General features: G+C 42.6%; 3 protein-coding genes across 6 annotated transcripts; 1 reads left to right on the top strand and 2 right to left on the bottom strand.

Moving 5' to 3' along the window:
* Positions 1-984: 984 nt before the first annotated feature.
* Positions 985-41,636, top strand: ITGB7 (integrin subunit beta 7). Of its 2 annotated transcripts, none has more exons than XM_072134611.1 (16): positions 985-1,145; positions 10,157-10,244; positions 17,352-17,425; positions 18,567-18,768; positions 22,709-22,879; positions 25,072-25,304; positions 25,797-25,955; positions 26,040-26,135; positions 26,729-26,818; positions 31,401-31,538; positions 32,360-32,559; positions 33,638-33,843; positions 33,916-34,138; positions 35,215-35,429; positions 38,818-38,978; positions 41,052-41,636. In XM_072134611.1, the coding sequence occupies exons 2-16, from the start codon at positions 10,160-10,162 to the stop codon at positions 41,115-41,117; spliced, it is 2,319 nt and encodes a 772-aa protein (XP_071990712.1). In that variant the 5' UTR covers positions 985-1,145; positions 10,157-10,159; the 3' UTR covers positions 41,118-41,636. The 2 variants fall into 2 exon arrangements, with proteins under 2 accessions (XP_071990712.1, XP_071990711.1); XM_072134610.1 differs by having other exon boundaries at positions 986-1,145; positions 25,072-25,313.
* Positions 41,637-44,632: 2,996 nt separating this feature from the next.
* ZNF740 (zinc finger protein 740) lies at positions 44,633-68,746 on the bottom strand. Of its 2 annotated transcripts, none has more exons than XM_072134608.1 (10): positions 68,600-68,746; positions 62,848-62,951; positions 62,308-62,481; positions 58,965-59,048; positions 58,291-58,447; positions 57,141-57,259; positions 56,507-56,583; positions 49,304-49,371; positions 49,105-49,223; positions 44,633-47,369 (listed from the first exon to the last, which is right to left on the bottom strand). In XM_072134608.1, the coding sequence occupies exons 2-10, from the start codon at positions 62,869-62,871 to the stop codon at positions 47,280-47,282; spliced, it is 912 nt and encodes a 303-aa protein (XP_071990709.1). In that variant the 5' UTR covers positions 62,872-62,951; positions 68,600-68,746; the 3' UTR covers positions 44,633-47,279. The 2 variants fall into 2 exon arrangements, with proteins under 2 accessions (XP_071990709.1, XP_071990710.1); XM_072134609.1 differs by having other exon boundaries at positions 44,635-47,369; positions 58,291-58,414.
* Positions 68,747-78,935: 10,189 nt separating this feature from the next.
* On the bottom strand, positions 78,936-99,349 carry CSAD (cysteine sulfinic acid decarboxylase). Of its 2 annotated transcripts, XM_072133000.1 has the most exons (16): positions 99,215-99,349; positions 97,904-97,994; positions 97,023-97,159; positions 96,171-96,297; positions 96,000-96,090; positions 94,688-94,794; positions 94,491-94,606; positions 90,159-90,238; positions 89,825-89,879; positions 87,589-87,705; positions 86,452-86,516; positions 85,277-85,358; positions 84,913-85,112; positions 83,769-83,820; positions 83,582-83,671; positions 78,936-79,355 (listed from the first exon to the last, which is right to left on the bottom strand). In XM_072133000.1, exons 2-16 carry the CDS (start codon positions 97,977-97,979, stop codon positions 79,182-79,184), a joined length of 1,569 nt encoding a protein of 522 aa, XP_071989101.1. In that variant the 5' UTR covers positions 97,980-97,994; positions 99,215-99,349; the 3' UTR covers positions 78,936-79,181. The 2 variants fall into 2 exon arrangements, with proteins under 2 accessions (XP_071989101.1, XP_071989102.1); XM_072133001.1 differs by lacking the exons at positions 94,491-94,606; positions 94,688-94,794; positions 96,000-96,090; ... (2 more) ...; positions 97,904-97,994; positions 99,215-99,349 and adding an exon at positions 90,650-90,856.
* Between the last annotated feature and the right edge of the window lie 4,903 nt (positions 99,350-104,252).

Genomic DNA, 104,252 nt, shown 5'->3' with positions numbered 1-104,252 from the left:
TATAGACTGTATATTTATTTATGCTTTCTGCTTTTCACTCTTAACATCTTGTTCTCCTTTAAATAGATGTCTGATATTGCTAGTTATCTTTAAAAACATAGCTTTATAGTGGAATAAATCACATGTGTTGTAGAAGTCACATACACTGAAGGCGTCACATGCACTGAGGATGTCACATATACGCTGGGGATGTCACATATGCTGGTGGTGTCACATGCCCTGAAGATTTCGTATATACTGTGAATATCCATTATTTTGACTCATCATCATTATCATTAGTTGAATTCTTAAATGATTCCTGAAGACTGACAGTCACCTGGGATTCCTGGTAAATAAATCTCATGATGTTAAAGGATTTTTTGCCGAGTAAAATATATTGATGATCACAACAAAGAATAGGCTGTCCCAATTAGATTAATGGGGGTCCAACATTCAATACCCCCAGGGATAGCTCACTGTGCAGTGGTCAAACCAGATGACTGCAGACTAATAATAACGAGGAAGGATGTACCAAAGTGATCATGTAACCCTATAATACCCGCATTGTGTAGGGCACTTTATAACTTTCCTATTTCCTAGTGATCTGTCATTATAGAGAAAGTCAGTTTTTATCTTTATGTAGAGTTGTGTCTGCATGTCATGCTTTTTTCTATGTTGCTTGGCACAACCCAGTACAGAAGTACCCCCTCCTTTACACAGTGCCTGAGATCCTATATATAAGGAGGAAAACAGGTGCACCTGCAGGCATTGCCCCACCTCTAATGCACTCAGGAGCTCATTTGCATAAAAACAAAAACAGAGTATTCTATAGTATAACAGTAAGGGTCTGAAAAGTGATTAAATTGCAATGTTACTATATTTGTGGGGGCATTTCGGGGCTTGTGACTCCCTTCAAACTTTCCAACCTTTCTTTGAGAATTTAGTCCAACAACATTTCAGAACTTTTATTCTGTGGCTTCCGTTGTGATGTTTTGCTTCTGTGGCTTCCAGGGGCTTGATCAATGTATGAGGAAGAGGTTTCAAGTGATGAGCTCTGTGTGAAGAGACTGAAATCTGCAGTATATGACATATATAATATTCCTGCTTTACACATCTCATTTCTTCATTTATCCCCGGAGAGTCGTGTATAAGACTAGGAGGAAAAAGTGAGTAACAAATGTCTAGAATATGTGTCTCACTGTAACATAAGTGGATTGTGTAATTATTACTATGATGATACATTTACTACTCATGTCGCACTTTTAATCTATGGAGTAGAATATGCTTTGTTACAATTGTTGTTGCAATGTTTACAATGAATTCTTCCGTAGCTCTTATTAGAAACGATTAATATTATGCTCATATCTGCAGGGACCCATAAGTGTTTACTGAATAAAATAATAATAAATTCCATTATATTTAAAATTGATCATGATTTCACATAATCTAAAGATCAGAAAATCTAATGTTGACAGGTCTTAGTCCTGTGGATCTTTACTGGTACAATCCAAAACGTTTCATTTTCATCAGATATTTTTATGTACATCCTATAGAAATCCTACACAGCTCATGTTTTAGATGTCTTTATCCTATGATTTGTAAAGCGCTACGGAATTTGATGGCGCTATATAAATAAAGATTAATATTATTATTATTATTATTATTATTATTATCAGGGAGCAGAAGGCACAAGATGTGCCACAGTATGGTCTCAGGGAGGTTACTAGTATATTCGTCAGATATTCCAATGTTTTCGGGTTTTGCACGGCTGGGACAGGTATTTAGAAGGGGATTGTGTCGCATGCGATTGGATTTTGGCGCATTCATGTCGGCTTTCATGCGACAGAATTCGGGGGCGGGCTGTCAGACGATCTGACTAAATCGAAATGAGTGTGGGATTTAACTTTAAAATTGTGTCACAAGACAATGCACTTACATACACCGGGAAGAAGAAGGTGAACTCCTGAGCGGGGAAGCAACACATGGAGGATATCAGGCCCACGATCTAAGTGAATCATGGCAGAGTTCATTATCGTCTGACATTCCGGATCGGGGAACGCGCTAGGGATGGGTAAGTAAATGTGCCCCCATATGTTTGCCTCAATATCCTAGCCTAGTCACACAGAGGAAGAATGTGGGCTCATAGTATGTTGTGGTGGCAATGTATTGATCCACTGATTCTCTATACCTCCATGTGCATACTGTAGATCCTTTTGAAATAATCTGATTTACACCGAAAGTATCTCTTTCGATCGGACATCTTGGGGTAATAATATCTAAAAATTTCGCCCAAAATTTTTTATTTTTTTTTGTTTTTACAAACACAGTTCTAGTGATAAATATCCCAATACTTTATGGGGCACATTTATTTACATTGACGCTTAAATTGAGCCTTTCATGACTAACCCAACTCTTTACATCCTGTAATAGATGTGGCTCCATTAATAATAGATGTTGCTCCATCTCTAACCCTTACCAGTCCACAGCAATCAGGGCTCTAACTTTTGACACCCAGTGTATTCATTAGCCTCTATAACAGTGATGGCGAACCTATGGCACGGGTGCCAGAAGTGGAACTCAGAGCCCTTTCTGTGGGCACTCAGGCCATCTGCCTAGGACAGTGTTCACCAAATAGAGCCTATTCCACCAAATTCTCCTACTGCCTCAGGCAACTAAAGAGATGCTGCTCTCAGCGCTATTTTAAAGCGACAATTCATTGGCTGTTTGGAACTGCAAGAAAAGTGAGAAGGTTTTTTGGAGGTCCTCCTGCTGGACCCACCATTCTTCCTCTACAGAGAGACTCTGGAGAGAAGCAACAATGATTTGCCCTCTAAGTCTAAATTTGCCCTCCTTCTTTCAACTGTATTAGTGGCCTCAGGTGGCCGATACAATTGAAAGACGTGGAAGAACAGGTAGCAATAAGCTACTGTATAAAATTCCATGCTGCCACTTCACAGTAAATAAGTGGATTTTGATTGTAGTTTGGGCACTCGGTCTCTAAAAGGTTCTTCATCATCGCTCTATAATGTCAGGCGAGTGGTCTTAAAAACAAGCAGCGTATGACTACCCATATAACGACACCGCACAAAAATATTATTTACCTACCTATATTCAGATATTACAGGACTGAGATTTAATGTGGCAATGATGTGTCATTCATCATGATATAAGGTGCCTATAAGGCAGCTTTCCTAATCGCATGTAGGTGTAAAGACGACACAGAAATATTGAATTTAGCAGTTTAGCTTAGAGGTTTAGAAAACCACTGATGACACATTTAGATTTATTGTGCTAAAAAACATAAATGAACTGTGATGAATATTTGCATATCTTTACATTTTGTATATGTTCAATATTTACCCGAGGATGTGGTTATCAAGCAAGATTGTCCACAATATTATAATATTACAAAGAAAACCCAAAAATTACTCACCTCTTCAAGGCCTGACTTACACGGCCGTTGGGGGACGTATATACAGCCTACGTACAGCACCAAGTAGTGGAGTGGTGTGGTGAGCACCTGTCCTATCTTTCCCCGTAATACAGGGCAACGCCATGTTTCTCTATGGAAAGGGGCAGGGTGAGAGGCGCTCATCCCCTCCTCCTCTCCCAGATGCAGACTTGTGCCCACCGTGCTACGGTACGGCGGGCACACATTCGTCTGAATATAGCTTAAAGGAAATCTACCATTCACCTACTCTCCACTTTATCCCCATCCTGGGACTTGTCTCCGCTAATCTGTACACGCTAGGATCATCTAAAATAAAAATTAATAAAAAGCAGTCCGGAGCACAGGGACGTGATTTGCGTCACTCCAGGCTGCTAATTATTCACGCCTCTTGTGTGACGCAACTTCCCTCTCCAACATGGGAGAGGGAGGAATCTATCATGCAGGAGGCGTGAATTCAAGCCTCCAGCATGATATCAACTTCCGTCTCCCAGCATGAATAATTAGCAGCCCAGAGCCCCAGACATCTAGTCCCGGCACTCCGAGCTGCTTTTTATAAGTCTCTTTTTTAGGTGATCCTGGCGTGTCAAGATTAGAGAAGATAAGTGAATTTATTACCTGTGTGGTAGAACATGAAGCTGTTGGCTTCTTTGCTGTATTAGATTAATGTGGCGCTCAGATGTCATTTATTTGGGGCATGGCAGTACTATATATGGACCAAAAAAATTATTTAGGGGAAATTAATATGGCTTACCAACCCGATTCTGACATTAACACAGAAAATCTGGACCTTCCGCCTCATTTGGTGAATACATTTCCGATTTCCCTTCAATTTGTGCCCACTTTATGTTACCAAGATTTTGACCCTGAGTATGAATTTTTATACTACAGACAGAGATGGTAAAAGCAGAGATGGTATCTGTGTGCAGACAGTATGTGGTGTCACCCTGTATCTGGTATAACATCCTCCTCACCCATTCTCACGGTACGTGTCACATTCAGACACACATTTTTCAATTTCTCATGCAGATAAATTGCTAAAAGATCATAGACATTTATTTAGTGTAATCTCTGTAGTGTAAAATTTAATCACTCGTCCTAAATGGTGCCCCTCAGTTCTGCTCATTAGTAGATATTTCCATGGGGATACCCTCTAAAAAGATCCTTTAAATCTTTAAAAGACCCTTTCAAATACCCATGGATTCTATAGATCAGTGCTGTACATTACTATTAGGGTTGCGATGTGCTCTGGATAGGGTCCTATTTCCATGTTACAATAATTCCAAAATCCAGTCTCAATATACAGTTTTATAATAATTTAGTTTTATTGATGCAAGCGGCAGACATTCAAATAAATGGTGTGATTTTTTTGGTCAAAACATCGACCTTCATCAGACACAGTTTGCTAAGGAATACAGAATTGAAAAATGAGTAGTGCCACCTAAGTGATCTGCTAAAGGTTATCCATGGAAAGACCTGATACCCCGCCACATCCCTAGAGCGGGACCCCACGCTGATACCCTTTGCACTAGCAGACCACTTAGGCACTACTTCTCATTTTACAATACTGTACCCCTTAGCCAACTACAAAACATCATACAATTTATTTGGTTGTTTGCCACCTGCATCAATACAACTCTATGTTGAGGCCAACACCAGTGTGACTGCATCTTGGAATAACCCTTCTAATACCTATTCATAAAGTTCAAAGAAAAATAAGAAACTGTAAAATGAGAAATTAAAGATAAAAATGAACCCACAATATAGTTATCACTCTTTGTCTGTGGTATTTTAGGACCATCTCTTGAATCTGTAATAAATCTTCAGTCCAGAATATAGACATGTTTATACACTACAATGTTCAGTGATGTTGTACATACAGTATATAAGTTATAGAGATTTTGCCACGTGTTACAGAAGAATATATTTTATGCAGACATTGATTCTCACTAAACATGTAGGAAACTGGTTTCTGGTTTTCTCTGTTAGAGGAAACACTTAGACAAAACCTTATTTGGTGCTAAATGCAGCTGTGGTTTGCAGTTGGGCGACAACCAGACAGATGTATGTGAAGAGCAAAGTGACTTTTTATGAGTGTACTCAGTGCAAGGATGGACTAGAAATCAGTGTTATCTGGAAAGTCCTATTCCTGCCTATGTTTGCTTTGTGGGACTTCCTAGTCGGTGGGAATATTAAAAAAAACAAGTGTCATCCATATATTGACCTTATTTGAGGGTCAGAGGTTGGGACAAGCTAATGACATCAGTCATCAGCCAGCCCTTGGTGCATCTGCGAAAATGAAAGACACACAGATTATTTTTGTAGACATACTCTCCGGCAGCATACGGGTAGCATTAACCAGCTGTGAGGTTTTACTATTCCCTTTCTAAAACCTAACTTGATTACTAGAGTTCCACAGGTGCAACTTTGTTCACGGCGGCAGCCAAGGTGAGGTACACAGACGTTAGGCAGAATCTTGGGGGGGGGAACAGGCAGGAGGACGGGACGGCACCTTGGGATCGGAGTCCGAGATGAAGCAACAGGTCAGGGTAGGCGGAACAGGATCAAAGTCAAATACAGAACCGGGATCACAATGGGAAATTAATACACAGGCACAAGGCAATGACACTGGCTTTCTCAGCGGCTTAGAGCACGAAGATCCGGCAGGGAATGCTGCGAAAAGCCGGCTTTTAACCCTATCCTGGACTGGCCAGCACCAATCAGCAGTGCGCTGGACCTTTAAATCTTGCGAAGCCGGCGTGCACCCTAGGAGACGGGGACGCGCTCGCACGGCCGCTAGACGGGGAGCAGGAACTCGGATGGGTGAGTGAACGCTGTGGTTCGTAGGGGCATACGGTGGACCACCGGTGAGCACGCATGACACAAAATGACAGCAAGCAGAGATCTAAAAAACCATGAGAAATTAACTGACTCTGACTCCACAAACACATGAGAAATTATAAAGTCTATTGTTCTATTCATGATCTGAGTATTTGGGCCAGGGGAGAACAACATTTATTGGATGATAACATTTATTGGCAAATTATAGTAATAATAGTACTGGAGACTCCAGAACAGGCAATGAAAATAATGGAGAGACCCCCACAGTAGAAAATAATAATACTGGAGACCGCATAGCAGTTAATAATACTGGAGACCCCCAGAGCATAAAACCACTAAAACTGGAGTTCCCAGAGCAGACAAAAACAGCCCTGACTGAAGGAACATATTAATAAGAATACTGTCACCTTATCATGCCTGATAAATGACACAATAGGGGGAATTCATTATAAATAGCAGAACTTTTTTTTAGAAAACTGGGTTACAAAGCATGAAAATCCCCCCCCCCCCAACTTATATTTTATCAGTTGTGAAAATTATAGAAAATTATATCAAACAGTAATGCCAATTATTTTTTTTTAAAGTAAGAAATGGGAAAAGAGGGTGATTGGTGTGCTGGTGATTATGTTTTGCAGGTGTTTTTAAATATTTTGGATAGAGTTTTAAACAATTTTTGTTACTAATAGATTCGGTGAACACAAATGCCGAACCTAAATCGAAACATAACGACTAGGCCCTCTTTCGTTTTTGCGTTTTCATTTTACACTCCTTACCTTCAAAAATCTGTAACTTGTTTATTGTTCCATGTAAAGAGCTGTGTGAGGGCTTGTTTTCTTTGTAAAAAATTGCAATTTATAGTAACGGTATTTTATATTCCATGTCATGTACTGGGAAGCAGGAAAAATTACAAAATCAGTGAAATTGGTGAAAAAATGCATTTGTGCCATTTTCTTTTGGGCCTTGTTTTTAGAGTTTTTACTGTGCGCCCCAAATTACATTTCTACTTTATTCTTTGGATCAGCACAATCGATGGATACCAAATTTATATAGGTTGAATAATGTTTTCATAAATTTACAACCTCCTGTACAATAAAAACATCTTCATACTTTTTCATACTTCAGTGTATGGAGCTGTGGGTGGTGTCATTTTTTATGACTTTTGATGACGTTTTTAATGCTCCCAATGCACTATTTTTCAATACAGCATTAGACGTCGGGAATAACTGTTATTATATTTTGATAGATTGGACATTTTGTGACGCTGCGATACCTAACATTTTTACTGTTTATTTATATTTACATCAGTTCTAGGGAAAGGGGGTGATTTGAAATTTTATGTTTTTTTAATTTTTTTTTTTCAACTTTTTTAATATATTTTTTTTCAATTTGTTTATTTAATTTTTTTTACTATTTTCAGTTCCCCCTAGGGTATTTTAAACCTAGGTTGTTAAACTGATCCTACCATATACTGCCAGGGCTGGCACCAGCAAGTGTTGGTGCCCAGAGCTGCTGGGGGGGCCACATAAGGCTGAGGGGGCTTGTATAAAATAACCATGAGGAGGCCGTTTGATATGATAAACTAGGGAACAGGAGACTGTTTTAGTTTCTGAATTTTTATTCTGTCATGTGAGTTCACTGCAAAGGGGCCGACTGAGGCTTTGTCACCCAGCAGCCTACTGAAACCTGGCGCCGACCCTGCATACTGCCATACAACATACTGCAATATGCAGCAAATGCTCACTAGCTATGGAGAGGGCTCACGTGCTGAACACTACCAAACACTAAATCACGCTAAGGGGTTAACTAAAGATTTTTTTTCTTGGTAGTGTTTTTTTTTAAAAAACCACATTCACTCAATGTGAGCAGCTGCTTTACCGAAGTATAGAACTGTTATTATGATTAGTTTGCATCTTCATCCATGAAAAACCACACATATAGCAGGTGCGCTATTCATCTTGTGGTTTACAGGTTCCTTACATCTGTTCTCATCCTCTTCTAGATCATAACAACCCTACTAGAACAATGGACAAAATCGAGATAAACCTTAAAGGGAACCTGTCACCAGAAATATCATTTTTAGTTGGTGTTAGGTTCTAATAGCCTATGCCAGTAATGGCGAACCTTTTAGAGACCGAGTGCCCAAACTACAACCAAACCCACTTATTTAAATGCAAAGTGCCAACATGGCAATTTAAGCAGGAACATGTTTCTACCTGTTTTGTCACTGTTTTTAATTGTATCTGGGTCCTGAGGACACCATTACAGTTAAAAGAAAGAGCTTCCTTCCAGGGTCCCCTGAAAAGGAAGAACTGCGGGTCCCAAAGCAGGAGCTCCAATAATAACGTAGCCTTGACTGCACCTCCTTGCTCCTCCTGTAGTCCCAGGCAGCTAAGGATGTGTAGCTTCAAAAAAGCACTGATCACATCACATCCAGGGTGGCCAGGGTCTGCAGGAGACTCTGTGCTGGGATAATAGCCTGGGTGCCCAGGGAGAGTGCTCCGAGTGCCACCTTTGGCACCCGTGCCATAGGTTCGCCACCACTGGCCTATGCTATGCTGATTTAAAAAAATGGTTTTGTCAAGATTCTGAATCATTTCAGTACAAGCAGTCCCCGGGTTATATACAAGATAGGGTCTGTAGGTTTGTTCTTAAGTTGAATTTGTATGTAAGTCGGAACTGTATATTTTATCATTGTAATCCCAGACAGAACTTTTTTGGTCTCTGTGACAATTGGATTTTAAAAATGTTGGGTTGTTACAAGAATCAATATTAACAATAAAGCTTCATTACAGACACCTGTGATAACTGTTCTAGCTGTTTATTGTAGCCTAGGACTAAAGTACAGTAAATTACCAATATCCAGAGGTCCGTTTGTAACTAGGTGTCGTATGGAAGTCGAGTGTTCTTAAGTAGGGGACCGCCTGTACTTTATATAAGCTAAATTCACACTACCTGCCAGGAGCATGTGTTGATTCCTGTGGGTAAGGCACCTGCAGCATGTGTGTGCCTGTGTCTCCTCATACATACTTCGTCCATTCCACATCATCCCCCTCCCTCCCCTGTTGGTCAAATGCACATGACAGTATGGAGGAGAGGAGACTGACACAGGCACACACAGGCTGCAGCTGCCCTCTCAGGATGGATTCCCACATGGCATTTTTTTAAAGGCATCCAAAACGCATTTCCCATGAAACAAATATGCATTTTGGCCTAATCCCCTACCACTTACATTTCGGATGCTTTTAAAAATTCGACAAAAACTCCACTTGAGAATCTGCCCTCAGGGACTCGCTACGTGCTGCTGGCAGGGAGCCAGGTAATGTGAACTAAACTTATAAAAACTGCTGAACTTATTCAGAATGCTGACATAGGCATTTTTAGAATCAGTATAGCATAGGCTGTTGGAACCAGTCACCAGCTAACAATGACAATCCTGGTGACAGGTTCACTTTAAAGGTGATTTCAAGGATTCTGGAAAACCCCATTGAGTTAGGGGCAGGAATGGCCAACAATGAAAGGGGAATTCCGCCTTTCATATATCTGCCTCCGGCTTCTGGTTTCCACAAAGCTCTGGTACTTCTGGTTTGTAGCCCTGCACATGATTTTCGACCTTGTACCAGCAAACAAAATCCTTGCCTGGGGACAACAAAGGAATGGACATCCCACGATCAGAACACTGGTCTCCTGATTGGGCACAGCCAGCAGAGACTAGAACATCGGAGTGAATCCGGAGCAGGACATGTACCTTTTTATTTTGCTATCCCTGTCCCAGACCTCATGGGGGTTTGTGTATATTTGTTGATGGTTATAAGTTGCATTTTAGCAGGATAAAAGCAAACATTTTATACAAGTTTTTCCAGTCTGTGACTTTATTTTGTTCATTTTCAGAATATGGTGGCTGTGGTGTACATTTGGATTCTGGGACTTCTTATATATCCACTGTCTTATGGAAACAAGGGGATAGAAGATCCAACAGGTAGTACGATATTTCAGTACTTTCTTTGTATGCTTAGTCATCAGTGTGGGGGGTGAGAGCATGATAATGGAACTGGTATTTCTATACATCAGCCATTGTCACAACCACATTTGCTGTATAAATAAGAACATAAGCAAATAACAGAAATACTGTGGTTATTTGTTCCAGATAAGAGATCATAGATTACAATGTTGACTCAGAACTAGAGGAGAACTGATAAGGAACTGAAACACTTGCATTCTAAAAACTTATCATTCTTTCTGGTTCCCATCATTTAAAAGAAGCCTAGAAAACCAAAATAATTTTATTTAAAATAATTGTCCACCCAGAAAACAAAATTTGAATAGACAACATAACAGATTCTCTACATTCTTCTCCGAGTGCCTCCATTACCTTATTTTATTCCCCTTATTTTGGTTGCATCATGGCCTTTATATGGTTCATTGTTGTGGTCTAATAAACTTGGGGGTCACCCAACATTATACAAATGTCAAATATACTGGTGCAATGTGAATCCTGCAAAATGAAGAATGCTTACACATCAGCTATACATTGGCTGAGCCCTTTAATTATAGCAAGAGAACCATATATTTATGCTAGGAGTAGCAACCACCAGACTGTAAGGGAGGGGCGACTGCTAGGGCTGCACACAATGGGGCTTATTTACTAAGGCTCCGCGGATTGCACTTTCGTCTGATTTTCAGAATTTTCGGGACTTGCCTCGCTGTGACAGGTATTTAACTGGGGAATTGTGCCGCACGCGATCGTATTGTGGCTTTCATGCGACAGAAATCGGAGGATGGGCCGTTGGGTGATCTGACTTATTTGGATTGAACGCAGAATTTAAGATTCAAAACTTGTTGCAAGACAATGCACTAGCAAACACCAGGAAGAAGAAGGTAATCTCCTGCAGACCTGAGTGGGGAGGCAACACATGCAGGATATCGGGCGCATGATCTTCGTGAATCGCGGCAGAGTGCATTCTGGACGGACAATGCACTTTCAGGGATTTCAGGGAAAGGTAAGTAAATGTGTCCTATTGTCCCCTTTGTCTCCAGGCTTGTTCTTTCCTCAATTCAGTTGTTTCCATGTGTCTAAAAGGAACCTGTCACAAGATTTTCACTAATAAACCTGAAGACACGTTCCCATAGCACTATGCTATTGTATGCACTGCTTTAGCTGAAAAATGCAAAGATCCTATCCCCAGAAAATGAACTTTATAAACCTACCTGGCACCCTGCCAGATGGAGTAGCGAGTCATAAGGGCATTTGGTCGGACCCAGCAGTGCAGCTGTCAGCCTATGCATTTGACTGTTCTAATACACTACCATGCATCAGTATGGCAGTGTATTAATTTGAACAATTGTTCAAATTCCAGTGGGGGGCAAGAAAAAAGTGGGGAAAAAAGTTTTAAAAAAGTTTGATAAAAATGTTTTAAGCTGAGCTGTGATTGGTTGCCATGGGCAACTAGAAATATTCTGACAGCTTGATAAATCTGCCCCATAGTGTCAAACCTCCAAACAAAATAAAACGTGAAAATCAGCAAACAAACAGCACATGTAGGGTATCGCCACATCTGAAACAACCCGTACAATATAATACAAAAATCATTACTGACCCCGTATGGTGAACACCTTAAAAGAATAAATTAAAAACAAAGCACAAATTATAACAAACCAAACAAAAAAACAACATAAAAAGTGATCAACGAGTCACATATACTTCTGTATGATACCAATAAAAAGTACAACTCTTCCCGCAAAAAATAAGCCCTAAAACTGCTCAATCAACAAAAAAATAAAAATATTATGCCACTTATTAGACAGCAATGCAAAATCAAGGGATTTTTCTCTCCAAATGAGTTTTTATTTTGTAGAAGTCAAAAATTAAAAAGCTAAAAAAAACAGGATATCACCGTAACCGTACTGATAGGAAACATATCTATGCTATGTGTATAAAACACACAAAAAAACATAAAAATCAATTACTGAATAGAAAAAAAAGCTAATAAAGGTTAAACAATGGGGTATTGTGTCCCCAAATATAGTGTTACTGCAATCCTTGAGGGGTCTAGTTTTTAAAATGGGCCCACTCTTTGGAGGTTTTTACTGTCCTATTATATTAAGTGCCTGCAATCTGTTCCAGCAAAATCCGCCAATAGACGCTCCTTCCCTTCCAAGCCCGGCAGTGCGCACATACAGCAGCTTATGATCACATGTGGGATATTACTGCATTCAAGAGCAACTGGGTAACAAACTATGGGATGCATTTACTTCTTTAATTCTAATTTTCATTCTAAAAATAAAAATTTATGGGCCAAAGCAAGGTTTTTTAAAAAAGATTTTCACTGACACGAACCAATATAATTACTTTCTATAAAACATCTGTGGTGGTAAAAAGCTCAATATCAATGTAGATAAATTCTCTGGGTGGTGTAGTTTCCAAAATAGGATCATTTATAGGGGGAGTTCATTGTTCACGTAGTTCAGGAACTTTTCATATATATAAATATAATGGCACCTGAAAAAAACTTCATTGTAATCTGCCCTCTAAAAGCTCAATGGCTCCTTCCATTCTGCGCTCTGCTGCGCGCCCCTAAAGTAGTTTACATTCACATGTGAGGTATAGCCGTACTCATAAGATATGTGTTTTCTCATATTATCCTGAATGAATGTGTAAATTGTAGGACTAAACAATCATTTTATTGTAAAAATGTAAAAATTCCAAATAGAACCTCCATTTTGTTTTGATTCTTGTGAGAAGTTTAAGGGGTTAACAAGGCTACTAAATTCTGTATTGAATAGTTTGAAGGGTGCAGTTTTAAAAACGGGGTGATCAGTGCGGAGTTTCTAATAAATAGAACTTTGAAAACCCTTACCTAGATGAATTGTCCTCTACAAATATTGAATCTGAAATTTACCGCAGAGAACGTGCCGCTGGATCGCGAATGGGCCGGGTAAGTAAATCTGCCCCAGTAAGTTCCAAACTTATAACTTCATACCGTGAAAAATCGGGCTGTGTCCTAAGGGTGAAAATGAGCTTAGTCCTTAAGTCCTTTTCTTGTTCTCACAGTTTCTTATTTTTTTACCTGATTTGCTGTTGCTGGTGGTTACATTTCTCTATATATCTAGATTAAAGATCCTTCACTGTCCTCTGAAATTGTACACGCCTGATAAATCCAGAAATTCGAACACAAATTCCAACAGGAATTCCTGTGATGCCACATGACTATCTCACCTATGAGTCTTGCTATGTATCTTGCACTAAATTTTAGAATTAAAGAATTTTTAAAAAGTGTCCCTTAAAATGGTTTGCATTAAAAAAAGGAAATAAGGGAATAACATTTGCATGTCACTATGCAAAGTATATGGTTATATATACGTGAGAGAAATACTTCAGACAAAGTCTAGAATGAGTTATCAACTACAAATATGACTTATTTCCCTAAATGAAAATGAGAAATAACCATGTTTGAAAAGAAAACCACAGACAACAGGAGGACTGAAGTGTGAGACATCATGAGCAGAGGCGAGTGTGAGAATGAGGAACGTGCAAGGTATGAAAGTGAAACCATCCTCTGCCCTAGTTACCAATAAATACAAAGACGAAACAACTGGCATAAAACTTACCAATAATATAACTAGATCTCAAGCTAAATTTTCAACAGAATTGTATAAATGAATAGTGCAGATGAAAATAGTAAACTTTGGGATATTGTATAGAAATATATTGTAGTAATCTGTTCCTGTGTCCTTATTTTCCCCCCGCCTTTCTTCTTAGATTTAAGAAGTTTGTGTAAATCAGCTTTCTGTAAGAATGTGGTATTTTTTACATACACGTCCCCAGTATAACCAGAGTGTTAGTGTGAATACACAACTATCTCAATAATCCCTTTCACAGGACTGGTGGAGAGAGACAAATACAATGCTCAGGCTATCACTAGGAATTCTATGGCCCTCCTTTTTTAAAATAATACTGTTTATTTTAATAATAATAATTCCTTTATTTATATAGTGTACATAGATTACGCAGCGCTGCACAGAGCTTGCCAAATAAGTGCTTGTCCCCATGGTGCTCACAATCTAATCAACCTACCAGTATGTTGTCGAGTGTGGGAGGAAACCAGAGGACCCAGAGGAAACCCATGTAAACTCTTATTAATACATACAAAACTATGGGGCAGATTTACTTACCCGGTCCGTTCGCGATCCAGCGGCGCGTTCTCTGCGGTGGATTCGGGTCCGGACGGGATTCACTAAGGCAGTTCCTCCGCCGTCCACCAGGTGGCGCTGCTGCGCTGAAAAGCATCGGAACGCGCTGGAGTTCACCGGGCCGGACCAAGTGAAGGTAAGCGCGTCCCAAGCGACCCTTTTTTTGTTTTAAATGCAACATTTTTTTCGAATCCGTCGGGTTTTCGCTCGGCCACGCCCCCCGCTTTCCGTCGCGTGCATGCCAGCGCCGATGCGCCAAAATCCAATCGCGTGCGCCAAATTCCCGGGGCAATACTGGGAAAGTCGTTGCAAATCGGAAATATTCTGGTAACACGTCGGGAAAACGCAAATCGGGCCCTTAGTAAATGACCCCCTATATCTTTACTGGTGTCATTCCTTAAGTCATATAAATAGTCAAAATAACACATACAGTTACAGCCCTCTCTCACTCTAGTCCATAAAGTCCTTCAATTTTTTCTTCATAGGGGTCCCTGGACTGGCAAAATGTTTGTCCTTTTACCCCGCCCCACACAATAATTTCCCATCACTGTGTAGTGTAGTAATGTAACAGAACCAAGAGTGATACATAAAAACTGCACCAGAATCAAAATTACTGGGTACATACACTACCAGAACCAAGTTTACTACATAGATACAGGACCAGAAACAAGGAGAGTTAGACAGACGACCTTACATTGCAACAGATTTATCAGAGTCTGAAGGTGAATGATAAATCTTCCATTGTATAAGACTGTCTGCGTGGAAGTCGCCCTCTTGGAAGAAGATAACAGGGAGTCACAGCTCACAGGAGACTCTGCACAACTGTGAGCTCATGGGTAATATCAACGCTTACTATAGATCTGATGAGTCACATATGTTGTCCAGGATTTCTCTTTCATATTCCTATACCTGCCCATCATGTAAATTTCTTGGAACACAAATCAGATTTAGCAAAACAAAATTTTTAGCACCAAGTTTAATACTATTCTGCCGATTCTGTAGAAATGACCATTAAACCCACACCTAGCCAATATAATCTCAGCGCCCCACAGTGGCCAATACAGTGACAGTGCCCACCTACTGTAGCCAATGTAGTAATAATACCCATACAGTAACCAATATAGTAACAGTGCTCGTCCAGTGGCCAATATAATAATATTATTAATAATAAAAATTATTTTATTCATATAGTGTACAGAGCTTGCCTAATCAGTCCCTGTCCCCATGGGGTTCACAATCTAATCAACCTACCAGTATGTTTTGGAGTGTGAGAGGAAACTGGAGGACCCGGAGGAAACCCATGCAGACACGGAGAGAACACACAAACTCTTTGCAGATGTTGACCCTGGGACTTGAACCCAGGTCCCTAGCACTGCAAGGCTCTAATGCTAACCACTAAAGGGCACATGGGCACATACCATCTGCCTCCAGGGAGAGTAACATACCTCCCAACTGTCCCAGATTCGGCGGGACATTCCTGGTTTTTGGGCATTGTCCCGCTGTCACGGTCAGCTGGGAGAATGTCCTAGGCCAGTGATGGCGAACCTTTTAGAGACCGAGTGCCCAAACTGCAACCCAAAACCTAATTACTTATCGCAAAGTGCCAGTACGGCAATTTAACCTGAAAACTGACGGTTTAGTTTAGAATCAATAAAATTATACATTCCCAATCAGAGGTAGCTTCCCTCCCATTGCGTTTTATTTGCATTTCAAAACTCCTATACTTGTTTCATACATTGAGGAAGAGGCAGCAGTCCTATACACACTGAAACGCCACTTTTACACCATTTTACATCATATAAAAGAGTAATAATGGAGGATGCTGGAGGACTGGAGGTTACAGGAGGAGTCTGAAGGACAGTAGACTACAGGAGGAGGCATAAGTGGGAGGCATGGAGTAGGTCTCCCAAGACCAGGCCCGGGACTAGGTTGTAAGTATTTTCCCCTGATGGTGGTCCTAAAAATGCTCTGTCATTCCTATAAGAAGGACCTGGGAGTAAATACTGAACATATATATCTAATAGATTTCTATTTCAACAATTCAATATATTGTTGCTAAAAAAATTCTATTATCGCGAGTGGTTTAGGCTTTTATGGTGTGTGGGCAGCAGCGCGGCTCCGATACTGCTTAAAGCTGAGTAAAATTCAAAGGACCCGCGTGCCAGCAGTGAGGGCTCTGCGTGCCCTCTCTGGCACGTGGGCCATAGGTTCGCCATCGCTGTCCTAGGCTGTCCTTCTCTCCGCCGCATAAGAGGGAGAGCAGCATATAAGAGCAGCAGAGCAGCCGATGCATCAGGGCAAGGAGGATGCAGGACCAGCCCCTGCTACCTCCTCACATGTCCCTCACATGACTCCGTCAGACATGTGAGCAGGTAGCTCCACCCATTGGCAGACCCGCTCCTCCCCCGAGTTACAGAAGAAGTGACTGTAGTGGGGGAATGAGGGAAGGTAAGGAGGATTCTGGAGGACTGGAGGCTACAGGAGGAGTCTGAAGGACAGGAGACTACAGGAGGAGGCATAAGTGGGAGGCATGGAGTAGGTCTCCCAAGAACAGGCCCGGGACTAGGTTGTAAGTATTTTCCCCTGATGGTGGTCCTAAAAATGCTCTGTCATTCCTATAAGAAGGACCTGGGAGTAAATACTGAACATATATATCTAATAGATTTCTATTTCAACAATTCAATATATTGCTGCTAAAAAAATTCTATTATCGCCAGTGGTTTAGGCTTTTATGGTGTGTGGGCAGCAGTTTGGGCTAGGTCTGAATAAAGCCATGTAGAACCAGCCTTAGCATTGTACAGCATACAGCTGTCTAGTCATGGAGAATGTTGATATACAGACTGCTGCAATAGGTTGTCAGTGAGTAACGTAACCCCCATTTCTCATCTTGTTGCAGATATCTGTAAACACACTTTATCTTGCTCCGAGTGCATCAAGTCCCATCCCAGCTGTGTATGGTGCTCAGCTCAGGTCAGTACTTACTATTACTCGGCCCACATGTTATCGATAGTTAGTATAACCCCATTTCAGAAATGGCTAAAAGAAACCTCTGAGTCAAAACGATAAACCACAGCTTGAGCAGACTGCCTGGCATCAAAGTGTCTGGTGCTGGAGATGTTACTACTCCTGCCACTGGCTGCTTCACTGTCTTGAGGTTTTCATATCGGAAGTTTACATTTCCTTTTGCTTTGTGTACCATCGATGAGAAAACCAGGGAGACTTGTTATGTCTGTGCCCATTTATTTTATCAGAGTCTCTGTCGATCACTTCAGAACCTTATATCAGAGGATCGAAAATCAACATGCCCTGGCATATAGGGAAAGAGGAGAGATCCCTTAAAAGGAAACTTATCTCTGAACAACATTTGGGAATGGCTTTAGGCTGTGTCGGACTGGGGTTCCTTAGGCCCACCAGAAAAAATTAATCTGAGGGCCCGCCTTCCACCCTAGGAAATAGTTCCAAGCAGCCTTCTAATTGGGTTGTTTTCTGCTGGTCATCAGAGGTACAGTATTGGGTTAGAACCAGGGCCCACTTGATGATCCTATGGTACTGTGGTTGGCCAATCCGAGGCAGCAAACAGTTGCTTATGGCCTTCATTTCCTAGGTGAACTCTGAATTGAACTCTCAGGATAATTTAGTGTGTCGGTAGTCAAGCATATTGGGGCACATTTACTTTGTGTGCCCGATATCTTGCAGGTTCAACAGAGTTCACTTTCTTCTTCCTGGTGCATGTAAGTGCTTCATCTTGCGACACAATTTGAATGTTAAATCCCACGCTTAGTCCGAATCAGTCGGATCATCCGACGGCCAACCCCCCTGATTTCTGTCACCAAAAAAATCCAAAAATCCAAAGTCCGATCGTGTGCGACGCAGTCCCCAGTTAAATACCTGTCACAGCCGTGCAATTCTCGAAAACGTCGCAAAATCAGACGAAAGTGTAGCCACGGACTCTTAGTAAATAATCCCTATTGGGTGCACCTGAACCAGAGGCCACACCCCTAGTGCACTGACAAGTTCATTAGCATAAAGACAAAACCTGAATAAAAAATAATAAATCTAATTATACGGCTGAAGGCAAATTGTAATGTGAGAGGCTTGTTATATTATGCAGAGTTTTACCCAAGGAGGTGAGTCGGAAGGTTCTCGTTGTGCCACTCGTCTAGAACTCATCCAGAGGGGATGTGATGAAGACCATCTGATGGACCCCAAAAGTGTGGTCCAGATTCTTAAAGACGTACCCTTGAGTGACAACGCTGATAAAGATATGGTCACACAACTAGCTCCACAGAAGGTCTATTTGAAACTGCGTCTTGGTAAGTTGGCTAAGCTATTTTTGTGAAGAACGTACTTACCCAGGAAAACTATGTATACATGATTCATTTCATACTTTAGAATTTTTGTCTTTAGGGCTTCTAATTTGATTTTATATCTTGAAAGGACATAACAATCAAAAACTTCCCTCCCTTTGTGAAGAGAATCTTAAAGCTAACCTATGAAATACGTGTCAGAGGAGACATGCTGAGACGTTTTTCCTGACTTGCAGTATACTGGCAGCAACCAGAGGCAGGGAAACTCTCCTTCTGCGAGTGCGGTGCAATGTCCTTGACTAACTGAAGGAAGATAGCTGTAGTTTTGGCAGGAGAGCTATCCCGCCTTCGGGTGCTGACGCTGTCTGCATGCTGCTCTGGCATCACTATCTAACAGTGTCAGCATCTGGAGGTGGGCAACTTTGCTGCTGAGAGTGCAGCATCTATCTTACCTCCGTCAGTGAAGGCAGTTCGTTAAGCAGGGAAGCCCTTCACACCACTCAAGTTATGCTAATTTTGAGATTTGACACGCCAAGCTCAAAAGGTCGGCCACACACCATGATCTTTTCTTTTTCCATTATTACTGTAAAGTTTTTGAATTTTTGCATTTTTGCATTTCTGTTTTTTACTTCCCTCTTTCCACAAGCTATATCTTTTTTTATTTTTCATATAGAGAGATATATGAGGGCTTGTTATCTGCAGGACAAATTGTTTTTTTTATAGTGGCATCATTTTTTATTTTGTTCATTGTACAGGGAAGCTAGAAAAAAATTCCACATGTGGTAGAATTGCCAAAAAACACAGGTGCACATGTTACTATGGGCTTTTTTTTTTACATCTTTTCCTGTGTGATCCAAATAACACCTCATATTTATTCGTTGGGTCGGTACAATTACAGTGATACCAAATTAATATAGGTTTTATTATGTTTAAAAAAAATCTTTTGTGAAAAAAATTCTTAGTTTTGCCATATTCTGACAGCAATAACGTTTTCGTTCTATGGTGCACGGGGCTGTGTAAGGTGTCATTTTTTGCAGGACAAGCTGACATTTTCAATGTTACCATTTTTGTGACTGCCCGGCCCTTTGATCACTTTTTATTTAAATTTTTATGTGTTGCGAAATAGCAAAAAACGTGGCGATTTAGGCATTTGGGCGCCATTTTCTGTTAAGTCAGAAATAATCGTTTTTATATTGTGATAAGTTGGACATTTTGGGACATGGCGATACCTGTTTATGATTTTATTTATTTATTTATTTTTATATGGGTTTTAGGGAAAGGGGGGGGGTGATTTGAATTTTTATTTTTTTTCATTTTTTAAAACTTTACTATAAGTTTAGATCTCCTAGGGTAATTTAACCCTAGAGTGTCTGATCACTCATGCAATATACTGAAATACAATTGCATTGCAGTACACTCACCGGCCACTTTATTAGGTACACCATGCTAGTAACGGGTTGGACCCCCTTTTGCCTTCAGAACTGCCTCAATTCTTCGTGGCATAGATTCAACAAGGTGCTGGAAGCATTCCTCAGAGATTTTGGTCCATATTGACATGATGGCATCACACAGTTGCCGCAGATTTGTCGGCTGCACATCCATGATGCGAATCTCCCGTTCCACCACATCCCAAAGATGCTCTATTGGATTGAGATCTGGTGACTGTGGAGGCCATTTGAGTACAGTGAACTCATTGTCATGTTCAAGAAACCAGTCTGAGATGATTCCAGCTTTATGACATGGCGCATTATCCTGCTGAAAGTAGCCATCAGATGTTGGGTACATTGTGGTCATAAAGGGATGAACATGGTCAGCAACAATACTCAGGTAGGCTGTGGCGTTGCAACGATGCTCAATTGGTACCAATGGCCCAAAGAGTGCCAAGAAAATATTCCCCACACCATGACACCACCACCACCAGCCTGAACCGTTGATACAAGGCAGGAAGGATCCATGCTTTCATGTTGTTGACGCCAAATTCTGACCCTACCATCTGAATGTCGCAGCAGAAAACGAGACTCATCAGACCAGGCAACGTTTTTCCAATCTTCTACTGTCCAATTTCGATGAGCTTGTGCAAATTGTAGCCTCAGTTTCCTGTTCTTAGCTGAAAGGAGTGGCACCCGGTGTGGTCTTCTGCTTCTGTAGCCCATCTGCCTCAAAGTTGGACGTACTGTGCATTCAGAGATGCTCTTCTGCCTACCTTGGTTGTAACGGGTGGCGATTTGAGTCACTGTTGCCTTTCTATCAGCTCGAACCAGTCTGCCCATTCTCCTCTGACCTCTGGCATCAACAAGGCATTTCCGCCCACAGAACTGCCACTCACTGGATGTTTTTTCTTTTTCGGACCATTCTCTGTAAACCCTAGAGATGGTTGTGCGTGAAAATCCCAGTAGATCAGCAGTTTCTGAAATACTCAGACCAGCCCTTCTGGCACCAACAACCATGCCACGTTCAAAGGCACTCAAATCACCTTGCTTCCCCATACTGATGCTCGGTTTGAACTGCAGGAGATTGTCTTGACCATGTCTACATGCCTTAATGCACTGAGTTTCCGCCATGTGATTGGCTGATTAGAAATTAAGTGTTAACGAGCAGTTGGACAGGTGTACCTAATAAAGTGGCCGGTGAGTGTATATGGTATACATAATGCTTCTGTATTAGAGTCTGTCTCCGACAATACAGATCCATGAATTACAGTTATGGGAGCCTTAAGCAGGCCCACGGGTGTCATTGTAACCAATAGGTGCCTGCTGATTATGTCATGAAGGGCAACGATCGGCAAGCCAAGATGGTGGCGCCCATTGGAAGCACAGTTAGGGGCCACTGTTGGCTTTGACCGCATCACCAGGTTAACTGCTGCAAACGGTGCCAGCACCAACCTTGGCAGTTACCAGTGGGTGTCCGCTATATAACACAGCTGACGCCTGCCATGTTTATGGAGAGGGCACAGCCTGTGAGCCCTCTCCATGCTCTCCTTATTGCTGTACGATGTATATAGTCGTACAGCAGTAAGCAACTGGTTAAAGAGAATCTGCCTATTGGGTGCAAATTAACCAACCCAATAAATACTTTATTAAAAACTATGATTAAAAAGCATTGCCCTTATCCCTAAATGGGTTCTTTCCATGGCTGCACTGCCCTGCCTCTCTAGTCCTGATTGACATGTCCATGCTGGTGTGTGGAACATTGAGAGAGAACTCTGTTACATCATTGGACACTTCATTAAATGTGACCAGGGTGATGTGATCTAAGGTCCTGTTACATGTGCAATGTTTACCCTATGTATGTATCTGATCACATGAATATACAGTATGCCTCCATAGAGGATGGTGAGGAGTAGAAATCCATGGAGGCATGCTGTGATCTCATGTGATCAGATACATATATGAGGTAGGTGTTGCAAACACAACTGGGTAAAGGATTTTAGATGACATCAACCTGGTGACATTACATGCTGAAAAGGGGCATTGCAGAATGGGGGGAGTAGATGGGAGGAGCCAATTGAGCAGGTCCCCTCGGATACCAGCTAATATAAATTAGAGTTGATTTATAAGGGATGTAAAGAAAACATTTTTTAGCTACAAGAAGGGTGTCAGTTAGTTAATAGGGCTCAATGGGAATCTGTCAATAGATGTATTTGTAAAAATATGGTGACAGGTTTCCGTTAAGACCTCCTGCTTACCCATGACTGCTGGTGATAAATAAGAGATAACATTTATTTTACAGCATGGTGTAAATCAAGTCCAACATGTATACTGCTGCCATCTAGTGGCCAATATAACCAACACACTATGGCAACGTCTTTTTCCGTATCCCATCCAGGAAAATGTATATGCACATTTCCCATGAAAACATTATTTAATGTCAATTATTAGAATATGTCACTTTCTGATGGTTTCTCCCTTTGAAAACTTTACTATACTTAATTCTACCTGAATTCTAGGAGAGAAAAGAACATTTCAGGTGCGTTTCAAACGTGCAGAGGGCTACCCTATTGATCTCTATTACCTGATGGACCTGTCTTACTCCATGAAGGATGATTTGGAGAATGTGAAGAAATTAGGAAGTGACATTCAGGAAGTGCTACACAATGTCACCAAATCTGTGCGCATTGGTATGAACCAGGTGACAAATACAGCATAACATAGATCAATGTAGCCATAAATGTAACATCGACTTGGAGCAAATTTGTTGCAGAAACTTGTGCCCTGTTTTTGTTAAAGAAGCTTTTGATATTTTTTTTTGCTTTAATTTAATATGGAAATCTGAGATTTATAGTATCAATGTATGGTATATAGCATATAGTATCTATGTATCTATAGTATCTATGTATCTATAGTATCTATGTATAGTATATAGCATATAGTATATAGCATATAGTATCTATGTATCTGTAGTATCTATGTATGGTATGTAGCATATATTATTTATGTATCGATAGTATCTATGTTTAATAATAATAATAATCTTTATTTATATATATATATTCCGTAGCGCTTTACAAATCATAGGGGACATATACAGCTATATTACTTTACACAGAACAAACAGTCATATGGAACAATAGGAGTGAAGGCCCTGCTCACAAGAGCTTACAGTCTATGAGGATAAGGGGGTGACACAAGAGGTTGTATAATGGTCCAGCCACTCTTTATAAGGGAACAATATAAAATAAATTAATAAAAAGGTTAATAAACAAAAATTCTGCTGCTTGAACCAGCCATCAGCCGCCATACTTTTTACAGGGTCCTAGGTGAAAAAGACTGCAGAGAAGCCTGGAGCTTGGTATATATCAGCTGTTTGCCAAATAACAGACAGGAGGAGGACATAGGATGGATTAGTAAAGGGAGAGTTGACGTTTCATGCAGTTAGTGAGTGTGATAGGCTTGCCTAAAGAGATGGGTTTTAAGAGCACATTTGACCCTTTGTAGGCTGGGTATTAGTCTGATCAGGGAAGGGCATTCCAGAGAATTGGTGCTACTCGAAAGAAGAGACGTGCATGAGAGGTTTGAATATGCTATATAGCATATATTATCTATGTATGGTATATAGCATATAGTATTTATGTATCTATAGTATCTACAGTATGTATGGTATAGCATATAGGGCCACATTTATCACTTTTGTGCACCTAAGTGTAGTAGTTGCGCCTAAATTCTGGCGCACTGGTTTGCCAGAATTATCACAAGCTACAACCCTGTGTGATAAGTTAATTTCCTGCCTCTTATTAATCACTTTACTTTAACACAGTTTAGGCGCAATTTTGGCGCAGTTAAAGTGCAATGTTACAAGTGATCCTGCTACAAGCTCCTCTCTGCTTCTCCCACAGACCAGAATGAAGATAACACGCACAGCAGCACCCAGGTGTGTGACACCCAGCACCCAGTGACCTCCTCAGCAGGGCCTTCTCCTGGAGGGGATCCCCCAGTGCTGGTCTCCTGCTGCACCCCTGCAATTCTGCACAGTATCCCCCTCAGATACACTGGTTACAGAATGACATGGGGGACACTTGTCTGTACTATCTGCAACATTCTGCAAAGTTCTCTTCTCTCTTGCTCTGAGCTGAGGATTTTGCAGAATGTTTTGTAAATAGAAGGTGATGAACTGTAAATAGAGTCTGCAGCTCCTGCCTAGAGAGTATCTAATGTCTGTATTATCTGTACTAGTGTCTGGCTGAGCTCTGCTGCTGGGGATGAGCTGTTCTGCAAAGGGGCTCAGTGCTTACTTCTCAGTTTAACCCACCTTCGGGCTGGAGTGTTTTTGCGCCCATTTTTGCGCCTAAATGAAAAGTCGCAAGTGATGAATATCATTAAGCGCAGCAAAACATCTGGATTGCTAGGATAAATGAGGGAAAGCTGGTTATTTTTGCTGCGTGGCTAGTTTGGCGTTTAATCGCAAAAATGTCGCAAAAACAGTGCGCCAGTATGAAAAGGTGCAAAAATAACAGAAAAAACGAGTGATATATGTGGTCCAATATATCTATGTATCTATAGTATCTATGTATGGTATATAGCATATAGTATCTATGTATGGTATATAGCATATAGTATTTATGTATCTATAGTATCCATGTATGGTATAGCATATAGTATCTATGTATGGTATATCAATGTATTATACAGCACCATGGAATTAATGGTGCTGTACAAATAATAATGCTGTGTGATTTTAAGGCATTAGTTATTTGTCTCAGAGCCTTGTTTAGGAGTTGGTCTGGCAGGGTTTAATGGTTCTTTATGGATTTTTGCAGTATGCGCCATGTAGTAGCCGTGGATGTGTCTCTCTGATCCTACTAATTCTATGCAGGTTTTGGCTCATTTGTGGATAAGACGGTGTTACCATTTGCCAACACACTGGAATGGCAGATGCAGAACCCTTGTCCATCCCGGACAGAGCGCTGCCAGCCCACCTTCAGCTACCGCCATGTCCTGTCCTTAACCTCAAACCTCACCTTATTCCAACAACGTGTCAGTGCGGAGAACATCTCAGGCAACCTGGACACACCCGAAGGAGGATTCGATGCAATACTACAGGCGGCTGTGTGCACAGTAAGAACACAGGATTTGTACAGAAGATTTTCATTGTGATTCATTATGGGAATGAAATAACGCTCACTCCCCATTATTCGGACACTTTTGTATTGGGTATATATATAAATCATATATGACAATGTCAACATATTGCAATTAGTATAGCATTTTAGTCTAAATAAATAACTGACAGGTTAGATAATGGTGGATAATGCCGTCATTTGCTCCAGAGCGATATTAGAATGTGTAGCATAATGGCTTTATAAAATAATAGCACAACATAGGCCATTAAAGGGAACCTGTCATCAATGAAAAATGCCTTTTATGATGACAGGTTCTACAACTGAGTTGTGGTTTTATGTATAGTATATATTAGCATTAACTGAACTGATGCGTATACAGGATGATTTTTTTTATACAGCTACAATATTGCTGGAAGTTTTACATTATATGTGCAAAGATTTACCAGATCTTTTACTCTATGAATTCTATGTATTGCAGGATCACATTGGCTGGAGGAATGTCACCCGCTTGTTGGTATTTGCCTCTGATGATGTCTTTCACATGGCAGGGGATGGTAAATTAGCTGGTATCTACATCCCTTCTGATGGGCACTGCCACCTAAATGAGAGGGGGGAGTACCACAACAGTAATATGTTTGTGAGTAATGCTAATCATAATGGTGTTAATACACAATATTAGCCATATATTATCCATAGTGTAACATTTTATTTTCTTGTACAGGATTACCCATCAGTGGGGCATCTCTCCCAGATCCTTACAGCAGCCAATATTCAGCCTATATTTGCAGTGACAAGTAACGCCCTCCCCACCTACCAGGTAATACAGCATAGACTATAATTTAGAAAGAATACATGAGACTGGTATATAAATTAACTTATAATATTCTGCACAAATGTATTAAAATGGCCTCTAGAGGCATGTTTTACACAACAGTATTGATGCCCCCTTGCTCTAGTACATTTTGCCCCCAATTTATTATAAGGGGTAAGACACTATCACTTAACTTTACCAGTTTGTATAAAGCTGCTGGGACCAGTGGGTCATGTGACCCGGAGCAGCAGGACTCAGGGCTTCCTGTCACGTCCCATGTCCTGCTGTATTCTGGGGGATGGAGGAGGCCGTGCAAGCAGATAGGATTGAAAGTAGGCAGAATGGGGGCATCCTCCATCCCCCAAGAATCTAGAACCATATGTAGGAAGTGAATTGCGGACTTGTAGGGGCTATAATATTTATACAGCCCAGGGCCCATGGTCTTAATCCAACCCTGCTGAAGATTTAAAGGTGCAGCAAATTAATGAACATTATGCTTTTGATCAAATTTGGTGGAAATTATTAAACACAGACTCCAACAGAAGTGGTTCTAAAAATGTTTTTATATGCAAACACAAGAATGCGTTTTTTTATCATAGGGTCTAAGTGAACTGATTCCTAAATCTGCAGTCGGCGAATTAACAGAAGACTCCAGCAATGTAGTTAATCTGATTTCTCAAGCCTACAATGTGAGTAATCTATGAGGGAAAGGGTTATGTTAGTTTAATGTGGTTTATTTTGGTTGTTTTATTCTTTGGGTTTTTTGGCACATTGGGGATTTCTGTACGACATTTTTGTGGGCGCTAAGAAGTTTGCTGTGTACCGTAAATAAGCTTTAATAATAATACACCCAGTCCCCGGGTTACGTACAAGATAGGTTCTGTAGGTTTATTCTTAAGTTAACTTTGTATGTAAGTCGGAACTGTATATTTTATAATTGTAACCCCAGCCAAATTTTTTTTTAAAAATGTTGGTTGTCATAAAAACCAGGATTAATAATAAAGCTTAATTGCAGATTAACTGTGATAACAGTTATAGCTGTTTATTGTAGCCTGGGGCTAAAGTACAGTAAGTTACCAATTACCAGAGGTCCGTTTGTAACTAGGGGTCATCTGTAAGTTGGGTGTTCTTAAGTAGGGGACCGCCTGTATTTATTTCTATAGCGCCACCATATTCCGTAGCGCTTTACAAACAATTAAAATATGAAACATATGGAACAATAGGAGTGAGGACCCTGCTGACAAGAACTTACTGTCTATGAGGATGAGGGGGTGACACAAGAGCTTACAGTCTATAACAGTGATGGTGAACCTTTTGGAGACAGAGTGCCCAAGTTACAACCAAAACTCACTTATATGTCGCAAAGTGCCAACATGACAATTTAAGTAGTAACTTATTGATCCCTGCTGTATCACAGGCAGGGGCGCACCTGCCATGAGGCGAGTTGAGATTCTCGCCTCAGGCGGCGCGCCTCCTGCTAAACTAGGGGGCGGCGTTGGGCTCCTGCCCGCTGGCATGGGTTCCAGCTGGCACCTCTTAAAGTCCCCCCCCGGACAATACCGCCGCCCATCACATTCACCCGGCAGCGGGCGGCTCCTGTGCCGGCACGCAGGCCGACACTTCCCCTCAGCGGCCCGCCTATCACATTCAAACACCCGGCACAGGCACCAGCGCACAGGCCGACACTTCCCCCAGCGGCCCGCCCATCCATTCAACACGCGCGCGGCCGGAACATGTACCTGCGTGCCGGCCGACACTTCCCCCACCCGCGGCCCTCCTATCACATCTCACCGCCCGGCAGAGGTACCAGTCCCTGCCCCAGCCCAATGTCCGCGCTAGCCGTCGCCCCCGCCCGTTTTCGCTGCCCCCCCCCCCCAGACTCCGGTCCCCCCCCCCCCGGCTCCGACATCCCCGTTCCCCCCTCCCCCACCCCGGCTGCGATTCTCACGCTCCCCCCCCCCCCCGGCCCCCCGAGGACAAGGTCGAGGAGAAAGGAAGAAAAGGAAGAAAAGAGTGAAGGTAACTTCTATGTATGTATATATATGTGTGTGTGTGTGTGTGAATGTATGCATAGATGTCTCTGTGTGTGTTTGTATGTGTGTAATATATATATTCTGTATATGTATGGGTGTATATTTGCTGTATATACTGTTTATATATGTGTATGTATGTGTGTACATTCAGCGTGCCACCATGTAAAATATACTATATGGCGGCACACTGTATGTATTATATGGTATATAGGGGCACACTATGTATTATATGGTATATGGCGGCATGCTGTATGTATTATATGGTATATGGTGGCACACTGTATGTATTATATGGTATATGGCGGCACGCTGTATGTATTATATGGTATATGGGGGCACGCTGTATGTATTATATGGTATATGGTGGCACGCTGTATGTATTATATGGTATATGGCAGCACACTGTATGTATTATATGGTATATGGGGGCACAGTGTATGTATTATATGGTATATGGGGGCACGCTGTATGTATTATATGGTATATGGGGGCACCCTGTATGTATTATATGGTATATGGGGGCACACTGTATGTATTATATGGTATATGGCTGCACGCTGTATGTATTATATGGTATATGGGTGCACAGTGTATGTATTATATGGTATATGGGGGCACACTGTATGTATTATATGGTATATGGCGGCACGCTGTATGTATTATATGGTATATGGGGGCACGCTGTGTGTATTATATGGTATATGGCGGCACACTATTTATTATATGGTATATGGCGGCACGCTGTATGTATTATATGGTATATGGCGGCACGCTGTATGTATTATATGGTATATGGCGGCACGCTGTATGTATTATATGGTATATGGAGGCACACTGTATGTATTATATGGTATATGGAGGCACGCTATATGTATTCTATGGTATGTGGCAGCACACTGTATGTATTATATGGTATATGGGGGCACACTGTATGTATGATATGGTATATGGGGGCACGCTGTATGTATTATATGGTATATGGGGGCACGCTGTATGTATTATATGGTATATGGGGGCACACTGTATGTATGATATGGTATATGGCTGCACGCTGTATGTATTATATGGTATATGGGGGCACGCTGTATGTATTATATGGTATATGGGGGCACGCTGTATGTATTATATGGTATATGGCGGCACACTATATGTATTATATGGTATATGGGGGCACGCTGTATGTATTATATGGTATATGGGGGCACGCTGTATGTATTATATGGTATATGGCGGCACGCTGTATGTATTATATGGTATATAGTGGCACGCTGTATGTATTATATGGTAAATGGCGGCACGCTGTATGTATTATATGGTATATGGGGGCACCCTGTATGTATTATATGGTATATGGGGGCACACTGTATGTATTATATGGTATATGGCGGTACACTGTATGTATTATATGGTATATAGGGGCACACTATGTATTATATGGTATATGGGGGCACACTGTATGTATTATATGGTATATGGGGGCACGCTGTATGTATTATATGGTATATGGCAGCACACTGTATGTATTATATGGTATATGGGGGCACACTGTATGTATTATATGGTATATGGCGGTACACTGTATGTATTATATGGTATATAGGGGCACACTATGTATTATATGGTATATGGGGGCACACTGTATGTATTATATGGTATATGGGGGCACGCTGTATGTATTATATGGTATATGGCGGCACACTGTATGTATGATATGGAATATGGCGGCACGCTGTATGTATTATATGGTATATGGCGGCACACTGTATGTATTATATGGTATATGGGGGCATGCTGTATGTATTATATGGTATATGGCGGCACGCTGTATGTATTATATGGTATATGGCGGCACACTGTATGTATTATATGGTATATGGGGGCATGCTGTATGTATTATATGGTATATGGCGGCACGCTGTATGTATTATATGGTATATGGCGGCACACTGTATGTATTATATGGTATATGGCGGCATGCTGTATGTATTATATGGTATATGGCGGCATGCTGTATTGATTTTATATTATATGGCGGATTGTTGTATGTATTTGTGCTTTGTGGTAGCTCGCTGTGTGTATTATATAGTACATGGAGGGATGCTGTATGTATTTTGCATTGCTTTATTTTAACATTAAACCGATATGATTGGGTCTGGTCCTGACACTCCCTGATATATTACATACATGGAGTGGGGGGGGGGGCGTCTTTTTATAGTTCGCCTCAGGCAGCAGAAAGGCTAGGTGCACCCCTGATCACAGGTTTTAATCGTATTGGCATCCTGAGTTCACCAATACAATAGAAAGATGATGGAGAAATTTGGATTGTAGTTTTCCTCCAGGGTCCCCTGAAGAGGCAGAATCAGGGGACCCAGAGCAGGAGCTCCAATGACAATCCATCTCTATCCACACCTCATCGCTCCTCCTGTAGTCCTGGCAGCCAAGGCTGTGACTTTAAAATAGCGCTGAGCGCGGCACATCCTGGGATGTATTGTATCACAGGAGGAAGCTTTGAGTCCTAGCTGGCAAACTCTATGTTGGGATGAAGGCCTGGGTGCCCACAAAAAGGCTTCAGAGTGCCACCTCTGGCACCCGTGCCATAGGTTCGCCACCACTGGTCTATAAGGATGAAGGGGTGACGCAAGAGCTGACAGTCTATGAGGATGAGGAGGTGACACAAGAGCTTACAGTCTATGAGGATGAGGGGGTGACACAAGAGCTTACAGTCTATGAGGATGAGGGGGGACACAAGAGCTTACAGTCTATGAGGATGAAGGGGGGACACAAGAGCTTACAGTCTATGAGGATGAGGGGGTGACACAAGAGCTTACAGTCTATGAGGATGAGGGGGGACACAAGAGCTTACAGTCTATGAGGATGAAGGGGGGACAGAAGAGCTTACAGTCTATGGGGATGAGGGGGTGACACAAGAGCTTACAGTCTATGAGGATGAGGGGGTGACACAAGAGCTTACAGTCTATGAGGATGAAGGGGGGACACAAGAGGTATAAGAACCTGTATAAATGTTGGTGCCTTATTTACCTTTGTATTTTGCATGCTTTCAGATGTTGAAGCTTGATTTACACATGTTTCGCGCTAAAAAAAGCCAAATATTGTGTTAAGCAAGACTAAAAAAAACAAACATATGCCCTATTCCTGACAAATGGTACATGTCCCCTTTATATAATAGGGATACAACCTTGAAGTGATTTATAAAGTGTTTTAATAACATTTTTTTTAGAATTTGTCATCCACAGTGAACTTGGAACATGTGAATTTACCAAAAGGAATTCATATCTCCTATGATTCCCATTGTCCGGACTCTACTAAGGAGGGGCAGCCAAATGGTCAGTGTTCAGGGGTCAAGATAAACCAAATGGTAGGTACAGATATATAATAATCTTGTGTATAAAATACAACAAATACAGGAGAATCTGCATAGGTGTTGTTCCCTTGATTTCAGAGCTGTTAGATTTGGCCCCCAATATGCGAATTATGCTCTCTATGGTAAGGGTGGTGGTGTCAGGATGACTTCTCCAGCACAGGACGACCTAGTTCATACCAAATATACTAGTTAGCAAATTGGGTGCTATAATTATAGGTAATGATTGACAGGGAACTGCAGGTTTGACCATCCCAAGCTGTAGGCAGGAGCTCTTGCAACACCTTTGGTTTGGTCTTTTAGCCTGAAGAGCTTTCTGCTCTCTGCTGCTCCTCAGACTCCCCTCTGCTAAGTGCAGGAGCTGTATCAGGAATTTGATAGGATACTTCTAGTAGTCACTCAGAGTAGAGTTATGGGTATGGTTACATACATTTCCAGGGACAATACCTAACACTATCTGTAGTTTATTATGGTCATTACTGACGACAGTGGAGGAGGGGAATGGTCCTGTTGAGCAGAGCCAGACTGGAGAGAGGCTATCTGTGCTTCTGTGCTCTAGAGATCGTGTCCCGTCAATGTATAACATAGATAAAAATGATTATGTTATTTAAAGGGAACCATGTTTCATTTTCCATTTGGAGGTGCTCTTGACAAGTGCAGCTTTCTAACACGAGGGATGAACGTGCAGATAACAATGACTGTTATCCTGACACATTTCATACGATCCTTCCATGATTCCTGTGACATATAAAGGAACCATAAGTTGGAAGGTGAGATGTTCTCAAGTGACTTGGATGTTCTAATATGAATTCTCACAGGTGGATTTTAATGTGACGCTTTGGATGGATGAGAAGATGTGTCAGGACGGATTGCAGAGCTTCAAGCTTAGGGTGCTGGGATTCAATGAAGAGATAAATGTGGACGTTGAGTCTGTGTGTCACTGCAACTGTGAGGATGAGGAAGCCTTCTCCAGCTACTGCTCGGGCACTGCTGGAAACTACAGCTGTGGCATCTGCAGGTAATCCTATCAATCTATAACATAATACAATCATCTTTTACTTCATACGCACCAGGTGCAACATCCCCCATCAGGGCCGAGCATTTTCTTGGGGCTTGGAGGCAGCCGGGTCCCAGCATAGCAGAGTGGCTGGCGGTTGCGATCTGGGCACGCTGTGGTTACGGTGCTTGGTATGGGGACCGGAGGGAATCTGGCAGGTCTCTAGCAGGTGGTGTGTGCAAGAAATATGGAGGGAGAGGCTGATGTAGTGGATCTCCCTGTCTGTAATATATGTCCATGGGTGATGGATGGGGAGCCCGTGGTGGTAACAGCCGTATCCAGGGATCAGACGGAGGCAACGTTCTGCAAAATAAGTCACGGTTCTTTATTGAACAACAGACAATGGGCCTAAACGATTCACAGCAGAACTGGTCCTGGAGTGGTGATGGAGAGGTGTCCTCAGGAATTGGCTCACCAGCCTGGTAGCAGATGTAGGCTGGGATGGAGCTGTGTCACCGTACAGGGATAATACACACAGTGATATCACTTTACAGAGATAATACACACAGTGATATCACTGTACAGAGATAATACACACAGTGATGTCACAGTACAGGGATAATACACACAGTGATGTCACAGTACAGAGATAATACACACAGCGATGTCACTGTACATGGATAATACACACAACGATGTCACAGTACAGAGATAATACACACAGTGATGTCACAGTACAGGGATAATACACACAGTGATGTCACAGTACAGGGATAATACACACAGTGATGTCACAGTACAGGGATAATACACACAGTGATGTCACAGTACAGGGATAATACACACAATGATGTCACAGTACAGGGATAATACACACAGCAATGTCACAGTACAGAGATAATACACACAGCGATGTCACTGTACATGGATAATACACACAGTGATGTCACAGTACAGGTATAATACACACAGTGATGTCACAGTACAGGTATAATACACACAGTGATGTCACAGTACATGGATACATACAGACTGTTCTGTTCTGCATGTGGTTCTGCCTGAGATGTGAACTCGCTCAGTGAAGTATTTCTTTTTGCAGCTGCATGGATGGATATAAAGGAAAACACTGTGAATGCCACCAAAATAAATATGATTCCAACGAAGGCTGCATGAACGGCACAGTGGCATGTAATGGGCGTGGGAAGTGTGAATGTGGGCGCTGTGCCTGCAATAAACACGTGCACGGCCTGTTCTGCGAGTGCGATGATGCCAGCTGTGAGAGATATGAAGGACAGCTGTGTGGAGGTAAGTGTGCAGACTCTTCCCATTGTGATTTCATTATAGTATAATAACTAAAACACTAGTTTATCCTTTCAGGTCTTAGCAGGGGAGTCTGCAAATGTGGTACCTGTGAGTGTACCTCTAACTACAGCGGCAGCGCATGCAGCTGCAGCCTGGATACCAGCGCATGTATCACACCGGAGGGGATATGCAGCGGACATGGAAGGTGTGAATGTAACAAATGTGTCTGTGACCAGGGCTACCTAAACAAGCTGTGCAGTGAGTGCCCCGGATGCCAGACGCCATGTCAGAAGTACAGGTGGGTTCTACTTTGAAGTTTTTGTTACATAGGAAAACACATAGGTTTCATGAGTGAAGTGGTTGCAGAATCAAATAAAAGGCACATGTGAGAAATTGGGGGCTCATTTACTTACTCGGTCCATTCGCGATCCAGCAACGCGTTCTCCGATGCTGATTCGGGTTCTGCAGGGATTCACTAAGGTCGTATGCCCGATGTCCACTAGGTGGAACTGCTGCGCTGAAGTCTGCCAGAGTTCACCTTCTTCGTCCCGGTGTATGTTATTCTTGCGACACAAATCCGAATCACGCAGGTTTTTCCGATGGCCACGCACCCATTTTTCTGTCGCGTGAAAACCGATGCGCCACAATCCGATCGGGTGCGCCAAAATCCTGGGGCAATTCGGCACAAATCGGAAATATTCTGGAAACCCGACGAAAATGCACGATTTAGACCTTTAGTAAATGAGCCCCATTGTCTTGATTTCTGAAGAATCCCTTAAAGGGACTCCTCAGGGTGGGTATGAAATGTCCTTTCTAGAATTCCCTCTTTTATGTGAAATCTCACCTCTTAACCTATAAACAAATCTCCAACAAAGTCATGTAAAATAAGCATAGAAGAGTTATATATTGTTATATATTATATGAGATGAGGTTACTGGGGGGTTTAACCCTTTCCCACACCTGGACCTTATAGTACTTCCTGGTGAGAAGTGCTCTAATGCCTGGGTCATGTCTGTTTTAGGCAATGATTGTTTTCTTAATAATATGACCATTGTGTAGCATCTTTTATACTAACTTTGCCCTGTGCTGCTCATCTGTGGTGCAAACAGACCCTTTCCAATGACAGCCGCAGGTGTTAGGACACACCCCTTTTTGGAACGGTAACAAACCGCTATCAATTTATTCATCACACTCCAGTAGAATTAATAGGAAAAGAATAACACAGCTACAAGTGACATGTCCCAGACTTGAAACTCGATGGGGAATCCAAGTATTTACTATGACAGACATGTTAGGAGAGGGACAAGACCCATTTAGAAAGCAATGTATCAGAAATGAAGAGGAACTTTTTTATTCTTTACTTTTTCATTGCAGTACGTGTACAGAGTGTCAGGCATTTTCAACCGGATTTTTAAAGGACAACTGCAGCCTATCCTGTGGCCATGTCATTGTCACCATGCTGAAAGCCTCAGACTGGGGCGGGAAGGAGAAGGAGGGCTGGTGCCAGGAGAAAGGGGAAGACTCACTCCTAACTTTCCATGTCACAGAAGATGGAGAATTAGTGCATATTCTTGTGAAAGAAAAGCAAGGTAAATATGATGTATACAGTGTATTAGTATTGGTAAGCCTCTATAGTTGTGTATAACTTTCTTACATATTTCTTCTGCCTGGACCCTTACTTCTCACTTGAGTGAAGTTGGCCCCCCCCCCCACCTAGTTCAAATCAAACAAAATTGGTGTCAAACGTTTGTGCTACGTTTGTGCTGGTTTGTGCAGCAAAAATTTTCGTTTGTGCTGCTATCGTTTTTAAGATTTTAATGAAAGTTTCCAGAGGTCATCAGAGATCAACCAGCCCCCCCCCCCCCCCACATTGCCCAAATCAAACAAATCTGGGACCAAACAACTCTGCTACATTTGTGCTGGTTTGTGCTGCTCAAATTTTTGTTTGTGCTGCTTTTGTTTTGAATATATGAACAAAAAATTAAAGGTCAAAAGTTCAAACAGCCCCCCCACATTAACCGAATCAAACAAAACTGGTGTCAAATGTTAGTGCTACTTTTGTGCTGGTTTGTGCAGCAAAAATTTTCGTTTGTGCCGCTATCATTTTTAATATATTCATATTTTTTTGCAGAGGTCATAAGAGTTCATTTCTTCCAAAGTACAATGTGTTTGCAAGCTCCCCCTGATGGTCAAACCAGGGAAGTGTCACTAGGTTTGTTTTTTACCAGTTCATCCTAAACACCTGAACATACCGTATTTTTTGCCCTATAGGGCGCACCGGACTATAAGGCGCATTAGTCCGATGCGCCTTATATATGTAATAATTCCATATATAAGGCGCATCGGACTATAAGGCGCGGGGTCCGGGGGCGTGGCGGAGGTCCGGGGGCGGAGCGGAGACCCGACGGGACGCGACACCGAGATGCGACGGGGAACGCGGGGAAGGTGAGCGGGGAAGGTGAGGGGGAGGTGGTGGAGGGCAGCGGACCATACTTACATAGGTCCCCGCTACCGGAGACAGCAGATCTCCAGCGGGAACTGCAGACCACGCGGCAGAAGTTGTTCGTGCCGCGTGGTCTGCAGTTCCCGCTGGAGATCTGCTGTCTCCGGTCTCCGGTAGCGGGGACCTATGTAAGTATGCTCCGCTGCCCAGCGCCATACATAGGGCGCACCGGACTATAAGGCGCACTTTGGATTTCCACGGAAATCCAAGGCTTTTAAGTGCGCCTTATAGTCCGGAAAATACGGTACCTTAAAAATGATAGCGGCACAAACGAAAATTTTTGCTGCACAAACGTAGCACTAACATTTGAGCAGCACAAACCAGCACAAACGTAGCAGAATTGTTCAGTCCCAGTTTTGTTTGATTTGGGCAATGTGGGGGGGCTGGTTGACCTTTGATGACCTCTGGAAACTTTCATTAAAATCTTTAAAACGACAGCGGCTCAAACGAAAATTTCTGCTGCACAAACCAGCACAAACGTAGCACAAACGTTTGACACCAATTTTGTTTGATTTTAACAAGGTGGGGGGGGCCAACTTCACTCAGGTTTACTTCTCCTAAGGCCTGTTGCCCATGAGCAGGTTGGTTTGGACTAACCTGCTCCATGCGTGAATTACAGGACGGGATCTACAACAACTGAACCCACATGAATGCGTCAGAAAAAACTATATTGTGGGCAACAAGTCTTAGGGTGCAGCATGATAGCAAAGAGTCTAATGATATTCACCTAAATAGCATCTTTCTTCTGCGCTGTTTTCCACATTCAGTAATAAGCTTTACCAAAGTCAGTGATAGACTGGAGCTGACTCATTGAGCTGTATTGGAGGCAGAAGTTTTGTAATGATGGGTCAGCGTGATCTATTTAGAGGTCATTGTACAGGGAGGGGGAGGAGATAAGCTGTGACATCATCTATTGTCAGTAGTGATGTAATGTTAGGTCAGTGTTATCTATATAGAGGTCATTGTACAGGGAGGGGGAGGAGATTAGCTGTGACATCATCTATTGTCAGTAGTGATTTAATGATAGGTCAGTGTTATCTATATAGAGGTCATTGTACAGGAAGGAGGAGGAGATAAGCTGTGACATCATCTATTGTCAGTAGTGATGTAATGATGGGTCAGTTTTATCTATATAGAGATCATTGTACAGGAAGGGGGAGGAGATAAGCTGTGACATCATCTATTGTCAGTAGTGATGTAATGATGGGTTAGTTTTATCTATATAGAGGTCATTGTACAGGAAGGGGGAGGAGATAAGCTGTGACATCATCTATTGTCAGTAGTGATGTAATGATGGGTCAGTGTTATCTATATAGAGGTCATTGTACAGGGAGGAGGAGGAGATAAGCTGTGACATCATCTATTGTCAGTAGTGATGTAATGATGGGTTAGTTTTATCTATATAGAGGTCATTGTACAGGAAGGGGGAGGAGATAAGCTGTGACATCATCTATTGTCAGTAGTGATGTAATGATGGGTCAGTGTTATCTATATAGAGGTCATTGTACAGGGAGGAGGAGATAAGCTGTGACATCATCTATTGTCAGTAGTGATGTAATGATGGGTCAGTGTTATCTATATAGAGGTCATTGTACAGGGAGGAGGAGGAGATAAGCTGTGACATCATCTATTGTCAGTAGTGATGTAATGATGGGTCAGTGTTATCTATATAGAGGTCATTGTACAGGGAGGAGGAGATAAGCTGTGACATCATCTATTGTCAGTAGTGATGTAATGATGGGTCAGTGTTATCTATATAGAGGTCATTGTACAGGGAGGAGGAGGAGATAAGCTGTGACATCATCTATTGTCAGAAGTGATGTAATGATGGGTCAGTGTTATCTATATAGAGGTCATTGTACAGGGAGGGGGAGGAGATAAGCTGTGACATCATCTATTGTCAGTAGTGATGTAATGATGGGTCAGTGTTATCTATATAGATAGCATGCCATCCTGTCTGTCTTGTTTGTGATCTAAATGTGGTGATTGCTGCAAAGACGACCTTTACAGGATTAGAAGTCATCATTCTCATATTTTATCTGGTCAATTATTAGGACCAGTGACCAGGATAAAAATTCAAGGATATAGAAGTTTTAACAATCTGTAATTTACATAAAACCTGGAGATGTCAAATTGTTATGCTTCTTTTTCTAAGACACTAAGCAGGCACAGAAACTTGTATAAATGGGACACTATGTAAATCATAAAGAGATCAATAGCTGCTTCCCCATCATTATCTGTTGTGCTATCCCAGGAACATATAAAGAAACTTTATTGTAGACATTGTAAATATGCATTTTTATTTTTTTGGGGGGGGTGGGGGGGGGGGGGAATGGTCTAGTAAAATTATCCCCGTGTCTGTAGCCATAGTATGGAATCACCGTAGTACCCAGGTAAAAATAGTAATAAATAATAGGAGTAATAAGAGTTGCCCTGATGGAAATGACAGTCCATATATATATTTATTTTTCCAGAGATCCAGGATCATACACAGCAGCTCATCCTGGGCTTGGTTTTGGGTATAGTCTTCATTGGGTTGCTGGTCATTGTCTTATATCGAGTCACCGTGGAGATGTTTGACCGCCAGGAGTACAGCCGCTTCATGAAGGCCCGGAGCCAGGAGCAGTGGAATGATGTCAGTATAAGTTCTCTCCATACAGATTACAATAATTCCACCAAACATCAGGGCCTCATTTAAAAAAATTGTCTGAAAGTCTGTTTTAGTTGCTCATGGCAACCAGTCGGAGTTCAGCTTCTGTGGGAAAATGAAAGCTGAGCTCTGATTGGTTGCCATGAGCTACTAGAACAGTTTTTGCTCAGACACAATGGGATGGGGGGGGAATTCATTATTGTGTCACAGGCTCAGACAGTGCAGAGCTCGACAACACTGCCTTATGCTGCAACAGATTCATTATTGTGTTATCAGACAAGTCAGAAAAGTAAAAAAAAAAAAAGGTTTAAAAATGTGTCAGAAGGCATTTCAGACATTTTTGACACACGTGATTAATGAATCTGCCCCATTGACCTAATACTTAAAGGACATCTACCACCAGAATGAAGGCTTGTAAACCAAGCACACTGACATACTGATGTGTGCCCCCACTGGCAGGATATGCTCTTCTTTTAGCTTCTTATGCCCTGTTATTTTTAAGGCTTTTCCAATTATGCAAATGAGTCTCTGTGCTCCATATGCCTTAATGGCACCAGGAGCCCCTCAGACTAATTTGCATATATTTTTAAAGCCCTTTTTTTTCTAAAGCTTCTAGGAAGCTTAAAGAAGAGTGGATCCTACGAGAGGGGGCACACACAAGTATGTCAGTGTGCTTGGTTTACAATTCTTCATCCTGGTGGTAGATGTCCTTTAATACATTTCCTAACCTGAAGCCCAGACTTTTACTGTAAGCTCAGTTTCACACGAACAGAGTTGAAAATCATATGATTTTCCACATTGTATTACCCTATACATAATGTAACACCTTACTAATTCTCTACCTTGTGACAATAGTATGATGTCTTAATTAAAAAGGACCGTTAAAGGGGTATTCCAGGAATAAGCACAACTCATATACAAATGGGTACTCAAAATATAAGCTAATGTGTAATTAGTTATTTAAAATGTTGCTCCCCTTAGCAGAAAATACTGTTGACATAGACTGTAATGAAGAATTAAAATGCTACTGGCCCTTTAATCAGTCCGTTAATTTCCTCCGCGCGGTCTGTTGCAGATCTGACACAGGACAGAAAATGGCGGCTGGCCACGTGTCCACATCACATGTCCTGCACCTGCCTGCCTGGGCAGGTCATGTGATCACCACTATGTTTGGCTGTAGTGGGTTGCTTGCAGTGCATCCAGTATGGCCAGTGTTGTGGTGATGTGCCGGGATGGCAATTACACATCATTACTATAGTAACAGAGCAAGAAAGTCTGTTATATCATCACCGGGAGCAGCGCATAAGAGGGAGGAGGAGTTACTGAGAACGAAAGGATCATGGGACTTGTAGTTTCCAGTGGCGGCCATCTTAGTGATAACTCCACCTACTTTAGATAGGCCATACATTTTGTAAATCATAAAATCAAATGAATTAAGGCCCGTTTTGTGACTAATGACATTGAGTTTTGTTACATTCATTTATTTATATCATCATGGGTTTTTGTGTCAGACGTTCATATTCCCGGAATTCCCCTTTAACTATCTTCACCAAATCCAACTCTCTACATTATTTAGTAGATCTTGCTCTACTGCCGGTAGTGTTTCCGTAGCCCAAATCATTTGTGAGCTATCAATGTCAACAGCTCTGTGTCATATAGGAGGAGCCAGACCATCTACCATCCCGAGAGCACCCATATGAAACTACCTATTTGAATTAACATAGTTTGAATACCCAATATTTTAATAAGGTTGTCCACTGTTCATGGGTGGCACTGGGGATTCGAGAAGATGGCCTGGCCCCACACATCTGATCAGAAAATTACTTTAGAATTATGGGGACTAGAAAGAAAACTCCAACTACGGCAGAATCAGTTGAGTTGTATGTATTAAAGCATGTCGGAGTTGATGGAGGTGGGAAAGGTTTCTCTTTAGCTGTGATTGTCTAAGGAAGTTCCCTTAAAGATTGGAACCTGCAGAGAGATGTAGCTTTGATTCTAGGACTACTGCTTATTGCTTGTGTTAGACAAGATCAATCTAATATATTTACTCCTCTACAGGCACAAAACCCACTGTATAAAAGTGCTACAACTACTGTGATCAATCCAAACTTCCTCCAAGAATAACTGGAATTCCCTGGGGAGCACAGGCCTGTACTACTAGCAGGGGGAAACACAACCAACTATAGAGATTCACTGAAAGCATCTGGCACCATGTTTCCAAGAAGAACAGCACTGAAATTATCTTTAAAATACTGTCATTTTTTTCTAAATCCATTAGAAACAGGAGAGAAAATTGCTTTGAAATGAATGTTAAAGGTTAATGAAGAGTCACCCTTGTGATAAAATGATCAGTGGATACAATGACCAAATGTAATCTGTGGATAATCCTTGAAACAAAGTGTTACCCTGCAGCGCCACCCCCAGGAGAAATCAAGCATTACACAATGGCCATTAATACCAATAAACATTCCAGGTAAAGAGACACCATGCAAAGTCCTCCAGTGTGAAACACAAACCTTGTAGCTATTCTTTGGTCCAGCGATTGATGGAACCCCTTCCCACCAACCCCCCCCCCCAAGACCTTCTCCCAAAATGCCCCATGAATAAGGATGTGTCTAAATCCAAGTTGTTTATGCTTTTAATATGTGGAAATAAACACAGATTTTAAGAATATTGTATTCTGCTCGAAAAATAATTCTTCCAATAAGGTACTTCTCTGTCATCAGATTTATGTGGACATGTACCTTTTGGTCAGGATTATTTGCAACAATTTCTTCACATTTTTTTAAATTTACCTTATAAAACAAATTACAAAACAAAAAGTATAAAAACAATCTTTATTTAAATATTCTACATAATGTGGCAGAAGTAGGTAAAGAAATAAAATCCATCAGACTGCAGTGTTTCATAACACAAAACTATCCCTCTATTCTACCGCTAAGGAAAACAAACAGCAGGATTTATGTATTTTCCGATCTGGATTAGACCTGCATAGGACACTAGTATTTTTTTTTAATAAAACAAAGGACTTCATATATAGATAACATGACGTAAAACACATTATCAAAATTTTTATTAACTGAATAGCATCGCTGCTTCAGACTATTGGAGTGAATTGAGCTGCAATACCACATACAACCTGTAGGCAGGTGTGGCACTGTTTAGAAAGAAATCCAGGTAAAGTTGCCCATTTCCTAAATGAATTAATTACACATATTAAAGCACATGGACATATATTGTCTGCAGTCTACTACCAGGGGATAGAAACAACCACAACAAGTAGCTTAGAGATAGAGGAATAGTTTCGGAACTATAAACAAAATTATAACCGAGGTCAAATAACATTACTATGTACTACAAAACAATGTAGATTGTTAAATCCCAATTAAGCTACAGTTCATCATAAAGTAGTGGTGCCATAGCACATATTACCTTCAATAAAACAAAAAAAACAAAAACACTGATAAAATACAAAAAAAAATAGAAGATTTTCATAACAACAAATTTAAAAGAAAAGGTTCGGTATCACAGAGATGTCATTTTAAAGTGTTTGTCCCAAGTTTCTAAGTTATCCCCTATCCACAGGGATAGTGTGATTGGTGAGGGCCCAACTGCTGTAATCCCAACCAATCACGAAAATGGGACCCCTGCAATCTGGAGAAGAGGGATCCAGTTATCACTAAAGGGCATGCACCGTGACACTCACTATTCCGATAAGTATCCCGTTGCCCCATAGAGTTGAATGGAGCGGCAGGGTGCATGGTAGTCCTGATGCTCCATCCATTAGTGAGAATGGAATCACTGTTCTCCGGATTGTGGGGTCACTGTCTTATGATTGGTGCAGATTACCAATCATTGTTATTCCCTATCCACATAGACTTAAATAATTACATTTTGAGTGAATGGGTTGGGCCTTCAAAGACCCTTAGCCCCAAATTTGGATAAAAGTCTCTCCCAGTGGACACACCTACTGTCCCCTGGCGGCAGAAAGCTTACTTTTGAAGTAGCTGGAAATGCTCCCTTCTGAGAATGGGGACAGTCTCCCCTCAGCACTCACACTTGAGATGCTTGTCAATATTACAGGCAATTTGTATGTGTATGTGTTCGTGATTTGAAGTCAGGACTCTTGGTATTAATGGGAGCAAAATATTGTGGTGAGACACAAGCTAACCTGTTAATAGAGTATGAATTTCCTTAGCTTAAAGCCTCGTACAAACAAACTCATTACAGGAACAGTTATCTCTGTATATAACTTCCATCAGGATGTTGATTCCTCTGTTACCAAGGGTCATGAGTTCATATCCTTTAGGCCTAAAACCCACAAACGTGTCTGATGCAACCAACTCATCTAATTTGCATAGTGTCAAGTCCGAATGCTCAGAGACTGGAACTGAATTCAGCATGTCAGTTCAGTTCAGGTCTTGAAACGTTTGGGGCAAAGATTACGGCAAGCACAGGATGCAAGTTTGATTAAACTTAGTCGCATCAGACTTGCTGGTGAGTTTTAGGCCTTTACCACATTAGAGAATTTGTCTTTTAAATGTATAAACCTCTAAGGAGCACTTCCAGTGCTGACAGGAGACTGTTCCTGGTGTCAGAAGGGAGGGGAGCATTGACTCATAATAAAAGTTTCCATGTGGCAGAAACCCAACATTTACAAAGATTTTTATTTTTGCTGGACAACTCCTATAACAAATGACAAAAAAATATTTCTTATGTTATAACATCTTTTAACAAACAATTAAAAAAAAAACACACACACAAAATGCACAGTGTGATCATGCAGTTTGTGACCACCGCCACCGCATTCTTCCAGTTCCTGACAGCAGAGTTTAGCCGGGGTACACCGGTGGTATCCAGGCTCTATAGTTGCTTCCTAGCTTCAGACTACAGGCTGTCATGTTGTAGTCTGTTGCCAAGGAGAAATAATAAACAGAATCTTTCAGAGCTGTATTTTAGGGAGGTTATAATCAGTAAAGGTGTAGCTTTCATTTTCTAAAACAACTGGAGGGAAACTCGTAAAAAATAAAGAATTTGTGAATTTATAGAGAAGAAAGTGGTAACACGTCCTGAAAGCATTAACTTATCTCAAGTAGAACATCTGCGAGGATAAGTAGTCCCCGGGTTACATACAATTGATAATTGCAGCCTTGGGATAAAGTTCAGTAAATTATCAGCGTCTACGTATGTAACTAGAAGTGGTCTGCAAGTTGGGTGGTTCTTAAGTCTGTATACATAATTTTTGTTAGTGAAACCATATATTTCATTTAATATATCATCGTACAAAAGAAAACACATTTTATACATTCCGCTAAATCTGTTATTTACTGTACCTTGTCTTTCTTTATATTTACAGATGTAAAAATGTAAAAGGTAGTTTATAATTTTGTACAAAAAACTAAAGGGGTTCTCCACCCAAATATATATTGTAACTAAACCTTTGAAGCTATTTTTGACATTACAGAAACCAAACATCCGATAATAGAGAATAGTAAACTTTGTAATATTCTTCATTAACCTCTGTCAGGTTATTAGAGATCAGCAGTAAAATTACAATATACTGCAATATAGTAGTATTGTGGTATATTGTCTGAGCGATCAGACCCCCCCCCCCCCCCCCCCGGGTTAAAGTAGCCTAGAAGGCCTAAAATAATAGTAAAAAAAAATGAAAACAAAAGTAAAAGTCCAAATCATCCCAGTTTCCCTAGAAAACATATAAAAAAGAAACAAACAGTAAAAACCATAAAAATTATAGTTATGGCCACTTCCCAAAATGCCAGTTCTATAAAAATATGATAAAGATTATTTCCGGCGTGAGCACCGTAATGTCGGAATCGGCCACTTTTTGGCCATTTTTCCATCCATAAATATTAAATTAAAAAATGATCAAACGGTCACATAGCTCCTAAATTGTGTTCCGCAAAAAATAAACACAACACCTTACACAGGTCTGCACACAGTATAAAAAAGTAATTGACCTCAGTAATTGTTTAATGTTAATTTCACTGCACTTGAAATTCTTTCCCAGCTTTCCAGTACATTGCATGAAATATTAAATGGCGCCAATAAAAAGTACAATTTGTCCTGCGGATGACAAACTGAAAAATAAAAAAGGGGTGTAAAACACAGAAACGTAAAAACGAAAAAGGCAGAGTCCCGTAGGAGTTAGGTAAAGCTTCTCTCTGTCCTTTTCTGCTCTTTCTCCTGCAGTGAGCAGTTTATCTGAAAACCTTCTGTGGTCCTTAGACACTTTTATCAGGTTCCTTTATCTCTCAGTGGTCAGTGTATACAGGACAGAAAGACGATTTATACAAACTGCTTATATAAAGGATAAAGGCAGGGGGGAAATGAACACAGGAACAGATTTCTTTAAGTATATCACAAAGCTTACGGTTATTATCTGCACTATTCATTCATGAAATTTAGTTGAAAGTTATGCTTTGACTTTAATCCCAACTAGTAGAAAATGTGCGTTGACACATTATTAGTGACAAATGCTTGACACAGCTAATTTTGTGGTTTCTATTCAAGAACTAAATAGCTATTACTCGAATTTTTTACATTTACATACAACACTGTGTTGGCTATAGGCCCTTCCACACAATATAACATCACACAATCTCAGTAGCACCATAATACCGCAGCCCAAGACAGGTAAAGGTATGGTGTATGGGCAAGCCGATTCCCTCATGTAGGAAAACTTTATCAACTTTACTGGTCTGGCTACAAACAACCGTACTCAAATCAGTCATATTAGGATAAAGAACGGGATGCTTGTGTTCTTACTTTCTGCCATATAACATATACTTTTTAAAAAATCTATTTTGGCGTAGACCCTACATTATACAACTCATTAAAAAAATAATATAAGAAAATCCCCCCAGACACTACAACACCTGGTTCTCTCTACATCCATTTGATTTCAAAACGGCCGACACCAGTATAAGAAATCAATCAACTTCGCCATTACATTTTATTTACAAGCACTATTAGAGTCCTGACCATTGATCAATGTGGTAGATGAGTGAATAATAATTCAGGATACCTCAGTACTACAGTATACAGCTTACAAATAAACAGATTGACAATTTGGGGCACTGAAAGGATGTGAACTTTAGGAGAACCATCCACAGATTGGATATTTTCAGCAGTTCTTGACATACAATAGCTAAAATTGCATGGTCTCATACATGACAGTAGAAGAGGCTGACAAAATACTACATAGAGGGAAGTGTCTGAGGTAAAACTGTTCTAGTTTCCCGTAGAAACCAAACAGAGCTCAGCTGTAATTTTATAAACAGCTGTGGAAAAATGAAAGATGAGGTCTGATTGGTTGCCATGGACAACTAGAACAGTTCTTCTCTCAGACACTTCTGATAAATCTCCCCCTTATGTTCTTGTGCAGGCAGCCTTAAAGGAAATCTCCCTTCAAAATCAAGTATGATAAAGCAAGGGCACTTACTCCTAGATCTAGGCACTGTGACTGTGGTAATCTCCTTATATTTGTTGTCCATTTGTTCCTTCTAAATCAACTTTTATAATTATACCAATGAGCAAGAAGGGCTTTGGTGGGCATATCCAGAGCCCTGCATCTATGAGTAAGGTCACTGGTTTATCATGTTTGAAGTTGATGGTAAATGTCCTTCCATGAAATGGATGACCTATCTTTATGAGACTATCAATTGCAATAAATAAACTATTCTTTTTCATGTCTGGCACTCACTGTGATAGCAAATGTAACGTCTAGGCCACTTCAGTACCACCCATCTGTCTCCCTGTTGCCTCTGTACAACAGCTAAGTCAGTGGGGTATAATAGAGTAATGGGTGGCTAATGGCAGCCAGTCACCAACTACCCCTTGTATGGATGTCAGGAAGTGGCGGGGGGACACAAGTAATGGATATGTGACCAGTTGTCGGAATCAGCCGTAAAGTTTCAACTGCAGAAGAAACTTCCCTGGATAACCCCTTAAACTATAAAAAAAGACGTCAGGAGAAATAGCCGAACCTTGTTCAAAGTAACTGAAGTAAAATTGAGGCAACAGATGGAGACATGCTGGGACATATTACACCCAGTTATTCAGTCTGATGAAATGTTGGTTAGTCTTCGGTATAAAATACATTCAGGCTTTTTCCATGACAGAATTACAAGTTACAAATGACAGCGTAGATTCTCACTATTACCAGCCCTCCGTTTCAGGCAAATCCTTCAGTATTTAGGGGAATTACCCTTACTGATAGTATACAAGTCCCGAGTGAGGGAAGACCGGTTGACAATCCACTGACATTCATAATGGAAGGTTTATTTGAGGTGGTTTCATGTGGCACCCCTGACAAATCCTCTTATGCTTCAGAAGGCGGTCAGTCCTGGAGAAAGCCTAGTGAAGACAAAAAAATGCTATTATATAGTCGAAATTGAGGAGGCCATTGGTGGTCCTCAACTCATGGAGAAGTCAGAAATTAATCACAACCAAATAGCTGGCACTGCTTTACGTGTCCAGGTTTTTTAATGCCATTTTTGTTTTAAAGTAGATGATAAAAGATCTTGCGTCAATCCATGCCTGGTATGGCCTTAAACGGGGCTAAGACGACATAATTCCCCCGCCCTGACTCCCTGTTTTCCAGTTTTGAGACGGGAACTTCCTGGAGGGAAAGGGGTTATTCAATAGGAGGCCTCCTCAGACACAGGTTATCACATCCGTTTTCCAGAGGCCTTAAATTCCTATGTTGTCCCCTGGTCCGAGGAGAGCACTTATTGAATGAAGCAGGTACTGTGACACCCCCAGAACTTCATGTTTGGCACAGGCCTTAACGCATAGTGGTGTAGGAGCTGGTATGTATTCTCAATAGGTTTTTCAATTTGGCCTAGGGAAGAAACAGAGTGATGTAGGGGGCTGGAGTGGATTAAAGGGGTTTTTCCACAAAACAATGTTAGGCCCTATCCACAGGATAGAGACCAACCTGCTGATCAGTGGGGGTCTCTGTGAAGAGACCCCCACAGATCATGAGAACAATGGGCCCAATGGGGCAGAACAGGAGCAGAAAGGTTATCCGCTGCCTTCTGCTCCATTAGTCTCGGGGAGCGACGAGGGGTCCGACGGAGGTACCCTGGACCCCAACGGTCCCCTTGTTCTCATGATCTGTGGGGTAGGGCCTAACTTGTTTTGTGGGAAAACCCCTTTAAAGTATGTTTTTTCATTCTTACCCTAGTCCCCTTTAAAACTGCATCAAAAACGAATACCACTGAAAAAAGACACTAACAAACTGGATCGTCCAACACATAAGGTAAACAGAAAGAAAAGCTAATGTGAATATAAATCCTAAAGTTAGGCATGTTTCATAGTGATCATATGAAATCCTAAGGAATGATCACAAGTCTACTTTGGGGTTTTGATATTTTTAAATAAATAATATCTGATACAAAAAGGCAACCCGGATTTTGTTAGTCCCTTTTAATGAGTTATGGATTTTGTTTTGTTCTACAAGCCGCTTGTCAGAAATTGTCCTCTGCAGCATAAGGAGGCTGGGCTTTTCCTTCTACCTGTTTGCTCTCTGGGGAAAATGCTCATCAGCTAATGCAATGAGAAAGTGAGAATGCAACCAGCAAATCCAGTTCTGCACATACAATAGGCCAGATTTATGAATTCTGTCATATTTTGCATAGCTAGCGGGCTCTACTGCAAGGTACAGAGAGAACTATTATCAGATGGCTAAAACCAGGATTGCATCAACCAAGGAGAATGCAGATTATACCAGTTGCAAGAGCTTCTTCAGTTTTATTAAAGGGATTCTCCAAGAATCCTACAAGACTCATCCGATGGGGGCCGGACGTAGCAAACGAAAAACGGGTAGTTATCTGCTCCATTTTTGTGTGTGTGTGTGTGGGGGGGGGGGGGGGTCTTCTGGTCTTTGTCACCATTGGCCCAGTTAGAAGTACTAGAGCCTGCTTTAGCCAATTGGTGGTCTCATCACCGCCCATAGAAATCTAGACCAGAGACTGATGGAAGAGGGAGTCTGAGCAGGGTAACTACACCAGGATACCTGAGAAACCCCCTCTGACCATTAATACCATAGGTCAGAATAATAAGGTACCGTACCTATGGCATTACTCACCTGCTGACATCTCTCGCACTGATAGGGTTTTTCTCCACTGTGAACTCGTTTGTGTCTGTCCAAATGATATTTCTGAACAAACTTCATGTCGCACATGTCACATTCAAATGGCCGCTCCCCTACGACACAACAGGTTGGCACTGAGGATCTTTGCACCTAATACAATAATACTTCTTAGTAGTCTGGAACCTTGTCTTACCTGTGTTAGCGAACACGACTCTGTGAATACCCAAACTTGGAGAATATGAGGATAAACTTGTCCCAGACCTAAAACATATATTTTTACTGTAAGTCTTCTAATAAATGGTGGGTTACCACTGAGAATGTAGAATTTAAGAGATACAAATTAGATTGGTTGAACTTCATAGACATGTGTCTTGTCAGTGGTACGAAAATTATGTAATTATTAGCAAAAATGAGATATGCACTAAGCTTATGGATGTAAACCTAGGAAAACCAAATGAGGTGGATATATTATTCCTAGACAAGAGAGTTCTGGTGTAAAATGTTACAAAACAGGACTCTTTTTAGGCTAATTTGCACAAAAATGTAGAACTTTTTGTATGTTTACAGCGCTCACTACAATTGTACCAATTTGGCTTCCATAAAAGTGGTGGCACAGATAGGTGTTAAAAAAAATTACAGGACAGATATAAATGCAAAGGTGGTGAAACGTTAAAAGTGAATTCAGTCAATCCCCATTTTAACAATTTTGAAACTCCTATTAAGATTATTTTCTACATGGCTTAAAAAAGGTCATTTCCAGAGCAAGCAGTGTCATAATCAACTTTTAAAAGTATGAGCTTGGGGGGGGGGGGGGGGGGGTGTTTAACCCTCAGTGCTCTCCATAGACTGTTACACCGTTTGATCCTCCCCACTCAGTACTTCCACCACTCCCTCGACCTGCTGTAATCTCACAGCCGCAGAGAAAGTTTCAGCACACGATGGGAAGGAGGCTTCTGCACAGTGTAACATCCTGTGAAGCACGAGTGCCTCTGGTAAACCCACCTTCCCCCGCCCCAGAGCTCTTCAGGCTCACTGGCATTTTTTTTTTTTTTTAAAGTTGATTTTAGAAGGAAGGAGACCATGTCTGGATCTATGAGTAAGCATACGGAGAGAGTTTGTCGGATCAAACGCAGTTTGGGAACAGTCAGTGTTTTGTGTCACTTGTTGAGCAGTTTACATTTTAAGTGTCTCCATGGGACATGCACTACCAGAGGATAGAATTGGCCACCATATTAGGTGGAGTTGTAAACCACATTTTTAGTTCCGATTGAATTGACCTATAGGTTAGTGGGAAATGTTTGTGTAACATTCTACTTTCTATCTTTCCTGTATGTATGTGTATACATCATGGAAAAGTACCTCACACTGCACTCCTAACGCCAGATGCCACATTCATTATCATAGAAATTAAAGGGAATATCCAGACCACCAGGATATTTTAATATTGACGATGGATCATTAGACTAAGTTGTAGCTAAGCTTTTCAAGTAAATAAGAGCACAACTGCAGTACCCACACATGGCTACAATATCGTAAGCCACATTCAGACGGCCGTGTGCTCCCAGGGCCAGAACCTGGGTGTAGCTCATAGCCAGGAGGAGGTGGTAGGAGGGGTGAGTGCTCCCCCCCACCCCCACACATGGAAAGATAAGCGCCCAGTGTAACGCTGTGTGCTCACTGGGTGCCATAGATTTCAATGCGGGCCGTGATCTAGCCGCAAATTACAAACATTATAGATTTTAAAAAAAAAAAAATTCCTTAAGCCACACTCCCTTTCTGAAGTGGGCGCTCTGAGAAGGGATCACTCAGAATAATATCAGGCACTCCAATGACTTTGAAGTGAAGATTATTTTTAATCTTTCTGCAGCAATACAAAATACAGGCAAATGTTTCAACTTAGGTCTTTATCAAAACACGTGTAGCCACTGGTTAGGGGTAATGGAGGTAAGTCAGGTGGCTGCGCAGCGCCTTCCTCAAGCACAGGATGATTTGTAGTGTACTATATAGTAGATGTTGCTGTGTTTTGGCTCTGGCCCCTGTATAGGTTCGAGTTAGGACCCACACACAAACTTATGGGGGAACGTGATCCGTCCGCACAATTTCCTGCCAGCTCAAGGCCCCGATAGATGTTTGTGGGACCTGGTCACAATGCTGTCAGCACACGGGGTCTCAACACAATGACTGAGCCGGACGGCCACCTACATTATATAGGACACTGCTCAGCTTTCAATGGAGGAGGAAGGGGGTGAAGAGCACTCATCCCACCTCTCTCCTACACCGGGCTGCATACCCATAAAACCAGGCGACCATATGTTTGTGTGCACAAGGCCTTCGTCAGAATAGCTAATCATGTGAGATCAGATACCAATGTCCTATGCTGAAGATATAGGGGTCTCTGAAAACCATTTTTTTTTTTCATAACAATATTCATACTATACTTCTGTCACTGTGTTTTAACCATGGTCTACCTAAATAAAAAAAACACAGCTGAAACAGAATATGTATAAAAAAAATCACAAGTTTATTTAAATATTCTACACACACTGGTAATAGGAAGGGAAAAGGATACAACAGACTGTACAGTGTTATAAAACTACACTTCTTAAGAAAAAAAGTTCACTACTCTAATGTTAAAAGTCAAAAAGGTAAAAAGAAAAAATTGAAATGAGACCTGCTATAACAATGGAGACGATGGCATGTAGAGCGCAGGTGAGTGGCAGCGACTTCACATTAAAGCTGGGCAGTGCCACATAGCAACAGTAGGAACATAACCCAGACTTTACGATTGTTCCAAAAGTTTTCTTAAATAAATGAACCGTGTATAAAGAACATTGTATTATATTAGAAATGAATTCATATTTGTTAGGGTTATCAGGAATTCTCCCCAATTAACACTTATTGGCCCGGGTTCACACCTCGTACTGTGAAATTGCAGTCGCGAGACTTTTACTGAAACCCAAAAAGTTCTGTGTCTTATCAAAAACGTAATAGAAGGGAATGGGGTCTCTCTAGGAATCAGTGGTCAGTCTAGAAACTGCAAGATTTCAGGGTTTTTTTTTCCCATACAAATGAACATATGTAAAATAAAAATAATCACCAAAAATCTTAACTATATGAGGCAAGTCAATAGTCGCAGGATATACTTTTATTTCTGAAACTAAAAGAGAAAAATCACTGCCCCCGGCTGGTAATGGTTGGGGTGGTGCACCTTTTAGGGCATGTCTGGAGCATGGCCGCCTTCTTGGAAGCTGACATAATGGATCAAGGACAAATTTTTTCTGTTGAGAAGGTGGTCATGTAACATATAAAAAGACCAGAATTGCCTCAGAATTAAAGTTATCAACACAAATATTACAAAATCAAAAGATTGTATCTAGCGCCCTCAGCTCCTTATTCAGCCCCATGGACAGCACTTCATATAGCTGTGCATCACAGGGGAAGTTCCAGGTTGTTGTTGCACATTTCCGCAATCATAACATTTGAACCACAAAAGATGCAGCACATCTGACTGCAGAAATGGTTTTCTAACACAATTCTGGTCTATTATCATATAGTACATGACCACCTTCCCATCGGAAAAACTTCTAGTAGAACATGTTTTCCAATCGCTCGATGGTATGTGGAAAGGAGAATGTTAAAAGGTGCAGAAATTCAGGTGTAGAGTTGGTATGCTAGAATTGTCTTGAGGTGTAAGTGTCAGAAACGCCAACAAAATCCAAGTGTTATGCAGCTGGCAGCGTGGATGATAACGGAAGAGCTATCAGTTTGTAGATACATGCAAGGGACATCCACACGAAAGCAAATTGTCTTCCAATTAATTATTTTATTTGTACATTAGCAAAGGTTTTCCGCTCTGATCCAGAACCTTTATCAGGTTAAAAAAAAGCCTGATCTCCCTTGCATCAATTCCATACATAAAAACTTGCACTTGATCCAATATGGCAGTCATGTTCCAGATATAGCCTAAAAGATAGCGCCCCCCTCACGCATTACTTGCTGGGGTAGCCAGATATGTAATTTTGTACTGGGACTTTTGACTTGCCCTGTACAATTCACTGTGTGAACGTTGGCTAAAAGGATGTTCATTTACATATCTGTCAATTAATAGAATCTGTTAACAGTCTATACAAGAGCATGGCCCATTTCCCTGAAATACATAAAACTGTGTTTAGCTATTTAACCTTATCATCTGTGTGTATAGGTCTCTAATCACCATTTTAAAAACTAGAATACATACACATATAACACTGTAAATTGAACAGTGCATCTAGAACTTGACTAGAAAAGCTACAGAACCAGACACATGGTAGAAAAAAAAAAGTTGTCTGGGATTTTTGGACAGAGAAGACATTGGTACAAAATAAGAACCAGGAGATGTAACAGGAGAGTCATGTTATATTAATTTCACATTATTTACCCTCTCAAAAATTCCAAATAATCCCTAGAACAGATTTGGCTGGTGATCACTGTCAGATTATACACTATACCAGTAGTCTGTAACAGCTAAACATTAGAAATCTATTTTTTTTTAAAGCATATAAAAATTAAAAGAACAGTGATTTGTAGTGCTACATACTAACCAATAAAAACAAATACTAAAAAGATGCTCGGCGAACTGTACACTACTTGTATGTTACTGTATATCAGTATGTGTAAGCCCCAGCCAGAACTGGACATACAACTACACGTCTTTCCATTCCACTTCCTCTATGTCGCTCCTTTCCTGCTTTAGCTGAGCAGATATTACTGGGTCCTATGCTCTACTGCTGGTAGTAAATTAGGTGGCGATCGACAAGTCTTTTTCACTGCACAAGGCTAGTCAATCCTGCTGTACTCATCTGGAGGTAGGAGAAGCAGTTTGTGCGATTTCTTTGACATAACACATACCTACTGTTCTATTTTCTACAAGATAACTTTTGAGTAGTAACAAGCAGACCTGAACTATAGGCGTGCTCCTGCATAACCCGGACACGTTGCTTGATGGACCGCAGAACAGCCGGGGAGGCAGCTTTATGCCCCTAGCCAATCACAGCCATGATTTAAGCTTCCCGACTGGTTTCTCTGTAATCCATCAAGCAACATGTCCACGTTAGGCTGAGCTGCCGAACCTAAAGTTTGGGTCTGCTCCTCTAAACTTTCAAGTTACTTTGCATAAATGTAACATAACAAAAAGAATGCACTTCTCCATGGACTACAGCATTACAGCAGAGGCACTCAGGTTTCCGGGGTCTCCAGTCCCATTACACTGACCTTATGACAACATTTACATTGTGCAGGCAACTGCTGAACCGGCTGCGGTCTTCAGTAGTCACGTTTGCATTGAGATACAAAGAGCCAACATCGGGCAATGGCTCAGCCAAAAGCTCTGCTCCAAGGGGCCCAGAGAATACAGAGCATCCACTGTGACCGGGAAAGGACTCTCAGGGCTACTCTACAGGTGGATTTAAGAGAAAATCCACACGAGAACCTGTGCCGTTCATGGGCAAAAAACAACAGATCTGACGTACATTTCCTTTTGGTTCAAGGGTCATCGGTGTGTAATCCATCGCGGAGCCGAATGTCTGCAAAAACTGTCTGTGTGCCATCCATTTTTGCGGACGTACAGCTCAGCAATGGATTACAGACCGATGACTCACGTACCGCAAAACAGTACCTCGGACCCAAGAATCCGTAAGGCTCACATGTCGTCACTAATTTGTCCCTTCCTCTTGAAGGATGAAGTTATCCGCAAATACAAACGGAACATGGATGACATCCGGGTGGCATCCATTTTATTCAATGGGAAGGACTGTGCCGCAAACACTGGTAGAAATAGGACCTACTTCGAGTTTTCTACAGCCTCTACCTGAATCAGTAAGGAATTCATGTGCCAGTGTGCCGTCTGTTTGTACACAGGCGAAAACAACGTTCCTGTGCGGGTAACCGAAAACCAAGACTGACCTTAAAATTCTGCACTTGTGCTGAACTGCATGAGGTTTAGAAAAAAACGGCTATAAATAATGAAACAAACATGTTAAAGCTAGGTAGTAATCGTATGGGAGCCCTGTGCCCCAATATCTAACAATTTATGGGTCACTTAAAATTTGCCACCTCTAATACTACAAAAAAATGCAATGTTTTATCTATAATATAGAAGCGTAATAGGCAGAACTAGTCTTTTGATTTTAGTAAAAAAAATATAGTGAGGTTATACAATAACACTGGTGTTGTACAATGACAACAAGTCGGTCACATGTGGGGACATTAGAGGACACGCAACATATGTATATATAAAGCATATCTCTTATAATAAAATAGGTGCACTCTCATGGCCACAAGATGATTTCCACAAACACTATCTATACAAACATTTTCATTGACTTTTTGCACCCGCAATGAAAGTCAAGTCTGACCTACCAGAAAACCAGTGTATAAAGGGGATGTCAACAATAAATACATGGTAGCTTCCAACCCCCCCCCCCCCCAAAAAAAACAGCCTCATCAATAAGATTACTAACCTGTTCTATTATAACAATGTAACCAAGCTGCAATATCATCCATGGAAAGACATGGCACGGCTTCTAAAAGAGTGAAACTCACTATTTTTTTTACCCTGGATAACCCTGAATTGCAATTCTGGCTCCATTGTTGGAAACCATTTAATGAAATACTGCAGAAGCAACACCATGCGAACAGGGAGGGTGCTGATAAATCTAATTCTCTTTTAGGAGAGAATAACGGAAATGATAAAGAGAAGATAAACAAAAGGTCCTCTCCTTTCACCTTGCGTTCCCCATAGACTTAATGGATCTTCTGTTCTCGCTTCCATTATTTATAATGGGGAACAAAAAATCCTGCTATTAATGGAAGGTCTAACAGAACCTGCCAAATGCGTGTGAACTTAGTAAACTTTGGATTGGCTGTCACAGTGGAATAAGAAAAGGTTGTAACTGTATGGAAGTTACTGAGCTGGGAAAAGTCAAATGATACTGCTGGAATATTGCTGGTGAAACCAGATTTGTTGCTATAAAGTGGGCAGCGTGTGAACCAAACACAAAAGACTAAGAGTATATGACAGTCAACTATTTAACAATCCTAAAAAAGTTAACAGGCAAGCAGGGGGTGCTCTGTAAGAGCAGCTCTACAGATATATATTTATATATGTACAGACACATTTATATAGTTTGGGACTCAGGAGACCTCATGTGCACATTTGAGAAATGGAAGTGGATTGTTTTATATAAAAAAAAAATAAAAATCCTGTTACTAGTCCCGTGGCTTCTGAAATGTTTCCTTTCTAAAATAAAACAGAACTTAAAAAAAAAAAAAAAAAAAAGTATGTCCTAAGTAAGATAACACGTTCTGAATGTAGAGATTACAGGACGTCCCAAACACATTCATAAGCTACAACACATACTCTGTTTCGGCAATTTTGGTGTGGCAGCCCTGGCACATCCTCTTATGTTTCAGAAGTCTGTCTGTCCGTGAAAAGGCCTAAAAGAAAAAAAAAACAATTGCAACTTGTCAGTAAAAAGAAGGACTGATGGTATAGCATTAGAAGAGGCCATCAATATTGCATAATAAGGGCATTTTCCCACTGCCATTGTCAGTCCTTGAACCGTGGACTGTGCAGAGTCCTGTGTCCCTGATAACCAACACAGGATTCCTTGCACCGATACATGAAGCAGGGTATTCCTGACACAGCGCTGACACTAACCATTTTTACTGTATTACAGTTAGGATGGAATTTAGAGACAAAACAGGGACTCCTTGCATCGTGTATCGCTATAACGTAAGGAATCCTGTCTACGGCAGTGTTGTCCATCAGTGACACGGGATTCTCAATCCTAACCTCTGGTGCATTATAGTAAATTCACTCTGTTCACCTTTTTATTTTGCAAATCATATTACCAAATATATTATTTTTGATTACAAAGTAAAATAAATTTAAACTTAACCTAAACAGGCAAAAAACACAGACGGTAGCTCAGTAGATCGTGTGCATATTTCTCCCCAGACGACAGTGACCAGAAAAGGTGACAGAAAGCTACCTGCTGACATCTCTCGCACTGGTAAGGTTTCTCTCCGCTGTGAACCCGTTTGTGTCTGTCCAGATGATATTTCTGAATGAACTTCATGTCACACATGTCACATTCATATGGTCGCTCGCCTGAAAAGCAAAATAGCAGGATGTTATATGCAGTTTGGCATAAAACTCACTGACCAAAAATGGATTTATTAATTTAATTGGAAAAATCCCCTTTCATATAAAATTGAAGGGCATCTACTACCAGGATGAAGGACTGTATGCCAAATTAGCCTGAGGGGCTCTAGGCTTCCAGGCTCCATAAGTGTTAATGGAGCCTGGAGCACCGCAGGCTCTTTTGCATATAGTCCTTCATCCTGGTGGTAGATTTCCTTTAACGCCTTGAAGCACAATATTAATGTCTGTATAACTAAAGGCTTATAACATGAGTGGTCAGTCTGAGAATCGTGGACCATGTAGTGGCTGGCTTTCACAGACCAAGCTCAGTGTAGAGGACGGGACTTCAAGCATCATATAGATATATGATACAAGGAGTCCTTGCTTCCTCACTGTAATCATGATTACAGTTTAGGACTGCTGATCCAAAGGAAAGAAGGGACTCTTTGTGCATCGTAGAGATATAGAATACAGAGTCCCATCTCTGAAAGGGGGCGCCAAGACTTTTCACACCAGGCTCCTAAGCTATGCAAGTATGTGTATGAAGTTTGTATGTTCTCACGTTTCTGTGAGCATTCTTATGGTAATTGAAAATTCCAAAGCTAAAACAATTGGGGATCTAGAATGGGTGCTGTACTACAGACTATTATATGTACATATCACAACAATAGGAAGCATTTATCTTATGTTACTCTACAAAACTGAGGTCTAACTCTATGCCTGTCCTCTGCTAGTGTACATGGACACAGAGTCTGTCGAGGATGTGTACTGCATCCTAAAATTATGTGCTCACTACACTAGCCATAGGGGACATCTAGATTGCCATTAAAGGTGGTGCTCTTGATATGCGCTTTCCAAGAGCTATATAGCATGAAAATGCACAATTTAATCGTTGGATCATTTTATTCTATACCGAAAAAGCATTCTTTTGCTTTTTGCTTTCTTGAAATAACACTTAGAACATAAAGGGTGTTAAATAAAAGGTTTAAGTGTCTCACCTGTGTGGATGTACAAATGCCTCTTAAGATGGTAGCTGCTTCTGAAGGCTCCATAGCAATGCTCACAGATGAAATTTTTGGGTATATTCAGGGAATATGGATTGTTCTCCTCAGTCAAGTCCACCTGCAACACAGGCAAATGACCTAAATAATTGCGCTGGAAAAGCACAGGTAAACAGATATTAATAAGAGCAAATTGGGATGACAATATCATTAAAATTGTGATTAAATGGCAAGACACAATACATGTCCAATTCAGCGGTATTGAGCGGCAGCATTAGTAGAATCTATAATAGCAGACACTGTGGTGATTCTAGCCTTTTGATTACATGAAGACAGATCAACGTAGCTACAACTTAAAGGCGTTCCCACGAACTAAAGTTGGGCCCTCTCCACAGGAGAGGGCCCAACTTGCTAATCAGTGCGGGTCTCAGTGCCGAGTATGAGGGGTCTGTCAGAGTAATGGGCAGACGGCCGCACATGACCGTTCTGCTCCATTAATCTCTATGGAGCTTGCAGAAATTGCCTCGCGATCCGACGGACCCCTCGTTTTCATGATCTGTGGGGACTCAGCACTAAGACCCCCACTGATCAGCAAGTTAGGCCCCTAACTGCTGATATTCTTATACCAGATTTAAAAATCCTTCACATCAACAATGTGGACAGTTGCCTACCTGATTATGACTCTTATTATCTTGAGCAATCAAAGAGCTTTGATCTCTTGCAAGCATTTGTTTCGTGGTCTCTTTACTCTGTTCCTGTCAAATTAAAAAAAAAACCTCAAAGTTAGGAAAAAAATAACATAGAAAAATTGGGATAATAAAGAAAACATAAGTCATAAAATCATACAGTTCAAAGCAATATAACACAAGATAAAAGCATTCTCCAATGAAAAAAATAAGCTGTCTTGTTTTAGCTTCTCCCTGACTATTAGATTAGAGACATGTTGCAAGAAGGGAGGGGGAGATGCTGGGAACAATCCTTAACAGAGGTCGCACTAACATTTTTCCAGAAGGGTAAAAATACTCCTCTCACCATTTTTGGGGAGTATTTTTACCCGAGGAGGAGTATGAAAATTTCGGTAATACACATAGCACACTCACACAACACACACACTCACAACTCACAGCACACACTCCCCACTCACAGCAGAGCACACACTCACACTGCACACAACACACTCACAACACACACTACACTCACCCGGCACTGCTCTTAGGCCCCGTCGATCACAAACGCAGGCAGCTGCGGGCAGGTAGAGATGGAGCAGGACGGGGAGCAGCAGCTTCGTGGCCCACATGCAGTGGCGTAACTAGAAGAGGCTGGGCCCCATGACAAACTTCTGCATGGGGCCCAGCCTCTTCTAGTTACGCCACTGCATGTGGGCCACGAAGCTGCTGCTCCCCGTCCTGCTCCATCTCTACCTGCCCGCAGCTGCCTGCGTTTGTGATCGACGGGGCCTAAGAGCAGTGCCGGGGGTGAGTGTAGTGTGTGCTGTGCAGTGTGAGTGTGTGTTGTGAGTGTAGTGTGTGCAGTGCTGTGACGTGTGCGCCGTGACAGCGGGCACACGGGACAGGAGGAGGGGGTGAGCGATGCTTACCCCCTCATACATACAGCATGTACACACATACAGTATATACAGACACGCTCCATACACAAAACAAATACGCATACGTACAGCATAAACACACACAGCATATTCATACACTCACAGTGCACACACACCCGCACACGCCATACACTCACACAGCATATTCATACACTCACAGTGCACACACACCATACACTCACACAGCATATTCATACACTCACAGTGCACACACACCCGCACACACCATACACTCACACAGCATATTCATACACTCACAGTGCACACACACCATACACACACACCCGCACACACCATACACTCACACAGCATATTCATACACTCACAGTGCACACACACCCGCACACACCATACACTCACACAGCATATTCATACACTCACAGTGCACACACACACCCGCACATGCCATACTCGCACAGCATATTCATACACTCACAGTGCACACACACACCCGCACACGCCATACTCGCACAGCATATTCATACACACACCATACACTCACACAGCATATTCATACACGCACAGTGCACACACACCATACACTCACACAGCATATTCATACACGCACAGTGCACACACACCATACACTCACACAGCATATTCATACACGCACAGTGCACACACACCATACACTCACACAGCACATTCATACACTCACAGTGCACACACACACCCGCACATGCCATACTCGCACAGCATATTCATACACTTACAGTGCACACACACACACCCGCACACGCCATACTCGCACAGCATATTCATACACACACCATACACTCACACAGCATATTCATACACGCACAGTGCACACACACCATACATTCACACAGCATATTCATACACTCACAGTGCACACACACCCGCCATACACTCACACAGCATATTCATACACGCACAGTGCACACACACCGTACACTCACAGTGCAACTGCACATACCATGCACAAACAGCCCATACTCTCACACAGCACATACACTCACAGGGTGCACACACACCATATACACACCACAGCACACATACAGACACAACACAGCACACATACAGACACAACACAGCACATACATAGAGGGACTTACAGTCGGCTGTCTGTCGCATTCGGGCGCAGGAGCCGGGAAGCAGAGAAGCCGAGGGGAGCGGAGGAGCCAAGCAGCGGACGAGGGGGGAGGGGGTCAGGGGATAGCGGAGAGCTGGGGAAAGAGCGGCATTGGTGACAGCCCCGCCCCCCCTTCTGATGGGCCCGGTCTCAATGGCGACCGTGGACGGTACGCCACTGCCCACATGTCTCCCCTGGGGCGGGTGCTCTCACTCCGGCCCGCCCCCAGTCACGTGTCCCGCTGAACGGCCCGGCGCGCGCTGCGATCGCGCTACTGACATTTACCTCTTTTGCAGCGCGCGCCGGGCCGTTCTGCCTGCGCGCTACAGGGAATAATTGCCAAGCGTAACTTTACGCATGGCAATTATTTTGGGGGGTAATGGCGCCTCATCACGCGTCTATGACGCGTGGTGAGGCGTTAATGCGACCTCTGATCCTTAAGATGATTCCATGAGTCTAATGCCCCATGGACTCCCCCTATGACCCGTGTTCTCCTTTGGCAAGCAGCCAAATTCATTTTTAAAGTTTATTTTCCACTTAAGAGCAGAAGACTTTTAGGGGAAAAAGAGGTATGGTTGTAAGCAGTAGAAGCCTGTCTTCATGGTAATAGGTCAAAACCTGATGACAGGTTCCCTTTAAAGGGGTATTCGCAATTCAAAAAATTAATATTGTTTGCATGATGAAAAATTATACAGTTTTCCAATATACTTTCTGTATTCATTCCCCATGGTTTTCTAGATCTCTGCTTGCTGTCATTCTATCAAAACAGCTTTTTTTGTTTGCTTACAGTAGATAGAAATTTGACAATGGTCACACGGTTCACGGCTCGTTAGTATCAAAGAGTAATCAGTGCTGTGGGTTACGAGACACGCACCTCCATGACATCATGTGACCATGGTCAGATTTCTGTCCACTAGAAATAAACATAGACGCTTTCTATAGAATGACAGCAAGCAGACTTTTAGAAAACTAGGAGCAATTGGTACAGAAAGTATATTGGAAAATTGTATAACTTCTAATTGACATTTCAATAACGTTTATTTGCTGAAATGGGAATACCCCTTTAAGTCTTATAACCTTAGTATGGATCTTTAAGAAAGCTTTAGCTTCATAAAAGTAAATGGCCTGTGGTCAGCTACTCCCCGAATGAGTTAGTTGCAGTGAGAAAACCTGCAGCAGTGTATATATGAATTATAAAGTGATATATGACTAAATACCCAGTAAATTGGTTCAGATGAGACCCCATAAACACAAAGATGCCAATATTACCCCACAAGTCAATGTTATCATATAAATGAACAATAACAAACCATACCGGTATATCCTCTGTGTCCGATATTTCTGTCACCTCTTCCACATCATCATCATCCTCTCCTTCATCACTTCCTACAGTACGTGAAAGACTGGCACTGAGCATTCCCAACTTCTTGCCTGCTGCTGAATGCAGGAGGCTCAACCCTGATATTCCTTCACAACCCAGAAGACGGCGCTGGATAAAAACAGACAAAAATAAAAGACTTCAGTGACGTAACATAAGCACACTCAGTCGTTTCTAAAACTCCCCTTATAACGGGGTGATCACAGTGCCCAAAGAATTTTAGGCCTCTTGCCCACGGCGATTGCAGTCAGTGAAAACCTTGCCACACTCTGAAGAGATCTCCTGACCCAGAAACTCTGAGCACTAGAATGAACTCAGAACATCAGTTTGGGTTGGAAGATCACCTCAGCGCAAAAGCAATTTTCACCGACTGCACCCTTGGGCAAGAGGCGCTTGGGTGGCAAGTAAAGTGTTTTGTATGATAAACCTTCTCAGATTATGAACAATCAATCCCATAAGAATACAGGGAGTACTCACTGGATTTCTCTGTAGATGAGCCATCTTCAGCCACTTGTCGATGTTCTGCACAGGATGTAGTTTGTTCCCCTGGAGTCTCTCACCGCGACCAGTTCATAGCACTTCTACAACGGACAATGATACATTAGAAGTACATGTAAGCAAACGGGAAACAAATACTTTAACATTATTGGAATCTCATGTGTCTATTAGGGCTTGGATTGAAAGTAATCAATAAAAGGTCAAATGCTCCTCACTGTTCATACAAACATGTGAATCCCACCAAAAAAGCATGATAAAATAATAGGATAGAAGTATCGGAAAAAATTTATGCAAATAAGCTCATTGCAAAAATGAAAAAGACAAAATGTGCAGCTAACGCCCTGATTACAACTTATACAATATAGTCAATGTCTGACCTTTTACACAAGCCATGGAGATGAGCAGAAGCAGATGCTCTTATTCAGTTAAAGCAGGAGACCCTTTATCTTCTTTTTTTTTTCCCAAAACTAAAAATGACCTGGCACCCCTTCGTTGGGCAAACACTGATTTCATAGATCTCTCCAAGTAACAGAATGACAATATCCCTAGCATTATTTCCCTTTAAGCAGAGTTTTCATTAATAAGGCTGGATCACCTTCAGGTCTTTGAGATGTTGTATTACATAAAGTTCCCACAATGTTTTCATAGGGGGCTGTTTAACCAGGTAAGAATTTCCCTGTGCCAGGGTTGTGCCCTCCTGTATGATCTGTGTACACTTTATGATAAGGTAAGAGCATTTTAATCAATTCAATAATGAGAAATCAATGATTGGGTAATTCCCTCCAGACAGATGATTATTGTTATCATAAAGGGAAGTCTCCCAGGCAAACACTGCGCTGGATCCTGGCCTGTAACCACAAGACAAACATTCATTAAAGATTTGACAGGGAATTTTTTTGGACCAGGTCAAAAATAAACACCAGGAGTGGAGTAAAGAATAAAAGAAGTAGTAGTGCATCTCAATCATATGATACCACCTGCATCTTAAAAACTGAATGTGATAACCACCCCTGTAGTCTTGCGTTATTTCCATCAGTTATTCTGATCCAAAGCCAGGAGAGGTCGGACACAAAGAACAGGCACAAGTCTTTCCATCATTCCTCACTTCTGTGTAGTAGCTGGAAAGACTTGCACCTCTTGCACAAATCCTGGTTTGGGCTCAAAATAACTGAAGGAAATAAATGAAGACCTAAGAGAGATGTGAACGGAGCCTTAGACAGGGCAAAAGGTTTCCCCATCCACAAGCATTTTGGAAGATTGTCCTCTGAATGCTCCCAGAAAGATTCTCCATCTTGACCGGTGTGTAGTTCAAACACCTCTGGTGGCAGCTTATCTCCCCCAGATGAAAAGGACTGGCAGGTTAATATTTAAACCCTTAGCATCTGCCATCAGGGAGTCAGGAAGCCCTGTATATAATAAACTATTGTCCAAAACTCCGCAAGCTTGGACAGTAAACATCTCGCCAACTCAAACACTATGCACCCCTACATTACATTAGCCGAGTTTTTTCTTTAGCCCCTCTTTAGCTTCCTAATCTGCCATCATACCCATGATGCCTCAGAGTTACCTGACCAGAGTGTCATTCCTGCTAGCTAGAGTGAATGGTGATTATCCTCTCAATCTAAGTTCTCCATAGCGTAAATATACATTTAGGGAAATTAGAATATATTTATTATCAATACAGGTATTCCCTGGGTCACATACAATATAGGTTCCAGAGGTTTGTTCTTAAGTTGAAATTGTAAATAAGTCGAAACTGTATATATTATAATCGTAGCTCCAGGCAAAAAATTTTTTTGCCCCAGTGACAATTTGTGCTTCAAAATTTTTCACTGTGATTGGACCAAGAATGACCAAATAAGCTTCATTACAGACACCTTACAGCTGGTCATTGCAGTCTGGGACTAGAGTAAAGTATCCAGAGAGCTTCACCAGAGGTCACAGTGGACACAGGGGTCCATTTTTAAATAGGGGTCCTCTGTAAGTTGGGTGTCCCCAAGTAGGGGACTGCCTGTAGATGTGATAGGAGTTTCTTACCCTCGGCTCAATGTGCTACTGGGTGGGGTGATGGATATTACCAAATTGGCATTCCTTGGGGTCCCAGTGTATCATACACTTATCCCTGAGAATAATGTGGAGGATATGTATGTGCGACAGTGCTCTAGTAGGGGTGAACCTTCTCCTAATGACTAGAGGTCCCAGTTATCAGACAAGTAAAAACATAGGTCACTGTATCTGTATATAGGTGGACTGAAGGTGGGCATGAGGACCCTCTGAGCAAAGTAATATTGTCTATTAAGAGATCATTTCATAATGAAACATAAGATATCAGAGAAATAGGTGACCTTTTTCCAAGCAGTTAGTCAATAAACATCAGTAGAAAAGTAGTCATCCCAAAACAGGACCAGAAGGAAAGTCCTGAAAGTTCCCATCCCTCCTACTAGACCAATCAATAACAGTTAACGGTTCCACTTCCAATATTTTGGTGACTTGGGTTAAGGGTTCTTGCACACAAACACATGCAGCCCATGTAAATGTGCCGCATGGAGACCCGATCCCACGGGCTGCACACAGAGCAGAGGATGGGAATCCTGCATTACACAGAAATATAAGTCCCATCTGCCGGCCAAACAGCCGTTCCGGAACTGTAACAGTTAATACATTTTGATATAATGTAGGGACTCCCATCCATTACACTTTGTGTAGCACGTGGGATGGGGCCACCATACAACACATATAACACGGGCCACTCATGTTAGTGTGCAAGAGCCCTTGGTTTGAGTTTTATACCCTGCATGAGCCCTCACCAATATCTTGCTGCCGTGAAAAGTGCAGTGTAACGGACTGACCACAATGCAAGAGACGGAATATATACCAATATGATGCATGGAGTCCCATCCTGGCAGTGTGGTCAGTCCTTGACACAGAACTTTTCACATTCCAAGATCATTGACTGATTAAGACAAGTGCGTTTTAGCCTTAAAGGGGTTGTCCACTTTCAGCAAATAACTGATATTGTTTGTGTAATGAAATGTAATACAATTTTCCAATATACTTTATCAACTTCTCACGGTTTTCTAGATCTCCACTTGCTGTCATTCTATAGTAGAAGCTTCTATGTTTACTTCCGATGGATAGCCCCACGTTTTTTTTTTTTTTTTAGATCTCTGCTTGCTGCCATTCTATAGGAAACTTTTAAGTATAGTTCCAGTGGATAGAAATCTGTCATGGTCATGTGATGCACATGCAGGTACACAAGCTGATAGGATCACACACCGCTGATCAATCATTGATATGATGAGCCGTGCACCAGCATGTCCATCACATGACCAGGGACATATTTCTATCCCCTGGAAGTATACATAAAAGTTTCCTATAGAATGACAGCAAGCAGAGATTTTTTTTTAAAAAAGTGAGGAATTGATTCAGAAAGTATATTGGAAAATTGTATTACATGTCACTACACAAACAAAATCAATTATTTGCCGGAAGTGGACAACCCCTTTAAGTCTAGAACATCTCCCACATCTGATTCTCCTTTAAAGGGGTTTTACCACAAACTTAAAGTTAGGCCCTATTCACTGGATAGGGCCTAACTTGGTGATCAGTGGGGGTCTCAGTGCTGAGACCCAGACACATCGCGAAAACGAGGGGTCCGTTGGACTAATGGAGCAGACAGCTGCGCATGACTGTTCTGCTACATTAAACTCTATAAAGCTGACGGAAATTGCTGAGCACAGCGTGGGAAAACCCCTTTAAAGGGCACCTACCACCCCGATTCTACCTATAAAAGTAGAAGGCGTGGTAGGTAGATGGATGGGACGTGAGGATAGCCCTTTTTTGGGCTAATCCTCACGTCCCGGGTGTCTTTTACAAAACTTTATTAAATCTATATGCAAATTTTTTTATGCGGCTACTGGGGCGTGGAGTAGCCGGACATGAGGCTACTAGTCGCGGCTACTCCACGCCCCAGTAGCCGCGTTACTCTGCCTACCAGATCATCTTTGGCGCGCAGCTCCTGGTAGCTGCGCGCCCTCGTCCGGGTCCCCTGCGTTCTGCGCATGCGCAGAACCCAGGCCTTCGGCTGCGCGGCCGCGGCTCCGGAACTACTGCGCATGTGCAGTAGCCGGGGGACTCGGACTAGGGCGCGCAGCTACCAGGAGCTGCGCGCCAAAGATTACCTGGTAGGCGGAGTAACGCGGCTACTGGGGCGTGGAGTAGCCGCGACTAGTAGCCTCATGTCCGGCTACTCCACGCCCCAGTAGCCGCATAAAAAAATTTGCATATAGATGTAATAAAGTTTTGTAAAAGACACCCGGGACGTGAGGATTAGACCAAAAAAGGGCTATCCTCACGTCCCATCCATCCACCTACCACCCCTTCTACCTTTATAGGTAGAATCGGGGTGGTAGGTTCCCTTTAATGGAGAATCTACTAATCTGCCTGTTTAGACTACTGGGATATTCTTCTCTGTGGTCTCCCAGCTAATGCTCTTCTGCCCCTCAAATCCAGGGCTTCCCCCATTCTCTGGAAGTCTCCACCAAATGTTAGACTGCCCCCAACTTCTAAACCTTCAAATGTTACTTGAAAACCCTCTGTTTAGGATCGTCTACAACTCAAAATAACCCCCACGCTCTGCTTCCTCACCTTGGTTCTCCACCTACTCTCCTGTATAGATTTTAAGCCTCCTCCTTCTACTTTCGCCAGTCCAGTCTAGTTTTGTGTCTTTTGTACTTATTTGTTCTTATTTAATGCATTTGAACCACTTATCCAAAGGAATACTGCTCTATAAATATAGAATAAGTGTTCTATGCTCATCATTTGCTGGGTTACAGAAGTTTGGGATGCACCCTGATGTGCTTGGGTTCTCAGCTTTGCACTATTTCTATAGGCCACAGACAGTATAGTGCGATGGATACAAGGACTATTATCCTTAGCCAGTTCACATTTATGTGAGAAGATACTAAGACAAGTCACTGCAACCTTTTTAACTCATTATAAACCTGATTTCTAAGGCAGCGGGTAAGTAACAAGTCAGCACTGTAGCCGGGATATGTAACAAGCCAGTGTTCTAGTGAAGTAGCCGGGGGAATCGGTGCTGCCCCTCTTATTTTTGTACAAAAATGATGGTTTGGTTACTTTATGCGTTTAAATCAACTTTATAAAGGCAAAGGATTGACTCAGAGAAAAATTTTAGAGCGTTTTATAATAGTAAGGAATCCCGTGTAAACTTTTCTTATCTTTTTTTACTAACCTACAGCGTAATGTGAACAGGGGTCCAGGCTATGATAACGGAGACCATGTTATACTCCCATATAGCGCGTTCACCAGCCCTCGTAGGGTCATTATAGCGGTGTGAGGGCGATTGTCTACAATTATCAGAATGAATGTACAGATATCAGAGCCCCCTGGCAGGGTTATGGCCCCATGGTGTAGGGCACAGGGCATGTGGGGGTGTGGGAGCCCCCTACAATCAGCGAGACCCTCATAGCTGCAGCCAGGACTCACATCTCAGCCTGTATTCACACCCAGCGGCAGCACGCCCCGTCATAACACGAGTGTACCCCGCCGCCTATTGTATGTGGAGGCTACAGGCAATGGCGCCCCCCGCCCCCTCCTCACACACTGCCCGTTACTCCTATGGCTGCACCTTAAACCAGGGCTCCGTGCCCTCTGCAGCCCAGGCCCTGCTCATTATAAGAAGACGACCCCATTATTATCACTCTTATACCTGTCCGGCCGCGGTTATCTGCCTCGTATCTCACTTCTCCCGCTGCTCCGGAAACTTTCCCCAGTGACTTCCTGTGCAGCGGCGCATGCGCACTTGTAAATCATCTGCTCGGAGACGCCATCTTACTAGAGGAAGGGGCTGCTAAGAGTAGAGACATGGGGCGGGGCTTACTAGTGTACAGCGCAGTAGTTGTAGCTACACTGAGCGGTGTCTGCCCCAGTGCTGAGGAGAAAGCAGCCGTATATATGGAGGCTGCCGGTTATAACCCCAGTATATGCTTCATGTAGTGAGGATCCCAGATAGTATCAGTCCTATGTATATGTTATGGGAAAACTTATGGAAACCAGGAGCAAAGGGGAGCTTAGCCGTGCAGCAGTTGTCAATAGCAACCTATAAAGGAAGATTAGACGAAGGATCTGATTGGTTGTTTATCTTTGCCAGACATGTTTATTTTGTAAAGGAAATCTACCATCAAAATCAAGCACTGGGACTGTGGTCATGGTCTCCTTCCTAGTAAAATCCACTTTTATAATTATCCTAATGGTTGCAACAACCCTGCCGATGCATAGGGTAGGCATACCTCCCAACTTTTGTGGAGGAGAAAGAGGGACAAGATGGCGGCGCGCGAAGCGCGCCGCGACGATTTTTTTACCCACAGAAGCCACACCCTAGCCACGCCCCCTAACCACACCCCCTGGCCACGCCACTGCTCATACCTTCAACGCATCCACTGGCACCAATGTATATTTATGTATATAATTGGGGGTCATATTCCACTCCCCCTAGACAACGAGCATGTCCCCCCCCCAGACAACGAGCATGCCCTCCTAGACAACGAGCATGTCCTCCCCTAGACAACGAGCATGCCCCCCCCAGACAACGAGCATGTCCTCCCCAGACAACGAGCATGTCCTCCCCTAGACAACGAGCATGCCCCCCCCCAGACAACGAGCATGCCCCCCCCCCAGACAACGAGCATGTCCTCCCCTAGACAACGAGCATGTCCCCCCCTAGACAACGAGCATGTCCCCCCCAAGACAACGGGCATGTCCGCCCCCAGACAACGAGCATGCCCCCCCTAGACAACGAGCATGTCCCCCCCAGACAACGAGCATGTCCCCCCCAGACAACGGGCATGTCCGCCCCCAGACAACGAGCATGCCCCCCCCTAGACAACGAGCATGTCCCCCCCAGACAACGAGCATGCCCCCCCTAGACAACGAGCATGCCCCCCCTAGACAACGAGCATGTCCCCCCCTAGACAACGAGCATGCCCCCCCCTAGACAACGAGCATGTACCCCCCCCTAGACAACGAGCATGTACCCCCACCTAGACAACGAGAATGTACCCCCACCTAGACAACGAGCATGTCCCCCCCTAGACAACTAGCATGTCCCCCCCCTAGACAACGAGCCTGTCCCCCCCTGTGGCTGCGTGCCCTTTTTTGTGTGTTTGTGTTATTTTTGTCTTCCAGGACCGTGCCTGCTGTGGACTGCTTCGGATTCGAAGGATTACATCGATGACCGACAGTTCTAACAAATAAAATGGTCAACGAGGGTGTGTCTGCGTTTTTTGTTCAATAAAATTTTCTGAAAACGGTGTGATTATTTATTTTTTTGCGACACTCTTCATAGTTTGCCGTAGTAGTGGTGCCGGCTAGGTGACGGTGCTCATTACTAAGGGCTGGCCTTAGTGTTTGCCTTAATTTTTTTGGCAAATTCACACTAACGCCCATACCATTACCCCGGTACCCACCGCCACCAGGGGTGCCGGGAAGAGCCGGGTACAAACCAGTACCTGACCGTCTATAGATGGTCAGGTAGTGGGGCGGCTGCAGGCTGTTATTGTTGCGCTGGAATAGCCCCCTAACAGTGGCCTATCCCAGCTCAGTAATGGCAGGCTGCTGCTGCTTTATTGTATCAGGCTGATTTGAACAATAGGGGCACCCCATGCCGTTTTTTCTTCAAATTTTTGACAAAAATATGCGTGGGGTCCCCCCTTTAAAGGGGGCTCCCAGGCTGTTTCCCCCATTTTTACAAAAAAATGGGGGGAAAAACGGCATGGGGCTCCCCCTATTGTTCAAATCAGCCTGATACAAAAAAGCAGCAGCAGCCTGCCATTACTGAGCTGGGATAGGCCACTGTTAGGGGGCTATTCCAGCGCAACAATAACAGCCTGCAGCCGCCCCAACACCTGACCATCTATAGACGGTCAGGTACTGGTTTGTACCCGGCTCTTCCCGGCACCCCTGGTGGCGGTGGGTACCGGGGTAATGGTATGGGCGTTAGTGTAAATTTGCCCAAAAAATTAAGGCAAACACTAAGGCCAGCCCTTAGTAATGAGCACCGTCACCTAGCCGGCACCACTACTACGGCAAACTATGAAGAGTGTCGCAAAAAAATAAATAATCACACCGTTTTCAGAAAATTTTATTGAACAAAAAACGCAGACACACCCTCGTTGACCATTTTATTTGTTAGAAATGTCGGTCATAGACGTAATCCTTCGAATCCGAAGCAGTCCACAGCAGGCACGCTCCTGCAAGACAAAAATAACACAAACACACAAAAAAGGGCACGCAGCCACAGGGGAGGACATGCTCGTTGTCTAGGGGGGGGACATGCTCGTTGTCTAGGGGGGGGACATGCTCGTTGTCTAGGGGTCAGGGGTAGACATGCTCGTTGTCTAGGGGGGGGGGAATGCTCGTTGTCTAGGGGGGGGACATGCTCGTTGTCTAGGAGTCGGGGAGAGACATGCTCGTTGTCTAGGGGGGGGGGAATGCTCGTTGTCTGGGGGGGGGACATGCTCGTTGTCTAGGGGGGGGGGCATGCTCGTTGTCTTGGGGGGGGACATGCTCGTTGTCTAGGGGTCAGGGGGAGACATGCTCGTTGTCTAGCAGGGGGAAATGCTCGTTGTCTAGGGGGGGAAATGCTCGTTGTCTAGGGGGGGGACATGCTTGTTGTCTAGGGGTCAGGGGTAGACATGCTCGTTGTCTAGGGGGGGGGGGAATGCTCGTTGTCTAGGGGGGGGACATGCTCGTTGTCTAGGAGTCGGGGGGAGACATGCTCGTTGTCTAGGGGGGGGGAATGCTCGTTGTCTGGGGGGGGACATGCTCGTTGTCTAGGGGGGGGGCATGCTCGTTGTCTAGGGGGGGGGGGCATGCTCGTTGTCTAGGGGTCAGGGGGAGACATGCTCGTTGCCTAGCAGGGGGAAATGCTCGTTGTCTAGGGGGGGAAATGCTCGTTGTCTAGGGGGGGGACATGCTTGTTGTCTAGGGGGGGGAGACATGCTCGTTGTCGCAGTAAAGGGGAGGGGTCCTATGGAGCGCAGTAAAGGGGAGGGGTCCTATTGAGCGCGCAGTGAAAGCCATAAAAACCACATTTGATATTTTCCTTCCCGCTTCCCAGTACAGGGCCTGGAATATTTAATACTGTCACTAGGAAGTATAATTTGTTACGCAGAAACAGGCCGCACACAGCTCTGTATGTGGAAAAATAAAAAAGTTATTGATTTTTGAAAGTGGGGAGTGAAATATGGAAACGCAAAAATCGCTCTGTCAGAGTAATGGAGCAGACGGCCGTGTATGACCATTCTGCTCCATTACTGTCATAGAGCGATGACATGGACCTTATGTGGACCCCAACAGACCCCTCGTTTTCATGATCTATGGGGGTCACATCACTGAAACCCCCACACATCAGCAGGTTAAGCCCTGTCCTATGGATAGAGCCTAACTTGTATTTGTGGGAAAACCCCTTTAACCCCTTAACGCTCTGCGCCGTAGCTCTACGACGCAGAGAGTATAAGGAGTGTATGAAGAGGGCTTACGGGCTGAGTCCTCTTCATACAAGGTGGGGGGTTTTGCATGTTGCAGAAAACCCCCACCGCTAATAACCGCAGTCGGTCATTGTCGCCGGCAAAGTCTTTTTTACGATCGCTGTGCCCCCGAACGTCATCGGGGGCGGCGATCGTTTGCCGTGGTAGCCTCGGGTCTTCTTTTGACACGAGGCTACATGGCTTCTCCAGATTCGTTACAATGAGCCAGAAGTATTGCAGTATATGGTAGAAGCGATCTGACCATCTAGGGTTAATGTACCGTAGATGGTCTAAGAAATAGTGGAAAAAAAAGAAAAAACAGGTTTTAAAAATAAAAAAAAATTATAAAATATTAAAAATTCTAATCACCCCCTTTCCCTAGAACGGATATAAAACATAATAAACAGTAAAAATCACAAACATATTAGGTATCGCCGCGTCCCAAAATGCCCGATCTATCAAAATATAAAAACGGTTACAGGCGGCGGTGACCTCCGAGGCGGGAAATGGCGCCCAAATGTCCGAAATGCGACTTTTACACCTTTTTACATCACATAAAAAATGAAATTAAAAATTATCAAAATGTCGCACAGACCTCAAAATGGTAGCAATGAAAACGTCGGCTCATTTCGCCAAAAATGACCCCACCCCCAGCTCCGTGCACCGAAATATGAAAAAGTTATTAGCGTCAGAAGATGGCAAAATTTTTTTTTTTTTTTTTTTGCACACATTCGTTTAATTTTTGAAAATGTATTAAAACACAATAAAACCTATAAATCCGGTATCACCGCGATCGCACCGAACCAAAGAATAAAGCTGAGGTGTTATTTTGAGTGCACAGTCAAAGTCGAAAAAACTGAGCCCACAAGAACGTGACACGTGCGGTTTTTTAAAAAAAAATTTCCACATTTGGAATTTTTTGCAGCTTCGCAGTACACGGCATGTTAAAATAAATAACATTACGGGAAAGTAAAATTTGTTACGCACAAAATAAGCCCTAACACAGGAAACAGTTATGGATTTTTGAAGTTGGAGATCGAGAAATGAGAGAAAAACCCTGCGTCCTTAAGGGGTTAAGGGATTAAGTATATGGTACAATAAAAGCAGAATAGAAGGGCACTGGGGGGGGGGGTTAGGGATGGGGGCAGGGGGTCTATGGAGGAAAGTGAAGTGTTTAACCCTTTGCTGCCTGCAGTCACTGTAGAGTACCTGTTATTACACTGCAGCAGCTGCACACACTCGGCTCTGCTTCATCAGACGAACTTCAGTGAGGAGCAGGAGGAGGTGGGGGCAGGGAGCCATTGATGTAGCAGTGCTGGAGAGCTCCTGCCTGCACGGAGGCTGATCCCCTGGGGCTGCTGTGCAGGGGCAGTGCAGAGAATATGACACTCTGCACTGCTCCATCCATCCATCCATCCATGTGCCTGCAAGTGGCAGCCTGAGGACAGGGAGGGCTCTGCCTCCCAGGGGAGGGGATGGGGGAGGTGCCGGCTCTGCAGCAGACAGCCCGGGAGCTGGAGAGGAGGAGGACGCTGCACCCCGCCCCCTGGCTTCTCTGTATCCTGAGCAGGACGGGGGCGGGACTCGGGGGCGGGACTCGGGGGGGCGGGACTCGGGGGCGGGACAAAACGGAAAAATCCGTGAAAACGCAAAAAAACTGGGACTTTCACTTAACGGTCCGTGCAGGCGCGACAAGGGTTAAAAAACGGGACTGTCCCGCCCAAAACGGGACGGTTGGGAGGTATGGGGTAGGTACAGGCAGTCCCTGGGTTACATACAAGATAGGTTCTTTAGGTTTGTTCTTAAGTTGAATCTGTACGTAATTCGGAACTGTATAATTTATAATTGTAACCCCATACAGAATTTTCTGGTCTCTGTGACAATTGGATTTTAAAAATGTTGGATTGGCATTAGAACCAGGGTTAACACTAAAGCTGAATTGCAGACACCTCTGATAACTGTTATATCTGTTTATTGTAGCCTAAAGCTAAAATACAGTAAATTACCAATATCCAGTGGTCAGTTTGTAACTAGGGGTCGTCTGGTAGTCGGGTGTTCTTAAGTAGGGGACTGCCTGTAGTTGTTGTGAATAGCGCCCTCTCCATGTAAGGAGCTGTTAGGGAGACTGATCACCTCTCTAGGAGGTCTCCAACAGTGGGATACTTTGTAACTGCAGCTAGAGCCACTGCCTGGGAGGGCAACAGTTAACATATGTATTGTCTGTAACCAATGATATGCTGTGTTCTTACTGTAAATCAAGCTGGAAGTTAATTGGAGAGTGCTGCCACCTCACTAGGGAAGTATAAAAACCCCTTGTGGGTGGGAGCACATGGTCAGTCTTATTAAGTCAGTGCCTGACACCTTGGGCAAGTCAGGAAACTAAGCGCCAGAGCAGAGGTCCACTATCTGGACTCCATCAGCTCCATCTTCACCAGCCCAGCCTGAATTTACTAGCTGGCTGTGAGCGACCCTTCCTGCAGATCGGCCATCTCATACCAGCTGTACAGCCTGCTGCACTTGCTGTTGATGTTAGGCCATTGCCTGCTGTTGAAGTTCCAATAATGAACGGTGAGTTGATTTGCACAACGTGCCTCCGTATTATCCCTGGCTTAGGCTGCTTCACCATCATCATCCCAATACCAAGCACCTTGACCATAGCATGCCGCATACGGCAGCCATTCCGGTATTCTGGGCCCCAGCTGTCTACAACCACAGAAGAAAGTCTAGGGGATGTTGCAGGCTCCTGATGGTGTTACCAGGTTCACAGGCTGTTACACTGTGCAGGAACCCCTACCAAATTGTGCTGAAACCTCTTCTGCTGCTGGGAGAGTACATCAGGTAGAGGGAGGGCACACAATGTAACAGCCTGTGAAGCTACAATATGGAGGGATATGGTAAGACCCTCCCCATCTCCCTAGCATAATTTTAAAAGTTGATTTTAGAAGGAAGGAGGGCATGGATAACAAATCTGAGAAGATTAACACAATCACAGTCCCTGAAGCTATCTGCTGTAGCCTCAGCCGAAAACCAGATGGAGCATGCTCTATCATTTGCAGTACTTATGGCCAGGCTGCATATCTCCTGATGGAGAGGGCGTTCATCTTTCCAGCTGAATGTATACTATGTCTGCATCCCGACCCGGGCGTAGCACTAGTTAATTTGCATTAACCCATAAGGAAATTCCTGCAAAATATGGTTTTGCCGCATCTAAGGGTGTCCGATCTCTTACAAGTATCTGTATGCACTGACACCCGGAGTCTCCGTTTTGGAGTCTAGAACAATCTAGGACAGTGATTTTCAACCTGTGTGCCGTGGCACACTAGTGTGCCGCGACACATGGTCAGGTGTGCCGCGGGGAAATTTCCCCAAACTATGGTGCCCCCTGTGTTTTGTTTCCCGGCAATGGGCAGCGATGCGCAGTCACGGCTTCTTACAATGTAGGAGACGTGTACAATAACAGATGTTCAAGCTTTGAACCTCGTGCGACAAAATGACGTCACCAAGGCCGGCGCATCATCCTAAGAGTGGAGAGACTCCCGCATTTGCCCACCGCCAAGGTAATGCCCACCAATAATGCTGACTATATGAGCTTTTGCCTGAGTATATGAACTGTTGGCAGAATACTCAGCATATGAGCTGGTACTTTTAGTACTCCAGCAGTATACTGCATATAACAATGAGAAATGTAAAATGAGAAATACTATAGTCATGAGGCTGGAGTACTACAAGTACCAGCTCATATGCTGAGTATGTGAGCCGGCACTTGTCCTCTGGCGTCATGGCCATAGTACTTCTCATTGTACCCCTTTATTTTGCAGTATATGAGCCACAAAATAATCAGCACCATATACTAAAAACAGGGAGAAACTGAGAACTGTTGAGGAAGAGCTTTGTGTGTGTCTTTCCACCATTCCTGCCAGGATATCCCTTTTGTGTTTATCGAAACAGGCCCAGGTTTCACACTGAGTGAGTAAAATAAATTTAGAATCTATATTATTAACTATATGTATAATATGACTGTTTTAGTGTCATTTTGTGCTATTTTGGTTGGTGGTGTGCCCCAGGATTTTCTAAGTATAAAAAGTGTGCCGCGGCTCAAAAAAGGTTGAAAATCACTGATCTAGGAGATGGATGACACAGATCGCAGAGCATTTTACCCTCCAAAGCATGTTAGGAGATGATAGAGTTGAACCAGAAGGTTGCTAGGGGGTAAGATAAAACGGGTTGTCACAAAGTAGTTTTGTGCCATTTTAGGTGGCCAGTTTGAGAAATGATGGTGTTGACATTTTCTGTATGTTATTTTTCTCATAAAACTGGCTGCAATGGCAAAAATAAGCCAAATAATGGTTGATGTATTCATTTTGGGCTGTTAAAGGGCATCATTGATGGGGAAGCTAAAAGTGGTGCAGCAGTGAAGGGGTAAAATGTATAATATTCCTATTTTGGGATGGAACAAACTTGAAGTTGCCAGTGTCATGACTTAGGCTTTATGCGCATGCACACTGACACATTGATCACAATGAACCCATGTACATGAATGTGTTTTCTAACGGATCCAATAGCTTCTCTCCAGGGTCTCTCTGTAGAGGAAGAATGGTCGGGTCCAGCAGTAGCATCTCCAAAGATAATGCAGTTCTGTCAACACCTTCTCACTTTTCCCGCAGTTCCAAACAGCCAATAAAGTGTTGCTTTAAAATAGCGCTGAGAGCAGCATCTCATAAGTTGCCTGGGACCGCAGGAAGGTTTGGTCCTGTTTGGTGAACTCTGTCTTTAGATGATGGCCTGAGTGCCCACAGAAAGGGCTCTGAGTGCCACCTCTGGCACCCGTGCCATAGGTTCGCCACCACTGTCCTAGTGCAATGAGTGTGTGCCTCACACTGCTGTGCTCTGAGCTCTCTGCAATGAGCTGCTCCACAGTTCCTCCCTTTTGCACGAAGGGACTGTTGTATTTAAAGGACATCTACTACCAGATTGGTGGTGGTAGTGTCCTAATTAGGCTGCTCATTCCATCTAGGGGATGGGGGGGCTGTTTTTAACAGGTTTTCTTGCATCTTTAATATCCAAATATTAGCTTTGTAATAGTGCCTCTCGGCTTCCCCGGCTTCTAATTTATACATGCTCCTTGGCTGGGAGGAGCCTTGTATCGGGGGCGTGCATAAAGTAAAAGCCGGGGAAGCCGAGAGGGGTTTGGGTGCCATCTGTCTGAGCGCCTCCGGCTGTTTTACAAAGTTAATATTTTGCTATTATAAATGCAAGAAAAACTGTTAAAAACAGCCCCCCCCATCCCCTAGATCAGTGATGGCGAACCTTTTAGAGACCGAGTATCCAAACTACAACCAAGACCCACTTATAAATCGCAAAGTGCCAACACAGAAATTTAATTTGTGATTTATACTCCCTTCTCTGTCACAGTTTTCATTGATACCAGCCCCTGAGGACACCAATAAATCAGAAAATAGTCCCAGGTAGCGCTGTCACTTTAAAATATCTCTTTGCACAGCAAGTCCTGGGCCGTCTGGGACTGCAGGAAGATACCTGGAGTCCTCTCTGGTGATGGCCTGAGTGCCCACAGAAAGGGCTCTGAGTGCCACCTCTGGCACCAGTGCCATAGGTTAGCCATCACTGATTTATAGCATAACATGTACACTCACCGCCCACTTTATTAGGTACACCTGTCCAACTGCTCGTTAACACTTAATTTCTAATCAGCCAATCACATGGCGGCAACTCAGTGCATTTAGGCATGTAGACATGGTCAAGACAATCTCCTGCAGTTCAAACCAAGCATCAGTATGGGGAAGAAAGGTGATTTGAGTGCCTTTGAACGTGGCATGGTTGTTGGTGCCAGAAGGGCTGGTCTGAGTATTTCAGAAACTGCTGATCTACTGGGATTTTCACGCACAACCATCTCTAGGGTTTACAGAGAATGGTCCGAAAAAGAAAATACATCCAGTGAGCGGCACAAATCTGTGGCAACTGTGTGATGCCATCATGTCAATATGGACCAAAATCTCTGAGGAATGCTTCCAGCACCTTGTTGAATCTATGCCACGAAGAATTGAGGCAGTTCTGAAGGCAAAAGGGGGTCCAACCCGTTACTAGCATGGTGTACCTAATAAAGTGGCCGGTGAGTGTATATAATGGTGCACATCCTCCATTCTTTAATGTGTCAGTTGGGCTGCCGGGCTCCCCTCACACTGCGGGCCCCATAGCAGCTTCAGTGGCTGCTTCCCCTGTAGTTATGCCTTTGAAGCAGTTGCCTTCCAAAATGTATATGATTGGATTTGCCCTATGGGCTCTCTCTGTAGCACCTGTGAAATCACATGGGGCAGGACTGACCCGTCATATTAATAACTCTTCAGTGTACTGAGTTAGAAGCGCAGTAGATATTTCTTTGATCGGTCTCATACATTGCTCTTAGAAATATCCCCAAGTAAAATTAGTTTCCGATACAGAATAATCCCTGCTGCTTTACAGTTCTTCCTTTGTTTAAAATAAAAACTTTATTAATACCTGTTAGTGATACATATATTCCCCGGGCACATACCGGTGCAATATCATTTATTATTACTGTGACAATGTCCTTAGCATGACAAGGGGCACATGGCTTATATCCTCAAAACGCCAGGAGAACACAATATCCTGGAGCTCACATTTGGGCCATGGTTAGATCACCTTCCACTGTATTCTGCATCTCTCCAGAGAAGAAATATCTGTATCTATTTATGACATCCTTGTCCTTCCTGGATGATCTGAGGAGATAATTCATAGGTCTTCTCCCAGCCTTTCAATTTCATCTAAGAAGAAGTCCAGATCTTCTGTGGTCACTTGTGGATTTACAACAATTTGCCTAAAGAAGTTGACCCTGTTCCCATGATGTTGGTATCCGACCATCATTGAGCCTTTCTTCATCATCCTTTCCTTTATCACGGGAGCAACCTGGATAAAAAGTTATTATACTTTACAATTATTTATTCTTCATTTTCATAAAGAGCAGAATAATTCAACAGCGAATGCAGCCATCTACAACCCCTGTTCTGTTCCCAGTGTAGCTCTCCCTTTTATAAACACACTAGGCACAAGTCAAAGGCGTTTTCTCTCCTAACTGGAGAACCCCTTGCAGGGGCAGCTGTAATATAAAAAAATAAGGAATACTCATCCATTTCCCCTGGCTCCATTGTTGGACTTCCTGTTGCCAATTTACATGTGACAACCAAGACTTGTGATTGGCCACGGCGCTCACAAGATTTTCACCTTAGGTGGGACAGGAGACAAAATAATTGGGGGCCATGTAGATGGAGGGTGCTAAGTATCACTTATTTTAAAAATATATATATATACAGTATGTATTCTTAGTGCAGAAGAATACCTGGACTACAAATCTTCGTCATTGCTGCTTTTGGTTATTTTTGAACCCACATCTCCGGTGCTGGTCAAGGACAACACCCGGTGCAATATCTTGGTGTAATAAACATTAACTTCAGTTTTATTTTCTAGCAACTAGTGTGACCACCAAACCTAAATTCCATCACAACCAATGAACTGCAGTGAGTATTAATGGGAACCTGTCCCAAACTATTCCTATTCTATGTCTGGCCTAACAAGATCTTACCTAGACTTGCTGTCATAACAGAGAAAGGGGGTGCAAGCCCTAAGCTCACAAACCCTGTCGCTGCATGATTACCCAGGCTGTGCTAGTCACAGAGGGCAACTAGGAGACAATCCCTACTCTGAGTAAGTGCTCAGAAAACATGCCAATGCACACAGCGACAAACAACGAAACATAGACAAACAAGCGAGGTCAGACAAACCAGGTCAAATCCATGATGGCAGCAATGTACAGAATCAAGTAGCAAGAGATTAGTCAAAAAACATTGCAACCAAGGTAGAAAAAGTGCCAGAAGACTAGTAATAACCAGCAACTAGATGGGGGAAGAGGAAACATTTATAGGCATACCTGGACACCACACCAGTAGCTCTTGTGTCACCCCTTCATTCTCATAGACTGTAAGCTCTTGTGTCACCCTCATCCTCATAGACTGTAAGCTCTTGTGTCATCCTCATAGACTGTAAGCTCTTGTGTCACTTTCTCATCCCTATAGACTGTAAGCTCTTGTGTCCGCTCCTCATCCTCATAGACTGTAAGCTCTTGTGTCACTTTCTCATACTTATAGACTGTAAGCTCTTGTGTCACCGACCAGATTGTGGCACATCGGCACCGGCTTGCACGCAACACAAATCGGGGAGCGTGGACGTCGGACAACCCGACTGATTCAGACAAACCGCAGAATTTGAAAATTAAATTGTGTCGCATGATCAGCACTTACATGCACCAGGAAGAAGAAGGTGAACTCCGGCGGATCTCAGCAGGGGAAGCGACAGAGGCAGAAAACCGGGCGCACGCGCTATGTGAATAGCAGAAGATCCGAATCCTCGTCGGACAACGCATAGCGGGGATCGCGACAGGATGGGGAAGTAAATGTGCCCCAATATCTTAATCAGAGGGTTCTAACATTTTCATTATGAAAGACTATAAAGGTAGATCGGGTGGTAGGTGGATGAATGGGACGTGAGGATAGCCCTTTTTTGGGCTAATCCTCACGTCCCGGCTATCTTTTAGAAAACTTTAATCCTGGGATATGTAAATTTTTTTTAAGCGGCTACTGGGGTGTTGAGTAGCCGAACATGAGGCTACACATTGCGGCTACTCCACGCCCCAGTAGCCTCTTTTCTTTGTATACCATTTAATCTTCGGCACGCAGATCCTTGTAGCTGCGCACCCTTGTCAGAGTCCCTGGCGCAGAATGCCACAGATGCTGGGGGACTCGGACAAGGGCTGCACGCCGAAGATTAAATGGTAGGCTGAGAAAAGAGGCTAGCCGTGACGTGTAGCCTCATGTCCGGCTACTCCACACCCCAGTAGCCGCTTAAAAAAATTTACATATCTGTTAAGATTGGTACACAAAAGACAGGGGATAGTGTGTCCTGAGCTTGCCCCAACCTCTGTCCCTACCTATAGCCCCCCCACGCTAAACCGTGGGGCGACTACTTGAAGACTCGAGATACGCTGGATAAGTGAGGGAAGGGAAACACAAACAGACTGACAAACATAAAACACAAAAGAATTGTAAACAAGCCGGAGTCACAACGAGAGGGTACGTCAATAGCAAAATCAGTAGGCAAAGAGTCAATGTCAAAAACTAGCCGAGGTAACAACAATACAGATACAGATACTGAGCAATACAACCTAGTAGCAGCGAGTGGAGAAAGGGATTTTCAAACACTGGCACAGGTGACTAGTGAAGCTGCAATTTATGCAGCCAGAACTCCACCTCCAGAACCTGATAGGAGCTGGACAGCATCTGGGAATTAACCCCTCATGGTGCAGAACAACCAGGCACCAAGCAGAGGTTCAAAGTCCCAGCCACTCCTAGACAGCGCAAGATCTTAGCAGCCGCTGCCCAGGACGAGAGGTGGAGTTTGTGCGGATACGCGCCGGGGTTCGGAGAACGCTGCTGGTACCACCAGAAGAACCAGAAGTTCCAGCAATCTCCCTAGCGAACCTGACAATATCCCAGGATTAAAGTTTTCTAAAAGATAGCCGGGACGTGAGGATTAGCCCAAAAAAGGGCTATCCTCGCGTCCCATTCATCCACCTACCACCCCTTCTACCTTTTATAGGTAGAATCATGGTGGTAGGTGCCCTTTAAACATCATAGCTAAAATTATTTCTCATAAACTTCAATGCTGTATCTAAAATGGCATCTTCATTCCGCTCCTCCTCTGGGCCTTTGATTTTTTTAAAATCATCCATGGGCCACCCAAAACTCCCACATGTACATAAGAGACCAGAGCATGAAGATTGTTACTTCTGGGTCATTGGCTTCCATCATTCATTCAGCAAAATGACCACTCAAAGGAAAATATATTGCACATGTACTTGATTTTGACTTGCATGATTTGTAAAGGTCAAGGTTAAAGTTTAAGCACTTGCCCCTTCGTCAGAAGACCATGAGAGACGCGGCTCTCCAAGGTCCAGATGTGCCCAGCAAATATTTGAAGGGGTCATTTAAACACAGTGCTGATTTTTTTTAAATTGTATTTTAGAGTATCACCATCCACAGCTTTATTCATCTCAGGATAAACATCAGCCACGTTATATTTCCAATCATTTTCCAACTTAAAGGGGTATTCTCGTCTGGGCATTCATATTCTGTTTCATTAATCTGCCATATATAAACATTTTTTCAATAAGATGTTATTAAAAAAAAATGTTCCTGAGTGAAGATAATTTCTCAAAAATGTAGTGATTTTGTCCCTTAGAAACGAGATGGCTTCCTCGGATACGGCCACCTCTGCTGGAGTGATTGCTTAAAGAAACAAAAGGTTATTGTATATGAAATTACCCACAGCCGTCCTGTGGTAGTGATCACTGAAGCCAGGAGATCAGGCAGGACTCTATAGCGCATGTGTGACCACTGCTGCCAAAATCTGAGATGATCGTATCCAAGGAAGCCATATCGTTTCTAAGGGACAAAACTACTACATTTATGAGAAATTATCTTCACACAGGAACATTTTTTTTAATAACATCCAATTGAAGAAATGTTTATATATGGCAAATGAATGAAATTAAATGTAAATGCCCAGAGGATAATACCCCTTTAAAGGAAACTTAGCATTTGAATTCACTTCTACAAAGCTCCGCAGTGCTGATGCCAGAGCCCTTCAAATGTATTTTTATACAAAACAAGCAGGATAATATCCCTAATAATCGGAGGTGGTGCTTTGTAGGGGTTATTTTAAGTGGTAGATTTCTTTTAAAGGAGTTGGAAGCTATAACTACCACAGACATGAACAGGAGTCAGGACTCTACTTACAGCTTCTGCCCACTACAGACCGCATTGACCCAACCACTTCCGGCTCCATGTACTTTGCTAATGATGGCCATAACTTTGAATTTCTGATTATAAACTCCCTACAATTTATGTGTACAGCTCCTGTATGTCCAAAGTTTACAACAGATTGCAACCAATGTGTAGTCTGGTTCTGCAGTCGTAATCCCTTTCATCTTATCCCTACTTTGTGCTAAGTATATGTTCAGTAATTTAGTAAGAAGTGGTGAATACATTACTGATCGGTTGAATATTGGATGTTTAATATACCTTTCCAAGCCTGGTCCAGAAATCGGGGGAAGTCTCTTGGTTTCGAAGGCTTGGCGGCACATACCAAAAACATAAGTTCACAAACTCTGGCTGTGTAAAAATAAAGATTGTATGTTGAATGCTGAAAATATACAGAACATTATGACACATGTGACCTTTGTCGAAATGCACCCTTCATCAGTCATACCTCCATGATCAAGTGAAAGCCTTCCCTCCTCCTCATCTGCTCTGCCAGATATCTGAAAGAATATAATGTAATGCTTCAATCAAGAATCAGGAACTATAGCTAAACAATATAAATGTATTGAATCTTAATAGATGCACATGTGATAACATCTGGTCCCACCGAAATCAGCACATTTTCCAAACTTTTAGGCCAAATTCCTACGAACGTTATGCCCATTACGTCCAGCGTGCTGGAGAGGAGGAGGGGTGACCTCTCCCCTCTCCATAGAGATGCACATCGCAAAACATGCCGCCAGCTGGTGGAAATATATACGTCCTCCATACATTCGGGGGAATTTGACCTTATCCAGTGGGATTGTGAGAATCATAGGAAAATTCAGGACGTACTGCTCAGGCTTGGTATGGTGATGTATCACAATAAGCATTTATTGGTGGTAGATAAGTGGACAATGCATTTGGGAATGTACAGAACATACCTTCACCAGGTGAAGTACACTGAGGTGCAAGAAGAACTATTTTTTACCACTGTCATGGTGGTAGATATAAAGAAACATCTATAGGAAGAACATAGTCATTTGTCTGAATTCTCCTACTACAGTATTATCAGAATTGCCAACCCAGCTTGACCGGAAACCAGGGGATGCTGCAGCTTTTATGTAATCTACTTAGATATTTTATCCAATGTGCATGCACGTGTATTAGAGAGCAAGAACAACCAAAAGGTGGTAGGACAATGGGGCACATTTACCTACCCGTCCAGAGGAGTTCCCGAAAGTGCATTGTCCGACGACAATGCACTGTGCCGCAATTCACTAAGATTGTGTACCCGATATCCTGCATGTGTCGCTTCCCTGCTCAGGTCCGCCAGAGTTCACCATCTTCTTCCCGGTGTATGTGAGTGCATTGGTTGCGACACAATTTTAATCTTAAATTCCGCGCTCAGTCTGAATCAGTTGGATTGTCCGACGGCCTGTCCCCCGATTTCTGTTGCATGAAAGCCGGCGCCGTTGTGCCAAAATTCGATCGCGTGGGACACAATCCCCTGCTAAATAACTGTACCAGCGGCGCAAATCCCAAATACCATGAACAGTCCGACGGAAATGCGATCCGCGGACCCTTAGTAAATAAGGCCCATTGTCTTTTACCTTGTGTGCTCCAGCACCCGGTCCACTCTTCTCTCCAGTCCCTTGGAGCCAAGTGCTTTCCACATCATCCAGAGCTTCAGACAGTCCACTCGGCGACCACATTGAATTGATTTATCACCAGTGTCATAATTCACGTTGTAAAATTTGTCGGTTTGGAACAGGTAGGTGGCATTAGCAGCATGACATCGTTGTAATAATTGCTGCAAAGAGAGACATGGTATCTTTATCTTATATCACGGCAAACACAGCAGTGGACATTCTTCATAACTGGCCTTGCTCATTTTTCCATATAACGTAGCACAGTGACGGTTTTACCCTAGTTTTAGGGAAAATGCATATTAGCTGAGATTATAAGTATACTCACAGTTGTGTCCTTCAGGAGAAAGGCAGAACATTGTAAACCAGCACCTAATAACTTGTGAGGATTCCATGTCACAGAATCTGCCCTGAACCAAAGGCCAAAGAGAGAAATGTGAAAATAAACTTTAGCGTTTTAAATGTGAGATCACTAGAAACATTAGAAATGATATTAAGGCAATTTAGGCAATCCCAGTTTTTTTTTTCTAAGGCTATATTCACACTGCTCACCCCCACCCCTCTCCATAGGAATACACAGCGCACGGCACCGTATTCCGTAGAAAAATAGGACATGTCCTATCTTGCTACGGAACGGTACGGTGCCGCAAGGCCATTGAAGTGTATGGGAGACGTATATATGCCGTATATACGTCGGCCATATATACATCCCTCATACGTTCGCGTGAATGTAACCTAAACTTCTAGTTTCCCAACACTTTTTTGGCACAATTTTTGTTGTATAACAAAAAGCAAGTCTACCAACTTCTAAACCCCTTCACGAATAAGGTTTGTCAATTCTGACGCTCATTCATTCTTACGGTGCACCAAGACCCGGCGCCACAATATAACATATCATAGTGCAAATCACCTCTAAAATTGGGCACCAAAATAAAGACCTTGCACCACACATTAATAAAAATACATACATAGGGCTGCATTTGTAAGATTGTTGAGATTAGGTCTATTTAGGGGTGGATTACATGCCAATATAATGTGATTTTATTTACCACCTTAGTAAGGTAGGGACTCAGACCTTGCTTTTTATTCTAATCATCTTAAAAAGGAAACATTTCGAGCCAAACTGTTTATGGGAACCTGTCACCTGATTTTACTTCATTAAACTACCACCACCCTCAGGTAGGGTATAAAATCTCCTTTCTAGAATTACCTCTTTTCGCTGAAATCTCATTCGTTTAACTATTTAAAAAAAGCCTCCTCCAATTGAACAGAAAAGAGTCATATTCTGCCACAGATGTGTAAATTTTAGAAGCTGCAGGTGGAGTGTCACTTGTTAAACGGTATTATTTTTTAGAACCACCTTTAGATTGCTAATGAATTTTTTTATTCCTAAAATTACTAGTGTATATTGAGGAGGTATAGGCCATTTACTGCTCTTTCAACACAACCCTCTGTTTTCCACCATTGTAGCCACCATATTCATTTTGCAGCTATAGCACCGACCTGTCTATTCCTTTCAGTAGGTGTTGGTGCCTTCTGGATAACAAGGCACTGCCTCCCCATGCAGCCTATGGCAAAAAGGAATATAAATTAGTTACATATAAAACTTCTACAACTACTTCCAAAATTCTTTTAAAATTAGTAATACCCATTCAGTAGGTTTACCCAGATTTTAAAAAATAGTACTACTAATGAGGCCGGTGATTCATTAGTTGAAAACCTCTTTAACATATGTTACTTTTACAACCACAGTAAGTTTACTGATCTAAATGGTGGGGAATACCTAAGCTTGGATCACTCAGTGAAATGTATAATGCAGACACTTTTCTGCATCTGAACACCTAAATATGCTCATTTTTATGTAATGGACTGAGAACTTTGAAATAGATTTTTAAAATAATCTAATTTACAGTATTTCAATCTACTGTGAACCCCTATTAACAAACATACACAACATGGGGATGTGTTCAACCAAATACTTAACCCCTTACCCCACCATGATGTGACTGTACACAAGCAGAGCCTGTGTGGTTACTGTGGGCTCCCCAGGACCGGCATTAGGGGGTAGCAAACTGGGCATTTGCCCAGGGCCCCCTGTCCTAAAAGGGCCCACTGCATATGGACTTTTGTGGGCAGAGGCTGTATTATTCTTTTAATATCCCTGCTCCGGGTGAAGATGCTTATCATCTATCTCCTGTCTATATATCTATCTGTCTAGTTATCTCTCCTATAATGATTTTTATCTATATATCTGTCTATCTGACCATTTATCTATCTAGCTTTTTGTCTATTTTTTTTATTAATATATCTTCTATCTACCTATCTATCTATCTATCCATCTATCAATCGACCGTCTATTTTTTCTACTGTATCTATATCTCATGTCTAGTTACCAAAAAAAAAACAAGCACCACACCAATGTAAAAAAGAATGTGGGAACTTTATTCACCCAAGTGCTACATGTCAGATCCTATTTAGAATCCTTTCTCAAGCCAAGTGTTAAGGTTAAGTGTACAAGCTCATCTTTATACAAACTTCTTACAAATCATGTGACAATATGATTTATTATTTAAGGTATTCGCACACAGCCTGGACTACTGCGGTAGCCATGCTATACCTCCCAATAAAGATCAGACTTACATCAACATGGAGCCACAGACCATGTCGCTCACACACTTCAGCTATCTCTTCAAGGGGATCAAACGCCCCATATACAGTCGTCCCACATGTTGTGCTTACCAAGAAAGGCACAGAGCCCTACAGGGAGAAAATGGGATTTAACTCTGACAGCCTGTATCCACAATCTTAGTATTACAACGTGCTATTAATAAAGTTAACATATTTTGATTTGTGTACTTTTTTCTTAAACTAATTGACACATCTCCAGTTAAAGTTTGTAATCTCCATACAATTATAGAAATGTCATAATATAGAATATTCTATGCCGTTCTTCCTTATTAAGCAGTCTGTGTAAATCATCTTTCTGTCCTGTGTATACTGACAGCTAAGGGATAAAGGAGCCTGATAAAGTGTGTGTGTGATAAAGTCTGATAATGACTTATAAGGAACCTGTCACCGGGATTGTCATTTTTAGCTTGTGACAGGTTCCAATAGCCTATGCCAGTGGTGGCGAACCTATGGCACTGGTGCCAAAGATGGCACTCAGAGACCTCTCTGTGGGCACACGGGCTGTCTCCCAGGCACAGTTTGCCTGACATGGCACCTTCCTGCAGTCCAATAATAGTGCCCTCCAATTTAAAGTGACCCATCCTGTGCTACATGGTCCTGTCCGAAGAGTGAGAAGGTGTGGACAGAGTCGAATTGGAGCTCAACGATTCTGGTACCAATAAGTTTGTCACTGCCTAAATTGCCATGTTGGCACTTTGGGAAAAGCTAGTGTGTTTTGGGTCTCATTTTGGGCACTCGATCTCTAAAAGGTTCACCATCACTGGCCTATGCTAAGCTAATTAAAAAAATTAATTAAAAACATGTCAGCATTTTAATAAGTTCAGTAATTTATATAAGCTCAAACTCCCATTATCTGGCTCCCTTCCAGCAGCGTGTGGTGAGTCCCCAGGGAGTAGCAACTGCAGCCTGTGTGTGCCTGTGTCAAGTCTCCTCTCCTCTAAACTCATGCAGCTCCCTCACCCCTCCCCACTTCCTGTCATGTGCATTGAGCAGGCAGTAGTAATGGGAATTCCGGGTCTTCTTAGTGAGCTGTCTCATTTGGCTCTGCTCACTAAGAAGAGACAGCTCTTCTGGCTCCTGCATAGCTCCTTATTAAATATATAATAGGGAGCCGCAGGCCAGTCAATCACCCCACGCCACTCCACTTTTAACCCAACTGTGTAGGGTTAAAGGGGTTGCGGAGAGCCGGTTAGTGGCGGGGTTATGTGAGCCATCGGTTCACTGAGGTGAGTCACGTCGTTCACGAACAAGATCTGGCTCTTAGAGCCGGCTCGTTTGCAAACGACACATCACTAGCAGATAGGGGAAGTTATGATCATGAGAAGAGGAAAAATGCATGAGGAAAAAAGGCACATGAAGGCGGCAGCTACCCCTTCCCCAGGGACTCACCACATGCTGCTGACAGGCAGCCAAGTAATGTTATTACATTCAGAATTCTGACAAAGGCATTTTTAAAATTACCATAGCATTAGCAATTGGAACCTGTCACCAGCTTAATATGGCATTCCTTGTGACAGGTGCGCTTTGACTCTTTACAGTCACCGGAAAGCTGAAACATCGAGGAAAATATTCTCTAAGTATGGAAAGAGTTAATCATCAGCTTCCTTATCTGTCTGAAGTGGAAGGACCTGAGAAGGCTTTTTGAGATACTGTTCACTGCATAACATTAAAGTACATTACCCCCAGATTACTGATGATACACTGTCCTCACAAGCATGCTCTTTAAATATAGGGTTTGCTGGCAGTGTTTTCTGTTACTTCCAAATGCATGAAAAAAGAGCTTTATAAAAATATGTAAATGAGCTACCATCGACTTAATTATGTTCCCCCTCTGCCACTCAATATGCTGCTCTGTCCTGTCTGCTCTTAGAAGACAGCCAGTGACATCAGCCGGCTGTCTGCACACCTTGTGCATGCGCAAACACATTGTTATTGCGCATGCACGAGACTTTGTAGACAGTCGGCTGACGTCACCGGCTGTCTGCGAAGAACAGGTGTGATAAGGGCAGCATACTGAGTGGTGGGGCTCATAATTTAGTGGATCCATTTTGGTGGAGCCATGAGACCGTCAGGTGATGCCAGCCTGACAGCCTTTAAGAATAAAAGATTCATGTCAAGTTGTGACAAGTCCTCTCTGAAGACTGCATTTGTTATTGTTTTTGTTATTGCATATGTCTCTTGATTTTACCTCTGATTTTACTTTCTGTATTTTGTGCTCCAAATCTTTTGGCATCATTTTCCCTCTAAGATGAAAAAAGATACATTAAACATACATGGTATAATATCTGGGTGTGGAAATTGTTGCCAGTCGTCCAGGGTGTTATCATGTCTCCACCTTAAAGTTTCAAACTTATCTGCTGTGGTGAAGTGTAGATGTGATTATAAAAGACCTATCACATAACTATAAATACTTACTACTGACAACTTTCCGCAAAAAAGAGGAAAATGTAGAACATGCTAAAACCCTAAATAGAAGCATTTATGTAAATGATGTAGCTCTGATGCTGGATTTCTATACATACCTGTCATTGGTCTCCACTAGGATTACATTATCCATTCCAATGCCAAGAAATGCTGCCCCCTTCTTGACTGAATAGTGACTCTACAAATAAGTGATACACAATAATGGCAGTAGAAATGATTGAAATGTATTGTAATATAATGCAGTGTATAAGACAGTAAAGCATAATATAACATCCACTGACGTGATGTGAAGGGTCATAGGTGTCCTGTCTGGTCCAGTCTCACAGAGAAGCTACTGTGACAAGTGGTTGGTTATAATGTGAAGGTGTTAGAACGAGCAGTGTCTCTCAAAGTAAGACAGTGCAAAGTTATGCAGACAGCAGATATATCAGTTGTGTCTTTTGCTGGCGGAACGCTCCCCCGACCCCAGTCCCAGCGCTGTATAACTCTTTAACCCCTTTAAGTTCATGTAGTCTAACTTTGCATTTTTAAAATTCTGGTTCATTTGCATATTTGTTTTAGATGCTCGCCCCTTCCCCGTTAACCTTACCCTTTAACTCTATTCGGAGCGCCCGCTGACCTTAGACATCAGCAGGCGCAGGTCCCGAGTCTGCAGCGCTAGCCGCGGGAGCGGGACCCGTTCTCCAGGTGTCAGAGGCATCCGGAGACACTCAGGAGAAGGGGGATTCAGTTTGTTACTGCTTCTCCCTCGGCCCCCTGCTCCATAGACTCGGCAGTCACATGACTGCCGGGTCTAAAGGGGTTAAACGGAGCTGTTGGGTCTAATTAGACCCAGTACCGCTCTGGTCACAATCCCCAGTCACAGGTGGTTGTTCCCCCTGTAACTGAGGCTCTTAGGCCGCGGTCACACGATCCGCTAGACGTCCGTTCATAACGCGACGCTAGCGCACAGGGGGAGGTCCTCGGCCCGACCGCACATGCGTTAACAGGGAAACGCATGCGATTGATAAGCCGATCGCATGTGTTTCTCTGGAAACGCATGTGCGTTCGGGCTGAGGACCTCCCCCTGTGCGCTAGCGTCGCGTTATGAACGGACGTCTAGCGGATCGTGTGACCGCGGCCTAAGAGCCATAGTTATAGGGGAAAACTTGTAAAAGTTAAAATGTCTTTTATGACCTCATGGTCAAAAATTTTCAGTGTTAGTGTTTTGGCTGATCTAGCAATACAATGTTGCCTTAAAAACATCACATATGTCAGATCTTTGTGGGAAGATACTAACAATTTTAACAAAATCCTTTGTGGACATGGACTTCCCAACTCCCAGAAAAATGGCAGTCACTTTTCAGCCTATGGCAGTCACTTTTCTTTGTGGATTGCAATCACCACTCCTCTTTTAGCAGTAGGTGGTGACTCGTACATACCTCCCAACTGTACTGGATCCAGTGGAACAGTCCCTTATTTGGGGTCTGACCCACTGTGGCAAGGGGGGGGGGGGGGATTGTGAGGGAATGGAATCCATTTTCTTTTGTGTACCATATGTTTTACTATACAAAGATCCCTATGAATAGCACCATCCCCCCAAGGACACTGATCATCTTTCAGAGGCTATTGGAATGTGAGCATGCTCAGTAGGCTCCTTTGTCTCAAGAACCTATAAAAACTGTCTGCAACCTAAATAAATTGGAATTCTCTCAAACACTTGTGAAGGTCTGAGTGATTCACTGAGCAGCTCGTACTATACAATGATTTGGAACCACACATCACATCGAGATAAAGGGATATTTCCCTGACAGGATGGAACTCTGGATGGAATTGAATACAATGTTAATGCAGGCACACTAGTGGCCGCAGGGTGGGGCATAAAACATGATGGGGCACATTTACTTACCCGTCCCGTGGAAGCCGCCGATCTGGAATGTCCAATGAGGATTCGGAGCTGCATGTGACGCTTCCCTGCTCGGGTCCACCGGAGTTCACCATGTTCTTCCCGTTGCACGTGAGAACAATTTTTTGAAAGTTAAATTCCGCGGTTTGCCCGAATCAGTCGGATTGTCCGATGGTCACGGCCCCGATTTGTGTTGCATGAAATTTGGCGCCGATGCAACACAATCCGTTGCGTGCGCCAAAAACCCGGGGCAATTCAGGGAAAATCTGAAATATTCGGGAAACCCGACAGAAATGCGGCTGATGGACCCTTAGTAAATGTGCCCGATGGGTCCATTGAGTGGGCATTATACATCTTGGGGCCCTTAAAGTGGGTACAGAAGGGACAGTTTAGTTCACACTAATAATAATTCTTTATTTATATAGCGCACACAGATTACGCAGCGCTGAACAAAGCATGACTATATAGATAACAGATACCTGCAAAAACCGAACATAACGGCTGAGATAAAATTTATATTGATGTCAATGGGATTTTTAATACTTTAAACCTTTGTTCTCTACTTTTTTAAGTGAGGTAAGCAACAGAGGTTTAAAAATAAGTGTGAACATAGCCTAAGGGGAGCATGTCCGGGGCACACTCTCTGCAGCCAATCAGCTTTGTTCCCTCTATGGTAGTCCATCCACTATATAAGAGAGGGGGTAACTATGTTATCATCTTTACTAAGGATAGGTCTGGAGGCAGTTCACATTGAGGTCCACCTTAATGAAGGATGTTGACAACCATCAGACTAGAGAGTGCAGAATTAAATCCATCAACTAATAAACAGTTCTCTAGGTGGCGCTCAAGTTCCATTTTGCATAAGAAGCAACAGATGACATGTGTTCATCTTGCAATCTTGCAGCCAGAAAATATTAATATTTTTTTTTATCTTCAAATTGCAATCAGGACTGAAACCTGAATATTAATAGCATTTAGTAAACAGAACATGAAGTTCTGTATCCCAACACATATCAGCAGATTCCAGAATGTGCTCAATCAAACTACAGAAGTTGGCTAAATGGACAACTCATTCCTCAAAGCAAATTAGGGAGGCGTAGAACTTGTTATTAAAGACATGTTATAAAAACAAGGAAAGCAATACAATCATGTCCATGTCAGCTATGCTGAAAACAACAGAGGCCAAGCCAAGATTATCCGCCATATAGTGGGAGGACTGACGTGAGACCCTCCATCTCTAATTGCTGTTTACAATGTACATACAAATCGCTTAGCAAATGGAGTTAAAGGAGAAAATACAGAATCTTTAAAGGGAAAAACAACATATAGACAAGATATGGACTAAGGAAGAGCAGAAGAACTGTAGGTTATAATGAACGTGATAAGATTAATCTAGAAATACTCTGTCCCTTATTTTAGCTTCTGACCGACAGCTGGGTCATACATTTAAGAGATTGTTTGTGAATTACTGTTTGCCTGCGTTTACATCGCGTTTTGTGTCATACGTTGTAAGGACACATCAGGAGGATTTCAACCTGTCCTTACAACATACGCCTATACAGTGGGATATGTCACCTGTGGGAATGCGTGGGGAGGAGTGTACATTGACAGCAGCCAGCAATTGGCTGCTACCAAGAAACGGGACGTTCCCCCAGTGATGTCACTGGGTCCTCCCTCCGGGGCTGTGGGGAGAGATGCAATATACTGCAGGATGAAAAGACGTAGGGGCCTTAATACTAGCCTTTCACTTAAAGTAAACCTATCACAAGGAATACTATTTTCAGCCGGTTGCCTTTGTCGGCATTATGAAACCTTCCATTACTTTGTAAAATTTTATTTCCTATTACCTGGCTCCCTGCCAGCAGCATGTGGTGAGTCCCAGGTGTAGGGGGATGGGAAAGGGTCAGCTGCAGCCTGTGTGTGTCTGTGTCTCAGTCTCCTTTCATCCACGCTTATCCAGCTCTTTCTGCCTCTCCCCTCTTCCAGTCATGTACATTGAGCAGGCAAGGGAGGGAGGAAGGGTTGGTGTGGAGGAGAGGAAGAATGCACCGGGCATTCAGAATGCAATAGACCGGGGATGGTTAACACTTTAGAGTATGAGTACTCAAACTACAGGCCAAAACTTATTTATCACAATATGCCAACACAGCAATTTATTCAGATTTTAATCGTATTGGTGTCTTGATGGAAAAGGAATTTTGGATTATAATTGTAGCTCCCCTCCGGGGTCCCCTTAAACCGCAAAAATGGTGGGACAGGAGCTCCAATGATAATCCATTCCTGTACACCTCTCCTTGCTGCAGTCCCAGGAAACCCAGGAAAAGTTGATGTAAAATAGCGCTGAACACTGCACATTCTGTATACCCAGGACTGCAGGAAGTTGCATAGAGTCACTCAAACTGTCTTTCAAACTCTAGGATGACCTGGGTGCCCAAAGAGAGGGCTCTAAGTGCCACCTCCTGCGCCCTTGTCAAAGGTTCCAAAAGTTTCAAAAAAAGTATTCTGAATGAAAATGTATTTATATTAAAAAGTGTCCCCTTCTTACCTCTTGTGATGCAAATAGCACCAGTCGGGGAAGTGCATGTAAACCCTTTTCTTTGCAATTTGGGAAACGCTTAAATCTAGCAACATTCATGGCATACATGTTAGAAATGGATCCGCCTGCAAAAAGAAGACTCTAGATGAGCGATGTGCTCATACAGCACTGCAATGTATGACTGCAATGTACTGATATCACAATACCTGGGCAAAATAACCCATCTCCAGTTTTCCATCCTACAAAGCTCCGCATTGTTTTGAGTACTTCTTCTTCCATCAGGACAAAAACCGGAGCAACCTCATAGGTGTATCTGCAGGAATGATACATAGTTTCAAATGTTAGAAATAGACACAACTTAAAATCTACTTGGCTCCTTCACACAACATTTTGTATGTAACATAGTTAGACTCATAAAGCCCTGCCACCACGGCGGATACATCATGAGACTTAAACCTCAGTGCTTCTATGCAAGAAAACTCATAAATCTCCCCCATGGAGTGAGTTTATTGGAAAAAAAATACTCCCCTGTACAACCGCCTTAATCAACTTTCCACAGCACATAACAAAAGTCGCTCCTGTGGCTGCCCTGGTGCTTCTCCTCTCACATTAAGTATGCACTGCTCCAGAGAATGATGTAATCACTGTGTTGTCCCTGACAGGCAGAAGTAATCAATCGCTACACCATCCCCAAGCTGTTGTATGTGAGCCATCCAGCTCAGGTTGATTAGCCCTGTCTGGACAGTTCAGACAGATCCGTGTAATGTGTTTATGAACGGCAGGCTGCATTAAACCCAGCTTTCCCACGGTCCTGAAGTTTTGTATAATTGTTTTTTCAGAAAAATCACTTGGATCAGGGATTAAACAAGATGTGTTTCTGCATCAGTGTAGCTACAGCATTCTCAAGGTATGTTTGGTTGACAATGGTAGATTTCTTTTAAGCCAAAATTGAACAAAGCATTATGGTGCACTTGTCACGACATTTAGCTTCATCTTAACATATATTAAGGCATCATTTACGTAAATAGGCACTGTTTATTTCATGAAGATGCTTTTTTATCCAGGTTAGGTAAATATGGATCTAATTATTACATGTTACCAAATATAAGTCATATGTAAAGGGCTTAACAGTTTTACACATAGCCAATCTGAAAAATGTACCTCCCCTATCCCCTAGGGCTTCCATGATGACCCTGCCCCGGCTGGGCTACTTCTTGTCCATTCAAGAAATGTCCCTCAGCCAATTACTGCCAACACTTCAGCAGGTGGATGAGTCTCATTTCCTACATGTCAATAGTGACCAGGAAGGAGATACCAGGGGTGACCTCAGTAAGTATCTGAACAGGAGCTTTAGTGTATCAATAAGATGCCTTTCATGACTACTATGCATTCACCTGGATTACATATAGAAAAGAGTAGAATTTTCTAATTGTAGAAAATAATAGTTTTGGGGTTTTTCATTTCTTCCTCATTGACTAATCATTGACATCTAATTTTAAATAAAATCAAGAATCTTACTGGCTGGTGTTCAATGCCTCGGTTATGATCCTCCCTGTCAGAGCATGGCGATCCAATCCCGAGAAGAGTTGATTGAAGAACCGTGGGTGCCCTAAACATTATAATAAACCTAATAAATTATTATCATCAATGAAACAACACCACCACATACAAGGGGGTCATCAGAAGAACCTGTATGGACGCTCATCCTGATGATGTCTTTGCAGTAACCCAACAGAACATCTTGAGACTCTCCTTCACTACGTAGATCTAAATCAAGAGATTTTTTTAGCTCTTCTGGTTCCATCCATTCACAGACCTAAAAATAGAGAAGAACATTGACCAAAAACAACAAAATCAGAGATCATGGTTGGAAAATAGAAACTAAAAAACTAAACTAATTGCTCTTATTTACAAACCCGTTTAATCTATAGATAAACATTGTCTTATATTTTATATTTTCCATCTTAAAGTTTAGTTTTGAATGTTTTTAGACTAGTTTATCAGCTTTATAGTAGTTTAGTGAATAGGAAATGGGCTGTTGTAATGTAAAATGGCAACTTCATGGTGGACCCAGCCTACTGTGTACCATTCACTGTATAGTTCCAGCACCTTAGAAACCTCACAACACCTGATTGTTTTAGGGACTGGAGGGCTTATTTACTAAGGGACCGCGGATCGCATTGGTTTTCCGACGGTTTTGGTGATCACGACGCTGGGACATGCATTTAGCAGGCGATTGTGTCGCAAGACAACTTTAAAATTGTGTCGCAAGACAATGCACTTACATGCACCAGGAAGAAGGTGAACTCCGGCGGACCTGAGCGGGAAGTGACAGATGAAGGATATCCGGCGCACAATCTTTGTGAATCGCGGCCGACCGGATAAGTAATTGTGCCCCTAGGTGTCAGATCCTCACTGATCTGATATTGAGCACCCATCCTAAGCATGGGTCATCTATATCTAATTCCCCTAATTTGTCCAGCCCATAAATAGTAACACACTGCGTCATCTCTATAACATGTAGTATAAAGTAGTTCTTACCTTACGATTCCTGTCTGTGCCCTTCTGCACAGCCTCCTCCATTACTATCTTGAAAGCCTCTTTTAAGAATTCATCTGCTGTGTCATCTTTTTGGACAGAAGAACTTTCTCTTGCCATCTCAAGACGCAATGGGAAACCTGGAAAACATGCCCATAGATATTAGAGTCGACCTGTTATTTTACAGTCAACACAAGTGTGATCAGAAATAGAATCGGACCAGATATCAAGAAAATCATAACATAACATAGAAACATTTGAATATCTCTTTGTACTCTTCCAGTCCAGGCTGAGAGGGTTTTGGGTTTGTTAAAACTGGATGCGAGAGGTTCTCCAGACCTTATGAAGGTTTCTTTGCATTCAGGCCACAGATATAAAATGTGTAAACAACTAAATATATTTGGTTTTACATATTATGTAAGAGCTTTGTTAATTAACTACATAAAAGATGCAACAAATTCTGGCCACGTACATTTTGTTGCCTCCGTTAACAAGCTACGCTAGGAAGCAGAGGGTTGAGGGTTAATCTCCCCTCTTGTATTGATGGATTCTTGTACATTAAAGAAGTTAGGTATTTGTTATTAGAACTATTTGGTACAACTACTTTACTAAAACCTCAGTGTGAGTGGTAGTAAGATGGATTTTCATAGAGAAGTGTAGCAGTGTGTTACCTTGTCTGTGCCCCTTTGTCTGTGCAGGCAATATGGTCCCCAGGACTTCTGATCACGTCACATGTAAGGGACAGATTCTGCCCAGACTTCTATTGAGCAGAATTTCACAAAGACCTGGGTGTTTGCTGCAGTCTGTGGATTGTAGATTCCTTTCCCCATACTTGGAAAATACAGGAGGACTTTTTATTTATTACATTTTTATTTAATAGATACCTTTTATTAGCAGATTCTGCCGTCTCTGATGTCTTGTAATGGATACAAGTCTAGATAGACTTCTGGAAAGATGCATTTACGAGGGCTGAATCTGTAGGAAATATACAGGTTTTAGCATTGATCTTTAAATTATCAGAATTATGTGGGTTAATTTACGTGGTAAAGGGGAAAATAATCACAAGTGCTAGCAATAAGCAAGCATTTGCCATTATTTCCGATAGCGCAGAATTCCCCCCTCATGTTTATTAGGGTGAGTTAACTCCCCCACGACAGATGATATTGGGCAATGGAAGAACGGAGCATTTTGAATGTCAAATATATTGAGCATTAGTTTACTTTTGCCTTCCGCTGCATGCATGCTCTTTAGAACTAAGCATATATATATATATATATATACATATACTTATGGGTGGGTTTACAGGGATAGCTGTCTAACTTGTCCCCCTATGTGTCACCCAATTAAACTACCAAGCCTCTAAAAGGAGGTACCAAGGGGTATTAAGAGCAATACATACTCTGCCCTTAAAATTCCACATGTAGGGAACCCCTTTAGGACAGGAATGATATTTCATACCCTACCTGAAGATGCAATAGTTTAATGCTGTGAAATGTGGCTACAGAGCCCCTTTAACTGTATTCCTGTGTGACACCAATCCATCAAACAGAATCATACAATCACATTTTGTTTTGATCCTTAATATCCATTACACAGATGCCCTAAATGGCCGCTCACATACAAATATATTCTGACCGTGGTGGGACAACAAACAAGCTCGTAAAGATGAAGGTGAATATTTCTATGGATTGATTTTAAGTTCAACACAGTTTTTTACAAAAAATATGGAGCATAAGATCCAGCTAAATAAGTATTGTATTACACTATAGTATTGTATACTTATAATATACTATTACTGTAGTACTGATACTATGTTATATTTTCAATAATATTAATGACATTAACCAGTCAAAATTAGGCTTAGGTGGAAACTCACAAAACATAATAAACATGATTATCAATGATTGTAGAAACTAATAAGGAAGTACTGCAGAATTTTAGGGGTGCCCCAGTCCACCGTGACCAGTGACCGTTCACAGCAAGGACGTGAAATGCTCAAGATAATTTTGATCTCAGCTCAGTTCCTGTTTCAGCCGTCTTTCATTGGTCTCCAAGCAATCTCTGCCCTTCTTCACTCCTTTTTTCAGATGTCACATGGACAACCCCTTACAGCCGAGCTTCTTGATAGCGCTACCTAGGAATGACATGCATCCATGACAATAAGCCGGTATAGATCCAGCGTGGGTACATTTTACCTGCTTTTGGAATAGACGATGAAATCTGCAGACATGCGAGAAGGCAGCAGAGGTATTACAAGGATCAAAGTACAACTGCATTCTAGAAAATAATTTCCATAGTACAGAGGATCATATTTCTCATGCTCTATGTTTGTAAAAGTTCACATAGTTAATACATTTTAATCTCTGGGGAATGTTAACACACATCCATGATCAGGTGATATTTTCTTTCTTAAGTAACTGGAGGTCAATCATTCTACCAGGGGAGTACAAAGAATTCTTGGGGCTCCAAAGCAAAAATCTGGTTCACCCACCAGTAAATAATATAACAATTTATTTTTTGCATGATGTGATGTTGGGGTACATGAGACCCTTGGCAAGAAAGGCCACCGTCATGCTGCTGGGTTCTAAGGAGTGCGCATGTCACTCCCTTAGGCCGCATTCACACGACTGTAGGGGCATGTATGTACGTCTCGCCGCATGGAGCGAGACGTACACAGGAAAAAGATGGGACTCGTTCTATCTTTCCCCATGTCACGGCCTGTACACCATGCATTTCAATGGAGAGGGGAGGAGTCACCCTTCCTCCTCCTCATCGCGGCGGACGTATTCCCTCTGGGCCGTAGCCGTCAGGGCATACGTCAGTGTGCATGTGGCCTTAGATTTATACCCTTGGCCACGCTTCTGGTATAAAGGGCATTTATATCAAGTTTCTGAACACAGAAATGCTCTAGTTGCCTGCAACCAATCAGGGATCAGCTTTCATTTTCCCACAGCTGTTTATAAAATTAAATTTGAGCTCTGATTAACTAGAACAGTTTTATCTCAGACCGTTTTGATAAATCTCCCCCCATTTATGGTTCTTGTGTGTTCCTAATAAAGGTGTGCTATGTATCTGAGCTTTGGATTTCCAGTGTTTTACTCAGGTTCTCCTCTTGTGATTTCTTGTGATCTGTATGCCCCGAGCTTGTGAACCTGTGCTGCCTACTTTGAACGTCTGCCAGGTACCTGATTCTGCTGCTTTGCCACCTGCTGTGACTACAGACTTTTCACTACTGACTATTTGTCTGCCTGTTCCTTGGCTGTCCTGCACTGGTGTCTCTGTGGCCACTGGGCCAGCTGCTTTCGACACCAGGACCACCATAAGGGAGTACCTGCCATACAATCTCTCAGAAGTAAAGTCCAGAAATCCAGGGATAATGGCCAAGATTGATCATAAGTGAATGTGCAGGGTGCCACAGATTATTAAATACTGGAGCACGGTTTTTATTAATCTGGTGCTCCCTGCACTGCTCAGGAAGTGAGGACCATCTTTTTTTAAGTGCACATTTTTCTGTCTTGTTGGACACAGTGCAGCAAAACTGGCGCAGACACTTGTTAAATACATGTGCAAGCTCTGAAGATGTTCTTTCTTATTGCAAAGTAGGCCAGAAAGCTTCTGCGGCCAGAATAGTAAATCTGGCCCACTGCCGCTAGTATGTGGCCCAAAGTCAAACTGGTTGGATAGCACAATAGTCCACTACCTGCTGATCATTACAGTCCACCTCTAAGTGCTACCACCATCCCATTACCAGTACATATTGACAAACAGATGCTGAACACTTGTTGTTTTTAAATAAAAACCTCTGTATAAAGACAAACATTACCAATAATATCGCTGAACCAAGACCAAATATTACCGTGATTAATATTCTCCTGCCTACTGTTACTGAACACACACCATGATGCACACAACGGTAAGAAAAATCTGACAGTATTTGGATCTATGTTTTACAAGGAATCACAATGACCAAGAACCCCCTGCCCCCTCCCACCCCAGAGTCAGCTCCCGAGGACTGGGCTAATATGCCCAGAGGCACTTCGTTCCAAGTTCCCACTTATGTGGCTAAAGACAGTTGGTATTGCAGACTCGCTCTGAGTTGGAGCAAGGATCGTGATGGCAGTCCTGGTACATCCATCCATTTCCCCCATATTTTTTCAAATTTGGCTATAGAATTTCTCTTCAAATATGTTCCATATTCCAGCCTGATAACGTTGTTGACCCTATCTATAGATTCCCTTAGTGCCGGAGGTCTTGGCTTTATCCAATGAGCAGCAATTAGCTTCCTAACCTGGTATAGAGCCCGTTGGATCCCTATAACATTGGAGGACAAGACATTACTTATATCAAGGATTCCTAATAAACAAGTGAGGGGAGTTGCTGGTATAACAACTGAATACACCTTACCCAGGAGTTCTAGCACCTCCTTCCAGAGTCCTTCTAATTCCCTGTACTCCCAGATCATGTGCCTACCTCTACTCTTACTTTCCAGTAGACACCATTAGCCACCAACAATGCAGCATGTGCATGATATTAATATTACCATATAATTTCATACTGAACAACCTACTTTATATGTCTGCTCTATATTACAGAGGCTTCTGCTACTTGGACTGGAATATATGAGCTTCTTGCAAGGGGCGGCTCCAGCACAAGGTATAAAGATATATATTAAGTTAAATAGTAAGGAACGCAGGAGACATTAGATCATCTAATGTGAAGAAGATTCTAATTTGTTAATATAAGTCTTATTTTTAGAAATGAGTGGATTCAAACTTTCAGTACATGTCCGGGTGCATGGCCGACAATCTGATAACATTTTTGGTTCACGCAGGAAGGTGTCCAGCAAAACACTGTATACAGGCCTCTATTGGTGCAGTGGGCTTGTGGTTTTCATTACCTTCCCACAGCATTATACCACTACATAAATAATAATAGATTTGATAACATATTGAGGTAGCTTAAAGATAAATTGTAACATTACTTTTTTAGCAATGCTAATAACCAGCCAGAGGTAATATCTAGAAGCTTTCACTCTGGGGGAATTCCAGGCTTCCAACCAAATTCTGACCTTGCTGCAGGGAAGAATAACATTTTATTGTAAACAGTGTGAACATTAACCCCTACATTCACAGACAGATGGCAATTCAGCTGCAATATGATACATAACCATTAAATGGTAGCATGGCATAAGGGATTAGAGTGCTAGCAATAGATAGTATTACCTAGTTTGGCTGAATAGAGTTGGTCATACTCCATTAGCCTGCCAGGAGACAGCTGAAGTGTATTAGTTCAGCAATCTCTGACTGCCTCCATGCTATTCAATGGAGTGGAAGGGCAAATGCTTGTCCTGCTGCTCCACACATTAGTGACAGCAGAAGCATCTTTCTACTTATCATTCGGGTCCCAGATTTCCAGCTTTCATTTGAGGGTATCCACATAAAAATTGGATAAAGGAATTAGGAGTTTCAGTTCCTTAATATGTGCCACCCTGTTTCTAAAGGGATCTGAAATAATTGGAGTATTTACTCAAAGGGGGTCATTTACTAAGGGCCCGATTCGCATTTTCCCGACGTGTTACCTGAATATTTTCGATTTACGCTGATTTTCCCTGTATTGCCCTGGGATTTTGGCGCACGTGAACGGATTCGGAGAAACGGCGCTTACCTTCACCAAGAATAGGCCGGTGAACTTCTGTGCATTCCGGCGGGCCTCGGCGGACTTCAGCGCAGCAGTGCCACCTGGTGGACGTCGGAGGAACTACCTTAGTGAATCCCGGCCGGAACCGAATCCACCGCAGAGAATGCGCCACTGGATCGCGAATGGACCGGGTAAGTAAATCTGCCCCAAAGACTTTCATGGGCAGGTGCGAGCAGTTGATATGAAGTATGATTTGGCTGTGAAGAAAACGTGGTCAAAGTAGCTCTGTACGCAAGTGATATAAGCCATCTCTAACCCCTGCGTGTTGCAGCTACTTTATTCTTTGGTTCGGTATGATCACTGTGATACCTAAATATTTATATAGGTTTAATTGTGTTTTAATACATTTTCAAAAATTAAAACAATGGCCCACATTTACTAAAAACAGTGCAGTTTGTCTGTGTAGTGTGCAGGGGGTGCCAGATTCAGGATTTGTGGTGCCCGTTCTTCATGAATCTGGCGCCCCCTGCACTGCCCTGACTGAGTGCACCAACTGTTTTTTGGTGCACCTGTAACATAAGCTAGATGGTCTGATGGTTCCTACCATATACTGCATTACTAATGTATTTCAGTATATGGTATTCTTACACAGCCACTGGCACATTGTAACAAATCTGCAGATGCCATACAGGGTCTTCCAACGACCTGCCCGATGACGTCACAGGGAGGGGTGATCGAAACAAAGATGGCGGCGCCCCTGCCATCTGTTAAATGCCACCAGCGGCTATTAAGGCGTTAATACCTGTGATAGTGCAAATGGATTGGTCAAAAAGGAGTTAAACTGAAGAACTGGGACATTCTAGAATGGCCAAGTGAATCACATGATCTCAACCGACTTGAGCTGCATTTTACATGTTAAAAAATAAACTTAAGAGAGAAAGGCAACACATCAACAGCAACTGAAAAACCACAGCAGTAAAGATCTGTCATTGTGGTAATATACAGAACCAAAGTTAGAAACATTTTATCTTTGTCCAAATCTGTATGGACCTTACTATAGTGAACTACTGTATATTATTGATGTGAATTAATTACTTGGGACTAGAGAGAAATGTAACTTGCCTAACTCAACTATACCTCTTTTCCACCCCATAAGCATCTATAGGGAGCTGTAATTTGTTGGTGCAGTGAACTGCAGTCACCCTTGGGAGACCAAGACTGATTTAAAAGAAAGAATTCCGAGAATTTGTCAGTTTTGCAAGGATAAAAAGGATGGATAAAAGATCCTGTCACGTATAGGTAGAAGCAGCCCCGGCGCTCCCATGCAGCTCCACACCCCCTTCTCCCACCGGCATCCGTTCTGTCTGTAGTGAAACAGGCAGGCATGTGTGATGGCGTCCTCATGTGTGTCCTGTCCTTCAAAGTGGTGGACACAGGAGCACTGTGCTGCACTGCTCTGTCAATTACATTGGAGTCTTAAAGGCGCTGATGTAATCGATTTTTTTAGCAATCTGCCGCCCCACCAAAGGGTCCACAATCTGCCGCCTGAGGCAAGGGCTTCACCCCGCCTCATGACAGATGTGGCACTGGGTAGAA

This window comes from Engystomops pustulosus, chromosome 2 (assembly GCF_040894005.1).
Source record: "Engystomops pustulosus chromosome 2, aEngPut4.maternal, whole genome shotgun sequence".
NCBI lineage: Eukaryota > Metazoa > Chordata > Amphibia > Anura > Leptodactylidae > Engystomops > Engystomops pustulosus.
Note: the sequence above shows the minus strand (reverse complement) of the source record. Positions and strands in the feature narration are given on the sequence as shown.

What these genes read in the sequence shown, in the direction of transcription:
- ITGB7 (XM_072134610.1), top strand. Translation starts at nt 10,160, where the DNA reads ATGGTGGCTGTGGTGTACATTTGGATTCTGGGACTTCTTATATATCCA. An exon ending in TACAGGCGGCTGTGTGCACA is followed by an intron (nt 25,314 to 25,796) that starts GTAAGAACACAG and finishes TATGTATTGCAG; the next exon opens with GATCACATTGGCTGGAGGAA. An exon ending in ACGCCATGTCAGAAGTACAG is followed by an intron (nt 34,139 to 35,214) that starts GTGGGTTCTACT and finishes TTTTCATTGCAG; the next exon opens with TACGTGTACAGAGTGTCAGG.
- ZNF740 (XM_072134608.1), bottom strand. Translation starts at nt 62,871, where the DNA reads ATGGCTCATCTACAGAGAAATCCA. An exon ending in GCATTTGTACATCCACACAG is followed by an intron (nt 57,260 to 58,290) that starts GTGAGACACTTA and finishes TTTGCTTTTCAG; the next exon opens with GCGAGCGACCATATGAATGT. An exon ending in AGTCGTGTTCGCTAACACAG is followed by an intron (nt 49,224 to 49,303) that starts GTAAGACAAGGT and finishes GTTGTGTCGTAG; the next exon opens with GGGAGCGGCCATTTGAATGT.
- CSAD (XM_072133000.1), bottom strand. Translation starts at nt 97,979, where the DNA reads ATGCATCTTTCCAGAAGTCTATCTAGACTTGTATCCATTACAAGACAT. An exon ending in AGATGGGTTATTTTGCCCAG is followed by an intron (nt 94,607 to 94,687) that starts GTATTGTGATAT and finishes TTCTTTTTGCAG; the next exon opens with GCGGATCCATTTCTAACATG. An exon ending in TTCTCCTGAAGGACACAACT is followed by an intron (nt 85,113 to 85,276) that starts GTGAGTATACTT and finishes CTCTCTTTGCAG; the next exon opens with CAATTATTACAACGATGTCA.